General features: G+C 46.5%; 2 protein-coding genes across 3 annotated transcripts; one reads left to right on the forward strand and one right to left on the reverse strand.

The window, feature by feature from the left end:
• Window positions 1-1,793: 1,793 nt before the first annotated feature.
• Window positions 1,794-54,164, forward strand: B4GALNT3 (beta-1,4-N-acetyl-galactosaminyltransferase 3). Its single transcript, XM_032183962.1, has 22 exons — window positions 1,794-1,935; window positions 3,043-3,056; window positions 31,981-32,047; window positions 32,237-32,340; window positions 32,997-33,074; window positions 38,315-38,410; window positions 38,935-39,025; window positions 39,878-39,978; window positions 40,329-40,396; window positions 40,950-41,028; window positions 41,488-41,554; window positions 43,068-43,211; window positions 43,620-43,729; window positions 44,069-44,169; window positions 45,491-45,567; window positions 46,031-47,036; window positions 48,552-48,850; window positions 49,105-49,258; window positions 49,971-50,043; window positions 50,510-50,663; window positions 51,180-51,306; window positions 52,061-54,164. The coding sequence occupies exons 1-22, from the start codon at window positions 1,794-1,796 to the stop codon at window positions 52,167-52,169; spliced, it is 3,261 nt and encodes a 1,086-aa protein (XP_032039853.1). The 3' UTR covers window positions 52,170-54,164.
• Window positions 54,165-57,194: 3,030 nt separating this feature from the next.
• Window positions 57,195-104,550, reverse strand: NINJ2 (ninjurin 2). 2 transcript variants are annotated; one of them, XM_032190575.1, is made up of 5 exons: window positions 104,414-104,550; window positions 96,717-96,839; window positions 60,038-60,269; window positions 59,130-59,314; window positions 57,195-58,254 (listed from the first exon to the last, which is right to left on the reverse strand). In XM_032190575.1, the coding sequence occupies exons 3-4, from the start codon at window positions 60,246-60,248 to the stop codon at window positions 59,151-59,153; spliced, it is 375 nt and encodes a 124-aa protein (XP_032046466.1). In that variant the 5' UTR covers window positions 60,249-60,269; window positions 96,717-96,839; window positions 104,414-104,550; the 3' UTR covers window positions 57,195-58,254; window positions 59,130-59,150. The 2 variants fall into 2 exon arrangements, with proteins under 2 accessions (XP_032046466.1, XP_032046458.1); XM_032190567.1 differs by lacking the exon at window positions 96,717-96,839.
• Between the last annotated feature and the right edge of the window lie 22,455 nt (window positions 104,551-127,005).

The following is a 127,005-nucleotide window of genomic DNA, read 5'->3' on the forward strand; positions in this document are numbered from 1 at the left end:
AATGTCGAGATGAAGCCGTTGTTTGTGCTTGAGAGCATGGCTAAAGTCAGGAAGAAGGCTCTGGAGTCGCCAGGGTTAGCAGCAGCTAGGGACAGTTGGGTGTACTTGGTGTGGAGCTGGTAATTAGCGTGAAGATGAAAATTACACAAGAAGAAGAAAAGGGAAGAAGCAAGAGGCAGATAATTGAACCTTTGGGGAGTCTGCAGAGGAAGGATGTTGGCACAGAGCTAAAAGTAATTTAGAGAACAGAGAAACAGTTGTTAGATAACTAGAAGCACAAGCATAACAGAAAGAGGCAGGGATGCACAGGGATGTAGCCAGAGAGGAACAGAAGATGCCATCGTTAAGTGCAGCACTCATATCAAAGGCCGCTTTTATCATGAGGAAACTTAACCAAAATAGAAAACAAACAAAACCCCAAACAAAGCAAAAAAAAATGCTCCAGTTGGCTCATTTGGCAAATCATCAGCTTGAATACCCTCTTTGAAGAGGGCACTCAGGGTAGGGTAGAGTAGCTACATCCCGCAGCAGGCAGCAATCTGTCTGATGTTTAGGGCTGGTCACTGGGATGAGAGGCGGGCAGGTCTGCGGACACAGTCTGTGTGCCTCGGGACACTCCAGCAGACTGAGGATAAAAACATTTTAAGTGAGGTATTTTTAAGACAGTGCTGGAAGTGATGATCTTACCCCCTGGGTATCAGTGCTTTCTGTAATGAATAAGTAGTCTGAAATAATTTAAGTACAGTGTAAGGCTAGACAGATTCCTCATTACATTACATCCAGCTTCATTCAGTTCCTCAGTATTGTGACAGACGCCAACACCACCTTTGTTTCCTTAAGCTTTTACTCCAGAGACAGCTTCAGCGTCTTCATTACAGCGTGGCTCTATCATTCAATCCACACATCATTCGATTCTCAATCTTCAAATAATAAAGTTTAATTTAGATGCGCATTTACTACATATTTTTGTAGTATTTTCTTCTTGAATGAATATGAAAAGCTTGTTTCATCTCTCGTGCCTGGAAAAAGAAAAAACCAACAGAGACTGCCCTACCTTCAGAGGAGATTTCTGCCTCGCGGTGCCCGCCTCGGTGCCCAGCTCCGAGGTGTTTTTGTTGTCTGGGTGCTGGGGGTGGCTGCGTGCTCGCAGCACCGAGGAAGTCGCGCTGTGTGTTGGCAAATTCAGGCTTGGAGCAAGGCCATGTGCAGCCTCGAGGAACGCGAGTGTGGTGTCCTCGAAAGTGTCAGGCCGGACCTGGTCCTCGGGGAGGTTGAGGAAGCCTGTGGGCAGAGAGGAAACCTGCCTCCGGCACCACAGGGTTGGTTTCTGTCTTAGGAAAGGTCACAACGAGATACCAAACCGGGTGGGCTTTTTTGGAATGAAGGGAAATCTTTCCAGCGGGGAGCTGGAGGCAGGTAGCTCTGTGGGATGCTCGGAAGGAGGACAGCTCTCCTCCCCGGGCAGTTCGGGTGCCCGCAGGCTCTCAGGGTGCTGCCCGGACACCGGGGACGAGCCCCGCAGGCTCCCACCCCGGGGGCTGCCCCCTGGCCCCGGCTTTTCTCCGCCCGCGGCCCGACCCCGTGCGGGCGGCCCCAGGTGCGGGGGGCGGCGGCGGAGCCCGAGCTCAGCCCGAGCCCGCCCGGGAGCTGCCCCCAGCGGGGCCGCGGCGCCGCCCCGCACCTGGGCCCGCCCCGAGGACGGGGAACGGGGCCGGGCCGGGCCGGGCCGAGGCGAGGGGAGCCGAGGGGAGCATGGCCGGTGGCGGCGGGGGCCCGGCGCCCTGAGCGGCGCCATGCGGGGCCGGCTGCTGGCGCGGCTGAGGCGGCGGCGGCTGCTGCGGCTGCTGCTGGCCCTGGGCGCGCTGGCGCTGGGGCTGTGGGCCGCCTACCTGGAGCTGCGGGCAGCCCCCGGCGGGGGGGCGGCCCCGGACCGCAGTGAGTGACCCCCGGGGAGAGGGCTGGGGGTGCCGGGCTGCGGCAGCGGGGCGGTTCGGGGCAGCCCCGGGGGCTTTGTGGGGTGGGGGGGAGCGGCGGCGGTGCCTCGGGTCCGTGGTCTGCAAAGCGCCGGCTCAAGGCAAGGAGCTTCCGCAGCCTCTGCCTGCTCACAAAGTCCTCCGCGGGACCACAGCTTGAGCTGGGGCGAGATCTGGAGGTTAAATGCAGGAATATTGGGGCAGCAGTGCCGGGGGGCTGACTGCTTTGCTAGGGGAAAGCAGAGCCCGCTCGGCGGGACGTCCTCTGTGGCCCCTGCTGCACCCCTGCTATCCCTAGAGACAGCTTTAAAAGCATTAAGCTTTAAATATCTGGGATGTCTAAGCCGTGGTTATGGGGGGGAGAGGGGCCGAGACAGGTGCGTGCAGCTGCATTGGGAGAGGGACGGGGAGCAGCGGGCGGAGGGGATGCCCGCGGGTTGTGCTGTGAGCTGGAGCCTTCCTCCCTGCTTCCAGGCAGGAGTTATTTTTACATCTTTGTTAAAAAAAAATCGTCCGGTTTCAAGGCTGAGGCTGGAAACAGTGACACGGCTGCGGTCCCTACCAGCCCGAGCACGGCGTTGAAGTTGAATCAAAGCTCCAGGCGCTCCCAAAGCCACCGGAGACGTCGCCGGTGGCCGCACGCAGGGGCTGCTGGCGAGCCTGGTGGGGTGAAGCCCTCGAGCAGGAGGCTCCATGGCACAAAAGAGCCTGTGCACGCCCGGAGCTGATGCTCTGCCCCGGGCATTTGGCATCCTGGGCTCCTGGGGAGCGTCCTGGAAAGTGCCAGCAGGAGGGGAGTTAAGCCGTGCCCCTCCCCACCCTCGCTCTTACCCCATACCTCCAAAAGCCTGTTTTAAGAGAAATCAGAAGTTGGAATGAAAAACAAACAGTGTTTGATTTCTTTTGGCTGTTAAGCCAAGCAGCGCTTTCTTCTCCTGGGACTGGGGTGGCTGCATTTGGGGCTCCACGTGGGGGCTCTTTCTGGAGATCCCACAGAGCTGAGGGGTGATTCTCAGAGCAATTAATTCCTTTTTCCCCTCTTGTTTTTGTTTTCCTTCTTGTGTCCCAGGTGGGAACCCTACGGTAAGTCTCAGCTGGGGACCAAGCAAGGGCTGCCATCCCCACTCATCTGATGCAACAGCCTCCCCAGTTACTGCTGGCAGAATACAAAGGCTGTTTGCTCGGTCATTTTTCCAGGCATAAGACTAAGAAGCTCCTTCCTCTGGGGACAGAAAGCTGTTGGGCTTGGAAGGGAGCTAAAGCAGATCTGTTTCCATCTCCTGCGTCTGCAGCTGAGCTTTCTTCTCACCTCCCAAAAAGGCACTGCCGGATAGCCTGTGAAAGGAGCAGCAAGTGGGTTTTTTTCTTTCTTCAGGCATGGCCCTTCCTCCCCAGCATTTTGCTCCTCTCCCCTACCGGGTCACTGTGGGGCAGGGGAAGCAAATCCCAAATAGACGATAGCCTAAGCCGTGCTCAGAAACCGTGTCCCTGGCTGCTCCCCCTTCATGTATGTGCAGCTCCACTGTGCAGCGAGGCTCAGCGTGCAGATAAGCCTGGCTGCAAGAAAATAAAGGGCCTCGCGGAACATACAGCGCCACAGAAGCCATTGGGTACCACTTATTAGAGTATCACCACCTGCTGGAAGAGGCTGTGGCCGGGAGGTTCCTTGTGCTGTCACCTCAAATTCAAGGGCTGAGGAACTGGCTGAGCTGCAGGGTTTGTGCTCGTGCAGCCCCTGGGTTGATCCAGGCCCTTCCCTGGCTGCTGGCTTGGGATGGATTGGGCAGGGGGAGGTGAAAGTGAGTGACACGAGGGACACACCTTTCCTAGGAAGGTGCTGCTGAAAGGAGCAGTCAGGCTGGTACAAAAAGAAAAAAAAAAAATCATTTTTCCTTGCAAAGTGATTGCGTGAAGGTTTTCCTACAGGCTCTTCCCTGGAAACCCGACTGGCAGGACTCATACCTCATGGGCAGGAGGGTGCTTCTGTTGTTGCGAGGCTTGCATATTTCTTTTCCTTTCTTTCTTTATTATTTTTATTTTTTTAATTGAGACTATGTGGCTGGTCTGCTGCCCAGTAGGTATTTATAGGAATCCTAAACAAACATGTTTACAGCCGAGGGAGGAAAAACAAGCAGGCTGATGTGAGTCGAAGATGGGCACAGCTCTCCTCCCCTGAAATGTGGCTTGTTGTCATCCCAAACAAGTTGTAACAGACAGGGCACTGCCTCCCTGCCAAGAAACCCGGGAGCTGCGGGCAGCCTGTGTGCTGCCGACAGGCGCAACCCTTTTTGGAGTGGGCTCTCCAGCAGGAGTGTGTTTTGTCCTTTTTCCTAAGTGCCACACAGCAAGCGCTGCTCCTGCAAGCGAGTGCTGGAGGCAGAAAAGTTTGTTTATTCATTTATTTATTTATTTGTAGCTGAACGAGGAGTTGGGGAGGGAGAAAGCACCAACGAGGCCGATGCTTGGATGAAGCTGGTGCATCAGGGACCTCCTCTGCTACCTCCCTCTGCTCCTCGCCTTCCCCAGGCTGGCTCCGAGGGAGCAAGGCTGGTGCCAGGGAGTGTTGCTGGCAAGCAGGGAGGATGTGCAGCAATCCCTCTATGCTTTAAAATCTTGTGTCAACATCATAAAAGTGAATCTCAAGCGCTGAGCAGGCTTAGAGGGGAGGTCACTCCCAGCCATTGCTCTGCAGACTGGGTTGGTGGTTGTTTTTGCTGCAAAGCCCGTGGTATCTGGGGAGCTTGCACTGATTTCCTTTATTGCAGGTGTGAGTGACACAGAGCCAGGCAAGAGCAGGGTGTGCAGGATTAGATGAAATTCCTTGGAGGTGCAGCTTGTGGGAACGAGGGACCCGAGGGGGCCCTGCTTCAAGCCGCTCCCGCTGGCTGTTCCAACCCACCCCTGTTCCTCCGCATTTCTGCGCTGTGTGTAAGTAGGACTGGGAGCGTGTTATCTTCCTATCTGGGCTTCTGACACGCGGCTCGCGGATCTGCAGGTTGTTATGAAGCAGCACGAGTTGCTTAAAACCTGGCCGAGCCCTGGTTTGGACGGGCAGACGCTGGCTTTGTGTGAGGAGGGGAGCTGAAGCTGCTCGTTCAGCAAAGAGCTCCGAGGGGTGCTGAGTCGTCGCTTCAAGGTGATCGGTTCGGGTCTCCTGGCAGGGTGGTCAGACGGTGCGGGACATTCTGGGGCCAGGCAGAGGATATATCATCACTAGAGAGAAACCTTTGTGCCATCCCTGTGTGCACACACGTCACGGTGACAGGTTGGCGTGGACGTGTGCCAGCGCAGCATGTGCTCCCGCACCACACCTTCTCCCTTCTGAGCCAGGCTGCATGGGGATGGCTCGGATACCACCAAGCTGTGCCCTGCTCAGCATCTCCCCGTGCTGGGGGCTTGGCAGAGGAGTCACGTTGTCTTCTGGAGATGCATTTCTGCCTGTGGTTGGCATCGGGCGATCTGGCACAGCCGCACAAAGGCTCTGCCGTACGTCGCTCACCTGCAAGTTGAGGCAGATGTGGAGGAAGAGTTTTTCCCTTTTCCAGCCACTTCCCAATTCAGTTGCTATTTTCAGGCTTGCAGTAAGAGCTGAGAAGGGCTTTCCAGAAGAGGAAATGCACTGCCTCATTTCATGTGGTGTGAGATCTAAGGAAAGACCCACGTAATGCCTTGGGTTGAAACAGGTGTGAACCTGGTCCTCGCATACTTCTGCTTTTTATGATCTGAGACGTTTGCAGTCGGTGCCTTTAATCAGCCCAGCCAAAATACACCTCCAGCTTTGGGCCTTTGCAGTCTGAGCTCATCTCTTGTTCTGCTTCCAAGCTCACTTCTGAATGATTTCTGGGAGCTTAAAAAAATAAAAAATACAACTACAAGCAGCGTCCAAAGTGCAGGTATGCACAGCAGAAGGGCGAAGGAAACCAGGTCTGTCCACTGGTCTTGGTCAGAGCTCCCTGGCAGCACTGGTTGCCTGAGAAACCTGCCCCGTGCCAGGGCAGCACCAGGCTTTGGTATGGTTTGGGGAGAATCCCCTGTGCTTTGGGGTACTAGGGTTATATCTGGGGGAGCGTTGCTGCTAAGTAAATCAGCTCTTTCCGAGGAAGCCTCAGAACAACAAAGGATTTAAATTCCCTATGCTGGGCAACACGATTCAGTCTGTAAAATGTGGGATTGCTTCATACGATCCAAAAACTGCTGGGTAGACCTGTGAGTCTCCCTGGAGCATCAGCGCCACTCTCACCAGTTTGGTAATTCTGCTTTTGTCATCTCCTAAGGCTTTGGTATTCCAGCCTGCTGCGGCTGTGTCCCGTCTGAGACTCCCTCCTTTATTCTGAGGGAAAAAGGGTGAGCGTGGCTTCTTACCTCCTTTCTTTCTACAGTCTGCAGAAGCTGTCCTGTTCCTCTGTGGCATAGTCCCATCTGGTGCGTTTATATGGCTGCAGTACTGCACCTTGTGCTATTCCTGCTTCTCATGCCCCCGTTTTCCATGGCAGATGCAACGGGTGTCCCCGGCCTTTGCCTCATACGCGGCTCGTTTTCTTGCTGTCTGCATCCATGATCTATGGTATTTTATTTATTTGTTCATTTTAAGTAAGTCGGCTTCTGCCTTGCTTCAAGGAGCCGCTCACTTCCCTGCCATGAGTGTGGGCTGTTTGGCTTGGCCTGTGTATGTGGTGCTGGCAGCTCCGGCGGCTTCCTTGGCCCCGCTGTTTGTTGGAGCCTGGTCGAGCCATCTCCAGCCCTCCTCGCAAATGCTTTGCTTCCTAAATTAGCTTTATTTACATTAAATAACGTTGTTTTCTGTGAAACTGCAGCAGCCGTGGCTGGGTGCTCTTAACCCCATCTAGACCACGCCACAGGGTTGATCCCACGAGCATCCTGCCTGTCCTGCCACGCACCAGCGGGCTCCGTCCCCTGCTGCAGCAGCTCGCCCCCAGCACCAGCACTGGCTGCTGTGGTCTGATGGAAGCAGGCCGGCTGAGAGGTTTTAATTTGTTTTCAATCAAGGCAGACCATGGCATAATGCGCTGCTCTATCTCCGTTGCCTGCTCTGGGGAGTGTCTGCAGTCGCTATCTTGCCCTCAGGCTCTCAGTTTGCACAGTGGGCTTGTACTGCGAAAGCAACCGATGTGGATCTCTGGATCACTGAATCGGTGCTTGTTCTCATAATATTAAGTCCTCTTCATTTGGTTTGCAGTTTCTTGATTGAAACTTCAGCCCTGTACCTATAGGATGCTCAGCAGACCATTTTTTCAACCATTTATATTTTTTCCTTTCAATTCGCCTTCAATTTTTCTTTTTCTATTTAACATGTAGGTTATTCAGACTCTCTTGCTTCAAGCCAGCAGGTCCAGCTCTTCCAGAGCCTCAGGTCATGCCCCTCTAGGATTGCACGCAAAGCAAATACCCATGTGGGTCTAAGTTCACCTGGGTCCTAGGAAGAGTTTCAGGGCCAAACACAGCCCAAACATCAGTCTGTGGAAAAAGTTTTTGCCAAGTTCATGCTTGGTTTGCCCCATGTTGTTGGCCAGACCACTCTGTGAGCATGTTAAGCATCAGAAATTCTTTAGTATTAGCCATTGTTCCCTTCCAACGTGAGTAATGATTGTTCTCTTCTGCCCTTGCAGACAAAAGTCTCTTCATCACAGAATCACAGAAGGGGTTGGGTTGGAAGGGACCTTAAAGGTCATTTAGTTGCAACCTCCCACCAGTCCAGGCTGCCCAAAGCCCCATCCAGCCTGGCCTTGAGCACCTCCAGGGATGGGGCAGCCACAGCTTCTCTGGGCAGTCTGTGCCAGTGCCTCACCACCCTCTTAGGAAATAATTTCTTCCTTATGTCTTATCAAAATCTCCCCTCCTTCAGTTTAAAACCATTCCCCTTTGTCCTATCACTGTTCTCCTGAGTAAGAAGTCGCTCACCTTTATAAAGGTGTATAATTCTTCTGATAAATCCTTCTTCTTTGCGCCTTCCCCTCCCACTGAGTCCTTGTCCTCATCCTCACCACAACTCTGAAGAAGCCCTAATGATGCTAGCGCTGCTGCTGCTGCCTTTTGCTGTGCTCAACACCTAAAATTTCTCTGAATGTGCCACAGTTCCTTGTCAACTGTTTTCACCTTGCTCTTGTAACTCTGTTTTAATTAGACATCTCGCATAGGCATGCTGGGGAGCAGGAAAAAAAAGTTTCAGTTTGTCTTGCAGCTCATGCAGATGAAGAAAGAAAAGGAAACTGGAAGAAGAGTAAAGAAGGAAAGAAGCAGCAGGGATAATGTGGCAAAGTAAGGAGAAGCCTGAAATGGGGCACAGTGAGATGAGCGTTGGAGCAGGGTGGTCAGAAAACCCATTGGCCACCCCAGAGCTGTGAGGCAGAAGGAACTGAAATCAGAAGTAAAGTCTAGACCTAGACATTTGGGATTTTAGTGGAGCAGAGTCTGGAAGGTATTGGGTGTAGAGACTGAAAAGAGGAGATGTGGGAAGGAGTTGGAAGGCACAGAGTAAACCACTGACCCTGGGTTTTAAAAAGGGTGGAGGAAAATGCAGGGGTGATTATTACAGAAGCTGATGGGGACCGTAAGCAACTCTGCTGAGATCGTTAAGAACATGTTTGGTGTCACAGGGGCATTTGGTGCCCTGAAAATTGGTACCACCGTGGCTTTTTGCTGTGGTGGTGCCTGCCAAGACCTCTGGTTTCCCTGTACCGAGCACGGTGCTTGGCGCTGCAGCTGCTCTGCATGGCTTGCAGAGCGTGGTTACCTGTTTCTTCCTCGGTCTTGCAAACACTCAGCACTTTGCCAGCTTTTTATTTGCAGAAAAAGGATTTGCCAGCCCAGCCAGGAATCTTTCACGTGTCCCTCTTTGTTTACTAGGGATACAAAATCCCTTTTTTTCTGTTGAAAATCAACGAAAAAGATGGTTATCCTTTTCTATAGTCTGTAGTCAGGTAGCATTTAATCCAGAAACTCTGGAAGTATGTGTGGCACATGGGATCCTCTCAGGGATTTGGGATTTGCAGCCCAAATCGCTGGTGATCCCCCTGGGCAGGAACAGCCCCTAGCAGCAGGTCCCAGGGGAGCTGTGCTGTGGCCTCTGATGGGGAGGGCCCAGCTCCTGTCCCCCGCCCACCACAGGCTTATATTTAGCCGTGGCGTGCAGGCTGTTTGAAGGCATCTCCCAGCCCTCACCTCGGTGCTGCCCGGCTTCCCGCAGCCCTCGAGCTGCCTGGGTGGAGAGCCGGGGGCTAAAATTAGCAGGGAGCACTGCTCTTGCCAAACGCAGCGTCTGACATAGCTGGGGCTGGCAAAGAGCAGAGGAAAGCATCCCTGAATCCCCCGTGGTGGAGCACACGGCGTGCTGCTGGCTTTTTGGGTGCCTCGGTGCACGGGGTGCCCCATCGGGGGGATGCTGAAGGGATGGGGAGCGTCAGGCAGCATCGGGGTGTGGGGGAACAGGGATGCTGCTGGGCACGTCAGCTGCGATGCCCATGGCAGCGGGCACTTACCCTTCTGATGTACTCGATCTCCACAAAGGAAAAGCGTGAATTGGGCTCCCGTGGAGTTCAGTGCAAGGGGAAAACATGCTGTGTCACTAGGGAGCATTACGCTGGACCCAGCCAGACCTGCTGGTATGATCCAGCTGGCCTGGCTGCCCCAGGCACGTCTCACCTCACAGCTTCCCACCTTTAACATTTCCCGTTCGTTGCACTCACCTGAGTTGCACAACCTGGGGCAAGAAATGGGTGGGTGGGTGCAGCAGAGATGGGGATTTGATCCATAAGTGTGTGGTGGAACACAACAAGCACCCCTGACACCCAAATAAAGCTCAGAATAAGCATAATCTAGGTTTAAATCAAGTTTTTTTTTTGTTGTTGTTTTTATTTTCAGTGATGGGTTGGAAATGGTGGAGCAGAGCAGAGCCAGGTTTCGTGGTAGAGATATGGGGACTGCTCGGTGTGCCCTGGGAAGGTCTGTCCTCAGGGAACCCCCTTTCCACAGCACCTCAGTGGCAAGAAGCTAAAGGGATACTCATGGGGAAAGCCAGGCCAGCTGCTGCAAGAAGTAAAAACCTAGGGAGGTTCATGGGATGCCTGCTGACCCTTTTTGTTGAAAGGCAGGTGAAATTCCCCTTTTCGTACAAACAGTGGAGAAATGAGTGCTGCTGGCATGGCTGTGCGTTACACCTTCAACCAGATAACTTGTCAGGTGGCCTCTCCAGCTGTCTGCAGGTGTGCACCAAGGATCACAGACTTGTCTAGGTTGGAAGAGACCTCAAGATCATCGAGTCCAACCTCTGACCTAACACTAACAAGTCCTCCACTAAACCTTATCGCTAAGTTCAACATCTAAACGTCTTTTAAAGACTTCCAGGGATGGTGACTCCACCACTTCCCTGGGCAGCCCATTCCAATGCCTCACAACCCTCTCAATAAAGAAGTTCTTCCTAATATCCAACCTAGCACAGGTGCCTGCCTTCTGTGAGCACCACTCTGTGTCTGCTTCTGGTGAAGCAAGGGAAATGAAACTGTCCAGCGTGTCCCTGGCTTCCCTTTTTCCCTGCCAGAGGTGGAATGAGGAGCATCCATGTGAAGGCCATCGAGGTATTTTTAGCATGGGTAAAGAAAGGTGAAATATATGGGCTGGGACAGCTGCAACATGAATTGCTCTGTGTCAAGACCAGCTCCGTCAGCTGGTTTTGCTGGTGAGGGTTTGCCCCAAACCCAGCGTGGTGAAGAAGGCACCACCAGATGGAGACTTGGCTGGGAGGCTGGGGGAGAAGGAGGTTGCATCCTCCTGTTCCTCTTCTCCTCTGGCACAAGATTGCTTCCTCGCATTGACACCCCGTTCCCAGCAGCTGCTTTGTGGCCCTGGGGTGAAGAAGAAGGAGGAGGCAGCTCTGTGCTGGCCCCAGGAGCACACAAGGACTGAGGCTGGAGTAACCCTGCAGGCACAGGCACTGCTGGGGCCAGGCTGTGAGCCGGTCACATCACTTCAGCTCTCGTCTTTTCCCAGCTGAAGGCTGCTCTGTGATGGAGAAGTGGCTTTTTCCTGTGCTTGCTGGCAACAACGAAGGGACCTCCTTGCTCATAGTCATCGTTTGCTGATGGAGGGGTGGGGAGAATGGTGCTTCCAGATAGTATTTTTTTAGTATATATGATAGCGCTGACTGGATCCATAGCTTTGTAAAGAAATGCTTGCATCACTGCTCTGCAGGTGCGCACACTCAGGTTCTCAAGCCATCTCCATGTACAGTATTTTCCACTTAGAGCAGGCTTTGTACTACCAAGCCAGCCTGGAGCACAGACACCAGCAGCCGAATCTCCCAAGAAAACAGCTGCCTGACCTAATTTTGCATCACGTATGGAGATATTTACAAGGCTCTGTCACGACACTGCTGTGCTCCTCCTGTTTGCTGAGCACACCTAACCAAACCTCTTTGCTCCAGGTTAAGTAGTATTTCCCGACAGGAGAACAGCAGCACGTGTACTCCACTTCGTCTTGTTTTGGGCAGCCAGGGAATTGGATGCCAGACAGCTGGGCTAGTGCTTGGACAACTTCACATGCGCTGGGTTGACCCAAGGTGGCCTGCGTGGAGCTGCCCTGTAATGAGCTGCTCGCAGCCCTTTCCTCCTCCCTCCAAGCCTGAGGTGGCTGTGGGTTGAAGGTGAGGTGAGGTGAGGGTTTTAGCAGCCAAGCAATGTGCTTCTCCTCTTAAACTCCCTGCTGCTGGTGTCTGGTGTGTTGATTTATAGACCTGAGGCATGTCTTCCAGGCCAGCTTTACGATGCGTCTGTCCTGCATAATGGGCTCGTGGGCTGTGGCAGTCTCCTTTGTGCAGAGTCAAGGTGTGAGACTCTATATTATGCTCTTCCCTAATGTATTCATGTTAGGGTTGATGTTAAAACCAGCTTGGGATTGATGGGATCACAGACTAGGGTGCTGTGTTAAAACACCGCAAGTGACACAGGCTGTGGGCAACAGGAGGAGCGAGTGGTTTCGGTCACTGTCAGTGAGCTTTCCCTCTGGTGTCTGTCCCTTTCCAGCACGGGGTCTCTCTCATTTACCCTCTCACCTTAGGATCCTCTCTGTGTAGAATACCCATGCACTGAAAGCATCAGAGGCGAGAGACTGCAGGAAGTGATATTTTTCTAACAGGTGCTGCTGTGCCCCATGCAAGTGCCCTAGGGAAGTGCTGTACATATACAGGCACATCACAGATGCAGGCTGTAATTTCTGTGCCTGCTGCCTGCCCAGAGGAAGTCAGCAGTTCCAGGTAACCCCAGCATGCGTCAGTACTTGCAGCACAAGCTCGCTCCTATATGCTACCACACCTCACCTGCACGGCTACAGATGCACACCCATGGCCATGTGCTGCTCTGCTTCTTCCTGCAGAATGTCCATCCGTCCGTCTGTCCATCCATCCATCCCTTCATCTCCGAGGCTGTCCACCCACAGTTGCATGCTCCCCCATGCTCTTGGGGTGCACAGATGTGCTCCCCACATACTCACCCCCTGCATACTTACCCGTCCCCACCAGGCACACGTGTACCTGCAAGTCACTGGCCCCGGCTATGTCCTGCTCTTCTGGTGTTTCCCTGCCTGTTTGCATGACCTTGAAAGCCTTGCTGTCTGCTGCCAAGCTCCCCCCTGCACAGCTTGCTCTCTTACATTGTTTTTCCCTTCTTGCTTTCCTTAAGGTGGAGAGAAATGGCCGTGAAGGTGCTAGGTCAGATCCCGGAATAAATAAGGCATGCTGCAGCCATGGCTCTTGTAATTTTCCTTTCTAGGGTTGCGACCGTGTGTTTCCATTTCAAGTTCTGACCCCATCCCACACCAGTGACGTGCTGACTTGCTTCATGCCGTGCAGCAGAGAACGGCAGCCTCCCCAGTGCTCTGTCAGCCTGTCCCCACGCCGAGCAGTCCCCTCTGCTATTGCACCTACCCCATCCTCCTCCTCTGCACAGGCCCCCCTCTTGGCCTTCCCTTTCCCCCTGTGCACCGTGCGGTGTGTTTCAGCTGCAATCAGCCACGTGGGCTGGAGCAGTGAAGCTGGGAGAGGGAGCATCCTTCTCCCAAAGGAGAGAGAATCAGGGGAGCATACTCGTATCCATTTTAGTATCCTGTTCCTCAGTTGTTTTTTTCAGAGGCTTTCTTAATCTCATTTTTACTTAATCAAATTTACAAGACCTTCCTGTTCCTCTCCCTGGATGTTTCTGTAGTTTTCCAGTGCTGGCAGGTATGCAGGTACCTGGAGGTGCTGGACACCTTCATAAGGGAAGCACAAAGAAGCCATTATATCTGAGGAAGCAAAGATCCAAAGGGTTTAACTTGTAGCTCACCAAGGTGAAAACAAATTTTTGTTGTTGATGTTGCTTTGTTTTTGTTTTTAAGTCTAAAATTCTGAGAAATCCTTCTTAGTCTCTGAGAATCTTGTGTCCTCGTAGCCAAGATAACAGGTATTACTAGATGTCTGGTCACTTCCTTGAGCTTAGAAGGTGAAGGTAGCACACAAACAGCACCAAGGCAGTCTGTGAGGATCTGGAAATTTCAACCTTGTAACACGTTCTCACATTTTTCTAACAGGAACTTCAAAACTGGATTGTGTCCTGCCTTGCTGATGCATGTCAGAGGGCCAGGCCTGCCTTTTCCACATCTAAGGGAACTCATGCCGGGAGGCAGAGGGTCTCCTTGAAAGCCCACTGGCTCTGCAGCAATTACCAGATTTCCTGTCCAGGCACAGCCCATTAGGGCCAGACTCAATAGCTCTCCATCAGGAAGGCTTTGATGTGGAGGTCTGTACGGGGAGCTGGTGTCAGGCATCACATGCTGTCTCTCTGCTCACCAGGAAAGGCTGAGCTGACTTCCAAGCCTGGGGTGCTGTGGAACATCTCTCTGCCGTCTCCCAGGTCTAGCCCACGGGCCTTCTTAGCCCTACACTAAGAAATTTAGCTTTGGAAGTCCACGATAAAAAGAAGCAGGGGTGCTCATGAATCAAAACCACAATGTCAAACCCTCTCTGCCTTTCAATGTGGTACCTCAGTTTGGTGCTGCAGAGATGAGGCTGAAAGGGTCATGGCCAAGGGAGCTAACAGTGAAGTGGGTGATGCTGGCTGAGGACAGATGGCAGCAGGGTGTGGAGGTGGGAGAGTCCAGGCAGGCACAGTGTGAGTGGCTGCTGTGTCTCTGGGAGCTGCATTTATCTCCGAATGACCCAGAAGTGTGAGGGAAGCCTGGCTACACTTCCTCCTGGCTACATGTGATTGTTTTTATCCACTTATTCACTCCAAGGGCAGGTGCTGGGTCTATCAGGTGGCATGGGCTGCTTTGCCTTGGGAGCAGTGTCTGGAAAACTCCTTGTACTGCCCCAGGCTGCCCATGCCAGTAAGCAGCAGTAGCCCTGAGGTACCCTGCCATGTACTTGGCCTGAGCAAATCATTACCTGTGCCACATCACTGCTTGACAGAGGTCTGCAGGGACGTGGGCAACAATCCCAAGCGCTTTGCTTGGGAATCTGTCAATGGTGGAGTGAGAAACCACATAGTCAAGGACTCAGTACAGACACAGGCTAACTTGGTTAGCATTGTTTAGCAGAAAGTGTGGTGTGAGAAGGGCTTATAGCTGAACAGGAAGCCATCACACACCGTGATAAATACGCATATCCAGGCACCTACGCATATCCTTCAGCAAAACAGTATAAGCCAAATAGTTTTCTCCTGGACATTAGTGGCAAAAGTCCTGTTGAGCTCAAGAAGCTGCTTGCTGCAGCTGATTCTTCAGTGCCTTGTGTGGAGTGGAGGGGGCCAGTAAAGCAGTATGGAGCCTTTTCCTTCCCCCAGCCTACACTTGGCTGCTAGCACGCATCATGGGACCTGAGAAAATCATTTGCATCCACCATGCAGGATGTGAGAAACTAAGAATAAAATTGTTGAGATTTTTCTCACACAGGAGCATTTCAGTGCTGGTTAATTTTGAATGAGACCCTTATTAGGATGATGTTGGAGCTGTGTAGTTGGGATGGGAGAAGATAGAGGTGATAGAGATCTCAAACAAGTGAAATTGCTAGTAGTGTTGATGGGGAAGGCACTGAGAAGAAGGCTGCCATGCTTGGACAGCATCTCCTGGAAGGACTGTGTCTCCTTGCACCGCAAGACACAGGGAGGCTTGGGTTCAATGGCAAATAGCCAGAACGTGAGCTAGGATTAGGGACACAGATAAGCATCCAAGGAAGCAACCCCAGAACAGTCGGGATGGGTGGGTAATGGAAAAGACTAAGATGGGGCAGCTGCATGGGGATAGTCAGAGACAGCAGGTCAATGCTGTCCCTGAGGTGGATGAACTAACCTCTGGCACCCCTTTGGGATGTGGAGCTGATGAGGAACTGTCTGCAAGCGTGTTTGTACAAGTGTATTTCCTATATGAGTGGCCAAATGCCATCGGCTGCTTCCAAGAACCTCATGTAGTTTCCAGGCCTTCAGCAGGGCCTTACCTCAGCCAGGCTATTTATGGCGCACAAGGACATGGCAGCAGCCAAGCAACCTATACTGTCGTCAAGCCGGGCTGAAATGCCATGGTTTCCCCTGGGTTTTCTCCGGTTATAGACACGGATCTGGGCATTAGACAAGCCGGTCATGTCCCCAGGAGTTTGTATTGAAGGGGAGCGTAGGATGCTGCAGGGAGGTGCTGGCTGCAATGACTGCCCCACTTGGCATGGCTGAACCTGCTGGGCTTTGGGCACCGGGGTTTGAAAGCTGGACCCTGGTGGTCTGGTTTTGACCAGAGATGTTCTCACAACTGCTTGATGCTCTATCCTCACAGGAGTGCAGAGGAGATCTGAATATCATGGCAAGGCCCAAACTCTGCTCTCAAAACTGTGCCCCTGAGGGAAGTTGTTCCAGATTGACCACGGTATTTCTGAGGTCAAAACCAGGCCACAATGAGCTAATTAAAGTCAGGCCAGTATGAGACGTGTTATGGTCAAACCACTGCCTCCTCAATCTGAATGGCTGGATCCCTCCAAGTTACCAGAGTTGTCTGGAGAGGAGACTGTGACACCAGATCGTGTTTACTTGGACCTGAAAAATCCAAACAGACCTCTCAGATGTTGGCACGTAGGGGGCACTAGGGGACGGCGAGTGACCCCAGAGTTATTCATTAATGCTGCATGGTAAAAATTGGCTGAGCAACAAATCTGCCTGCAGCTGATGGAAACTTAATTCGGGTGAGGGCCCAGGGCTGGAAAGGACCACAGAGGAGGAATGACAAAGATGGTCAAGGCAGCAGAGGCTTCCTTGTGACAGGAGGCGGTGAGATTTTTTTCAATTCTTTTACCACGAGGAGAAAAGAGTTAAAGGCAGTCCTACAGCAGAATTCAAAGTAGCTCCAAAAATGAAATCGGTCTCTTGGTTGCCTCCTGCCCCATAGCGTAAGGGCGTTACTCCCTTAAATTAAAAAGCATTATTTATAAAATAACATCTATCGTGTACGTGCAGGGTAATTTCAGCATCGTTAATTCAGTGCTACGGGAGCCAATGATGCAAATGGTGTGGATGGATTTTTTTAAAGGGTTGGATAATTTTATGACTAATAATATTTGCAACTACGCGTGGTAAGAGAAGAGTAATCAGAATTTGTGCTTCGGGGCATAAGCTGCCTATTTGCATAGGTCATGAGGACGTTTTTTTTTCTCTTCCGTAAAGTAATACAGCTAAAGGTACTTCTGAAGGTTGTTTCCCTTCTGCCTTTTAAACATTAGATGTTGGCCACTGGTCAAAGTGAGATTATCTGATGGGATGAACCAATGGTTTGATCTGATCTGCTAATTACTAAATTCCTATGCAAGGCTTTTATTACATGCACAGTGAGGTACTGTGCACACGCTATGCGTTTTCAGAGGGGAGTTTTGTAGCACAGGGTTAAAGCACCAGCTCTGGTCCCTAATTGAAACCAGCAAAATTCAGTAAGCTTGGACCACATCTGCATGCTGAGTAGCCCTAGGCGGGCCTCTGTGGTTTTTCTTCCATGCACAGTAACTGTATTTCTGGCAGAAGTTCTTTGAGCTGAGTGAAGAAACGGCAACAAATAACCTAACATATTTAGTTCACTTTCTGTGTGTGTTCGTGGAACTTCCAGGAGCAGATCAAACTCTCCTCAGATGTATTTGATGTTGTTTAGCAACAGTTCATTACATGGGCATTGCTTTTTTTTCTTTTCCTCCTGGTTTGGCTAAGGCTAGCTCTTTGATGATCCAACCCTGGTCTGAGTTCTCTTAAGAAGTGAATTAAAAATTGGCCTTCTTTAAGTAAACAAAAGCATGGGTTGAAAGTATGTTGGGGTTGATTCTTCCAGGGTGGTTCAATTGCTGAGAAAACTGGGAGAAAGCTACTTTAATTGCTGGGAAGATGAGCGGTGAAGAGATTCTTTATAATATAACTGTCTGTGGCAAATTGGTTTTACTCTGTTCCTTGTGCTCCCGTAGCTGTACAGCCCCATACAAATTGTATACAGCTGTATACACAAGCTGCTGGGCAGCTTTGACCATTGGGCAAGATCCCAGTTGTTTTTGTTTTTGTTTTTTTAAAGAGCAAAAAATAACCTGGCTTGTTTTTTCAGCTTGCACTGTAAGTTAGAAACTTTCCTTTTAGATTTAAAAACTGGAGCAAGCTACTAAAAGAGATAAAATGTGGGCTATTGAGGTGCTGTCCTGTGTCACCTCTTCAACTGTAATTGTGTTTTGGTGTCTCAAGGGATCTGATTAAAGCAGGCACCTCAGGATGCTGAGCAAGTGCGCTCCACTGCAGCTCTTCTCGTGCTCGTGGTGTTGAAGCCGTCAGGGTTTCACTAGGATTTTAATTTCTGTTTCAGGTTCACAAGTACTGAGTCCTGCTCCCACCAGTCCATTCGAGTTTGGTGCTACCCCTGTCAGATCAGGAAGGGAAAAAGACTTGGCTGTAATAAATGTGACCCTACACTGTAAGGACATTAGCACTAACAGTTCCCCCTTGCCCTTGCAGCAGGCCAATAGACAGCAGGGCTGCTTAGTGTCCATCACACCCAACCCTTGCTGCAGCTCTGGGAGTCTGCTGGGAGATTGTAATTGGTGCTTTTCTCACGTCTTAGATGGGAAAGTCCTGGGAGGGAAGAATCTCTTACAAATTTTTCTCATATGACAGCTAATTACTCTTTTCTCTATCTAGTCACTGTCTGTTTTCTTAGCTTTACCTGTGTGTGAGGTATGAGTCACAAAACCTGATGTTTTTTTCTGAGAAGAGCCTTGGGCACTGAGCAGGAAAGGACCAGGGAGTGGTGTTTGGTTTCTCAGGGGCTCTTGAAGGAGCATGGGCTATCTGAGGCCTCTAGATGAAAACTGGAGGTGTCTTGAGCTGTGATTGTGTGGGAGGCTGCTGGGGAAGGCCACTCAGTGGAGGTGTCCCCAGGGGGATGCTGAGCTGGGTGGGGAGATACGGGTGCTTGATTGGGTGGGAGCCTTTGGTGTGCCACCATAATATGGTGGCAATATCCCCAGGCAATGCCAAGGAGTGTCAGGGAGGCTCCTCCCTGTCGGGTCTTCTCCTCCTGAGGTGCTGGCAAGAGGCTGGGGCAGCCGAGGGGGGCAACATGTTGGCTCGCTCGCCATCCTGCTCGGGTGGCAACCTGGCCTGGAGTGGGTCCCAGAGCTCGACGTGGCAGTGCCAGCCCAGGCAGGCACTCACTCATTGCCTCTGCGGCAGGCAAATTGCTTGCGGCCAGAGGAGAGGAGATGAAAGGGAGAGGGGAAACTAGCTATCTTTTATTAATGCTATCGAGTTGCATTTCTTTCCAGTGCTGTAAGACCAGGACAGGACTTGCAAGCAGTTGATGAAAGAGGAGACAGAGCTCTCAGGGAAACATGAGAGGACTTGAAGGAGTCTCAAGAGGATCATCGGAGCATTTGAGTGCTACCTCAAAAATATGAGAGGCTGGAAGTATCTGACTGCAAGGGAATGACAGGGGAGAAGAAATCAAATAGAATGTGTGGGGAGCCAACTAGGAAGGGACGGGAGAAGATGGATAGTCACCTTTTTATTGCAGAGTTGGTAGAAAGAAAGAAAAACAAACAAACATTTTTTTTCCTCTTCTGTGATCTCTGTCCTGTCCTAATAATTTTAGGATAGGGTTTTGTCTGGGATGTTTTTCCTGTCATTTGAAGTGCTGCTGCATGAGGGCTTAGCTTTACAGAGTCTCTGCTACATTGCTAGCACAAGCAGACTCTGTCTTTATGGAGAAGACCTTTAGGAGTTTCTAGGGTTAAGTACAGGACTCAAATTTAGAAGCATCCTAAAAATTTCAGTAAAGTTCAGTGGAAAATTATGCATGCTCTCCGTGTTTCTTGTAACTGTTCCTTAACATCTGCAACAGGGATAAAGTTACTAATTAAACTCTTTCATATGAGATGGTGCAAAATAGTTAGAGATGTTCATCAAGGGCATCCCTACACAAGGGTCACTTACAGCAGCAGAATGCTTTAGCAACCAGATTTCTCTAAGGGTCTGGGGCATGCTGTGTGTCTCATCTGGTTTTCTGTCAACCGTGCTTTTGATCGTATATGAAGATGCATTAAAACGTTGCTCTGACATTTCCCAATTATGCAAAGTTATAAGCATTTGAAGTTAAATCCAGGGAGACTTTGCTAGCTTCAGAGATCCCTAGATGAAAACCGTTTTGTTTCACTAGAAAGCTTTTTGGTTTTAATTTCTAATGAAGATCAGAGTGCCCAGGGGCTTGATGTTTCTGATAGGACCACTAGCAGTTCAATAACAAGTCCATGTGAACCTGAGTGCACAGACCCTCTGCATCAGCCTCTTCATCCTTGCTATTTTTGGTGGTTTAGAAAGCGAGGTGATGAAGCCTTGAAAAGGAAAGCTGTGAAGATTGTGAAAGGTCTAGAGGACAAGACGTATGAGGAGCAGCTGAGGTCCCTTGGTTTGCTCAGCCCAGAGCAGAGCAGGCTGAGGGGAGGCCTCATGGCACCTGCAGCTCCCTCACGAGGGGAGCAGAGGGGCAGGCGCTGAGCTCTGCTCTCTGGGGACAGCGACAGGACCCGAGGGAACGGCATGGAGCTGGGACGGGGAGGGTCAGGCTGGGGGTTAGGGAAAGGGTCTGCACCCAGAGGGTGGTCGGGCACTGGGACAGTCAGTGAGGTACACCACGTCCTTAAAAGCAAATAAAAATTATGTGTATGATATACATTCATGGTGTCAGCCAAAAGAACAAAGGCTTGAGAGTGACTTGTTGGGCTGTTCAGAACTTGTGCCAACTTCATTTCACGTAATAAGCCAGATTGTCCTTCTGGCATAAATATCGCTGAGATCCAGGCACAGCAATAAAGAAATGAACCTGACAGAGGTGAACAATTTTGTTTTGGTTTTCCAGTTTACCTGTTTAGTGTGTTGCATCACAACAGGGAGGTTTCGGGTGGATGGATAAGCTCCCAGACAATAGGCTGCTTAGAATCTAATTGCCTCATTTTGGCATTAATCATCCAAGTAGAACAGTGTGTCTAACAGTGGCAGTTGTGTGTATTACAAAATAAAATAGACAAAGCCCTAATATCCTGCAGCAAACAGGATTTACATTCTGCTCCAAGTTTTCTAAATCCTGTGAAATGCTGATGTGGTAACCTCGATATTATACTGCGGTTGCTTTATTTGAATGAAAAATCAGGATCTCATAAATACAGAGAGAACATAAGTACTAAACTTAGCTTGCAAGACCTTTCATTATTCCTTGTATCATTTGATCTATTCTCTTTTGTCCTCCTATTCTCATTTTTCCCTATCACAAAGACTCTTGATCACAGATCTGAAACTTGCTGTGGATAAGGTGGATTTCTAATGGGGCAATGAAGTATTTGAGAGCACAGAAAGGGAGAGAAAGAAAGGTTCACAGTGATGTTGGAAACTCTAAAGTAGGTAATTGTATGGCCATTTTAGGACAGGCTTTAAAAAGGCACATGCGTGGCTTGGCTCAAATCCCAGTACTTTCCATTGGGACTTCTACTTTCCAGGTATTTACAGGCAGAACTTGCAAAAGCAGTTAAGCTGTAAACTTTTGGAGTTCAGAGTTATCAATGTATTGAGATGACTGGTTTAAAATTGCTTTCACGGCTGCTTTTTGCCTCACGTGGTGAACAGGTCAGAGTTAACTTGGAACAGGGCAAAAAGCAGGATCATAGCCTTGGACTTCAGGAGAGCAGACTGCCATGCACCGGGACCTGTCTCAAAGATTTTCATGGGAGATAGGCCTGGAGAGCAGGGGATCCAGGAGAACTGGGTGTTTTTTTAAGGATCAGCTCCTCCAAACTTAAGAAGCCTCCATCCCAGCATGGAGGAAGAGAAGTAATGGTGGCAGAAGGTCTTCATGGATGGATATGCCTGACTAAGCTCAAACAAAATAAGGAAGTGTGCAGGAGGTGGCAGCAGGGTCAGCTCAGCTAGGATGCTGTCTGAATGTGCAGGGGTAGGGTTGGGAAAGCCAAAGCACATCTGAATCTGGAGGGAGATGTGAAGGGCAACAAAAAGGACTTCTACGGGTATATCAGTATCAAAAACGAAGACAAGGGAAAATGTGAGCCTGGTAAAACTGGTATTCAGGAATGCCAAGCCCCTAAGGCCAGAGGGAAAGACCACAAGGAAGATCTACCCTTGGTGGAAGAGGATCAGGTTAGGAAACATTTAAGCTGACTGGACAGACACAAGTCCCTGGGACCTGATGTGTTGCACCCATGAGTGCTGACAAAGCTGGCCTGTGTCACTGCAAGGCCCCTCTAGATCATCGCTGAAAGTTTGTCGTGACTGGCAGAGGTCCATGAGGACTGGAAGAAAACAAATGTGTAGTGGTACAAAAGGCAGCTGGAAACCAATCTCTTGTGTACACCAGGAAGTGACAGTGGGGCAAATATTGTTTAACATCTTCATTAGTGACCTGGGCAATAGGGCAAAGTGCACCTTCAGCAAATTTGTTGATATAAAACCAGGAGAAATGGTTGATACACTGGATGTTTGTGCTGCCATCCAGAGGGGCTGCAACAGGCTGGCGAAATGGGCTGGCAGGAACCTTCTGCAATTCGACAAAGGGACATGCAAAGTTCTTCCTCCCTGAGAATAATAAATCCATGCCCCAGTAGACTGGGGACTGGGCAGCTGGAGCAGGAAAGGACCATGGGGTGCTGGCGGACACCAAGTTGATTGTGAGTCAGAGATGTGCCCTTGCAGCAAAGACCAACAGCCTCCCGGGCTTCATTAGGCCTGGCTGAGGAAGATGATCCTTCCCCTCTGCTCAGTCTGGTGAGACACATTTGGAGCCCTCTGTCCAGTTCTGGGCTCCACAGATGAGAGACACAGACATGCTGAAGTGAGGCCTGCCAAGGACCATCAACATGATTACAGAAACGGAGCCTCTCACACTAGCAGAGGCTGAGAGAGCTGGGGCTGTTCAGTGTGGAGAAGAGAAGGCTCAGGGAGATCTTATCTGTGTGTACAAATACCTGACAGGAGGTTTTGAAGTCTCTGCCTTTGGAGGTATTCAACACCTGACTAGAAGTGGCCCTATAGGTGACTGCTGTGGACAGGGGTTTGTTCTAGATGACTTCCAGAGATGCCTTCCAACCTCAGCAATTCTGCATTTCTGTATTAGCAAGGGGAAAAAGTGGATTAAAAGACTAATCAAGAATGGACTGCCCTGGGCTATTTGTGGAGACCAAAAAGCCAGATGCACACACAGTCCTCATCTCCATCCCAGGAGATACAGCATTGGGAGCTTTTCACATAAAACATTACATAGCATATAAACCATACTGAAGTTTTTCAGGGCACTGGAGCTGAGGCCCGATGCTCTTCCAACAGCGCATAACCTGGAGCTCTGTGAGTTACTAGGGTCAGTGGCACGCAAAGGACGGATGATTTAATGACTAGTCCTTGGGCTAAATGCAGTAAAGAGGCCAGCTGCTTTCACTCCCCTTCAGTTTGGCAGAACACATTAGAAATGGGTATTTTCATGTATGTGGTTAAGTTGTATAAGGTGGTACACTCATCCCGTCCTGGAATGGAGTCGACCAGAGTCACTGGAGCTCAGCAGGAATCGTACCAAGAGCCTGTGGAAAAGGTCAGTAAAACTTAATGAAGGGACTGAGAACAGAGTTTGGATGAAATCTCAGGTCAGTGTGTAAATAACCAACGTCAGTCCGTGTTTTCATTGGATATTTATGCTGGAGCTAGCGCAGGAATTACTGTGTGAATTTCCTGTGCTGAGCTGCACAAGAGGCAGACTGGATAGTCGCTGCGGCTTCGGTTGTCCTTCAGTTCATTAGGAACTCGCTGGACTAGGGCAAGGCAGTAGGAACCCCTCTTCCTTGTCCTACGGAAATTTCCAACCCCTTTGAAAGTAAGCTGCAACTTTGCACTCAGTCCTTGCAAGCCACCTTAAGCAGCCGGCAGGGCAATTTTATTACTCTGGTAGAAAGCTGTCGCCTGGTTAAACATTCCGCTGAAATGGGATAGCTCTGTAATGCGGGCGGCCCCTGCTCCAAGGTGCCTAACCCAGCCATCCCCTCTGGGTGAAGGATCACCTCCTGGAAGCCCTCAGGGCCGCATGATGGCCTCAGGGACCTGTTGTGGAAAGCAGGGGCCCCGCAGCCTGTGCTCTGAAAGCTTCAGCCACGTCCCAGCTTGGGAATGGCTCCAGGTTTGTTCTTGCTGGGACTCCGAGCATCTCTCTGAATGCCTCCTGGTTCCTGCATTCCTTGTGATTTTCATCAGGCGTGTTGCGCAGGCTGGTTTGACACCGGTGTGGGATTTGGCCTAGGAAGAGGAGGAGCGGTATTTCAGGAGTTGGTGGTTTGGATTCTCTACATCACTGGGTAGGAGTGCTGTAAAGAGACTGTATGCAGCCATGGCTCTTCCCCATAGCAACCCTTGTTGGGTAAATGAAGACGGCCAAGAAATAAGTGTCTGTGCCCTGCAGCCCTTCCTGTTTCGTGCTGAGTCTTTGCCCGGAGGGAGGGCTGGCAGCTTGCTTTGTCCACGGGATTTATGAGCCTGTGTCCCAGAGGAACCTGAGTATGCCCCTTGGCACTCAGAGGTTTAACAGTTTTTTTTTAAGGTATAGCACATAGATATTTAGGATTTTCCGTAACACATCAAATCATTAGTCCGTCTTGCATGTTTGTCTGCTCTGGCTAGCAGGCAGAATTTGATGACTCAGAGGGAAGAGGACAGTCTTACAAATTTAGCTCCTTTGCTAAACAGGGCTGGTGGTGGGTTCAGGACACACATCCTTCACAAAGAGAGATGAAAGCTGGCATTTAGGGTTTAAGGCCAAATGAAGCTTTTGGTGTTCTCCACCTTTTGATGAGGATTTTCAGACATTCCTGAAGATTATCCTGAAATTCCAGTTGCTTTTTGCTGCCACTTTAAACGGCACTTGACCATGTGCAAAGCTAGAACAGAAGCTGTAGTTCTGAGGTTTGCACTGGAATCGAGGAAGTAAGCTTGCCCACAGGGATTGCATCCAAGTTCCTGAAATTTTTGGAGTAGTCCTAGAGCCTCATTTAAAACCCATTAACATTAGAAGAAGGGCTTCAGTTGACTCAAAATTCCAGCTTCAGATAGTCTCTATTCTGGTGTACCTGCCAATGAGTGCCAAAGCATACCTCAGCCTCTGCACCATCAATTCCTCTTTGTTATTTAGATGATTTGCTTACTGTTAATATGAGGATGGAGCTAGTCCTTATTGCAGAAAAAGAAGTCTCACTCTGTACTGTTTCCAGATGTTCTAACTCTATTCTTGCTTTTTCCCATCTCATAACTTTTCAGTAGAGTTGTTCCCGTTTTGTCTGATGGGGTGCTTCCTGACCTGCTGATGGCTCAGTACTGGGAGCTGAGCTCTCCTGCTGTGGGTGGCTGCAAGGAGCCTGGAGCGTCCTTGAGCACCAGTGGCCCAATCTCTGTGCTGCGATGTTCATAACAGTCTTTTCTGAGTCATGGGAGAAGAGTTCTGTGCTCCACATCAGATGTGTTCCTAGCTCTCCTTATTCTTACAGGCTTGTCCTGCTCTCCTGGGCTGGAGGTGCAGATCTCTCCCTTTCCCCAACACAAAGTGGTGTCTGGTTTGGACATAGGGTTATATTTCTCTGCATTTGATATTATATATTTATATATAATATAATATAATATAATATAATATAATATAATATAATATAATATAATATAATATAATATAATAATATATTATTTAATAATAAATCATATTTCTGGAGTGGCCTTCCAGAGTGCCTCTTGAGCTTGCTTCCTTTTCTTAAAGTCAGGTCAACCCTACCTGCACCATTCCTGGTGGATGTTTGTCCAGCTTGTTCTTTGTCTGTATTCCTCTCTTCCTTCACTCTTGTCTCTTGTCCCAAAGGTGACTGGAGTCAGTGACCTCTGAACGAGGCTGTGCAGTATAATAATACTGGCCACAGAGGCTACAGAAGCAATATGTTTGAGCTGGAGTGGATTACTGCCTTTGAGATGAATTCAGGGGAAGAAAATGGCAATGGTGATTTTGAGTAAAATGGCAAATATAAATGGCAGTAGAGAAATATATATGAATATATATTTTCATGGCAGTAGTGGAAGACATTTTCTACAGTGCAAAGATCCACAGACCTTGACTGAAAATCAAGCAGCAAGCAGATATTTTGGGAATGTTGCATCTACATGGAAGTGGCGGTAAGCTGTTGAGTCATTGTGAAAATCCTCATCCAACATAGAAGAAATAATGGGTTAGCTATATTCTGTGAAGAAATAAGAAAGGTTGATTCAAAGGCACAGTTGGCATTCAGCTTCACATCCTAGACAGCTCCTATATTAAAAAACCCTTGGAAAGCTCTTTGAGCAGCGTTAGCATGCTGCGGTGTTTGGATCAGTTGAGAAAAATGTATTCAAAGCTTTCTGAAAGCTATGTGAATGACTTGCTGAACTTCCTTGGGCACAATTATGTTGCAAAAAGAAAATGAGATGGCAAAGATCGCTGAGTATAGAATTGCCAGTCTCTTTATTTATTTTTGCAGGTACCTCCCGGTGCTCAGGGGAGAGAAGCCTCACACATACGTTGCTTCCATTGTGTTTATTCAGATACCAGGAGCATCAAAAGAGCAGATCAGCTGGTGGCTGAAAGCATTCAGAAGTGTGCTCCTTTTTGCAAGGAGTTCTTACTGCTGCTAATGACAACACTGTACGTGGCAATAAAAGTGGGTAAGAAGCCACCCAGTTCTGTCTCTGGGTGCAGTGCCTATGATTTACCCCACTGAGCTGGTGATATATGGAGGTAAACGCTAGCTTTAACTTGTTACCACAGCAGAACCAGCCTTCGTTGCCTCTGGTGTCTCTAAGGGCATGGCCTCACCGATGCCTGCAGACGAAGGGGAGAGGGCCAAGAACACAACTTGCACTGATCGTAACCAGGTAGAACATCTGCTTTTCATGGCAGTCACCCTGAGGGCCAGAGAGGGATTTTTTTTAATTATTTTTTTTTGTTTGTAAAAGAAGGCAGACTGTATGTAGAGCTGCAGTGTGAGTCAGCAGCTGAGGATGTGGTCACTGGCAGTGAATTGGTAGAAACCCATGTAGATGTTCCAAGATTAAAGGTATCTTTGTTCCAAAAATAAAGTCAGATGTTACCATTAAAAAAAAAAAAAAAAGGCAAGAAATGGAGTCCACAAAGTAGAAAATGATTTTGATCTTAAGAGCAGGAATAAAAATAAAAATTTAGACTTATATGCAGACACCTGATTTTGTGCCCTTCTGTCAACCTGCCAGTTTTTACAAGCACTGCAAATATTGTAGTTCAAGCAAGCCAAACATCCTGATCTCCGTCAGTAGATGTTTTTGATGCAAATCCCATGTTTTAAAGACAATGACTGGTGAAAGCCTGGCTCCCTAATTGCAATACCGTAATGTGAATTACTCAAATGCCTTTAATCTCCATGTGACTGGAAGCTGCTCTTTTTAACGTGAGCTGCGGCTGTTTTGAAAAATCTGTTGCAGAGCACGATGCACAAACAATGTAAAAAGTGAGAGACTGCTTGCTTTTGACAGCCAGGTCTTACAAGGAGGCATACACAGAGCCAGCCTGTGCAGCATGACCTCTCGGGGCCAAGCATGCTGTAGCAGCAAGACGACTGCCACGTGCTCCAAACTTGCCAGCAGTTTACGACTTTAATTGCACGGCTATTACGGGTATAATGTTGATAACAAATACTTCATTATCTGAATGTGTCTGTGTGTGTTTTGAGTGGTTAAGATGACCCGTGGATTACTGCCAAAGAGAAGCAGAGTAGAAAGGATTTCTTGCCCCGTTGTTGTGGAGGTTAGCAGTGCCAAAATCACAGTCTCCATCATATGTTCCTAAAAAAGGCAGTAGGTGCTCTTCTTCTCAGCTGGGTCCACATTCTTTCGCTGAAATTCAAAGTACCCCCCTCCATCTCTTCCGTCATAAGCAGCGTGGTAGGAGTCAGTTTGTTCTAGCATACACCAGGTTGCAACGTGTGGCATTTCTGGAGTCGATCTATGAGCTCGGTCCTGTAATTTTGAAGGGTAGTGCAGCTAGTGGTGATGACGTGGACTGTCTGAGTCACATCCAGCATTGCATCTCCATGTGTGTATTTCTGCTGAACTCACGGGGGGTAAGCAATATTTGCTAGATAATCCTGTGGCACAGGAATATCCCATGATTTAACTCGAGCAATGGAAAATTTTAGGGGCAGAGGCAAGATGTGAATTTTATCCCCCACAAAACAAGCTAGTGCCCCAGCCACTGCCTATCAGTTCCCTCCTTCCCATTTGAAATACTCCTCCTATAACTAGAAGGCATCAGCAGCAAGGTGTTACCTGACACGTAAGTCTGCAGGTAAGACTGCGTGAGTGCCCTGGGCTGTTACAGCCACTCGTTTTCCCTCTCTTGTTCTCGTGCAGAGCACTCTGCCTTTTCCTTAGTCATACCCACGTACTTCTGATGCTCCACAGCGCGATGTCGGAATTTGCAGACTGATGGGCAGCAAAGCCATGCACCTTCGCAACGCAGTGAGTAAGAGATGTAACTGGAGGAAGGATGAAGTAATTCCTGTCTGCACAAGCTGTCTCCGACTCGTGATTTATGCCTGAAGAAGGTCAGCAATTGTATTTTGTGGGGTGCTGTGATAACCAGAAATGGGAAGGTTTGCCGGGTTCCCTCTGCAACAACTGGTTTCCTAACTCCTTTTAACTCCAGGAGAGCTGTTCTGATCTTGATCTGAAGGCAAGGAGTTCACTGCCTATGGCTTTTATTGACTTAAATAAGTAACCAGAGAGAATCTCTCTTGATCAAGCTGTACGCTTGAATGATTTTTTTTCTTTTAATAGTTTCTTTGCCTCCCTGCCCTTGATTCATGATCTGCCCTAACCTTCCCTTAACCCCGTGGCCAGAAACCATTGGCTGTGTTTTTTCACTTCATCCTTTCCCCGCATTTCAGTTTCAAGAGGTCAGTTCACACCTCATCTTCATGCTTCATACCCTTGGTGTCTGGGGACCTCAGACGTGTGTGCGGTAGACCAGGAGGTTGGCGTTGCTTCCCCAGAGCAGCGCTGCCTCGGCCAGGTGACCAGGAGCTGGCTGCTATCAGGCTGCAGCCGTGACACCATGCTGCCTGGGATGCGATGCACAGCACGGCGTGGCAGCGTGTCCCCAGGATCTGCCAGTCTATAAGCCACAGCCTCAGGCAGCAGGGTGAAAGCACTCCCAGCGCACTGCATTTGTGAGCAGGCTATGAGCTAAATGGGAGTGACTGAGGTGGAGGTGAGGTTTGTGTTCAAGGCAGGAGGCTTGATGTATTTGCATGTGAGAGACTGCAGATAGCTTCAAGTTCGGCTCCTTTGTCACATTCAGGCAACTTCCCCAATAGGGTTTGGACTACTACGTGTTCAAGGCACCTAATGGTAATATTTGGGGGTATTGGGCACTGCCCCTGCCTCCCTGTTCAGCCAGAAATAACACCAGGAAAGACCTCTAACTACACTGACATCCCTTGGGATGAGAGCAAGTTGCAAACATCCAGCCAGAAGGGGAGAGGAGAAATAGGATCACCAAACAGAGGGTTAAAGTGTCATGCCACGCTGGGGGGTTGCTGGACAGTGTGGGTGATGAAGAACAAGTCCCTGCCTTACACCTGCCCGTTTCTTCTGGCCCTGTCCCTGTAGCAGCAGAGGAGCAGGATGGTGTCAGATCAGAAGGAAAAAGCCTCCCAAGCAAACCACCCTGTGGACCTGCTGCTACCTGAGGCTGCCGAGCGAAAGCATTCAGCCTGGCTACAACAGGGTTGGTGAGCACCTGGGCATTGGTAGCATTTGCAGCTATGTCAGCAGCAGTAGCAACAGCAGGGTAATCAAATATCAACCTTGGGAGAGAAAGCTGCTCACCTGACAGGGTCAGGGCTTCCCTCCTCTCCATCACTGCCATGAACCTATCCACCCTTCTACCCTTCCACGGAGCCCCTGAGAACATCTCATTGCTCCTCAGGGAGCTGGCAAGAAGACCATCTTTGTTCCCTCACGCAGCAGTTGGCTTCAGCAGGTCTTCTGGTTGCAGGATGCTGAAGGAGCATTGTCTCTTCTCCTACTTTCTATCATTCCCTCCCTCCTCCTAGCAAGGAAAGCCAGGTTCACCTCCAGGGATACTCCATGGAAATCCCCAGGTGGAAAAGACAACCTTTCAGCAAAGAGCTGCAGCACCAGGAACTTTCTCTAAGGGGAGCGTTTATGCTATTACTTTCTGAAATTCATTTTCTACCACGTCGGGGCATGTGCCTGCCAAAGTACAAATTACCCAGCAAGGAGAACGCTACCTCCAGATTAATTTCTACCTGTTTTGTCTCTTCTGCGTTTGGCTGATGTAAGCGTTAGGTAAATATTTGTACAACACGGAGAATTGCCCCCCTTTCTTCTCTTTTCCAAGGGCCAGAGAAGTGTCAGCTGTTGGCACTCGTATCCAGCCAAGCTTCTGTGTATGCTCCGAGGTGGGCTCCATGCCAGTCGTGCGTAGGAGCTCGAGCACAGACGAGCCCAGGAGTCACCGTGGAGGACCAGCCCAAAAGGCAGGCGGTGGTGGCCAGCATCCTGTTTCCAGCAGAGGCTGATTCCTGGCATCTCATGTTGAGCTTATTCCATAGATCGGCAAAGTTCTGCGTTTAAAAACAAAATTGAATAATCTCTCCCCTCTGCAAAAGAGAAAGAACTGCTTCTCTTGGTGTCTTTTTCCCTCAATGAGTCTCCAACAGTGAACTCACTGTTTTATTCACTTTTTTTTTTTTCTTTTGAGTTTTATTTATTTCCTGTCTGATCCAGCCAGGCCCACTCTTCTGGCTCTCTCCTCTGAGGAACGTGTGCCCCTGTCTCCCAAGAGCAAAATGAGCCTTTGAAGGAGTGAGCACTGAACTTTATGTCAGCTCCAAAGACTGTTCCAGCCCCATTGCGAGTGGGACTGTACATCCAACTGCAGGACATTTGGAAACAGTGGTTTCTGCCTCATTGCTCTGAACAAGGTGGAAGCTTTCACATGCTATTTTATGTGGAGACATAGAAATCTCCTTTCCCATGACAGGCAATCTCTGAAGCATGAGATATGCTTAGCTGCATTAATCAGTAGATTACTCACCCAGACTCCCAGACTATTTGACCGAAAAACAATATGCAGAAGATCAAAATTGATATTCACATTTTTAGTCTTTGACTAACCCTGTAAGTTCAGAGTCTGCTGGTGGGAAGACCTCGATCAGAAGTTTGTGGCTGAACAGCATCTATCAGGGCCCGAATCAAAACCAAACACTTAAACCAACACTCGTGTCAGAAGAGCAGGGCACTTGAGTTGCCCCTGAGCCTTGTCTCTTCAGTGGCATCTCTGACTACTTACTTTCACATTTTCCACAATTCTTGCACTTTCTTTTCATTAATTGCCCCATTTTTTTCCACACACCACGGGGGGCGGGATCAACATCTTTGCTTTCTACTCACCTTTGTCAGACACTGCAGCGCCCAGCTTCAGGAACAAGCTACCAGTGTTTTGCAACTCTGTAGGTGCGATAACAGGCCAATTGCTTAACACAGATGAGGCAGGGAAGCTGTCAAGGGGTCATTTGTGACCTCTAGTTCCTGGGGTTGTTTTGGGTTTGCCTTGGTTTCAACTGAGCTGATTGAAATCATGTCACTTGTAAATGCACCCTGCTCTGCAGTATGTGGATTTTGAGCTGCTCTGCTACCAGCCTGGGAGAAGTGTTGGTGGAAGCTTGGGTACTTGTGCTCTTTGCAGTTAAGCTCTGATGTGCTGTGGGCACAGTGCTGAGCTGCTGGCAGGTTGGTTAGTTGCTGAATCAATGCCAAAATGTTTAGCAGCTCCAAAAACCACACGGCGTGAGCCACCGTAACGCTGCTGGGAGGCACGAGCTGTGCTCACCAGCACCTCCTGCTAGTGGTACCAATGGTGGTTATGCAGAGGTACAAGGTTATACACACTGCATCTGCTCGTCTTTGCCCTTTGGGAGAGCAAGGAGGCCAACGGAGCTGCAGAAGGATCCAAAACCAGATCCTGTCTCAAGCAGACTGGGAGGGGAGTAAAGCTGAGTTGAACCTGAAAGCTGATTTCACTTATGTAGTGATGCATCAGTGCTAGTACTTCAGGTGTTACAGCTGAATGTCCTATCAGGTTTGGTCTTTGTGGTCATTCAGTATTTCCTTCAAGAAAAGAAGATTGAAAAATGTTATTGTGCAAAAAGGTGCATAATCAGAATAATATTCTTTTGATGGTTGAACTAATTAGGAATCTGGTTATTGTCTTTTTATTTATTTATTTTTTTTCTTTGGGATTATTAGTTTAAAAAATTGGTCATCTTTAGTTTGACCAATGGGATTGTTTGAAGGATCTACAAAGAGGTTCCCAGTCCTGTGATGATTATTGAAATCTCTGAAATACATTTTAGAACTATGACAAATCTTTAGTACAACAAATTAATAAGAACAAGGGAAGAGCTTTTGAGGAAGACAAAGGTGATTTCTCTTTCTCTCTTTGTGTCGGTCTGCCAGATCCATGTCACATAAACTCATGGTCTCTTCTGGGTGATGCAAGAGTGTTGGAGGTCTCTCAGCCGAAAGAGGGACCAACCACTTTATTCTGGTTACTGCTGCAGCTTCTTTTTTTAGCCTGTACTCTGACAGCTCTTTGTTTCCGCTGTGCAGGATATGAAGACTGGAGGGAACTGGCTAAGGCTCTGGCAGACACAAATGTCCCGGGTGGGGACCCAAGCCTCCCATTTAACTATCGTCAGAAGATAGGACAGCAGGTGAGGAGACTCGGGATATCTTCTGAACATTTGGGAGGACAAGCCTTCCTTTCTCATGGTGGCCCCACGAGACAGCTCTCTCTACGTGAAGAAAAGAGAGCATGCCAGAGAGCAAAATCTGAGCTGGCTCACAGCAGTGCGAGTGTACAAAGACTCCACTGTAGTCAATTGAGTTATTTTAGACGTGCTCAGCTGCAGTGGTGATGTGAAGCTGGCTGGGTATGTGGCACAGGAAGAAATGGAAGCAGAAATGAAAGGTCAGGAGAGAGGTTGTAGTGCTCCAGCGAAGTACATCTTGTTGCTGTTGTTTGAAGGAAGTGTTGGAAGAACTATTGCTTGGAAGAACTATTGCTTGGACCCTTTGAAATGAGGGTGGGCAAAAAAAATAATTAAGGGATAATGACCTAAGTTTTAGCTCTGTACTAGCAGTCATTATAAAGTGCTGATATCCCTTCCCTTTAATGGGGAACTCTGGAAAGCTGGTGTCAAGAAAGCCAAGGAGCATTCCCCTGTGTCTCCAGTGGCCAGCCTCTTCCTTGGAATAGTTATGGGAAATTGCTTCTTTTCGTGCATGTTCTTGCAAACAGACTCTTGTGTAGCTGTCAGTACCTGGTCACTTGTCAGGTTACTTTGATTGTCCTCTCCTTGTATTTCAGAACCAGGAGCATCAAAGAGGTGGGAGGAATAAGTCGAATTATGCAGCTGTGGACAACCCCGTCCCATGGATGCCAGAGGTTTGTGCCTTTCTCCAGCCTTTTGCACAAGGGAGCTGTAGTTAGAGACCTGTGAGATTGGAAGGGAGGGACCTCTGCCTGAAAATGCATTTGCTTCACTAACAGTCTATTCCCTATCGCTCCCTCCTGGGTTAATGACACTTACAGACCTAAGTAATCATCTGGAAAGACAGGAGTGTCCAGATTCCTGATAATTAGGCGTCTTTCCCAGCCATCAAGGCATCAAGCACCTGCCCATAATTCCCTGAGAGCAGGCAGTCTGCTGTCCCCAAAAGGTGAGGTTTATTCAGATCTGGGAGTGCACAGGACCAAGTATTCAACAAGCAAACACCTGACTGTGGCACACAGAGGCTATGCTACTCTCATATTCTGGCATTTGCGTATTACCCAACTCCTGCTCGATGTACACAGAGGTCTCTCCACTTCACTGACACTTCTGATGAACAGAGACCTTCGCTGGTGACCCTTGAAGATTGGGGCAAACGTTCCCTTTGTTTCTTTCACGCCTCATTTATTCTTTCCTCTGCTGTCCCCTTATCTCGCCATTCCTCTTCAGATAAGGGAGCAATGCAGCCTGACGATAATGAGAGGGACACCAGCCAGGGGGCATTTGGCTAATGGAGTCAGCTGCCTAAATTCCTCGAGGTGATTAGAGACCAGCACCAATTAGAAGGGGCTGCCTCCCAGACAAGTGGGCTCATGGAGAGCTCACTCAGGGCCAAAGCTGCTGCAGCACACAGGGCTGACACAGTGCATTTACTGCTCCCTCATCCCACAGCACCGGGCACTACAGGCTCAGCGTGGCATCCCCATTGCTTCGCACAGGCTTAGCCTGTTGGCTCTGATTTCCACCTCCCGGTGATTTCTCAAAAGCCTGTTAGCCTTGAAATCTGCCAGCTGTGGTGTGCAGTGAGCTGTTTCTGGGCTAGAAATGCACCTGGTGGGGTGAGCAGCGTGGCTTGGGAGAAGGTGGGTGCTGTGTACAGCAGCTTGCCTTGCTCCCTGCTTGGCACCAGGCCTGGGTGCCAGCTTGGTGCCCTGCCTGCCCCAGGGGAAGGGGCAGGACTTGGGGTGGGATGTGCCTGTGAAGGTGCTGCGTGCCTGGTCCCACACTGCTCCCTGTTGGGGAGGAGAGCCCTGCCAGGTAGAGGGCTGCTGCTGCAGGCTGGGGAGCAAAGCACACATTTCTCCTGACCCAGGGATTAAGTTTTCCTGTAACTCTGCCCAAATTAATTACCTGGGGCCTATGATCCCATTGTGCCCTCCCGGCAGCATCTCTAAGCACTTAATTGCATCCTGGATCCTGGGGCGAGGGCAGGCAGTTTGCCTCCCACAGGTCATGGAGCTGGGCTTTGTGTGAACAGAGGTATGTTCTTGACAAACGTGAATAATTAACAGGGTCGCAGGGAGCGCTGACAGCCAGCATGACCAGAGGAGGACAGGTTTCAGTTTTCCTCTTTCGGTATCAGGAGATGAAACAGGTGGTTTGAATCTTCAGATGTGGATAATGTGGTGGGAAAGTGCACATGTAGGGAACCCCTAAAAGTGTTACACGCTGCCTCATCTTGATGGATTCCCACAAGTGGCTGCAGAGCTCGCAGCAGAGCCCAGCTGCTTGCTGCTGAACGTCCCCCAGCTGGAGGAGGGGCAGCAGCCACCCTACAGAGACAGAAGAGGCTTATGAACTCAGCTTCGGGAGTTTGGGTTCGCAGCACAACGTCGCCTTTCTTCCCCAGCTCAGGCCCTCTCTGTGCCGCATTTATCATCCCCGGCGCTGCGCATTCCTGGGGTTGCACGCAGCTGATTTGCCTCTGAGATGCCAAGGCTGGCCAGGATTAAATTAGGAAAGACCTCTCTTCCCCATCCTGTCCCAGCACGGCACCAGCCTCTGCTCCTTCCCGGGGCTCCTGGCACTCCTCGCTGCGTGCCCATGACGCCGTACTCAGGGGAATTGGCCTGCCCAGACCTCCTGGGGAAGAACAGCTCCCGGGGACGTGCTCGTGGAGCACATGTGCTGTGCCAACAGTGCCCTTGGTGCATGACCCGTGGCCGTTTTGGATCCCAGCTGGGTTCTTGCAACGCTGCTGTGTTAGTGGGGTGGAGATAAGCAGTGGGGAGGTGGGGCTGGAAGGGAGGGACCCAAGCAGCAGAAGGAGCCTGAGCAGATGGGAAGGCACAGACCGTGTAACGCCAGCTCCCGTTTATGGCCCAGCCCCTGGGCTTCTATTCTTGGTGCTGGCCAAGCAAGTCTGTCCAAAATTTCCAAAGCAGATGCTGTTACGGGGAGCAGGACAACTTAACTTGTTATTTACCACGCTGTAACTTTCAAACCCTTTGATTTCCCAGCTTGCAACTAATTTTCAAACTCAGAAAAAGTCCATCAATGTTTCTCAGGAGCTCTGTGCATGGATTGTGAATGACGGTGTCATTTATTGCTGCAAACTGCAGCAAACACCCCAAGCAGATTATTTTCTGCCTGTTCCAGAGGGGACCCAAATAGCAAACAGAGGAATTCCTCAGCTGCCTGCACTGGGCAGCCATGAGGCGAGCTGGAGGCACAGAGGTGATAGGGTTTCAAAACAGCTGCTGCACTCATGACTCCTGGGGGCCTAAAATTAAAGCGTAGCTCAGTTTTCACTTCCAGAGCAGCATTTTGGGCAGCCAGCATGTATCTGTCAATAACATTCTTCTTTTCCCCTTCAGAGGAAACAGTAAAGTAGGCTGCTGCAGAATAGGAGAAGAACCGCTTTAGAAAAGACTGAAACTACATCCCTGCCCCTGGCAGGGGTTGGAACTGGGTGATCTTTCAGGTCCTTTCTAACCCAAGCCATTCTAAGATTATATTTGTGCAAGAAATGCTTATTATTTACCAGTTAATTATTTCTAAATGTTGTGAGTACAGGAAAATGAAGCAGTCACGTTAGTTCCTGCGAGAAACTCCTCTTAGGTGCCTTTGTAAAGACATTGGAGGTGGGGATGTCGGGCTAGAAATCTCTCACAGCACTGACAGAGCACTTGGTGCGGGGCTGTCTGCCTTACCTTTACTAGGCTGCCCACTGCCAAAGCTCTGCAGTAAAGTTTTGCATTAGGAGGGACTGCTCCAATTTTCCCCTGCAAAGGAGCAGATCTGGGCACTCTTTTGGGAATTCCCTCGTACAGATCTGCTTTGGTGTTTGGGCTACCCCTTTCCAAAGCCAGGGTAGCTCCGTTACAGCGCTGAGTCTCGGGAGCATCTCCTGGGTGTCTTTGCCAGGAAGGCAGTGCAGCACCAGCCTGTCCACGGTGTGGGAGTGTTGTGCTGCATTTGATAGAGATCTGAGGCTGCTATCTGCAGTGTGCAAACAGTGCTCTCCGAAGAAAAAACAGCATCTCTTGTGGATAGCAACAAAGCCACTGCTGCAAGACTCGATTCCTGGCAGAGACTAGCTGGGGGAGCCCAGCTTATTCACCTCAGCTAATATTCCACAAGAAACAGCAACTGTTATTTGATTTGGGGGAGAAAACAGTGTAAGACCCTTGGGTATGAACCTGGATTTCACCAGGGTGCATGGGACTGACCAGCAATTAGGTTCCAAGTCGGTGTCATGCTGGCAGTGATTGATTCATATTGCAGCTCCCTGCAGAGCCCCAAGTTTCTCTTGGCTACAGCCATTGCCCTGAGCCCTCTGCGCAGTTCCTCTCTCATTCTGTGCAGCATCACTTGGGGAAATTACATCTGCTTCGTCCCTCTGCTTTTTCTCTTGCCCGATGGGCAGAGTGTGGGCTGAGGGATGTCAGCAGAGGCGGTGGGGAACAAAAGGGACATCCAGACATCAGCCAAGCCCCGGCAGTGAGAGCAGGCTGACAAGAGACCACTCGAGAGCAGCAGTGGTTATGAATGTGTTTTGCCTGGCACGCAGAGATGATTTTCACGTGCATGACTAAAGCCCACAGCTCACAAAGAGCATTACTGCATAAGCTGGGGCCTGGCCAAGTCTGCTCCACGTCCTTCCTTCAGGCCCCAGTTTATTACAGAACCAAGCCCCAACCTGCTGTCCTGGGAAAAATAACTCTGTGAAATGGTTTCTCTGCCAGAAGTGCACAGAGGGGCTAGATCCTCCTCCACCACGCTGTTGCAGCCCTGCTCGAGAGACTTCCCTGACCAAAACTAGAAATTTGCTGCCATCTGTAGACATTTGGGTGCTATTCAGATGTTTCCAAGCCCTGCTCGCAGAGCCTTGGCTAGGCTCTGTAGCTCCTTATATAGGCAAGACAGCTGTGGAAAACCTCGCCAGTCCCAAGGCAACCTATTCCTTTCTTCAGCATTTCCCCATCTAAGGTTGCCTGTACAGTCTCCAGCTTATTTATTCTCCGCTTTTGGATGCCAACCCCACAAGGAAGGTTTCAGCATCCCGCTCCACTGGTTGCACGCAGAGAGCCTGGGCTGCCCTGGGAGGCAGCCAGCCCTTCCTTTACGGTTGGCTGTGACAAAATAAAGCCTGTTCCTCGAGGAGCACACATCTCCAATCCCACAGCAGCCAAGCCACCAGGCTTTTCCCAGCAGATCTGTGGTGCAGGTCCCCGTCAGGCACAGAAAGCCTCTCCCCATGGGGCTGGTGGGGTAGCAGGGACAGCCACCCCTGCACACCCTCCTCTGCTGTCTGGACCCCAGCTCCTGTCAGTGTTTTTGTGTCCCCGTGGGCACGCAGAGGCCACACTGTCCATGTGCTGCTGCTCTTTACCCTGCTCATACATCCGTCTCCCAGAGCAGTTGCCTCTCCCCGCTGTCCTCCCTGAGCTTCACCTCGCAGACAGGCTTCGAGGAGGTCTGCCACCTCCCGTCCTGAGGGTGTCCCCTCTTCCATGGGTCAGGAAAACAGCCCTGAAATGGTGGGGGAGCCCAGAATACTTTCATGGAGGACGTAAGACCCTACAGTCTCCTTGCTTGGATCATTATGGCTGCTGCCGCGCCACAGCATATCCCAGACCTCACAGCACTGGTCTCTGCTTTAACACCTCCGTGATGGCTCCAGATTGAGCCCCAGCCATTTAACTGGGCTCTCCCTGGCATTATCACAGCTCCCTGGAGCTGTTCAGACTGTCACCTGGCCTGGCCTCAAACCTGCAGCAGCTTTCTTCTCTCTCACAAGCCCTCCAGTGCTGGGGCAGGGGCTGAGTTTGGCAGGGCAGGGGAGGGAGGTGGGGAGGATGCTGGGGGATGGGGACACAGCAATTCATGGTGCCCTGCTTCTGCCCCCCAGTTCCAGGGCCAGGCCAATCTGCACGTGTTCGAGGACTGGTGTGGCAGCTCCACCGAGCAGCTCAGGAAGAACCTCCACTTCCCCCTCTACCCCCACGTGAGTAAGACCCCAGCAGCCTCTGTCCCACTGTTCCCAGCTCTGCTTCCTATCTGGATCACCCTCGCTCCCTTCACATCTTGTCCCCATCCCTCTCCATCACCTCCTCTTTCTTCCTGCCCCTGGGGGAGCGAAAAGCTTGAGAAGCTTTCACAGGGGCTCAGTGGCCCTTGGGAAGGAGGCTCGTTTTGTCCCTGCTGGCCTGCCAGAGCTGGGACACAGCGTGAAGGAGCCCTGCATTCGGTGCTCTCCCTCCAAGTGGCTGATGAATGCCAGCTCCCATTCCCAGCATCTCTCTGGCATCCCCTATGTGGCTCTTCCCTCTCCTGAGCAGCTTCAGTTCCTCTCTCATCTCACCTGCTCTTTCCCATTGCATCCATCACACACCGTCCCCCATCCTCCCCCAAAAGAAGCCTCATACTTCCCTCTACCCACTTATTGCACCTTTTTTTTTGTCCCCCACCACTTCTCTCGCCTCTTGTTCCTATCACATCTATTATTTTTTTTTTCACCTTCCACTTCAGACACGAACTACACTGAAGAAACTGGCAGTGTCCCCAAAATGGACCAACTACGGTCTCCGGATATTTGGCTACCTGCATCCTTTCACTGACGGTGAGGGCCCTGAGGCTACTGTGCCACTTCTCATGTCCCTGCTTGGCTCTGCACAGGGCTGCCCTCACCCACTGGGCGTGAGACCCCTCATGTAGGCAGCCCAGCTGGCTGTGGCCCTGGTGTGGATGAAGCACGTCTGCCTCCATTGTAGGGTGGAAAGGAGTAGCACATAAGAAAAGAGATTGGAAGTGATAGCTACAATACGATGCCATTGTGAGTGCACAGCCCCATGACGTGTACGTAGGCACGAGTGGCCTGTAAGCTTTTCTTCCCTCCCTCCCATGCACAGGACTGTACGTGACATTGATCATGTTCCTACTGCTCCCCGGGTGCGTGAACACTGTCTGACAGCATCTGTGTCACCCAGCTACGTGCTTCTGCCCAGGGCAGCGTGCTAACACTCGCCCCTTTCTCCTGGTCCTCAGGCCCTTGACTGCCATCCCTGTAGCCTGGCCAGAACAGCCAGACACAAACGTCTCTGTCTCCCTTCATGGCACCACATGCACGTTCCTCCATTCAGATGTGGCTTTTCACACAAAACATTTGCTCTGGGAACAAAGACAAGGCTGCCCTTGCATAGACTTCTTAGCTTTCCAGGTTAGATGTCAGGTGAAGCCAGCGCAGGAGGGACAGGGAACCAGCTGCACCTGTAAGTGATGTTTGGTTTTTAATCACAGAAGAACTAGAGAATTCAGAAAGGTCAGAAGGGGCAAGGTTAATGTCCAAAGGCTAAGCCTGATATTACCAGAAAAAAAAAAAAAGGGGTAAGGACAGCATTTTAGAGGAACATACTCCATTCTGTGTACAAGCCCTTACCCCAGAGCCCTACTTACTCCCTCCATCTCTTGACAGGGGAGTTTCAGTTTGCCATTGCTGCGGATGACAACGCTGAGTTCTGGCTGAGTCTGGATGAAAAGACCTCTGGCCTCCAGCTGCTGGCCAGCGTAGGCAAGGTACAGTGCACGCTGCGTGACTGCTTCCACAAAGGCTTGAATGTTTCTGTGGGGGTGGATGCTTTCCCGTCTAACTTGCCACCTTGGACTAGTCGATTTTCTTTTCCTGCCCTGCTACAGGCACCACTGCCACAGTTGCCAGACAAATACAACGCGACATAACCTAAGGAAGTTGGCACTGCAGCTGTCAGCCCCAGGTTCATGATTACAGACCTTAAATCTGTTCACAGGTTGTGAATCTCACAGATGACTTACCAGGAGAAGCAGCTCAATTTTCCCTATTTATTGCTCCATCACAGTAACCAGGGAAGAAATTCATCTTAATTACAGCATTTTCTGTCTCTTCACAGACAGGGAAGGAGTGGACAGCACCAGGGGAGTTTGGAAAATTTCGAAGCCAGCAGTCAAAGGTGGTGAGGTGAGTGAGCAGAGTCCCTCACTCCCAGCCACCTTTGCACATGGCCAGGAAATGACAAGGAAAGGGGAAAACAACACAGGCTTGTTCTGAAGAATTTAGCAATGTGGAGAAAGGAAATGCTCTGGGATGTCACCAAAGCTGAAGTGAGGCTTCCATACCTGTGCCAGTTGCTTTGCTGATTCACTGCAGAAAGGCAACACGGATTTTTTCTTCCCTGGAGATAGCAGCCGTCAGCAAATTCAGACTTCTTTTTATGAACTGTACCCTAAGCTTCCTGCCTTGGAACTGGCCAGGTTTCCCAGAGGCCAAAACCCAGCAGATGAGACTGAAAGGGAGTTTTTCAGAGTTACTGAGAAGGTTCTGAAGTGCTCCAGGTGCACGAGGGAAGTTACCTATCTAGCTGTCGGCAGCTGGATTTTCTTGGCAGCCCTATCCCTGCTTGCCCTGAGAATTAGTTTGATTCGTGGGTGCGGTTGCTCTCCGCTCATTGTCTGCTGACAAGCTAAGAAATGTTCCTTAATGCTGTTGGTGACAGACATGTTGTTCTTCACAGGTTGTCAGCTGCAGGCAGGTACTACTTTGAGGTGCTGCACAAGCAGGATGACAAAGGAACAGACCATGTGGAAGTAGCAGTGAGTCTATGAAAATGGCCATGCTGTGTGCAAATGGCACTGGTGTGTTCGTCCCCTCAGAGCTTGGGAATGAAGTTTGTAATGATTTCCTTCCTTCTCAGGCCCCAGCTCCTCTTTGTGGGAGATGTATCTAATCCCGTCCAGAGTCCTTACCTGCTTCTATGTGGGATAATCCTGGCTGTGTCAGGACCATTTTCTCTGTTTGTTCGGGACAGTTCTGCTCTCTCTCTGGTCTCTATTGCAGCTCTTCGTCCTTTCCTGCTTTGAACAAGTTCTGGGGGATCTCAGCTCATTGCGAGTCTTTTGCTGTTAGGTAGACTGTCATAGTAAGAAGGAGAAAGCTGTGAGCCCACCTGGTGAAAAAAACATCAACAACAACAAAAAACGTGTGCTTATTCCTTTTGTCTAGGCTTGGCTAAATGTATAAATTCCTTGTTTCAATGTGCTTCTCTGTTCCAGTGGAGACTGAATGACCCAGATGTGAAGTTCAAAGTCATTGACTCCCAATACCTCTCCCTTTTTGCTAGTAAGTATCTTCACCACAGGTCTCCTTGAGCACCTCCCCATTCTTCCAAAACTTATCATCAGTGTTTCACCGTGAATCACAGTCTAGCCAGCCAAATTCCATGTATATAGATCACTGCAAGAAAGAAGTGGAGGCAGGTTAGGAGAGAGACCTCTGGACATGAGTATGTGACTCGTTATTAAATACAGGAGAATTGGAAGAAGGATTGGAACATTATTTTAGGGAAATCTAGAGTCAGGAAGGAAGGAAAGAGAAGAGAGTCTGCAAGGGTGAAGGAAACTGTTTGAGATGTGAGAGAGAGATCACAGGGTGGAGGTTGCCTGCCTGTTGTGCGGAGAGCTAGGAGGACATGGAGCCCACAGCATGGGAGCAATGGGGTTGCTCTGGCAGCTGGACATGACTAGGGCAAAGGGGCTGCTGATTTCACTGACGTCCAGCAAATTTCACTCAGGACATGGGACACAATGGGATACATCTAGTGGTATCAGACGTTGCTGCTTTTTTCTGTGCCCCCTTCAAGTCTTTTCAAGTTGCTGCAGGATTGCAGCAAGAACATCAGTCCAGTCCCTCCTGTTTTAAAAACCCTTTTTAGCACATCAAGTGATGCCTTTATCAGTTAAGGAGCTCCTCAGTCCTGCCTTCCCTTATCTAGCTTTGTCAGCATCACTTTCCCCTGCCAACATTCCCCCTTTCCCTATCTACCACTGTTGCCTTCCAACATTTCTGTGGTGGTGTTTTTTTTCCTATGCTAACACTTTTGCCTATGGGAGACTCCCTGATGTAATCCAGACATCTGTTTGCAGTGTCTTAGATTACAGCCTGCTGCTGCATTTTTGTAACCCACCATTTGGCCAGGACTAGGTCTTCAGTCATGTCTTCTGTCCCCTTTCTTTTTTCTTCTGTTCTTTTCTGCTTATTAATTCCCTGTCGAAGAGGTGGCTCACAGCCCATAAGATCCTCTCATGTCTGGCACAGTGCTCCAGTCTCAGTCTTATCTTTATTTGGTGCCTTCTGCCCATACAGTGTCTCCCTCTTCCACCCCAGCCTTTGGCTATACCACACATTATATGGGTTTCCTGTGTTATTCTCTACCCAAAAGCTGCTGACAGTAACCCCAATGCCCTTGGCAGCATGTTGCCTTTCCTTCTAAGATATTTATTCAGTTCTGCTCATTTCAGAGCCAGATCAGCAGAGATATGTAATCCTTTGGCAGCAGTGCTCAAGAAAAAAAACATAACCAATGCCCAGTGCTGAGCTTAAGCTTCCCATTGCTCCTGGCTTACTGTGGGCATCCGTTCCCCTGCTGGAGCATCAACCTCTTCAGCCACTGAAGGCCTTACTCCAGGGTCTTGCTCCTTTTCCAGCACAGGAGAAACCTCTCTTTCTCAGGTTTCTCCTCCCATTCAGCTTTTTTTTTTGCAGCACCACTGGGAAAGGGCTGGGGTAGGGCTCTGTTGGAGACAGGGGATGAGTTAGACCTTCCTCCCCCTTCCGTTCTCTCTCTGGCTTCTAGACGAGACGCTGTTAAAGATGGACGAGGTCGGGCACATCCCGCAGACGCTGGCCAGCCACGCGAGCCGGCCTGCCGACAGCGCGGGCGGCAAGGCACACCCCGCTGACATGTTGAAGCCTGACCCCCGGGACACTCTTTACAAAGGTGAGGCTTGCAGAGGGCTTGAGGAGGGAGCTGCAGCCTGCCCCAGCACGTGCAGAACAGCTGACAGAGGCTGTCCTCCTACGCCGTGGCTCTCAGAGGCCACCCCTTTTCCTCCCCACAGAAGAGAGGAGGAGCATGCAACATCCTCCACTCTAAGAGACAAAGCACAGAGTAAACCCTTCTCCTCTTTTTTTTAAGAGTCCAGCTCACACAATGTCCCCAAGCATATTTTAGTCTAAGTGCCGTAGAGCAATGTGAATAAATGTACTGTACTAACTGTTTCGCTGTATGTATCTGATAGCATTTCACGTGGATAAATAGAAAGCAGGCCCAGAAATATCTATGCTCATGCATCAGCTGCAGCAGGGTCCCTCCAGCAACGCTTGCCAACCTGTTTCTTCTTCTCAGTGCCTCTGCTCAGCAAGTCCCACCTGCGCCGAGCCCTGCCAGACTGCCCCTACAAGCCCAGCTACCTGGTGAATGGGTTTCCTCTGCAGCGCTACCAGGGCCTCCAGTTTGTAAGTCTTATTCCGTGAGCTGGTATTTGCCCAGGGGGATGAGAGAAGGAAGGAGGGAGACCCTATTAACCATGGGCCACCCACCTGAAGCTCCTGGGCAGATTTGACCATCTACTCTTCAGGTCTGCAGCATCCCAGTACGTGCCAGAGGGCAATGGCAAGAGAAGGGAGGTGGGTGCTATGTGCTGCTCACTGGTCTCACTGGGGTACAAGTGTGTGTGTCCTACAGAGCCCTTCAGACCTCAAGCACAAAGGGCTGGGCACCTTGCAACCATGGCTGGGTCACCTTATGAATGGTATCTGGCACTGACAGGGGTTTTGCTTTATCTTTCTTCCCAGGTTCACTTATCCTTTGTTTACCCAAATGATTACAGCCGCCTTAGCCATATGGAGAAAGACAACAAATGCTTCTATCAGGAAAACCCATATTACTTGGAAAGGTAGGATGCTGTGCATGGGAGGCAGCATTTCCTAGCAGGGAGGGAGAAGGCAGTTTGAGGGCTGGAATTAAGGTGGAATTTCATATTCAGTTCTTTAGGACTCAACTTAAAGATCGCTGAAGTCCTGCAAAACATTAAAGCACTTATAGTTTCTTTGGATGGCCAGTGCTTCCTTTACGTGAAATTATGTTTAGGTCTCGAAGGGAAACGGCTGCCACTTTTCTTGCTCTATTAACCAGGAAGCTGGGTCAGTGCATATTTGTTCCAATGCATCAGGGAACATATTTGCCAGCAAACCTTGCATGCCAGCAGCTGGAGCCTCCTGATGGCTGTCACTGTTTGTGTTGAAGCCAAACCATGCTCACAACCAGGCATCTCTCTGGAGGGATAAAAACATGGAGCTCATCCTCACCGAGGTCTGGCTCCAGTGATGGCTCTGCAAGGGAACCACCACTTGCATGTTCCCCGGCCACAGGGAAATACCTCGTGTGAGGATTCCTCTGCTTTCAGGAGGAATTGGCAGCAGAATAAAGAGAGTTGCTTTTCCAGTGAGATAGCTGGTGGAGGCCTCCTTGTGTTCAGGATCATCTTCCTTCCCACAGGTCTGTTTTGAGGGCTGGAAAGATAGATTTTATTGTAGGCTTGGGAGGGAACTGCTGGGACTGGGGTTCATTGTGAAGGATGGAGAAGGTGGCTGCTGTGGGCTGGAAGGTGCCACACAAGTTTTTTGCTTTGACAAACAGTTTGTATTATAACAGAATTCAGGAAGCGTGGGTCCATTCTGCTTGGCATCAAGCAGGTATGGAAACAATCCAAGGAGGGAAACCCCTCCCAAAAGCCCAAAACACAGGCACGTGATGGGACAGCACACAGACAGTGTGAAAAGAGGAAGGGAGAAAAGAGAGAGGGAGATCATTGCAGTTATCTGCCTGAGCCAGGCTTGCAGCACAATGCCTTAGGTACTACATTGTAAGTGAACTTTAAGGAGCAGTTTAAGGGAGGCTAAAGCAGTGTTTCAGTGTACTTGTGTTGGAATTTCCTCTTGTGCACATGGAGCAGCACTCGAGAAAACGTCTGAAAAACTGGGATGATAATCAAGAAAAGCTGATTTCTTTGACAGTACAGAATAAGATCTGATTGCCCCAAGATCTGAAAGAGGCTGATGATAATAGCCAATGACTTGCTGCAAAAGGAGAGTCTAGAGAGGATGGGTAGATGTGATCAGAGTAATTGGCCATCTCCTCTGTAGCAGTGGCAAGAATTCATTTGGAGAGGGCAAAGCAACTTTGATCAGACTGGTGTTTTGTCCTTTCCTTTGCAGATTTGGATTCTACAAGTACATGAAAATGGACCGTCCAGAGAAGAACCTGGACTCTGGAGAAAAGACAGAGCAGCCAGGTAGGGGCCGGCCCTAGCGTCAGAGCCAGGAGGATCCTGTTATCTGTCACTGCGTGTGTGTGATCCTCCAGCACCAGCTGAAGGAAGCTGATGATTTTCCATGCTGAGCAAGTCACACCCTTTCCCTGGTAGAGCGCTGTGGCTGGGAGATTTTTGCTGTCACATTCACTTTTAAGGGCAGACTGTGAGGCCAACAAGCAGTGGGCTCTAGTGGACAACGTGGTGACTAGCTCTCAGGCCTGCAACGTAGCTGAGGAGCAATCCCAGCAAAAATGTGGGCAGAAATGAGAGAGCCAAATGTGCAGTGTGGCAGCCTGTGCTCACACCTGCCCTGCAAAGCTGTGGCCAGACCTTTAGCTGAAGGTTAAGCCAGACATCTCCCCGGCCTTTGGCAACAGCACTGGGTGTGGGGTTGGGAAGCGGAAGGAGGATGCCAGAGGTGTAACTGCGATTACTCCTGCAGGCTTCCAGGAGGGGAACCTGGACGACCTGCAGTACGGGGAGCAGGACGTGGAGAGCACTGGCCCCCCGGCACCCTCTGGCACGTGGCAGGCAGAGCCGACAGGCACCACTCCCAGCAGCGTGGTGGGCAGCGAGCATGTCTACGAGGACTATTCCCTCCGGGAGCGGCGGCGGCTCCTCTCAGTGGGTGACACAGGAGAGGCACCTCAGAGGAGAGGGATGAAAAGGGCTGGTGTCAAGACAGCCCCGCTGGCCCCTGCCAACCAAAGCCTCAGCCGGGCTGGCACAGAGAGGAACCCAGCGATGAAGAGATCCCACTTAAAAGCTGGCATCAAAGACAACTCCAAGAGCCCTCCACAGCACGCCAGGGTTGTCCAGGGCAGAGCACCTGCTAAAAAGCCTAACCCACCTCCTAGGAGCAGGTCGCAAAGGGAGCAGCCTCTCAGCTACACCAGGGACTCAGGGCTCAGGATTCCCAAAGGGCTGAGACCTCGAGCAGACCTCGACGCTGCGGAGGACAGGCTGCAGCCTGCAGGCACTGTGCAAACTGGGAGAGGAGGCCCAGGCAAAGCTGGCAGGCACCCTGTGGCCACTGCTGGCCCCAGCAAGGAGCCGGCACGGCTGGCACAGTGGCTGAACCAAGTGGAGGCCTACGTGGCTGAGCAGAAGGTGGCTGGTGGCAAGGACATGGGTGAGAGAGAGGCGCAGGTGGCACCTCTGGAAAAGAGCAAGTCAGGGCCTGTGGAGAGGGCAGCAGAAGAGGAAGAGGAAGAGGTGGATGGGGAGCCAGAGGAGGAGGACGAGGAGGGTTTTGATTACGTACCAGTGTTTGACCAGGCGGTGAACTGGGAGCAGACCTTCAGCACAAGCAACCTGGACTTCCACATGCTGCGCACTGACTGGATTGACCTCAAGTGCAACACGTCAGGAAACCTGCTGCTCAAAGAGAGGGAGGCCCTGGAAGTCACACGTGTCTTCCTCAAGAAGCTCAACCAAAAGAATAAAGGGTAAGGCACAGTGTGAAAGCCAAGGGACAGTGTCCTGGAGCTTGTGTACCACGCTGCACAGGGAGCACCTGTGATGTGAGCAGCTAGAATGAATTGGAAGATAAACTAGATTTGGAAATTAAAACTTCAGGCAAGGATTCTGTGTAAAAAAATGGGCTTTAAACACCTCTTTGAGCTGAAAAATCAGAATTATTGGACACCAGATCATGTCTGGGGGCTAAATATCACCCTCCAAAAACTGGTGGCTGTCAAGGTGAAAGATTTCAGTCCAGCTGGCATCACTGACCCTTTGCTGGCTTCCTCCTTGCACAGTGTAGGCATTGAGAGCGCATAGGAGCATTTTACCAGCTGATGATTAAGAAACCCTGCTGATATGAAATAGGACTGGAGCTTCTTATGCAAGTAATTTAATGCCTGTCACCCCTCAGTTTGCGAATCCAGCACCATTTAGGGCATAGGACCAGAAGGGAGCAGTCAGATATTGTGGATCAGTACACTGACCTCAGAAACAACCAAGTATCTTACTCTGTATCTGTACCTCCATCTTAGAACTAGTTAGATTTCTAGATCCTAGCAGTGATTTGGGAAGATGTCCCAGCTTCTCACTGCTCTGATGACCCACTGGAGATCAGCTTTCTCTGGTATTCTCTATTTACATTGCCCTGATAAGGTTCTTCTTGCTGAGACTTATCATTTTGATTGCCTTTCTGGCAGACAAACATACCTCCTGTGATCCTCTATAAGCGTCCAGCTTTCCTCCCCCTTCTGATGAGTTGGCCTCTATTTCCATGATCTTCTTATCTATACTTTTCCATGCTTGTTTCAGTCTGGGTTAGCTTTCCTGGCCATAAATGGCCAATATTCTGGATTTTTTATAGAATGCAGTTATTAGTTCTTAATCCCTGCTGGAAATAGCTCTCATGCTACCTCTTACAATTGTGTTTGTTTTTTCAGGGTCAGATCAGTCGCAGTCATGGTGTAAATGATAGGTACTCTCAAGGTTTTCTTAGCATTTTTAACTGACGAGCATCCATTTTACAGCAGAAATTCTTGTTATTACCTAAAAGGACACGATTTGGCATTTCATTCGATTTTGGCCATTCTGGACCTGCGGCTCATCCCAGTCTTTACTGTAGGATTGCTCAGTCTTAGTCCATGGTGTTGGCTGATAAGCTGTCATCAGCCAATTTCACCAACCCAGCCATACTTCCTGTGCCAAGGTCTTTGAAAGAGGTGTTGAATACACTATTTACCAGCCCTACAATCATTCAGACGTGTTTATTATTTTCTGTGTCACCTTTTATTTCATTTCCTTTGCCAACTATTTTCTCTTGGCTGGGATCCTGGGTCTAATCCCATGTGCTTGTGGATTTAGGAAACAGGTGCTAAGCCTTCCCATGGGACTTCTAACCCAGGAGGAAAGAGCCTGGCAGAGCCAAATAAGCCGAGCAGGGAGGAGGTGGGAGAGGGGCTGGTGGACAGGGGACGTGCTCACCCTGGCCCTGTCTCCTGCAGGCGGTTCCAGCTGCAGCGGATTGTGAACGTGGAAAAGCGCCAGGACCGCATGCGGGGAAGCCGCTACCTGCTGGAGCTGGAGCTGCTGGAGCAGGGAGAGCGCCTGGTCCGCTTCTCCGAGTACATCTTTGCACGGGGCTGGCAGGGCATTGGCGGTGACGAGGAGGAGGAGAGGAACATGAGGAACCTGGCATGGGGTCGCCGGCGGCACCTGATGGCCGTGGCCAAAGAGCCAGAGCTGTGCTGGCCCCAGGGCTTTTCCTGGAACCACCGTGCTGTGGTTCACTTTGTGGTGCCAGGTAAGGGGAACCTACCCTCATGGGTCTTAAAAGGCTCAGAGAAAATCCCTGTCACACCTTGGGGAAAAAAAAAAAAACAACAACAAAAAAACATACAAATTTCTGGGCTCTTTGGTCCAAGTTTTCAGCCTGGACCTATGTCAGCATCCCTGCAATGTTATCAGGGCTTGAGGCAAGAAGCCTTGCTTGTTGAAAGCCATGCCATCTTTGAAATCAGTTTTCCTTTGGTTCTCCCCCTCTTGCAATACAACCAGTGAAAAACCAGGCACGTTGGGTGCTGCAGTTCATCTCTGACATGGAAGAGCTGTTCCAAGTCACTAAGGATCCTTACTTCAACGTCATCATCACGGACTACAGCAGTGATGACATGGATGTAGAGAAGGCTCTGAAAAGGTCTAGCTTGCACAGGTGAGGGTGCTGGCTGATCACATAAAACTACTCACAAGTATACTCCTGCAAATGCAGCACATCTGCAAATCTCTGTGCATTGGCCATCCACAGCCTCCTGCAGCTGGAAACTGGGAGATGATACCCTTGCATGTGTACATGCTTATATTGTATAATGTGCTTACATGTATGCTGCTATAATACTGTTATAAATCTCTAAGGCAATACCTGTTGCAGTCATCCATCCAGGTACATCTCTTTTCTCCAGGGTTTTGTTCAAGTTTGCAAGAGAGAACAGAGAGCAAGTTGTACAGTGATGGGGGAGAGGGAAGCCAGAGAAGACAAGAAAGCTGTAAGAAATGAGCATGGAGACTTCCAGGGACTCCTCTTGCTGGAATAGCACTGTGGTTTATTGTATTCTGACCTGAAACAGCCTTGGTTGGTCCTTTCCAGTGCTAGGGGGTCCCAGAGATACCCAACAAATAGAGCTGGCAGGACTTTTGCTGAGGACTGCCCTATCCTTGCTGGATATGTGAGAAGACCCTCAGGGCACACTGGGAGCTGGGGTAGTGCTGAGCTTGCGTGCTTGCCCAAAGGCTGTCCTCCTCGTGAGGGTGCACAGGGGTGAGGGACAGTTCCTCAGCATGGCACCCATGGTGTACTGCTGCTAGTGGTGCTTTCTGTGCTTATCAACCTGCACACACTGATCCTCTCTTTCCTGTCTGACCCCCAGCTATCGGTACTTGAAGCTGACAGGGAATTTCGAGCGTTCTGCTGGGCTGCAGGCAGGGATAGACCTCGTGACGGTAAGCCTGGGGAGCTGTCGGGTGGATCGGTGGGTTTCTGGTATGTGTCCAGCACTACCTCTTGCCTTTCATATTGAACATGCTGGTTTTTAGGGAATAGCCCAACAGAACAGATCAAACATAGTGTGTTTCCTGTCCATCTGGAGCAAGGACCTCGCCCCTTTCTCTGAGGAGACCAGTCCCTGTGGTCCATGCAGTACTTGGCCCACCTGCTTGGACCATGAGACAGGAGGGAAATCATCAGTAGCAGCTTCATGATATTGGCTCTGCCAGATCATAGTCATAAAATCTCATACTGTTATTGAACAGCCAGCCAGAGGCAGTTCTGCCAGCCCCTAGGATTTCAGTTTCTGATCTAGCAATGAGTGACTCTTCGGTTGACTCCCATATCTCTGTCTTCCCATCCCCCAAGAAAGCCTTGCTTAAAGTCACCTTGCTTTTTCCTAACTGACGTGGTTGGTTCCAGGATCCGCACAGCATCATTTTCCTCTGCGACCTCCACATCCACTTCCCGGCCAGCATCATCGACTCTGTCCGCAAGCACTGTGTGGAAGGCAAGATGGCCTTCGCGCCCATGGTCATGAGGCTGCACTGCGGCACCTCCCCGCAGTGGCCTGACGGTAAGAGGGGAGCGGAGCCCCTTGTGCTCAGACCTCGGGGAATGGGGGAAGGAGGAGGGTGCCTGCAAACTCTAGATTTGGTTCTCCATTGCTGTCAAGGTCTGGAGCTTAATGTCCTACCTGGGCCACCAGGTGAGAGTGCATCAGAGGATGGTGTTTAACTGTGTTGGGTACTTGGCATTTGAGATCAGAGCCAAAAGAGCCCTTTATATGATATTTCTCCTAGTCATCTCTTAAAGCTCTCAGTGAATTTAAGTACCTCAAAGCCCCTCTTTTACTTCTTTCCATCAATTTTTCTCCTAGAGGGCATGGCCTGCCCTCTTGAGGACAGCTGCTAGCCCTGGGTTGAAGGAAAGCAACCCAAGTCAGGGGGAGGAAAGTGACATCGATCATTGGGGCATAGGATTTCCCTTAGACAGAGGTGGTCATCCTGAGCCCCCACAGAAGCAAATTACCCTTGAATCTTTGGTGGTTCAAAGCACCAACATGCCTGTGCCTCTTTTGTGCTGTCCTCAGGCTACTGGGAGGTGAATGGGTTCGGTCTTCTGGGCATATACAAGTCTGACCTGGACAAGATCGGAGGGATGAACACGAAAGAGTTTCGGGACCGCTGGGGAGGAGAAGACTGGGAACTCCTGGACAGGTAAGTATTCATTGTCATCAGCCTTGTGCTCAGGAGGGGAGACGTGTTAGATTACAGAAGAGCAGTGACCAGGGAGCGGGGATATGAGGAGATGGAGGTGGTGAATGCCACCACCAGCTTGGGCAGTGAGGGAGAGTCTTTGAGGAAGTCCTGACTTCAAAACCAGCATGTGAGTGTACCCAAAATACAGCCAGTGATAAGAGAGGAGCTGTTTCCTGATGTCTTCCAGTCATGCTGTTGGTTGGCCATGGGCAGATTGGGCACTGGTGATCATGGAGACTCCGTCTTCTTGAATTGATTGTCAGAGAGACATTTTAGGATCATGAAGTAGGGTTACGATTTCTGAGAAGTTTATGATGTGGGACCTGTGCTGTACAAATCGTAGGCCTCGGGGTTTGTAGGTTGGATTTGTAGGTTTCAGGACCTCTCATGTCTTTTCTGTCAGCTCACTGAGGAAAAGTCTAACACCCTGAGCAGTCCCATGTTGGATTGATAGGATTTCCTCCTTGCCTGGCACATGCAGCTGGCCTGTGCCTGTTCCCAACCAGTCCTGCTCTCAGGGGTCTATAAACACTCATTGAGTGTCATTAGATGCCTGATTGTGGGTAGGAGATACCCTGAGCTATGCTGGACTCTTGAGCCTGGTTGTGGTGTGTTGACAACAGGACTGCTTAAAGGAGATCTCCCACGCCTAAGCCCCCTGGTATCATTGTCATCAAGATTCCCCTGCATTTACCCTTCTCCTTTCCTCCAGGATCTTGCAGGCTGGGCTGGAAGTGGAGCGCCTCTCCCTGAGAAACTTCTTCCACTGGTTCCACTCGAAGCGGGGCATGTGGAACCGGCGCCAGCTGAAGACATTGTAGCCTTCAACACCAGAGCTGCCCGGCAGCACCGTCCACCGTCTCGCCCCGGCGTGCACTTTATCAAGGCACACAGCCAAGCGCACAAACTCTCCCTCTGCCCCCAGAGCCCTCCGGCGGGACGGCCCAGCTGAAGAAGGGACGGTCAGGCATGAGGAGCTTCTCTTGGGAGCCACTGCATCCAAAACACGGGATCCACGTCTTGCTGGGAAGCCGTGTGGGGAAGCTGTCGCCCAGTGAAGTAGTCGTGTTCCCTGCCGTGCGGCCTGGTGGATGGCACAGCGGGAGAGGTGCCATAGTTCCTGTCGAGTCTGGCGTGGTGCAGAGCAAACAAACAAAGCTCTCAGCTAAGCCCAGAATGGTTTATTTACAGGAATGCAGCTTTTCTTTCAATACTTGAAGAAAAAAAGGGGAAAAAAATAAAATGGGAAAAAAAACCCTCTCCTTCCCTCTCAACCCCTGCCCCATCTCTCTGGTATCCATACATTTGGACAGGGGACCAAAATAGTTTCTCTGAACTGTATTGTGTCCACATGCCCGTGTGCTGACCCCAAAAAGATCTGGATGAGGAGGAGTTGATAGGCACTTTAGGCTGCTGGTGCTTAGACATTTCTCTGTGCTCTTCACTTCAATCATTATGAGAAACTGTGCTCATTCAGTAAATTATGGGCTGTGGATTGAGACCCAGATACAGTTCCCAGGAGAGCCACATTTGCCTGCAGCTGAGCAAGGTGGCAGGGGTTGATGTTTCAGCTCTCCCTGAATTATTGATCCACTGCCTGAGGATAGTGGAGGGGTTATACAGAGACGCTAGGAGGGCATCTCAGGAGGAATTTTGCAACCTTATCTGACAGACATGCGTGTTTGTCCTTACAATATCAGGGAAACCCTAGCAGGGAGAAGTGGCAATATTTTATTAATTGAGATATTGTGATTTTGTTAGAAAAAAAGAGGAGACAGATTATTCTGCTCTCTAAATCCTGTACATTTATGCAGCATCTAAAGGTTAATTTAATAAGTTATGGCCTCAGAGTGAGGTCTGAGCATAGTTTGGCTTTTATCTAAAGAGCAGACTTGCTTGCATTGGTGGAAGAACTGGCACAGCTTCACTTCTGGAGCAGCCCTGGGAGCTCTGTCCTGCTACAGGGGAGGTGGCCTCAGGCCTTGGCATTTGTGCTGGGTGCAAGGAACAGTGTGGGCAGAAGAGGGTTGAGTGAATAAAATGATGGGCAGACCCTTGCTGGCACAATAAAAGAGCTGTGGGAAGACCCAGCCTGATGCTAGAGCGAATTCTCAGCCCCTAAAACTCCCACTAATGCAAGGCAAGATTTTTACCCCTAAAACCATTTTACAGGACTGCAGAAACCCAAAGATCTGCAGCAGCACAGTCAGCGCTCTGCACCGGAGCTTCAGGGTCCCTGCACGATGCTGAAAAGGCTGCTGCTGATCTCACCCTTCAGCAGGGAGCGTGGCATAGGATGCTGCTGACGGCTCCCAGCTCTGTGGGGAGCTGTTGAAAAGCGAGCGGTGGAGGTATGCAGCATACGAGCGATGCTGACACGGCACTAGAGTTGTTTGTGTTCAGACTGATGGAGTGGATGCCAATTCGGAATTGGTGTTCACTGGTTATTAATTCCGTGGTGCTTGGCGAGCCCATCAGGTTCCACTATTGCAGCAGAAAGCTGAACATGCAAGTCCTGGCACGTGAGATGTAAATCCTGTCAAATCATCTGGTTGCCTCAGCCTGGGCTGCGGGACTGATGGAGTCAAACCGATTTAAGGAAGCTTCAGTGTGCAGCTATGGTGAGAAGTATGCGAGAGACTGCTCTGTCTCTCAGTCCATGGAGCCCTTGCCAGAATGTAGACACTGAATATCTAAGAGGAGGCAGCCTCAGCCTTCTGCACAAGCCAGAGCAGTCTTTTTAATGAGGGAAGGTACTTTTCCTATGGAGACACTAAGGAACGAAATGCTGCCCTTGGGTGGAGGGGGAAGAGGCTGACAACCATCAACTTTTTTTTTTTTTTTTTTTTTTTTTTTTTTTTTTTTTAATGCATTATGTGAGTTTAGGAGGCCAGAGCCCGGGGATGTAGTGTTGCAATAAGCTCTGTTTCTGCCTGGAACACGCCGTGTCGGTCGCGCTTTCGTGTCAGAGCCTGTGCTTCACTCGCAGACACAGGCACAACCTCGTGAGCACGCAAGTGAGATATTCTCCAGACACCCAGGCTGTGCTCACAGCTTGTCCGGGCTGGCTCTGTCAGGCAGCTCCTGAGGCACGGGGAGAGGCTGGCAGAGGGGGCGAGTAGTGGGGACGCAGCCAGGCCTTAGCAGCTTGGCCCCGTGAAGCAGAGAACGGTGTTTTGCCTGTTTTGCAGATGGGGAGATGGTGGATTTGGTGGCAACCCTGATGTCAGGTGCGGGGAAGGTCATATATATATAGTATATATGATAATGAGTAACTCCTCCTCCTCACCAGGGAGGACAACCAGCAAAGAGTGGACTAGAAAGTAGGGTGCAACCCTCACTGCAGCACAGCCAGCAGAGCTGTAGGATTTTGGCCCCGTGCTTTAGCTGACCAGGTGACTGCTCCGTCCTGCACGCCTGTAACCCAGGCCAGGAGCAAGCAGAATTTCTTACCTCGTAGGGGCTCCTTGGTGGACATGGAAGGAGTTACTGGGGTCTGGTCCAATTTCCTAAGGGTCGGTGTCCCCACTGTAAAAACTGCCATCACAACTGCTCTTCTGTTCTTAGCACAATGGCCATTCTTCGTTGGTATTTGAGCATTGCAGTGGTGAACACGATTAGTAAATACTAATTGGCACTACTTGGCAGCCCCCGCAGAGGAGCTTGCAGAGAGCCCATGGGGCCAGAAGCCATCCTCCAGCCCAGGAGCTCAGAGAGTGCTGCGGGTTGCAAGCAGACGACGGGCTACAAGTGATCTTGCAGGAGCAGTGCCAGGCTGCTGCCCCTCTTCCTAAACAACCTGCAGCTTTTTTCTCCCCTCCAAATGGAGAGATGAAGAGTGGGCTCCCTGCTGCTGCAGAGAGGGCTCGCCCTGGGGGTCGGCACAGCCCCCACAGTGCTACAGGGAGCCTGGCTTCCACGGGGCGCGTGCATCCTGGCCACGTCCTGTCTGGGAGGCAGGAGGAAATGGGTTGCACACCGTGTCCTTCGTACCAGCTGCACAGGCAGGGAGGGAACTGCTGCGGTAGGGCCCCGGCTGGGGAAATGGTGGGGCACGCTGCAGGAACAGGCTTTCCCCGCAGCAGGATGTGGCCAGGCTGGGGGCACAAGGGCGGGCGGCACTGCAAGGTGGCTCTGCCCACAGGAGCCAGCTCCACCGTCAGGGCTTTTTGGTTCCCCGGTGTGTTTGGGCCTGAGGTTTGTTTTGTGGCTCAGCAACGGGAACCACGAAGGACTGAGAGCTGCATTGTGTGAAAACAGTAATGTGACTTGTTTCATCGTTAATGTTTGCCTGTTATGAATATCTATCTCGCCTCTTTTCATTGCCTAAAAACTTCTGATGTTGTTCACTTTTTAGATGCGGATGCCTTGTGTTAAAAATTGAGATTGTACCTTGGAATTATCTGCCTTAAAGTGGCTCTGTGCCTTCAAGACGACCCCTGGGCCACCTCTCTGTCAGAACTGGGGGGATGTACCGGTTCTCCTCCACGTTTTATAAATACATGGTCTTCCTACAAGAGCTCAGTTCTGTCTGCGTGTTTCTTGCACACCCACATCACCCCACAGCAGAGGTTAGGAACCAAATGTTGCTCCTGTGGCCTCACGTCACTGAGGCTGCAGGCAATGAGATGCTGCAGTGAGGCTGGCCAGGAGCAAGACCTCTTGTAGACCCCTTGAGGCAGGGTGCCCTAGAGAAGGGGATGGTAACAAAACAGATTTTCTCCTGTCTTGTCTCCTTACCCCATGGAGCGGGGTAGAAACATGGAACAAATGCATGCCTCAGCAAAGCAGCAGTGCTGTGGACAATTGTGCAGAGAATTAAATTGTCTCTCCTGCAAGCAGGGGACGATTCCTGCAGAAGGCTGCAGGTGAGAGCCTAGACCCAAGCCGGGTGCTTGGCACCACCTGTGCCAATGGGCAGCCAGCTCTTTAATGGCAGCTGCTTACTGGGATTAAAATTCAGCCCCTTTTTACTTCAGCTCTGCCTCCTGTGGGTATAAAAAGCTTGGCACAAACGGGGGTCAGACAGAGAGAAGGAAAAAGGCAGCCAAGGTTGCTAATGACTCCGATCCCATTAAAATGGGAAACGGTAATTCAAGGTGACAGGGGAGAAGCGTTCCAGCACGCTGCCAGTCCTCTGCTCCCCTCTGCCAGCTATCGGGAATCCCTCTCCACGCGGGCCAGCCTCGCTCGCCGCCGTACCTGACTTGGCAGCTCTCTGAGACCGTGATGTTGAAGTTAAAGGTCTGGTAATGAATTTCCCCTTGCTGCGTCTTTCTCAGATGAGCCTTTATTTTTGTTGCATTCACTCATCAATGCTAACTGCTTTGCTTGGAGCAGTGACTCACAGGATTTGGGATCTGCAGACAGGGTACACAATTTTTTGCCCTTTCATCAACCCAGCTGGCCAGCAGTGGCCCTTTGCCGATGGTTTTCCAGCATTTCTGCCTCTCCAGTGAAGGGTGTCTCTGGAGTGAAGGGTCTCTCTGGAGGAGAGCAGGATAACAGAGGCATCTCAGATACACCCACCCCCATTTGCTGTCGGTACCAGCAGAGACTGAGGACCAAGACAGGCAGCAAACTTCCTGCCACCCCAGACCTGTCATCCCCGGGACAAAGTGGCGGGCGAGTCTTTGCCTGATGCACAGAACAGACCAGGACAGTGCTCAACTATGGAGTATAAAAGGAATCTGCCCGTATCTTTAAATATCTTATCATATAATATTTTTTGAAGTGTCAGTCACTCCTGGTAGCTCCTGAAGATGGGTATGTGGAAATTTCCATGTCAGTTCTTTCCCAGTGGTGGTAAGAGCATGCAAAATGAAACAGCCAGATTGATTCTGCCATACAAAGGAAAAAAAATCATTTAATAATCAGAAAAGCATATCATTATTTAAATAGGATTAAGCCAGGCTACTAAAATAACCATTTTAGCATGATTACGTAATTACAAAATTTAGGATCCAACATTTGTACTCTTTCAACAAAAAATCTGAAAATTCAAAGACATTTTATAAGGAAAAATGTTGCAGTACAAGAGAGTTCCCAATATTGTTAATGTGAAGATTAGATATTTGAAAACATATATGTTAGTGATAACACCTTATATGATGGTGATTTATTTATAAAGTAATACACTATTCATTTGTCATTTCCCATCGTGGCAATTAAGCCTAGGATGCCTCATTAGGTATAATGTTTTTCTCCTACCTATTGTCAGGCTGCTCAGACAGCATTCCTGATGGGTCCCTGGCAATGACATCAGATCATAATATTTTCTGTCATTGTTACTTTCCCAATGCCGGAAATATATGATTGTTTTCATAACTGTTTCTCATTTAATTTTATTTTTAAACAACTAGGAAAATAGTTGAACTCTTTTTAGCCATGCTGACATACACACACTTCCCTATCCTCCCATGAGAACCATTTTTTTTTAGTTTGAGAAATCCGTTCCTACATTTGGGAGGTAAACTATTAGACAGCACTGCTTTAAATATAGCAAATTATGCCTGAGCCAAAAAGCTGGACATTTTATGTTTATTTATCCTACAAAGTAAATTGTCCGGTCTTCTCTACAAAATGAGCCAATGCTGGATATGTGAAGCAGGCAGCTAAAATACAAGATGAGATTTACAGAAGTACGCTTTGAAATCGTGTACCTGCTGCTGTTCCTGCAGCTTTCTCTAGAAATCACTGCAAAGTTTCCTCTAGTTTCAGATAGCAGTGGAAGCTGTCACCCTTGCAGAACTGTGTGAACGTCACAGCAAGGGGCTGCCATGTCAGGAAGCGCGGACAGGTTCTGAAAGTTTCACCCAGTTCTCTCCATTCATTGACGGGGTCCTGCCGAGGTGGTGCAAACAAAGAGGGGAGCTTCCATCCACCTCCAGGCACGTGGCTCAGGTCCTGTGGGACAAACAGAAACACTGTAAGGTCGGGGCAGGCCCCTCCATGCCACACTGGCAGGGGGGCACACAGAATGGAGCAGGTCACTCGGCACCACGGCCACCGCTGTGTGTGGGGGCTGCAGCTCCTCAGCACTCCCACCCCACTAGGCCCCAAGGCAGCGGTGTTTTATGCAGGATTTGGGCCTTCATGGTGAGTCGCAAACACTTTCTCCCTCATTGTGTCATGCGTCTATCAAGTTTTCTTGCTGGCTGTTGCCCCAGTTTATTCCTTCTAAGCTGTGTTTACACATGGCATGACAAGTAAGCAAGACGTTCAAACTTTGCTACTTGACCTAAAGGACTTTTGACCTAAGAAGATGCCATTCCTTCATCTGACCTGACTTCTGAACCCAAGTGTTTGGTTGAACTCATTCACAAGGCTCTCTCCTGAAAATAAGAGTTAGCTTCTTAAAATGGTCCCCGCCAAACCACACTGATCATGGTTAAGAGCCCCTTTCCCCACTGCCTCCCAAGCGCCTTCCCTTTTTTCTACTCAGATAATGCTGCATCTTCGGATATCTCCCAGAACGAGCCCGGTTGTCTTTCCCAAATTTAGCTCTAGATCACAACTGCTATAAGTATCTAGCATGAGATCCACAGTCTTCTGAAACTCCATCAGCCGGGGTGTTTGGTGTTCTCACTTTACAGACCAAGCAAGGAAATCCTCCTTCTCCCATTGAACAAGGAAATTGTTCAATGACCCTGGGTGCCTGCAGGACAACAGCATGCCTCTGGGAAGGTTTTGTGTGTCCATGCAGCATTGCCTTCCACCTTTCAATGATGCTGAGAGCCCCTCCAGGGGCTGGCAGTGATGGGGACACACCCCTTTCTTACCTGGTTCCATTGCCCCTTGACTTAATAAGGTCGAAAATTCCTGGTAGGGTAGAGGCCTGTCTTCTGCACCCCAAAGGCTGTGATGAAGATGTTGATGATGACTGTGATGAAGATGAGAGCCGTGGCAGCATTGTTGAGTATATTCAGGCGGGGTTGCTTTGCAACGTCATTCAGGTTCAGGCGAGCTGTGTGATTTGGTGCAAAAACAAAACGTGATTTGTGTCTTGACTTCAAGTCCCCCAGCCCCTGCACACCTTCCCTGCTTGGTAAACATCTGTCATGGCCCTGGACACAGCAGCCACAGAGCTGGGGGAATAGTCCCAGGAGCTTTACAGTGGCCACAGCCTTTCCTACAACAAGGTAGGAGGACAGAGCAGGGGAAAACCATCTTCCTTTTATGTAACCTGTCTCTTTTTGCCATGTAAATGCCATGGCCCTACAATGGCCAACCCAAAGCAGCCGAGTCACTGCTGCATGCTGGCCAGGCACGAGACACCCACTGCATGGCCATGGGATGTGCCAAGGTAAGGCTGGGTGATGCAGGGGACAAGGCTGGAAACATCCTGCTGTGGTTGGGCCTCAGGACTTTCTGTGGCCTCAGATCCCATATCCCCTATAAGAAAGCACGTAGGATATACAGGAAAAGTTAGCATTCTGCTCACTTTTAATAGTGGGCACATGTTGGAGACTCAATGCAAGAACTCCCATGACAGATGGAGCACTGGGCAAGCCTATCTGAAACACTGGTGTTAACATACTGTCTATGTGGCAGTAGAACTGTGGGATTGGTTAAATGTGAGGATAATGAAGAGTTAATGAATGAATAGCTTGGGGAAAGGGGCTTCTCCCTCCCACCCCTTTGCCAGCAGCACCGTGCAAGGGCATGCACATCTCGACAGCCACCTTACCGCTGATGATGAGGAGAATCCCGATCACCACCTGGAAGAAGAGGGAGATGCTGATGAGCACGATGAGGGTGATGTAGTACTGGAAGGAAGCCCCCTGCTCCAGCACCGCTTTGAGCTGGGTGACGTTCGCCATGAACAGCGCCACGTCCAGCATGCTCTCCGCCACGCTCTTCTTCGTCGCGTAGTGGTTGATGTTCATCGGGCCGCTCATCCGGAGGTGAGGATTCGTGCCCTGGGGAGGAGAGAGAAACCACACGAACTGGTACAATTCCTAAGCCAACAGGACCCTCTATTCTGCCTTGACATGGGGTTTATCTAGAAAGCCTGGGAAAGTTACAGCTTCATGTTTTAAACCTGGTGAGAGCACCCAAATTTCTCTCAGTCGTCTCATGGTGTTAATAGGCACAAAACACAAGCAGTGATCAAGATCTCAGCAAGGCTAGAAAAACACTGGGAATTTGTGTGGAAAACAAGCTTGTCCAGAGATAAAATAGCATAGATTACCCAGAGACAGGGATTTTACAAGCAATATTAAATTCTCTTCCTTCAGGGCACAGACAAGCTTCAAACTTCAGGGGGCTTAAAGAGAGATCTTCTTTTCCAGTCGGGTGTTCAAAGGGCTGTCAGTGGCTGGGCTTTGGATCTTCTCTGAATGCTTGTTCCTAGCTACTAGCTTAGACAAAATACTAGAGCAGATGTGACAATCCATGTTTTTTTTTGTCTGTTTCTGAAACCCATTTCTTCAAAACATCAGGCACCAAAATGCTTGGAGACAAGGGGTGGGATTCATCACAACTAACCTGAACTAACCATTCAGGTATGGTTTTTGTCAGCGGAGAGAAACAGGTATTTACAAGGGATAGGTCGTCTGGTTGCTTTTAACGTAATTACAAGGTGTAGGTCATTTGACTGCTTTTAGCCATCCACTTTTTCTCTATCACCCTTAAGTAAGCTCCTCTATCAGCTGCATTGCCCCAGATGATGAAAGGACAACGAGATGGATGAGACAAGTGTTTTCAGCTCACTCAGAGTGCCATCAGCTGATAAACAAACAAACAAACAAACAAACAAAACAGCAAAGGCAACAATAACAAAAGGTTTGAATATATCTTCAGCAAGCTATGATCATTGTCAAAAAGAAATAAAAAAAATCAATAACAACAATATGCCAATGTAGCAGACAGGCTTCAGTTCTGGATAATCAGCCTCCTGTCAGCTGTTAGTGAGTGAGGGTTGGCAGCCTTGCCCTCAGTGCTGATGGACGACCCTATAAATCTGGAGAAAAGGGCCAGGTGTGGTTCTGAAGGGCCTCTTTTGTTCAGAGTGGCAGAAGAGATGTCTCCAGGCGTGTACTGGAAGTAGGGCTGTGCCTTTGTCGAGTGGTGAGTGCTCCTTTGGTCCATTTGTCTCTGATAAAGCACAAAATGTAATCTTTTCCTCCAGGCAGAGCACTAGAGAAAAATGATGGCTAGTGCTCCGTGCTGCTGTCTCTGGTCTCCTTGTGTGTCCCTGGGCAACGCTGGCTTTTCCTGTGCTGAGCAGAGCCAGCGAACCTGGGGGAGCCTTGTGCCGGGTTTGTCATTGCGATAGGGACCAGGTTTCAGAGGGGGCTTGTGGCTATGCCAGATACTGCCCTTGTGTGAGGAAAGATGTGCAGGAAGGGCTGTGTCCTGTTGGAATGAGTGATGAAGTGTGGTCACCTATGAAGGGGCCAGCTTTGGGAGTAGAAATGTGCTTTTGGGGATTTTTTTTTTTTTTTTTGATAGTTTCAAGCACATAATTCTTGTGGTTTCTAATCCTGAAGCAGCTGTGGTTAAGAGGCTCTTTTGCAGAGCCTGTATTTCTTGCTGTGGAAATCAGAAGGTAAAGGATGCTGGAAGGAGATAAAAGTAGAAGAGTGGGGAGCCTGTAAAAACTTTAAGGCAGTGGGGGGGCAGGGGTTCAGGGCTTTTTAACATTGCTGTCTGATGTCTGGGGCAACAGAAAAGAGGTATCATGTCTGGGAAAAGGAGGCCAGCAAAAGGTCTGACTGTGGGGATAATCTTAAAATCCTAGATTTAGGTATGACCTGCTCTTAGCTGACTTACAAGTATATGAGCCTGTCACAACAGAGTGACGCCCACGCCCAGTAATGCCAGGTTTGAGATTTGGTCTCTTTTAGCATGTTTTCATCCTCATCTCTGAGGTCTGCCTTCTGCCCAGCAGCGCTACAATGCTGGGCATTGACAATTTATCTCTGTGTAATGATGAGTTAAGGATGCCAGAACAAGGACTCTGTACAAACCAGACAAAGCTTTTGTCAAACAAGTGACTGGCACAAGGAGGCTGAGACATCTGTTCCCAGCAGCTTATGTGGAGACAAATAAGGCAAGTCAGTCCTTTTTGAATAAAATCTCTTCCTCCTCCTGAGCTGCCAGCTCCTTTACCTGTAGCGAGAATTGGGGCAGAGTTGCAATGTGCTGAGCTGTGTCACAGATGAACAGGCTATGGAAGTAGTTTTCATGTGGTCTTTTCTCATATGAGTGAGCATAATGGCATGCACCTCTGTTCAGGAGATGATACAGCAGGCAGAAAAAGCTGCTGCTCTCCTATGTGGAGCTGCTGGATCTGGGAAATCCTTGCACTGAGCAGTTTTTTTTTAAAAAAAAAAAAAAAAAAAAAAAAAAAAAAACACAAAAAAACACTTGATTCCTGTTATGAGGTTCTGTTGGCCCTGACTTGGTAGATCAACAAAGGTGGCCAAAAGGTTACTAGATAGTGAAAGCTGGGCGCCAGGCTGATGTGAAGGCAGCTAAGCAATCAACCAGTCTGCAGAAGTGCTTACACTGCAGAAGTCCTATTGATTGCAGCTAAAGTTAGAGCAATCCAGCTCCTCTATGGATTCTGCCCTTACCGAGTGCTCTGTCTGGCCCAGCAGCCACAAATGCAGACCTGGAGTGTCCGATAGCATGAGGCTTAAGCAGAGCAGCAGTCTTCAGAGAGCTGGTGTTTCAATTGCTGTGGGAGGATGGCATTGGTGGGGTGCCAGTGCTGTAGCTGGCACCAGCTAACCACTGCATCTGTGGGCAAGGGTAAGAAAGCTGTGACTGCCTCTCCTGTTTTATTCCTGGGCTGCTGCTGTGTGTGCAAAGCTCTCGAAATGGGACCGATGCTGCTCTTGCTTTGCCTCAAAGTTCAGTCCTCTGATGGCTGTGGTCCAGGAGCTGATTCATGAGCCGCTTGTGTTTCCCGCAGCAGGATTGCCCAGGGAGCTGCAGGGGGTTATGTGGGATCGCTGGGGAGCTTGTGATTCCCTTTTGGCAAGCAGAGACCTAAGGCAAGCCACAGGACGTACCTGAAGGCTTATTAATGTGCCTTAGGTCATCAGGGCAGAGCTGGTGTCTTTCTAGTCGTGTTGAAAGTGTGCCCTCCTGGGAGTGGGGATCACTGCAGTATCTTCTGGATGTCTTGGCTTTCTGTATGAGACAGCTGTATTCCCCTACAGAGCCTGGGCAAGCCTCAGTCTGACCTCAGGCAAATCATTTTTGTTTTCTCTTGTGTAAATGTGGCACAGTCACGCAGATCACTGAAGGGGCTGAGTGAGGCACCCAGCGATGTTTTATAACAGGCTCTATTTTTACTCCAAGCACTCCCCTACAGACACGTGCGCTAATACTTAGCTTCCAACTTCTACTTTTATTTTTATCTTTTTTAGGAATTGGTTTACAAAGGAGGAGCAGAATATCACCACAAGTGTGTGGGGCCTACCACTTTTTGCATGGGGAGCTGTCAGGCAGCAGGGCCTGTGAAGCCTGGCTCTGGCACCAGAGGGCATGCTGGCCTACACAGCTGCCCGGCGCCGCTTTGCTAACTAAATCTACCTGAAAACTTTCCACTGAAATTAGTTTTCAAGGAAATTCTTTGCTTTTTATTATTTATTTTCCTTCAAGAAATAGCTACCTTATTATGAAAACCTTTGGAGAAGGTTCACCTACACTTTTTTTTTTTTTCCAAAGCTTGCAGTTCTGCTGCAGGGGGTGAGGGGCTGGAACATTTTTTTAAAGCTGTTTGGAAAAATTCTGCAAAACTTATGGTTGCTCTTGTATTTTTCGAGGGGAAGGAGGGGGGGGGGGAACACAGAGCAGATCTAATTGCAAAACCTGTGGGTTTTGTGACCCTCTCCTTGGGGGAGGAGAGGCTGAAAGAGACAGTGGGACGGGGTGAGGTTGAGAAGTATGTGGATGATAATCCTCTTCGTGGGAGCGCTCTGGCAGAGGGGCTGTCTGAGGAGCAGCTATATTACCGGCCATCCTTTCCAAGGGAAATGCTGGAGGGTGCCAAAGCAAACAGAGGCGTGAAGGCAGGCCCTGCACGCAGAGGGGTAGGTGTAGGCTCGCACTGCGGGGATGGCAGCTGATAAACAGCCGCACACAGGCGAGCACACACAGGCATGCACCGGGCATCAGGCACCAGGGAAAACCCAGGGTGTTTTTCCACAGTATTTGCCAGTTGGCAGCTGCAGAAGTACTTTGTAAACATCAGCTGCTGAAGGTTAAAGCACACAGAAACTCATCATTTTGCGAGGCAGGAGAGGAGCACTGTTTCCCTTCTGCATGCAGGAGGCAGAGATGGAAAGCCCTGCTCTAAGTCAATGCTTGTGTGTGCACGGTTATTAGCTGCTCTGCTTTTCCAGCTCAGTTCCTGCAGCTCCAAATCACTTTGGGATGAAGGGAGCCAATTTTAATATTTTTTGGCATACATGCCACGTCTGGGCACTTGGCAGTGTTGGTGGCAGCATGGGGAGCAGCAGAGATGGCCAGACTCCTGCCCCCCAGCAGGTTGTACCTTTGTATGTCTGTCTGCAGAGGAGGGACATGCAGAGAGCACTCTGGTCAATACCAACTGTCTTGCAGACCCTGTGAGATCAGGACTGGTTATCTCCTATTTAGCCTGGCAGCAAGCACCCTGGCTGTGTTCCACAAGCAGAAGTTAGAGCAAACCCTGCCACGGCTGCTGCAGGCAAAACGAGAGCTGAGCGTTCAGGGCCAGTCCCCCTCCTCGGCCTCTGCAGGGTCTGTCAGCTCGTCCAGTTGTGCTTAGGGTTTTTTTGTTTTTAATATAGCAATCTGTTCTGCTTGCTGGGAGTCCTGTCCAGAGCCAAATGGTTGTGTTGCCTTTGATTTGCATTGGATGAACCCCAGAAAATAAGTCAGGGATGCTTTCCTTGTATCTCAGGCTCTGCCCCTATGCAGGAGTGGTTCTGATCAAGACCTTTCTGATCTTTCTCTGAGATGCCCCCACATTTCTGTGACAGGGCACTGCTCAGTGTAAAACTGACCCCAGTGGTTTTAGATGAGCTTTCTTCAACCAAAAGTAGCTTCCAGTGCAGAGGGCCGGTGCCTCTTCAGAAGTGGAAACCCAGGCAAATGGCCAGCACAGATCCTGTTTGCTTGGTAAGCACCGTTCATGTTCTCCAGTCTCACTGAACTCTCCACTCGCTTTACCCACCTTCTGTATCTCATCTCACACCCACGTGCAAACCCGGTGAGCTTTCTTAGGCAGAGATGTCACCACAGTGCAGCACCTACGGTGCTGGGACCTCACCCTTGAGCCAGCGGGTCTCTAGGTGGGACACTAATACGGGTAAAGGGGTGAGCATGAAGTGCTGTGAGACTGTCAGCAGAGCCTCCTGGATTTACCCAGCTGAAAGGCTGGCCTCGTGTTCTCACTGTGGCTCAGAAATGAGGCCATGTAGGAGGCTAACAGGGAAACCTACATAGAGCTAAAGGACTGGAAGTGAGTGGTGAGGTCCCCTGGCCGTGGCTGGCAGCAGAGGTGAGGAGCGGGGCGAGTCAGGAGGCCGCAGAGCCCCACGAGATGAGTGCCTCTCCTTGCTCTTGCCCTGCGGCTGACACGGCAGCAGGCTCTGCTTCCCGGCTGGCTGCGGCACTTGCAGCCTGCAGAGACCTGCTTGTCGCATCAGGCATGCGTGCGCCGCGCTCCCCTTCTCCCTCTCCCCAGCTCTGCTCATCCTGCAGGACCTGCTCTGCCCCCATCTGCCTCCTTCTCTCCTCCTCCTTCTGTCTTCTCCGTGGTTTTCTCAACCTGTGCCTCTCTCCTTGCCTTTCTCTCACACATTTTTCAGCTCCTTTTTCCTTCACTCAGGTTGCTTCTCCTTTTTCGCCCTGCCCTCCCCTTGGCACACTGCGCTGCTCTACGGCAAGTTCCTTGAATCTGTTCACTCTCGGATGCTGCACACGGCTTCCCGTGCTACAGGGCAGCATAAATTATGTATTGCACAAATAACTGTCTTACCAAATCTATATTAAACCCCCTCGTTAAGCGTATTTATGATACTGAATTGAAGGGATCCAGGAAATGACTGGCAGGCTGCAGAGCTGAGCTGGAATAGAAGGCAGTGTTTCTTTTCCAGGTAAACTGGACTGAGGAAGAGGCAGGAAGGGCAACGACACTGTGGATGAAGGCTCCTTCACCAGCTCAGGAGCAAGTAGTGGGCTTGGGGGCACACGTATTTCTTGGCACTAACAGCTAGGATGTGCTGATGTGTGATCCCTGGCTGCTGAACAGGAGCAACTGGGTGTGGGCGTGCGGCAGAGGGGGGACACCTCTTTGAATGCACAGAGCTGGGAGTGCACTTGAAAGGATTAGCAGGAGCAATTATTTCCAAAGCCAGGATATAGATGCTGGAGCCTGTTCAAGTCACTTGTGTTTAGCACCCAGAGCAGACTTATCCTGGTGACTTGGGGGGTGGGGAGAAGAAAGTAAGTGGAGGCTAAAAACAGCTTTATGGGGGGAGAAAAAATTAAAAGTAGGTTAGCAGAGAAAATGAGTTTATAAAAAATGGAAGAGCAGCCGGGAGGCACAACAGTAACCGCTGCATTGTGCTTACAAAGCTAAACATGTTAAGATGAATCCCCGAGCTGGGTGGCTTATGGCACAAAATATTAAGAAAAGCTGGTTCTGATCTCAGGCTGCAGCCAGATCCAAAGAGCAGATAAGTTTATATTGATCATCTTAATTCAAAACACTCCTAGGGCAAGGTCCTAAATCAGAACATCTTTCAACTCTAAGGGTGTCTGCATTCGCTGCTGAGGGTCAGGTTGATTTCTGTAACTGTGGGAGGATGGTGAGAGCTGTGCAGGGTCGGACCAAAGTGCTAGCTCCCCTCTGACTGTGGCTGGTAACAGATGCCTCAGGTAAAACTCTTAGGATGGGGCAAGCATATAGCAAAGATCCTTTGTGGTCTGGTGACCTGCAACTCAATACAGAGCTACCCCAGCCCTGGGCTCATGTTGGCTTCCATGTGAGGAAGCCCAAGGTTAACTTGTGTGTTGTCCTTTGCTATGAGGCTTAGGTCATTTTACATGCTCTCCCTGGATCTTCATTTTCCTGTCTATAAAATAATGAGATGGCTCACACAGGGCATGTCTGGAGAGAGACATGGCTACAGATTACTGTAGAAGCATGATATGTGCCCGTGTTTGGGTGTGTAATACACATGGGCTGGATTCATCAGGTAAGCCAGTGAAGTTTTTGAAACTAGGTGATTTTTTTTATTCTCAGAGAGCTTTACTTAGTGTTTTTGCAGACAAACCTCCCTTTAAGCCACTCTGGGGTTCAGGTTCATCTGCAGGTTTTGACAGGTACATGCCCCCGGTCACCCTCTGAGAGCTCAGGGCTCCCCAGGGAAAGGGAGCTGTGACAGTCTGGCTGGAAGGAGAGGAGAATCTAAGGGTTTCAGGAGAGGCAGAGCTGATGAAATCATCCATAAAGAGTGCAACTCAGGGGTTTTGGTGCCTCCATTATTTATAAGTTTATCTGCAGTGCATTTTTCCAGCTTCACGTGCTAACACAACAGCCTTGTCCTGTGGGTCTGTGTCTGTCTGCTATTGCACCAGCAGCTCCAAACATACCCTGCTGATTTGGTCTCACCTAGATGTTTGCTGTTCTTTCTTCACGTTCTGCCAGGCTTAGTTTCCTTCTCTGCCAGGAAATTGAACCAATCTCTTGATCTAAAAGGGTTAAATCTACAGATTTTTGTTCAGAACAGGCACACTCAGTTGTGTGCCAGCTGAGGCCTTGTGCCATCAGGAGGAAGGGGAAAAATAAAGGTGCTGCTGCCAATCTAAGCATTCATAAGCCCTTAATCCTAATTGCTTGTATGTGTTTTGTTTTCCTTCAGGGCTGGCCAAACTAGGTAGTGAATGTGGAAACTCGTGAGCCAGTAGCTGGGTTACAGGGAAAGATGTGTGTAGTCAGCAATGGTCAGTGAAGTATGCAGAGCAGCATCTCAAGTCTGTGCTAGGCTGCTTGGGAATGTCACACGTAGAAACAACATCATCTGTCTCCGGGAAGACTTTTAAACACATTAGGGGTGTTCTACCAAGTGGCTGTGTCTTTTTAACGTAAGACAATGCCAAGTGATGCATGGCTGTGGCTGTTCGGCTTCAATTAGTGTTAACACCCTTCCATTAAACCCTGGCAGGCAGGGCTGCACCTTGCTTGGGAGTGTGCTGTGCCAGGAAAGGCTGCTGCTGCCTTGCCAGGGCTGGGGTGACCTGGGGCAGGCGCAGGGTGCTGTGCTCGAAAGGTGCTCTGAGGGGTGAGAGGGAGCACCTCTGAGTGCTGTAGAGCACATCCATGGCTTGTATCTCCAAGCCTGGCTGAGGAACTGCCGTGCTTGTTTGCTTTGTGCCTGGTGTTGCTTTGTGTGGGGCCAGTGCATTAGCATTTCTGCTTGTGGCTTGGTTGTTGTCCAGCTGAGGCTATTGCTCTCCTTCTTGGATTGATTGTGGCGAGTCAGTTAGCTGCATTCTAGAGGGTTTCAATGCTGCTGTTGCTAAAATGGAGAGAAATGGGATCGTGTGAGTCAAGTCAGTTCCAGGAGCTCGTGAGGCCTCAGCCTGGCCCTGAGCTGTTGTACAATATCTGTCTTGGATTCTCAGTAAAAATAAGTTTCACATCTCATGTTAAGAGCTTTTTGGTACAAGAAAATCCTTCCTCTTCTGCATATGTACAGTAACTAACACCATGGGGCTCTGGTCTCCCTGTGGGCACTCCACGAGTCTAACTGCTCTCAGTCAGAGCCTGTTATCCTAACTCTATCAGATTTTAAGTGTTCTGAAGTTAAACTTCATGATGGATTTGACAGTTAGCTTGTGCAGACTGTACACGTGTGATTATTATCCATAGATGTTAGGTAAAGTTATGTGACTCTGAACCACCAGGAAAATCCAGATGGGCTCAATGTGAGTTTTATGCTAGAACCTGTACTCTGGCCATGTGTGAGGGAAACCTGAAGCAGACAGATCCCTGAAGTGGAATGGCCTTGCATCAAAAGGCATCAGTGTGTAAAGCTGGAATTATGAGAGCAGTCTATTAAGCTAAAAACAGGTAATCCTTTAATTAGGGGAATTGCTGGGTGAGACACATTAATGTTTAAAACAAAGTGCCTTTGCAGGGTGAGTTCATTCCTTCAGTCTTGGTTCCTCTCCCAGCAATTTCCACAGACTTCCTGGTGTACATAAACCTGACAGTCTTCACTAAATCACTGGGAGAGCCTTCTCCCCAATTCCTGCTGAGTTGCTCACCCTCTTCTCCCTGCATAGCCCTGTGGAGTATGCTCTGGGTGTCTTCCCCTCTTCTAGAGCCTTCCAGTGGCTGAGGGAAGAGGAGCAGGGCGAACGGGCAGCCCTTCTCCCACGCCTTCCCCAAATGGAGAAGTGTCCCAGCCATGCCCTTTTTACTGAAGTATGCAACTTAGTCTCTTTCCAGTAAATTGGAAGAAACAGAGCCATGCAATTGTGCCATCTGCTACAATTAACGTTTGGAAGTTTATTCTGGGGAGAAAAAAGGCCCTGTACAGATCCATCTACCCACAGGACAAGTGCTCTTGTGGAAAGGCAGCAGTGGGCCCTGTGGGATATCCTCATACCCCATGCAGGGCCCTGGAGGCAGCTCCTTAGTAGGCTGACCCTGGCAATGAGAGAGGGTGATGGGACAGGAGGCAGGCAGAAGATTGCAAGAGTGGTTTTAAAATCTTAGTGTGGATTTTCACAAACTACATAAATCCAGTAGGATCTCAATGTTGTGCAGAGGGTTCAAGCCCTGTAATTAAGCCCCTCTAAAGGCTCACTTCTCATGGAGAACCTGGCATCCTGGGCAAGGCGTTATCACTAGAGGGCACTGGGAACTAGGATGTGGGGACACAGCTAACCAGGTCACCGTGGAGCCCTTCCTTTGTGAGGAACAGATGAAAGACCCAACACATTGTCCTCCTGGGCACCCAGGGCTTTGTAAAGACAATCTGAGATTAGTGCTTCTGATATCATTTTGCTTTATAAGGGTTTACCAGTCTGAGGCATCTGAGTTGGGAAGCTTTGACTATATTGTTAATAATTGAGAGCGGGGCCAGCTCTATGGCGTAGGACAAACAGTAAAGTCCAGGGAGGGGATTTAAGGTGGTAATAGAGTAAATGACTTTCCTTAATTAGAAATATTAAGTTTGGCTTACCCTTCTCTTCCTGGAGTAATTTCAAGGGTGGGGTCATCCTGCTGTTTGGGTTTATAGCTTGCTATGTTGACAGAAGGATTCATAGGATGGAGTTGTTTTTCTTTTTCTTTCCATCCTTCAGTGCAGCTTGATGGTGCTGTAAAAGCTAGCCGTGCTAAAGTCAGGGCAGTGATATAGTGTGCTGTAAAAATGGCCATTGGTAAATCAGTAATACTGCACATAAATTGGGAATCGCAGCTGGGCAGAGATCAGAACTGAAACAGCCAGTGGCCAGTAACTTCTCCCACTTCTGAAAAATGGTACTGGGACTTTCCTATCCAACTTGCACTGAGTTCATCAAAAGTTAAACAATAAAATGCTTATCTTCGGCCATTTCAGATGAACTTCACAACTTTAAATTATTCTCCATCAGTGTGGCTCTGAAAGCATCCCCCTTGAAGTAAGATCAGACAAAGTGGTAAAACTGAGTGCCAGGATCAGTTTTTTTTTTTTTTTTTTGCTTTTTTTTTGCTTTTTTTTTTTTTTTTTAATATTAGGTAGTATGGCTGTTCTACTTGGCAAACTGCATTAAGTAGATAATAGTAAACTACTTGGGTGATCACCAGGACACTGGCATAACTGACACAAACCCAACATCTTGGATTTCAACCATCAGGTGCTGCCGTGAGCAAGGCAAAGTCATGTGTTTAAAGGGAAGTCAAAGTGAGAGGAATAAGGAAAGAGCTTGATAAAATGGATAAAGGCCCTCAGGAACTGGAAAAGGAAGTGACCCCTGTCTTTCCTTTTCACATGGGAGCTGTTCGGTGCAGGCCTCTGAGACTGAGCAGGGAGTAAGGTGGTGAAGAGGGGGATTTTCGTCCCCCTCTGCTCCAGCTGTGCCATCACAGCTGCTTCCTGCTGGGCATGGCCTTGAGGAGTTCAGAGGCTCACCTTTGAAATCTCTAGGTCCCGTGTCACAGCAGCCAGCCCCTTTTCCATCAGCAAGTCTCCCTAAAAGCTGTGATCTGACTTCAGTACTTACTGGGAAGAGGGTGGCAGGAGAGAGACGGATTAGACGAGAACCGAGATAACCAGCAGGTGGTGCTCCTTTGTAAACGTGAGGGTTGCTCCATCGCTAAGATGGTAGCAAGAATTTTTGCAGTGCCATTAATTACCCAATGCTCGCATTTCTTTTCCAGTGCATTATGAATTTGGATACAATGATGACTAAAATGGGTTATATGCTATCTAGATAGAGCTCTAGGTGAGGAGGTATTGCAAAATATCACTGTATAATCTGGAAACTTCTTTGACCAGCTGCAATGTAGGTATTGGAATAAGGGCAAATAATTCAAGAAAGCCCTAATCATTTGGGCTTCAAAAATGCCTCATGTAACTCATTTAAGATACGGTGCCAGATGGAATCCATAGAAAAACAAATATGTAGCAACTGTAGAGTTTCTCTCTCTTTCTCCCCTCTATCAATCTATTTCAGAATTCATCTTGTGCTTTTTCTGTTGTATTAAAATAACAAACAAGCGCCTGGAAGATTGTAGTAATGTGTACAGCAAAGCTCAGAAGGGGTGCTCTGTAAAAAGTGCTACTTCAGAAGATGGTCATGCATGTAAAACTAGATTTTATTAAATTTGATTTGTTTTTTAATGGTTCATGTAGCCTCTTTTTTTTTTTTTTCTTGATATCTAATATTAACCACCTAACTGGCACATGTTCTCCCAATAATATTTCTCTTCAGGTAAAACTGCCTGTCCTGCTTTAATACTATATGCTATGATTTTTCAATAGCAACCTGCCAGAGTCTTAAGTTTCTCTTCCCTGCAGCACAGAAAGGAAGCTGCAGTAGACTGGGACAAGCATTATGTTTTGGGCCCAGTTCTTCATACAGCTGTTGCTGTTCAGCTTTAGGTAAAAGCAACACTAAAGGTCAAATTATCTAATGTTTTAGAAATAAAACTGTCCTTGACCTAAATCCCGTGCAACTCTTGCGCAGACTGCAAGCAATGATAGACTTCGTCCAGCTTAGTTTCCAAAGCAATGATTCAGAACAATCCTGCTCTGAAGCAAGTGTTCCCACATGGTTTTAAATGGTGAATGCCTACCTGGTCTCAAATCCAGCAAGAGCAGGAACATACCCTGTTAGTTTTTACCCCAACATATAGTGAACAAAAATTTGAGACAGGAAAATGAAGGGAACAGTATCTCAAAACAGAGTGTTCAAGCATCCCAGAGAATGGGGTTTTATGCTTTCAAAAGCAGTGAGGGCTTTCTAGATGACTGAATAGAAATGTGCTGGCCTTCACAGGCTGCTGAGAAAGCTCATGTGGCTGAAGTTGTGCTTGTGAGAGTGCTCTATGGATAGGCATGCATGGGGAGGAAGATCAGTTGGCAGGTACCTGCCAACATGTCCTGGATGGGTCAATCCCAGCACATCAGACCTTATTGCTGTTGCCCATCTGGTCCAACATAGTCTGTATCAGACTCATGGAAGCAAAAACTGAATTATGATTCTTCCACTTCAAAATTAATAGTGGTCTCTCCTATCCATTCAGTTAAGTGCTATACCTTTTAATGAGCCTAGCAGGGCTGGAACTTCTAGTATAACCGGTGGGAAATCCTCAGCCACAATACATGGCTTAGGTAGCTGTTCCAGGCAACAGGATAGCAAAATGCTGGTATCTGAAAATTATACCGTCTGAGGTCTTTATTTTCATCCACCTTCTTTCAAGTGACTACTAGAAACTCTGAGATTCATTGTGACACTCTAGATATCAGCGTAAAGTGTTTTGCGTCAAGAAAGCCAAAGCAACGTTTAAGCAAATGGCTGTGGAATGGTCTTTTGGCTGCAGCCAGCTTCAGAGAAAGACCTGTCTGGCATGTACCTGCTTTGATGGCCAGCTGTGCTTGTATTGAAAGTGGTGGGGAAGAAAGCTTCCACTGACCTCCCTGGGGGAAACAGGAGCAGGCACTCAGTGGGCAGTGCTGGAGCATGGTTTTCTGTCCAAGGGCACTGATTAATAGTTCCTATTGGCTTTGGATTTGGCACATACTGAGCACTTCTGCAAGTCAGGTGGGGTTTATGTGTATTTGAGGCAATCTTCCCTTGTATAAGTAATTAGATAAGGTGCATTTAATTAGGCTGTAGAAATTAAGAAATTCAGAACCCAATTCAGCTGAAGTTGTGCCTGCTTTCACAGCCAAAACAATGCATTTGAAACAGTTTATTGCAAATAAATCTGAGATTCCCTGTTAAATATCCATGCTTACAACAGAACTGTCATTTGGGGATGAGTGTCTCAGTATGGGGGTTGGATGGAACAAGACTGCAGTTGAACAAAACTAGGACTTTAACTTAGTCTCTGGACAAACCTGGTAGTTATGGGAAGTTTAGTGATGTCGAATATTAAAGTAGCAACTATTGATGCTCAAAACTGAAAGAAATTGTCATTGCTGACAAGCTGAGAGAATTCGTAACTTAGTGTGGAGTGTGAGAAGAAAAACAAATCGTGTCCAGGAAGAACTTCAGCAATGGTCACTGTCTCTAGCTGTGCTGTCTGCTCATACGGTACTTGCACTTTTGAATCTTGCATTATCTTATCACTGACGTACTCGAGGGTTTGGCAGGTGATTCATGTACACTGATTCACATTTCATCCTGGGTGAAGCTTGCAGCAAAGGTATGATCTCCAGTGTCACATACAGGGCAGGGGGGATGGGACCTGTGAATCAGACTCTTCCCTGGCACAATTTTCTTCTCTGTGACTTGCAGACCTCTGATTTGCTCTGCTGCCTGTGAAGTTGGAATCGAGGTCACATTCTGGCAATTTACACGCCATAAGCTCTCACTTATCTGTGGGTGGTTATTCAGGTTATGGATTAACTAAGCAATCATTTAGCAAACCCAGCTTTCTGCTGCTTCCAGTCCAAATTGGTACGTGGGGCTGTGCAGACTTGGCTAGGCGCTCATTTAGGAATCCCCACAGCATGTTGTCTGCTGTGTTCCTCGGCTTTCTTTTCTCTTATACCCGCAGTCTTTGCTCTCACAACCGGGACGCAGTAATGCCCAGCTACAGCAAATTGTCAGCTATGACATTTACCTGGAAAAGCACAAACTGCTATTGGCAAATGGGTATTTTATTTTAATACACCCTTTATTTTGTGGGAAGCTTATCCAGATTAGGAAGTCCCAGCAACTTCTACCTTTTCAGTGTTACTTTTGATGCAAGAACTGTTGAGTGACTCTGCAGGAAGAGGAGATGGGCAGCAATAATTGCCTGTCAGCCCAAAGGCCCCCAAGACCAAACCCAACAAAGTCTGCCAGCACAGTCACTGGCTTTGAAACACCAGAAGGAGCTGGGCTGGGGCATCCTCTGGTTTCTTATTCACCAGGATGAGAGCCACAGACATCTGAAGGGACAGGAAGATCTGTATATCAAAAGCACCAGTTCTGGAGCTTATGTTCCTCATGCAAGGAGATCTTCAGAGAAGAGGCATTACTGCCCTGTTCTAAGCCCTTGGCTGGTGTGGGTGTTGGAGAGCTGCCATGGGACTTGTACATGAAGGCCTGGGGCCCCAGCCAGACTCCCAGCACTAATGGAACACGTAGTTGATTTTGTGGTGAAGTAAAAAAGATGCCTCCTGAAACCCTGTGAGTAAAGAAGGGTCTATTCCCTTAATGAGGCAGGACTTGCATGCACACAGTCCTGGAGCACTCCAGGATGATCTGCTACTTTCTCAAAGCCAACTCATGGTATCATTCTGGATGTTTACCTTCACAGTTAAAAAGTGCATTTATTGATGGAGTAAACACCTTCTCTCTGAAGAAACCAGTTTGGTTAGTCAGCCTGGGTGTTGACATGAGATGGAAGGAAACCATTAGAAGAAACTGCATAGTAGGTATGATAATTAGCCATGTGGTTGGTACCAGGCAGTAGAGGCTTATGTGGAGCCTAGGGAACATGGAGAGATAACTTTACCTTTCTAAGCAGGAGGGCATTGAGCTCTGCTTCCCTGCCTGGGAAGTAGGTCAAGAGGAAGTGCACTCAATTCATATTCATCTCATAATTATTTCACATACTGAAGAACAACATTTCTGTCAAGGGGAAAGATGCCTCTGTGGCCAGTCTTATGGAAGAACTCAATGTAACAGCATGCATATTTGACGCTTTCAGCATCAGCGCCCATCAGCATTGCCTTCCACATGAGCTCTCATTGCACTTCTGCTGTTAGTCCTGACCTTGCCAAGCTCCAGATGCACTCCAGTCACCACCAGTGTGAGAGTGCACCATCTCACTTTTGCCTACAGGACTCAAATCAAAGCATGATATGCTCTTGCTCCTGTTACTAAAGCCAGTTGTCATCTTTCACCATCACTGTTGGAGAAGCAAGTGGTCCTGACAGAAACACTTGTGTCAGGATGCGCATGTTGAACAGGAGACCACTTTAAAATGTTTCCTTTTGCTTCCTAAGTATTCTCTTTTCCCCACTTTAAGAAATATTTGCTTATTTTCATATGTAAGAGATAATAATGTAAGACAGAAAGGGCCTTTGGAGGCCATTTGGTCCAAACCTCTGCTCAAAGCTAGGCCAATTGTGAAATTACATTAGGTTGCTGAAGGTTATATCACTGAAGTATTAAATGGACAGACTGCCCAAAACCTCTGAGCAACCTGTTGTAATGTATGAGCACCATCAGTGTTGTTTCTTTCCTTAGAGGTTTTAAAGGTATGTTTTAAAAATGGATACTGAAGGTTAAGTAAGGACAAATCTGTATTAGTCTAGGTAGAGAACAAGTGTTATATAGTCATCTGCATTACCTGTTTTTTTTTTTTTTTTTTCAGAAGAGCCTTTCCCAGAAGTGGGGTGGGGAAACACACCAAAAAAAGTTTATATCCATTTATATCCCATGTAAAATTCCCCGTGACTTGAAGAAACATGTAAAGCAGCGATGGGGGAAAAAAAAAAAGTCAAGCAACAATGTGTTACAGAGAATGATGGCTCTAATTCAGCATTCAACTATAGAGAAATATAAACATAAGGCTAAGTACAGCCACTCAATTTGACAAATCTTCTAAGTTGAAAAACAATCTACATAGTATGTGAAATAATGATACCATTAAAAAGCACACTGCTTTCAAGCTGCAATGTATTATCTCTACATATGCTCCTTACAAATATTTCTTAAAACAGTGACCTATTTTTTTAAAGAGAATTGCCAATAACATAGGAGACAAACACGTTGCTGCACCAAATTGTATATGTTCCAGATCTCTTTCTGTAGTAAAATATTTAGTAGCTAGCTTCATTCTCTGCCCCAGTTAAACCAATTTTTTGATAAAAACTTTCTCTGTTTCATCATAACAGTGTAACTTTTTCCTCAGTTATTTCAGCATCATGCTCTTAAGATGACTAAGTTGACTTCAGTGGAGATAGGACACTATGGGTTTTAGTTGAATCTGAAAAGTGTAATCTAATCTCTAAATTACTGGTCTACTTGGCTGGCAAAAATTGAAGTCCGAAATTCCTGAATCTCTTTCTTATCCAAGATTATAAACATAAAAATGAGCTAATACAAGGTGGCTGCCTTGGTGGTGGTGGGGAAATATCCACTTTTTTTTTAATTCCTCCAATGGAATTACTGTCCCTGTAACACCCCATATAAAATACAAAACGCAGCCCTCGCAGCAGTTACATTGCCTGAAGTAGCATTATAACTGCAGACATGCCTGGGATGAATCAGTCTTTTCTTAAGAATGAGGATTGTCATTTTCCTTCCGACAGATCCCTGATCTGTGCATACACCAAAGCCCTGATTTCCCCTCAACATGTACTTAAATATTTCCTGCTGACAGCCATTCATACCAGTTTCCTGTTTTATTCTATTTTCTTCATGAATAGCGGTACTAAAATCAAGTAAGTAGCTATGATGTAGCAAAGTTTGTATAATGTCTATTAGGGGGGAACAATTGGGAACAATAGTCTCTCTTCCAGCTATTGCAGTAGGTTTCAATTAAGCGAAGAACAGAAAAGCTATTTGGGAGCTCATGGGTAAATACTCCTGTGTGTTATCACACTTATCCTCAAATACAATAAAAGAAAGTATACTAAGTATTATCTGGATATAGTTCATAGTCTTTATATTCATACCACATCTTAGCTACATCAATTTTCAGTAGTGAGTAAGACCCTAATCTCATAACCATTAGCTATTTCAGTCCTGTTGAACTTCTACAGTGTCATTAGGAATGCTTGCTCTTTGCTTCCCTATACTTCTCAAACAGCAGTGTTTAACAGGAAGGAAAAGCATCTAGTCAACTATGTTCATCTGTTCTTAGTTTTCTGGATATGCTACACATTTTGTTTTCTTCACCAATGTACTTAAAAGAAAAAAATCTGGTAAACTGATGTCATGCTTTAGTGTTTTTCCCCTGGGACTTGTCAATCTAACACAGTTCACTAAGAGCACGATCTAATCATCGTTACTGTTAACCATATTTCAGAAGCTTGTTCTTCATTAAGTACTCAGTATTTTATTGCATCTTTGAACTTCTAGTCTTTGTAATCTGATTTTCCTTGTAACTTTTCACTTCTCCAGAAATAATGCCTAACAGATTTCCAATAATTTTTGAGCTGAGTAGAGTTGGTTAATTCCCAGAAAAGAGACTGCCAGGGCAAGCCTGGCAGCAACTGCTAATGGCTAAATACTTAGACTAAATTAGAACAAGAACTGAACCCCAGCACATTCTGAAAGGACATTGAAAATCTTTTTTCCTTTGAGATGTTTAACTAAGAGTCTTTCATCATGCATGGTATTCATACCTGCCCAAAAAATCTAGCAAAGACACAAGATTTAATTTCTGTTCTGTCTACTATTTCTCTGTATAGCCAAGTTTTCCGTGTTTCTGAATGGGTTATTTCTCAAAGCAACCAGGAAAATGATGAATGAAAGTGACTGGGAAGAGAAACTTGAACTGATTTGGACAGGAAAATATGAATGGAAGGTGGAAATTATTCTAGAAAAGTTTACTAAAAACAATTTCATAATCATGAATAAGGACTGCTTTGGTTAAAGGCACCTTCTTATTAAGTGAGGAAGTGAAGGCAGCTATTAAAAAATATATCAAATAGATGGGGAAGAGGAGAAAGAGGAAGGAGGCAACAATTATGTAAATTAGAGACTGGGGAAACATAAAGAGAAGAGACTTGAGCAAGAACAAAAAAAATAAAATAAAACCTCTATCTCAGCCTAAGGACAGTAAGGCATTTTAAAGGATAACAGAAATAAAATAATTCCCAACAATACATAGCCTGCTTGCTAGCAGAAGATGGTGAAAGTCTTAACGATACAGGAAAGGCAGAAATATTCGGTAGTTCTCTTTTGTGTTTAGAAACAAGCCAGATGATGTAATCATGCCTCCTGGGGATGCAGAAGTACTTTCCAACCCTCCCAAGTAACTAAGAAAGATGTTAAACAGCAACCACAAAGATTTTTTCTTTAAAAAAAGCATGCCTAGATAGCACCAGTTATGCAGAAGAGAGTTTTGTGAGATGAGTGTCCTTCTCCTGCTAGCTTGTCATAAGTGTTTGTGCACTAAGGAACTTTGAGTCTACAGGAGAGTTAACTCAATTGTAGGGCAAGATAACCTGGGTAATTGCGATCCAGCTTGTTTGATAGTAGAGGCAAATCGTGTGAAAGTTTGATATTGTATTCAACTTGTACAGAAGGAAAAAGGATATACTGTATTGTGCCTAGTATAATGTGAGGCTTTTTTTTGGCTTTTTTATTTCAGAAAATATTAATCAGAAACATGCATTGCTTTATATGCTATCCTGCTTGAGCAGATTTATTGTCATCTACAGCTCTTTACTAGCTCCTGTAGAATGGTCTGGTGCCTGGGATTAGCTTGTGCTATAGCTGGATCTGGCATAGATCTTGAGCATTAGAGCTGGAACCATCCAAGCTAGGGTCAACCTGTTGACTGCTGCTGAAAGAGTTCTTTGCCTGTGTCATTTCTTGAGACCAAAGCTGGCTTAAAATAGAGGTACAAAAGACCATTGCAAGCCTGGAGAACAGAATATATGACAGGTAGCCTGTGATGAAAGGCAGGTGGGCCATGAGGCTATGCATGTGGCTAAGGGAGTATGTAAGGACTAAATTTTTTTTAACAAAAATCTGTTGATTTTATTTGTAGAGGTAGCAAAAGTAAGAGCAGATCATTTAACTTTGTGTGCCACAAGGTGAAACTAGCCTCAGTATATCCAATATGGTTAAGTCTCGATTCTAATCAACGTGGTCATATGGCAGGTAGTTTTGTCTGGCAAGTTTGCATTGATTTGACATAAAATAGTAAATAAAGGTAACTATAATCAGTTATAATCCATAACTATAATTGGGTCTTTTTTAAAGTCTAGATACAATACAAATGAAGTACAGTTTATGAGCATTAAGAACTACACAAATGGAAGGCAATAATCCTGAAATGGATTTAAGAATGCTAATGGAAAATAGAGCTGAACAGGAGCTTGATGTGGGGCATAGCAGCTCTACATTCATGACAGGAGCAGAGCTGTGTTTGTAAGATTAATTAGTTCAATACCAGAATAACTTGGGAAATAAGCTTTTTTGTAGCTGAGAAATCCAGAAAATCTGGACCGTGCACAGGCAAAGAGCCATAAAAATTATGAAAACACTACAAAAAAAAAAAAGCCTTCTAATAGGAAACTAAGAGAATCTTGATTCAGACTTATTAAGAAGCAGAATCTACCTTTAAAGCAACTGTGTATTATTTCTGGAGGAAACATCAAAAACCTATAGCAGAAAGCTGAATCTAGGTAAGTTTAAATTAGAAATGAAGAGAGTAATATAACTTGCCAAGAGACAAGGTAAAATCTCCACCTCTTGAAACCTTCAAATGAAGATGTGGCATATTACATGCTCTAGTCAAGTACCAGTTACTGGATTCAGTGCAGAAGAAGAAAATTAATATAGCATTAGCCTTACAGAGGAGGCAACCCTGCATTATTTAATGATCCCTAAAGACTCATGAGTATGTGTTGCTCTTCCTGAACTTCTGAAATGTATTTTTGTACACCGGCAAACTTCAGTCACCTTTGGTGCTAGCTAATATTGTGGTTATTCTATCAATCTATTACAATGGAGGTATAGTTAAGACTTAGTCAAGTATTTAGTCAAGTTATGTGTGTAACAGGCTTTGTTCAAGCAGCTCTGTGGGATCTGGATATTGACCCCAAAAAGTGGGAGTTTGAGATTCTAAAAACAAGGGTGCTCATAAAGATCTTGCCACATGATGATGGTAAATTACATCTGCTAGTACTGGATTATTTAAAAAAAATTAAAAAAAAAAAAAAAGCTATAGTTTATATATATAAGTATAGCGCATGCTTCGTTGGGTTAGAAACTGGCTGGATAGCCGGGCCCAAAGAGTCGTGGTGAATGGAGCCAAGTCCAGTTGGAGGCCAGTCACTAGTGATGTCCCCCAGGGCTCGGTGCTGGGGCCGGTCCTCTTTAATATCTTCATCGATGATCTGGACGAGGGCATCGAGTGCACCCTCAGTAAGTTCGCAGATGACACCAAGCTATGCGCATGTGTCGATCTGCTTGAGGGTAGGAAAGCTCTGCAGGAGGATCTGGATAGGCTGCACCGATGGGCTGAGGTCAACCGCATGAAGTTCAACAAGGCCAAGTGCCGGGTCCTGCACCTGGGGCGCAATAACCCCAAGCAGAGCTACAGGCTGGGAGAGGAATGGTTGGAGAGCTGCCAGGCAGAGAAGGACCTGGGAGTGATGGTTGATAGTCGGCTGAATATGAGCCAGCAGTGTGCTCAGGTGGCCAAGAAGGCCAACAGTATCCTGGCTTGTATCAGGAACAGTGTGACCAGCAGGGCTAGGGAGGTGATCGTCCCCCTGTACTCAGCTCTGGTGAGGCCGCACCTCGAGTACTGTGTTCAGTTTTGGGCCCCTCGCTACAAGAAGGACATGGAGGTGCTTGAGCGGGTGCAGAGAAGGGCGACGAAGCTGGTGAGGGGCCTGGAGAATAAGTCCTACGAGGAGCGGCTGAGGGAGCTGGGCTTGTTCAGCCTGGAGAAGAGGAGGCTCAGGGGCGACCTTATCGCTCTCTATAGGTACCTCAAGGGAGGCTGTAGTGAGGTGGGGGTTGGTCTGTTCTCCCACGTGCCTGGTGACAGGATGAGGGGGAATGGGCTTAAGTTGAGCCAGGGGAGTTTTAGGTTAGATGTTAGGAAGAACTTCTTCACTGAAAGGGTTGTGAGGCACTGGAACAGGCTGCCCAGGGAAGTGGTGGAGTCACCATCCCTGGAAGTCTTTAAAAGACGTTTAGATGTAGAGCTTAGGGATATGGTTTAGTGGGGACTGCTAGCGATAGGTCAGAGGTTGGACTCGATGATCTTGAGGTCTCTTCCAACCTAGAAATTCTGTGATTCTGTGAGTTTCCCTGTACTGACTTCCTGCCTGCTTTTGCGTAGCTTCCTGCCAGAGAACAGCACATGTTCTAAAATCTCTCCAGGATATTTGTATATCTTCCTCTCTATGAACAATCTAGCATGACCTGAAGAGGCAATAAACTGCAGAGTTCAATACAGTGAAGGTGGAGTATCATTCAGATCCAGTCATATCTTGACATCAAAAGTTTATTTTATGTAACAGATTCACCAAGATTTTAATGAAATCCCAGAGCCGTAGATGGTCAGTAGAGTTATGCAAGGCCTAAAATCTCTTGAGAAAGGCTGTGAAGCTGTACTAATACTACTGCAAGTGCACGACAAGCTGGCAGGCTCTTGAATCATCTGAAGGACCTTCCTGTTTTGACTTTTTCTGTAATGATGACGTTGACACCATGCAACACAGAACAGCATGTGAAGGTGTTTTGTCCAGCTCTTGGTGTCAGCAGTGTGTGGCCTTCTGTGCAGGATCTTTCAAGTGTATGAATAATCGGAAGCACCAGAGGGCTGTGTGTGTGGCTCCATGCACGTAATCATTTCTTGATCACTTGAAGATAGTGATGAATTATGAAGATCTGAATAGTTACAGAGGAGCCCACAGCATACTGTTACATGTGATGGGACATCTCTTTGTTGAGGGCAGACTTAAGCATATAAAATCTGTCTGGCTGCTAGGCTGCAGCTAATCCTGGCTTTCAGAACTATAGATTGCAAACATCTACAAACATATCTGCATATTTGGAAGTAATGTAAGAAGACAGCAGTCAGAGACATAGCTGATATCTGAGTTAAATGCTGAACCAAACATTCCTCTTCTTCACGCTTCTACATCCCGACTGTCTGAGACAATGTGTGAAGAGGTTAGCCTTTTGAGAATGGGTTAGAAAGAGGTGTTGATTCTTGGTATATACTGGAACAGCATGAGCACTAGCTGGTTTGGGCTGGTAAGTTTCCAACTCTTTCCAGGGTTTGCCTGCAACAACCTGAATTACATGCCCTAACAACTGTAAATGACTTTCTTGCAGTGTAGTTAATATTGTTGTATTCAGCTGGAGAAAGCTTGAATTTTACCCAGTAGATACATAATCAATAAACACATAGTAGAAAACTGACAGTTTTCTGTTCATCCAATTTCCAAGATCAGGAAAAGGAAACATACATCTTGCAGAAAATCTCAGTTCTCCATGCCACACTCAGAACCTGACCTCTCCTGTTTTATTAATCAGTGTATTAGTAGTATAAAGTGTTTGTCAAAGCTACAAAGATATCTTACTACAGTTTGGAATTTGCTCTGTATTTACTAAGACCACACAGTCGGTGGGTTTTACTGCACTAGGATTACCAAATCCAGTGAGTATAGATAACTGCTGCGATAGCCAGCACCGATGCCGAAATCTTTAACCAAACAACATCCAAAGCTGAGCATGGAGGTCCCTGCAGCCTGAGCCAAAGAGCCAAGCTTTTCTGCAGAAAGCTGTAACTTATCCAGGTCCTGCGTGGCTCAGACCCAGAAAAGAGTGCGTAATATGCACTGATTACTTGGTTACATTCAGTTTATTTTGTTCTGATCAGGAATGATGGCTAAGCATTTCAAAATTGTCTGGGAAAGAAAAGTCTAAGAGGAGAAAAGAACTTTATAAATGAAATATATATATTAAGAGAAAACGTTCTGATTAATCTCAACAACATTTTAAATGCTTCATAACATAAAATACCAGGACAATCAAATCCAAAATAGACAGCCATTTCAAGAAGAAAAGATGTAATGCTTCATTGTGAAACATTTAGGTGGAAAACTTTCACAAATTTGGTTGAATCAACATAACTTTTGAGAGTTTTATTAGAACTCCATTTTTCCAACAGAATGATCCTGTATCATGATTTTTTTTTTATTTTTTTTTTTCTGACTAAAACTTCTGGCCAAGCTGTTATAATGCCCCAAGTAAATGTTAACAAAGCTTGTTCAGTATTTCATCATCAGATCTTACAGAACTTAGAGAACACTGAGTTGCTTGGAGGGAAACAAAAAAAAAAAAAACCTTTCCTGTGAAATATGCATATGTCACAGTTGAGTCAAACTGGCAATAGCAACACCAGCACATATTTGGAAAGACGGACAGTTTTTGCTTCTAGAGTATTCTTCATTCCAAAACAGTCAAAATTGTTTCAGACAAGATTTCTAAACCTGGAGAGAGGAATGTGCTTACTTTGTAATGAACCCGGATTGTGTATAGCCCCATTTGATAATGTTAATGTTCAGTGATTTAGAGATCATAATCGGAAAAGAAAATGGAGAATCACTGTTTGAATAGCAGCCCAAGAGAGTATTCATTAAGTTTATATCACTACTCAACAATGTGGTTCAGAAAACATAGTTCAGCACTTGGAAACACATTGGAAATTGTTTACGTTTTTTCATTATTTTTTTTAATCTTGGCAAATGTATCTGTAGGAGGGCGGAAAAAAAAAAGACTACTGGCCAATTCCATAAAGACACTGAATGCATGCCACTGATGAATAGTACCATATATAGTTGATGCTGATTCCAAAAGAGATCTTGATTGTTGCTCAGCTATCAAATTTTACTCTGGCAAAAGCTCAAGTGGTTAGTATCTTACAGTATGTGGTCAAATGATGTCAGCCTCTGTGGACCAGCTGGGCCTGCAGGATGAAGAATTAAGGGCTTGTTATTGAAAATACCCTGTGCCTGTGAATAGTCAGGTCACTGGAATCTTAGCTGAATCACTGCAGTGGGTCTGAGCTTTTCCAGCTAGGATAAGGGATGGCTACTACTTGCTACAGGCAGATCATAAATGCTCTTGCACCTTTACAACTGCATTTAGTCCCTCAGAGTGCATCTAGAAATGGAGAGGAAAGCAGAGAAAGCACTGCTTGCCTCAGCTGTATATTTGACAGTTAAATGAGCAAGCAGCCCATTTGGACTACCTGGTGTTTCTGGAAAGCTTGCAAGTCTGTACCCTCTGGAATATATCCTTGAACTGACTGAGAAATCACAGTGCTGTGGAAGTGACAACTCTGTATGACAAAAAGGATTGCAGCTACCTGGAAAATGCACAGAAAGGACCTTGCTGGCAATTACTTTCCTTTGGGAATCCAAGATCCCTTACAAAGAAAGCAGTAAGGTCACGATGCCAACTAGCAGTAGTGTTCAGGACAAATGGTGTTTGTTCCATTCACTCCCTTCTATTCCAAAGACCCCCAGATTGTCTCTGTCAGTGCAGCATGGGGCTAAGCAATGTGCCTCGGAGATGTCTGGAAGTCCCTGAGGAATAGAAGTAGAGGCTGCCCCACCACCCTTTGCTCCCAAACCCCTATATACCACAGTCCTCTTTAGGAGGAGTTTTCAGTCTACTTGCAGTCGTGTCTTGACACTGAGGAAACTGTAAGAGCAGACTGGTCCAGTGCGAACCTCCGTTGTGTGTTGCAGAATGTCACAGCCAGAGTGATTGAACTATCTGTCTATGGCATCCCTTCATCAAAGTCAAGAGGAGAAGGGTCACATGCGTCCCTGCGTGATGGAGACGTGGTTGCATGTGTCTAATTTACCTAACATCTGTCTCCAGCCCTGCCCTTGCTCTTGTTGTGCTCCTGTGCATATGCTGCATTCTGCCAGTACCTCCAGGGTTATCATTCATCTCCTCTTACTCATATCCTCGTCCATGGTGCTGTGTATTGTTGAGAACTCTGATTTGGTCCAGCATGTGATCTCGTGGGTTTATAATCCTTTTATTTTTAAGAAAGCAGTTCTGCAGCTACAAAGTGATTCCCAAGTCCTGGTAGCATAAAGGAATTGAACAAACTGAAAGTTCTGCAAGAGGAGTCAAAGCTATTTATGCAACTGAACCAGAGTGGACATCAACTTTTGTTATTCAAAACTGCTATCAAATCCAGGCTCAAATAAATAGGAAAAGTCAAAATTTTTTTACACAGTACTGAAGATGAAGTTAATCATATCTTTCTTAATATCATGCGATCAGAAGAAATGTTGCCTTAGTCACTCTAAATGAGCTACCACTCCATGATCCCAAGCGCTCAGAAGCACTATCAAAGTATAGGAGAAATTCAGGCTAAAGCCCCCAGCAACGAACAGCATTAAGTGGTGAATCTGCTTTGCACCACAAGAGAGGAGTCCCCCTTTCATAGAGCAGTGTCTGGTTTTGAGGAGTTCCAGATGTCCTCCAGGTTACAGGTTGAGGTATTAAATGTAAATCATGTCTTTCTTTCCAGCCTCTGTGGGTTTGGCTGAAGATGCTAATGTCCTTGCTATTTCACACTTCAGATATTCAGAACTGCTTCTCACACTGAGAGGAGTTTTAAATCAGCAATTTAAGGGCCTAAAAGAAAAAAGGTTAATACCTGTGTTGTTCTTAATTAGCAAGCCACAGATATCGTGTATAACTAAATTAGAGCCTGGAGTGTAGGTTTCGCAGGAGTTATAAAGTGATGATTAATCCTTAAATGAGGATCTTTCAGCTGTTCTTTAAACTCAGAGACTGCTCTCCCTTTCAGCAGAGGAAAGAACTTTTTAAAATTACATTTGCTGAATCTTTCTGGCAAATATGCTGGCCAGTGAAGACAAAAACTGTTGGGTTTTTAATGCCTCAAAATTAATTATGCTAGCATAACTGGTTATCTTTGGCATGAGTACAGAGCTTGAGGGACCAGCCGTGGCACTGCCCTGCTTGTTACCATGGCAGACAATTATGAAAGAAGTACAGATCTGGACTTGCATAACTCAAAAGCGGTTCTGAGCAGATTGCAGATTTCCAGGTTAAGAGTAACAGAAATACTCCTTTCTCAGAAGCTAAGATTTAGGATACAACAGGAACCTGACCCACTTGCAGGGGAAAAAGCAAAAAAGTAGTTTAAAGAGTTGCGATCAATGCTTTACTGGCTAATGGGTTTTCACAAACCACTCTGGAAAATTCACTTGACATGCACTTAATCTGGTACAAGGTGGTAAAAGCAATCTAGGTATGGCACCAGTTTGATATTTTTAGCTTGGACTTTTCTGGCCTTATCTTCTATAGTTGGGGCTCAACATGCAAGCAAAAATGGTGAGCAGTTTCTGTGAGACTGCAATAAACTACTTAATCTGGGTACGTTGGTGTAGCTACTTGCTCCTTTAGATAGGTTTACTTGGAACTGGGGCTTGGTCAAGCTCTGCAGTTAGCTTCAGAAGTATGACTGCTTGTAAATGCTGCTTCTAAATTGTGCAGGGTAAATAACACCTGGGATATGGTGACAGCTCTTCTACTTCCCAGGAGCAAAAAGCACCCATCTCAATAATCCCATGGATGCAGGGATTTTATGAGACTTTATGAGGAAATGGCGAGCAACAGCAACCATCTTTGTTCCATGCAAATATCAGCTAAATGCTCAGTAAGGCGTAGTGTCTCCTGTCTAGAAAGGAACTTTTTCAAAATTGTCTGCGGACCTGAATGCAGTCCAGTAGCTGAGGTACATTTAAACAGTGTGCCAAGCAGTGTGCTCTTTGCGTGTGCCAGATGTAAGCAAGCCATGATTTATGTGTGCAAATGCCTCTGTGCATACGTGCATGTTAGCTCAGCCGGAATTTAACATGAGGGCTTTTGAAAACTTGAATTCTGAGTTTCACTTCCAACACTGTTTGTTCTTTCATATTGGAACAGGCTCTGCTTCTGAAAGGGCACAGAGTGGAACTTTAAATGAAACCGAGAAGATAAGTTTTAGCTCAGTAACAAATGGAGGTGAGTGCTAGTGAGTCATCTCCGAAGTTTTGAGGGCAGAGGGCCGGACAAGAAATTCCAAACCATTCTTTTCACACCACAAAAATCTTTCTAATCTCTGACCATAACTATGGAGCTGTTCAAAACCAAAATCTGGAAAGATGCAACAGTTTATTTTTTTCAGAACTTAGCTTCCAAATACAGCTGCTGTGACAAATTCATAAACTTTTAACCCATGTCCAGTGATAGCGGTTACACATCCACATCTTCTGTCACCTCTGTGCAGCAACTGAGTGCTGAAAGGAACAAACGCACATGCATTTGTCGGGAGGTGAAAACACTCAAGTGGGGTAGCACTGAAGCTTATTTAAGGATTCTGACAAGGTGCCCTCTGGGTCTAGGGCAAGCAAAACTGGACAGAGAAAATGGGCTGAATTCTGCAGTGCACTGTGATGGCTGGTGACCTTCTGTATGCTTTAGCTTAGTCATATAGTCACAGATACTGTTTCAATCCACAGAGAAGACGTGGGTATACCTGATAGTGAGTAAAGCATTACACAGCTCCTAGTGGCTGTGATGTCTTGCCATCACGGTATATTCAACCCACGAAGGCTATTCCAGTCACGTGTCATCAGCTCTAATTGCCTTTCTTCGTTCTTTTGTGGGATTGCACGGTACAGCTTGAGGCGTCCATTTGTAGCCCTATTTGTGGCTTCTGAATTATACTAATTATTCTCCTAATCCCCCTTCTGGCTTGAACAAATTCTCTCAGAAAGCAGCTATGGTCATCTATGTAGAAGAAGTGAAGCTACCACTGTGATAAGGTAGTGATTCTATAGAAACTAATAGCATGTGGTGGACTTTAGTTGTAGGTTAGAGGTTGGACTAGATGATCTTAGAGGTCTTTTCCAACCTGAGTAATTCAACGATTCTACCAACAAGAAAGCATTGTTTGCCAAACTCTGGGGGTTGCACCTTGTAGCTGTGCTGATCTAAGAGTCCAAAGCAAATGTTTCTGCTATGGGCCTTCTGCTCTCCTACACTCTGGCTTTCATAAGACCGTGTTCTGAGACAAAGTAGCTCATTAAGCCAAGCTAATTTAACAAAACAAAAATACCATTTCCTCCAACTTTAATAAGCTGAATAGTTTGATGGAAAGGTCTGTCAAACGCCACACAAAAGCAAGGAGAGATGTGTCTGGGAGCAGGAGGTAAGGAGGGAGCAAGGGGTTCCAGGCTGAAGAAAAGAGCATGACCTCCCCTTTTGGGGAGCAGCAGGCTGTTAGATCATCCCGATATGCAAGCTTTCTGTCTGTTAGTCATTACCTTGGACTGGGGGTGTCATAACAAAACCTTCATTGCTATTGTTGTTAACCTGATGACATAGAGGAAGCATGACTTGTTTCACATAATTTCCTTCGTGTAAACAGTGACTACAACTTTTGTGTTTCTGTGTGTTAGGGGCACAGCCAGTGACTTCTCAACAGGTTTTGCTGTCTGGTGAGAGTGCTGGGCTGGGAAATAAGGGCAATGGTGACCATGAAAATGACTACAAAGAGCGAGAAGTAATCTTGATGGAAAATATGCACTGAGAGACCCTGAGGAAAGGTGCCGTTAATCTCAATATACCCTTTCCTTTTACGGTCACCTAGGTAAGGTCAGTGCAGCAACATTTGATTGTATGTTTGTGCTAAAAAGTCATAAGCAATCAAGTTAAGCTATAAAAGCTGTTGTTGATGCAATGTATTTTCTGGACTGCTTATGTCACATTGTCTTCTCTTTGTGGAAACTGATGAACAACTCATTTAGTTGGTAAAAGCTGTTCTTCCACTGGGAGTTTTGCCAGTATAACAACGCCAGCAACATCTTCACAGTATCATATATGAAGTGCAGGCTGAGATTCACCAGTAGCCCAGAGTGAAGCAGCATCTTTTATTTTGTGAAAAGCAGCTGCACCATGGAAAGGTTCCCTAGAAGAGGTAGCCTAATGCTGCAGAGTGTGGGTTTGGGTCCAAAGCTTCTAGCAGTTTTCAGGTGATCTACGCTGAACTTTTACTTCTAGTCCCTAACTTTTCACATACTTTTATGTGCATATTTTTATATTTTTAAGTCTCAAACTGGTCCCAGAAAACATACAAAAGGTGCCAAGCAGGAATTGCAAGCATAACATATAGAGTTTCACATTAGAGTCAAATAGATGTGCATGAATTCACCCAGTACTTTGTGTATTTGCACAGTGTAACCCTTGGTTACCTGGTTTGTGGACAGGTGCTCAGGTTGTGTGTGTGGAATGTCAGCAGTTGATTTACTGAAAACATTAAAAAATAGGTTACTATGTCTATGCAAGTTCACTACAAAGAATGCTTCACGCTTGCCTATACATGTTAACTCTTTTCTTTCTGCACCCTCTAACATTTTGCACAAAATAGCCTGTCTTCTGCAGAAGTGAACCTATGAAAACATCCACAGAGCATTAATTTCATTTACGCCTCCTGAAGGAGCTCATTTGCTGTTTCCAGAAGCCTTTTGTGACCCTCAGATAAAATACACTTCATCTGTGGTAAAATATTATTATTATTGTTGTTGTTGTTAGTCTAGTGTTTTCAGTGTTTTTTATTGGAACCTGATGTCCTGCCAGAAGTAACACCCTGAGAATCTTTCAACAACTGTTCCTGGGTGTTCTGTATATTACTGCTGTTTTCTCATGCACTGTCCCTGGGAACTAAATTCTCAGATTAGAAAAATGTCAGTCCTCTTCTATCCATGAAAAGAGAGAAAAAAAAAACAAAAAACCAACAACAACAAAACAACCCACAGTTCAGGCTCTATACTAAAAGATTAGGCTAGCATTTTCTTCTGGTGACTTCTTATTTATTCGTGCTTTTTTTTTTTTTTTTAAATGAACTCCTTGAAAAACAGGTTCAAAATGTTAAATAAGTTTAGTGTGAAGGATCTTATAGCATTATACAAACATTTTGCTTAGCTGTGAATGCCAGTTAAAGGAAAAATGGTGGAAAATTGGACCCAGACATTCAGTCAGCAACTTTCAACCCTGCAGAGACAAAGAACCTTAAAGAGCTAACTTTATAATGAGGAGCTAAAGTACAGCATAGCAGAAATTAAAGAGAGGCCCAAATCCCCTTAGTGACAATTGTGTTTTTCAGAGATCTCCTGGGTGGATGTTGCTTTGAGAGACCTTTGGGAAGGGGTGTAGCAAATGAGGGCTTCCTAGGAGACTATGTTGGGGAAGCAAAAGCCTCTGGGCCAGAATAGGAATGGGAGGAGATTAAAGCAGAATAACCTTTTCTCTGACAATTTAATGCCCAAATTCTGCAAATATAGTTGTATTCTGAAAAGCACTCTCATTCGACCACAAAACACCCTCAAAGGTCCCTAGAGTGGGAAACAAAACTTTGTATGAACTGCAAGTTTCTTATGATTCTTTTGTTACTGCTTCTGGTGTTTATCCTGTCGTTTCTCACTTCAAGATGGCTGAGGGACAAAATAAGTGGGAACTGCTGATACGGAACAAATGCCCTGGACTTCATTTGGGTTCACTCAGTCTGCATTTTGTACTGCAGATGGGTTCTTGTAAGAGTGCAGCCATAAAACTGTGCCCAAATGGACTCTTGAATGAGGAGGGATCAAAGAGTTGAGGAGAATTAAGTGTAGGGAGAAGTAGGAAAAAAGAAAGGACCGTACAGGATGGACTAGGCACTGGGTGCTTGTGTTTTGGAGTCCCATGGTTGTTGCAGTTGTCGTTAATTGATATGGGCTCAGAGAAGCAGCTCATTAGCTCCCAGTTTTAGTTGTGTGCTTTGACATTTGCATATACCTAACACAAAGTTTGTTCAATTTTGATCGCACTCTTTTGATCACACTCCTTTTCTGGTTACTGCCTCCTGCAGCACAGCTCACTGTCATTGCAGCAGATCAGCTTTATGTGAAGATGTTTTGTGGTGCCTTTCTGTGCGCTCATTAGAGTCAGTTTCTCTGCAAAACTGAAAATAAATGCAAGTTTGCCCCTTTATGCTTATTCACAGTTTATGTCTTGTCTGAGCATCCTGATACCATGTTTGATGCTGATGATGAGATGACCAGAGAAGATGGGCAAAAGAAACTCCTCTCCATCTGTTAACATGATTATCATGACCAGGGACTCTTAATCAATATTTACCTGACAGGAAGATAAATATTTAGGGAAATCATTACAATTTTTCTTCTCAGTTCTCGACCCAGGCACCAAATATTCTTGTTTTCATTGGGCCTTTTGAAAAGGCTTTACCTCATAATCTACCTTCTGCAGAAAGGCTGCCTCAAAGGATACCTCTTCTATCTCGAAGGCCTTCATTCAGCTATGCCTATTACATTGCCTGTAGTTGCGAAGCCTTTCCTCTCCTTCCCTGCCCTCCCTACCTTAATTTCGCACATCCTAACACCTCAGCTCCTGCGGCATTTAAGCACAGAATGTGAATTTCCCTCTGCTCGCAGGTATCAACATGTTAGCGTTGACTGTGTGTGTAATACAGGTGCCTTGGGCAAAAGGCAGACCCAGAGCTGCTTGGTAACAGATACAATATTCCCACAGTTTTGGGCCCACGGGATATTATCTATAATGCAACCAGGAGGATTCACAGAGGCCTACCTGCCCTTCACAACGCACCAGGAGGACAAGCAGCCCTTCAAAAGACACAGATCCTCCCAAACAGAGATTGTGATCAGTAAATCACAGCCTTCTCTTAGTCTCTGTATTTTGCTAGTCCTAAGACAAACTTCCCACAAGCGTTGCTCTTGTTTCTGCTGAATCTGCCTTACAATTACGCCCACTGGGCAGATGATAACAAACGAAGAAGCGCCTCATCGTGTGCTGGGCAGTGATACAGAATGCGTGTGGAAACGGCTGAGATAGCCAGAGCAGTTACTCAGCTAGTTGCTGTCCCCTTATTTCTCAGAGGGGGTGAGGAGAATGGGGCTAGAGGCATTGTCTTCTGATTGAAGGATAGCAGCATGCCATTGGGAAACAGCATCCTCTCAAACTGCTCCAGCCAGATCTGCAGCACAATGCACCCACAATGTGCTTCATAACAGATGTATGAAGTCCATGGACGTACATGGCTAATTGTACAGGGCTCATGGTAAAGCTGAAAATACGTATCAGTGCTACTTGCTCTTGCATAACTCTCTCGAGGTTTAGTTGGCTGAACTTTACTTTTCATACGTCATTTGATAACATGTAAAATTAAAAAAATGTGGCGGGGGTGCCCAAAAACATATGTTAGGCACACCAAAAACAGACAGATTGGGCTCTTAGATAGGAAAAAACAGGGAGGAGAGCAAAGGAAGAAAAAAAAATGCTTTTGGATCACACACAAAAAAAGAGGGCTGTTTTGTTATCATGTGCAGCCACAGAGTGATGGATTTATTTTTTTTTTAAATAGTCTTTGCTGTTGGCAGCTATGGAGACACCTTTCCCTGCAGCTGGCCAAGCATCTGAGTCAGTTGCTCCCACAGGAGAGATAATGTCCCTGTTTGTACATTGTGCAAGTGAGGCAAGAGGAAGTGCTTTAACACGACCCACTGGGCTCAGCCCCTGCCCCACCCTGGCTGTAAACACCTGAGTTCACCACCACCACCACGCTGGCCCGTGTCTGAGTCCCAAGCCCGTTCCCCACCTGGGGTTCCTCGAGAACTGCCATCTCGCCATGGCCCAAAAAGTGTCTGCCCTGAGAGTGACCCAGCTCAGTAACTCAGAGTTGCGCTCGGAGGCTTGTGGCTGGAGGTAGCACGGAGGGGGCTGGAAATGAATCAGAGGACTGCTCAGCTCCACATCACTCACCAAAAGCTAACCTAATTAGTAGCCACCAAGCACTGTTGCCATCTGCTCTGGAGCTGCCTGTCTGAGCCTGGTCCTGAGTTCAAATCTCTGCATACAGATACAGATCTATAGCATGCCTGCCACGCCGTCCACATCAGAGATAACATTAGTTATCTTTATTTTTTTTTTTTTCAAGCTCTCAGCAGAACAGTTGTGCATTAGATGGCTCAGAGATGAAACATGCCTCTTGCTATACTTAGTAGCTCAGGCTAGGAGGAAGCGGAGGGCTCCATCTTCTCTGATTTCTGGGGACAGGCTTCCATGACTCTCAGTCTTCTCTATCCATTCACCCCATTTTGTTTACTAGCAGGCATAATCTGTCACTTGTGGACTCTGAGCCTTGCTGAATTTTTACCTGTGTCCCTAGGAAGGTAATAGGTCTCTGAGTGCTGATTTTCCTTCTTTCTTTCCATGATCATGCCATGTTGTGAGCTTTGTGGGATTCTGGCGTTTCTTAAATCACGGGCACAAAAGAAGAAAATCAATATCCTTGCACAACCAAAGCAACTCAAAACAAGATGAGCTGCAGCTTTTCCTGCTGTGCTGCCAAGCACCACACCCCACTGGAGCCCTCTTCTGGGTCTGCTCTCCTGGCTGCAGGGCAGGAGGAGGGACAGGCCTTTAATCAGGGATAAGACTCACCTTATCCCTATTTTTTTTTTCCTCTCCTTCATGATTTGCTTTCTATACGTAAGGATTTTGTTTGTTTGTTTGTTTTTCTATGAGGATGAGGTTTTTACCTCCTCTGAACGCGTGTTAGCGTTTTTATTTTGTTAGGCCCATATCTCTTTTCCCCCAGGATCTGTGTAGCACCTGGGTATGAGTAGTTTTCTCCCTTGAACTCTGTTGCACCCTTGCTTCTCATCTGAGGAGGAGGGAAGAGGGGCTTCTATTGTGCTGGTGGATTTTGCCCATCCCTCTCTGGATCTGAATAGGCCAGCATTATTTCACAAGTGCTAAATCCACTCACAATGGTTTTAAAGGACTGAGCTGCTGAGCAAGCTGAACAGCAAACACCAGAGGGGAAACCACATTTCGTGAGCACTTCAGATTCCTTCAGACCCTACGTGGAGCCATTAAGAGCAAAGTAAAAGCCCTTTGACACAACTCCCTTGGGCAACTTTTTCACAGCCACATGCCAGAAATGGGGACTGGCTAAGGATTTGGTCCAGAATCAACTCCCAAGAATCTAGCACATGAAGATGAAAATGGAGTTCAAATCTGTTTCTATTAAAAGAGAGGAAAACAGCAGCTTATTATATTTTCTTCTGGCGTATTAATTCTTTGCTGGATGTCTCTCTGATCAGTGTGGATTGCCAGTTGAGGTATGCCGTGGGCTAAAGATAAGGAAAAACAAGCACTGGTGTTATGCAGGAATGGTTTGGGTTGTATTTCTGTTTGTATCTATTTTCCTTATTCTTTATTTTTAAGATAGAAAGAACCCAGACTGTAAATCTTATGATCTTCCCAAATCATCCCAGAAGAACTAGATCTTTTTCTAAGATGACCAGCCAAGAAAAATCCAAGAAAGGGAACAATTATTCCATTGCAATAAGATGGATGAGGGCCTGTCTAAAGGAGCTGCCATTTCTGTCTCTGTCCAGACTCGTGAAGACAGGGGACTTAATTCTTCCTTGGAAGAAGACATAATTGCGCATTCCCTAAACAAGCTCTTTCACAATGATCTGGGTTAGCTTAGAAACTCAGTAATGGAAGTTTCCTAGCCCAGACAGTCTTGATAGAGTGATTACTTTGAGCAGTTGCTTTGGTGGTGGTGGTGAGGATGAACCTCCCCACAGTCAGTGCTTCAGCTCCAGTCAGCAAAAATACGTAGACACAGCCTGAAGTCACACAGGGATGTGGAGGAACATTTAATCTTGAATCAGCTAAAAAAGGGTGCAAACTTAAAGTAGAATAGAGGCATCAAGAGCATGTGTGATCATTCTGAGTCAGAATTTATGTTTAATTTAATTTAGCTTGCTTCACTTTGGCTTTGGGGTTTGCTTCCTACACCAACATGGTTGAACATGACTCTAGCTCCACCAAGAAAGAGGTGCAAACACAGCTGTGTGCCTGTACTTTTGAAAGCTTGTCAACAAAATTTGTTTCCAATTGATGTTAAAGTTACATTCAACAGGGTAGGAATTGTGTTTGCTTCAATTCTTCAATTAATGTTTTACTTTACATTGTGTGAAGTAACAGAGTGCTCTCCGATGACTAAATACAACAATCTTTTAACAATTTCTTTTTTTTTAAAAAAAAAAAAGGAAAAGTGGAGATTAAGACTTTAGTCAGTGAAAAGTACAGATGGAACCACAGACCACGCTGCTGCATGGCAATTCATGTATTCAGTCAGAGATGATCTGGTTTTCCTTCCTGCTTCTGTCATTTTCTGTTTGTATGTTCTTGGATACATCAGTGGTCATTTAACTGCCTCTGCCTTGACTTACCCGTCTGCAAAATAAGCAGGAAAGCACTTATTTCTTCTGGTAGGGACTGTGAAATTAAATCCACTGATATTCACAAAATGCTTGGAGAATGAAGGACAACAGAACTTGGTTCTCACAGAAGTCCCGTGTACGTATTATTTCAGTGTATTTAATTTCTGCAGAAACATTCCTTCAGAAAAACATAGGTTACAAAAGAATGGTTGATTGCCCTTTGACTCTTTTCAGAATGGTTGGGGCAGATATTTTTCTCACATAACTAGGGTTTGTGGTGAGTTTGGGGATTTTTTCGTTTCCCCAAAAATACTACTTTGACTTGTGTGGCTACAAAGAGAAGAGTCCTGCAGATATGCATAAATATTCACAAAAATTAAAAACCTAAAGAAAAAGAAAAGAGCCCAAACAATCCACAAAACAACACAACATCTCGTTTTCTTGTTCTCATTTCTCTAAAGTAGCTGATAGGATTCCCCCAGAATTTCCAGCACTCGCTGAACCTTGACCCAAGAAGCTTCATGAGAAATTTCTTCCCTAAGGGTTATTTTGGATAGAAAGTTCTAAGATCCCGAGTATAAAGGTTTTCACAGCTATAATTATAGAATCACACAGCTGATTCATGTAATTTGACAAGGAATTATAACTTGCCTGCTTCAAAGGTGTGTGTCAAGGTGTATGGTAACTGGTGATGTGAATCTTGCAGCATCTGCACTGAGGCTATTCCATCATTCTGGTGTACAATTCAGAAGTTTCTGTTGCGTGTTTACATACCTGGGGCAATCCAGATTACAGTAGTGTTAAGTTTCTTGGAGCTCCTTTCGTGTACTCCCTTCTCTCAGAGAGAGTTTTATAAACATTTGACTCACAAACCAGGGATGGGGAAATGGCAGTGAAAATACCCACATGTCCTTTCATACTTAGAGAAGTTCACACTTTTTTGTGGGGGGGTTATTGTATGCATGGAGCATCACCTGTTGCTGGCTCTCAGAAGGAAAGACATGACAAATGAATATGTATTTTTCAGAAAGAGCTGAGAAATGGTAGCTTGGGCTGAAGGCTTCAATTTTTACTGGCTAAATGAGTGGAGGAACTGTACCTGTTTGTCAGATGGAGGTGAACAGAGAAGCAGAGGCATGGCTCAGCTCTCAGGCATGGGATGGAATGAAGCCAAAGGAGGCAACTTTTTGACAAAAGACACAAAAATCAGTTTATCCATGGTTTAGCAGGTGCTTCACATTGTAAAGGACTCCCACACTCAAAGATGGCTTAGTGGAAGAGTTTGACATTGGCCAGCCAGGAGAAGTGTATGTTACCATGACCATAACCAGGCTCATGAATACTCACTAAATAAAACCCATGCGCTGTGCCATCAAATCTGTGATGTGCAGGTGTGGGAGACACTTGTCTGTATCTCAGTGTGTAAAACTGGTAAAGGGGAAGAGATGGGGCCGTTAAAGACTGCTGCTGAGGGGAAGGTTGCAGGACGAGGGGGAAGGGGTCCTGATGCACAGGAGGTGGCAGAAGGGCTGTCCTGGACTGGTTTAGTACAGCTGCCAGCTGACCTTGTCCTCTAAATGGGGTGCAGCAGCAATGGCTCACTGCCTCTCTTGGCAGGGCATGGGGCCACCACCATGCAAAGCTCAGAGCATCCCCTCAGCCTTTGGCACTCACAGGCGCCATCTTGTCACCTCCTGAACTGCTTCATGTCCTTCCTGCCCCCCCCAGGAAGACCCATGCTTCCCAGGTCTGCTCCCTCTCCACTACCCCGCTTCAGTGGTATTATATTTATAGAGTAGGCACAGAAATCTGTTATAAGTATTATGCTTTTGTAGCCACTGACCTCCATGGTCCTCTCCCCTTACCTCAGGGAAGTGGCAGTACCCCTGTCCAACAGCAGGCAGTACAGGCAGGTAATATATTTCTTCTGTCTCCTTACTTTGTGCCCTGTTTTCTTATTCACTGGCCACTGCTGAACCATTTCTGAGCAAGGACTGTCACCAAAGAGCACAGTGGGACCTCAGTATGGGCCTGAGGCAGTATGAGTGTTCAACAACCCTAGCAAAGATTATGATATGAATTAAGCTGGGTTGCCCAGTTAAGCTGGGTTACTCTGAAATTCTTGCCACAACAGGCATAAAAAAACTTAGGTCTCTTCCTGTGAGCCTCTCGTGACTTCAGAGAAGACATATCAAAGATGAATCTGTCTCCCAAGAGGTGCTCTGGCACGTAATATTGCTGTGGACCTATGTTCAACTGCTGGCAGGTTCTCACCAAGTCCTGGCAGGCAATGTTTTAGATACATCAAAGGAAATTGCTATTCTCATGGCACATCATTGCCTTTTCTTTCTGCTGCAGTGCTATCAGACTCCTATACTAGCCCTAAACCCAGTGTAAGAACCCTTGCTAACAAGAGTCCCTCATACTCTTGCATAGGAAGCCTCTGTATGCCTATTGTTTCAGTGAGACCAGATTTACTGAGTGGTCAGTCGGGCTAATTCACTACTTGATATGCTTCCTATCAACATCCCTTGCCCTTCTCTACCTTCACACCCAGAATTTCACTGTGGACGTGGTTTGCTAGCATGGGATCAGACTCCCTCTCTCACTAAGACATTGGTACTTGCCTTTTGCCACCCCACAACAAGGTGGAGTGCCAGGGCTGGATCAGCCTCCAGTGCATAAAGCCACTGGTTTCTCTGGGATAACTCCAAGGATCTGATCAACTCCACTTGCCTCATTTTCCCCATATACCCTGAAATGTGAGGTTCAGCTGCTCAAGATGAGAAAATCCCCTTGTTTGGGAAGGGCATAAACGAATGTGCTCTCTACGTGGGAAGTCTGGACCAGTTAGAGCTGGTGGGAGGAATGTACAGGGTAGAGGAGAAATGCCACATCTGGCTGGAGAACAAAGGACCCATTAGTACAGGCTTAAGAAAAAGTCTCCTTCTTCTCAGTGTCCTGTCGTCATGCTGTCTGTCTGCTAGTGTCGGAGTTACAAGTCTCTGGAATCAGCACGGGTAATGCTACACAGACTTTGCAGGTCACTGCAACCGAGGGAGAAGAGCACAGGATCATTCTCACTCCTAAGTGTGATAGCATATTTCATATCTGCCTGTCGACTGACTAACGCTTGGTGATTCTTCACCTTAACCTCTAGCATGCCCTATAAAGGCTTTAGTCTTGAGCAGCAATCTGAAATCTTGCATTCTGAGTGATGTGCACTAGTGAAAGCAATCACTGCTACCATTTGGACCTTCCCTACTCCTACTGCTGGCTACACCCAGACTTGGACCTTCAGCTGACTGATCTGAAATGAGAGGCAGCTTCTGCTGGAAGGAGAGAACCTGCTACCTCTCCATGCTCTCCTGGCCACACAGACCTACCTCTCCTGGGTGTCAGCCCTTGTCTGATCCTGCCAGGAACCAGTTCAGCACAGCAGACCAGAAACCCTGACAAAGAGAGATGAGTTTTCTCTGAGTTTAGCTCCCTGAGAATCAGCTGTACCATGGTCAAAGGAATGGCACAGGAGGAGGAGTGCACCCTGGCAGTGGGGAGTGGGATCATGCCAGAGGGGCTGTAATAACTGGACTAATTTTGTTAAAAACATGGTGAGTAAGTTCCACAAACTCTTGATGATTGAATTGCACACACTACAGTGATGTATGTCACAGGAATAATTATTTTAGAAGCACTTGCGATTTTCTTTCTGAAAGATTTTTGTTTCTCTCTCTCTCACTGCAGACTGGTGTTATACAAACACAAATCACACAGATTGTCCCAGAACCCAAACAACACTACTGAAGTCCACTGGGGCAGGGACACTGCTTGGCTGGTGATGTTATATTGCCATCATTCTAGGAAATTGCTAAATGAGGGTAAAGGTCCTACAGCACTAGAAAGCACAAGCTGGCTGTTGCTGCAGAAGCAGGCAAATAAGTGCCCAAGCCAAGAACTTGTAAGTATGTCACAGCCTTGAGGCACAAGCTAAAGCCGTGAAACAAAAAATTCAAAACCAAAAGTCTAACACACTCACTGCATTCCCTCATCAGGCCTAGACCAAAAGTGGGATGTGGGAGATGGGATTTAGAGCAGTAAGTGGGACTTTCCATTTGTTTTGTGGGCGTTTTAGAAAAATCCCTCCTGTTAGGCCTACAGCTAACTCAATCTGTCTGCATGTCTAAAATTTTCCTGCTGCTGACCTGGTCAAAACCTGAGCACTGGAAATAAATTATCCAATGATTTAAAAAAAAAAAAAAAAAATCCCTTGCAAGTTGCTTATAAACCTGTCTTTATTTCTGCAGATGTACATAGCATTCAAAGCATTCACCAAACAGCTTCTGCCAAAAATTTTAGCATAGGGTCTGTTTTCCGGAGTGATTATTTTATCTGTTTACTCTTTTTACTTTTGATGTATGAATGATTCCCTAAATGGTGATGTATTATTTCTGTTTCTCATCCCAGAGGATTGTAAGTTTTTTAAACCAAGGAGTAAGAAACTATAAAAAGAAAGAAGCAACATACACTACACGGTCTCTTTAGCAATATGAATGTGGATGGCGTTCATCCAGTGCACATCCTTTAAACGCTCATTTATGCAGAACATAACACTCATTCATGAATTAGAAAATATAAAAATGCAAACCTAATAAAATGCTGGAGCCATTTATATTCAACATTAATCTTTGCCTCATTTTGCAGTGTTCATCCTGGGCTTTGACAAACCTAAGCTGTGGCAATAGCGTGTGAGTGTTACTGACTTCAGCTGCCCACAGACTTTCCCCTGGTTACTGCCACTGCGGAGGGAGTGGTCGAACGGATGTCATCGCAGTTGCTCCCATTCAAAGCCTGGTATATTACTTTAAATCACCAATGAAATAGGGTTGTGTTAAGATGCCAAATCATGAGCTGCAGCAGCTGAGGTACACAGCTAAACAGATTTAATGGGTCTTTTGCTGCTGAAAAGAATGGCCCTGTATGGCTCTCTCTTTCTCACTCCCCCTGCAAATCTCTGTGCAAGGGGAGGGGATGAGAGTCAGGGGGAGTAATAGCATAAAGAGGTGCAGATAAATCAGCCAGAATGTGACTGTCAAAGCTGTACTACTATCTTGATTTGTAAGCCTTTGTTTCCCGAAGCAAAAAAGAATGGGTGATAGGACTTTGTATGTTTTTTCTTTTGTTTCTCTCCCAAACATGTTTTTCTGATCCCAGCTATCTTGGAATATACTCTGTTATATCTCATCACGTTATTGGTCTGCCTGCTCAGTTTCTTGTCAATGGCAGATGTTAAATAGGGGAAGATGAAACTTTTGCTTGGAAGCCACAAATAAAAACGTCTGGTAAGAAAAATCCATTATTGAAATTAATTCGTGTTAAAGTTTTATCTTTTAACAGGTAAGCTAATCTTTCCAATAAAAGATTTTAATTTAAGCTTTGTCTTAGCACTTGGCTGGCTAGCGTAGATCTGGCGAGGATGCTGTACAGCCTTGTGGCTCTTTTTTCCTTTCAGCCTCATTTCCCTTTAGCATCTCTCTGTGCAATTTGAGGTTCTGTTAGTCTTCCTAGAAGTCAAAACTGGAAAAGAGACTCCTTTGAAACACGCTGAACAAGAAAAATGTTGTGAGGGAGAAAGTGGATTAATGGGAAATACCTCTTGCTGGTAAAGACCTGTTCCAGGTCTCACTTCTGGTCAGTTGGCAAAGATCTTCTCTAATGCTCTAATGCAAGACACCACTTGCAGTCTGGTCAGCAACCATACTATTGCCTGTAGGGAGCTGAAAAGGGTTTTTATTTTTATCCTGCCATTGGATTATGGGATTTGAAGGTACCATTTTTAACTTGCATAACTGTAAATATTGTTACTGGTCATAACATTTTCCTGACCTCTTCTCAATGTTGCTCCAATATTTGTCTTTCTGACCTGCTCCAGGAGATGGCAAATTCCACAGGCTGATGACACGCTGGGCGAGGGAGTGCCTCCTGTTAGGGAGACTTCTAGTTTTGCTAAACCAGCTCTTGTTCTCCTCTTTTAGGATGAGCAAAAAAGTGGGTGACCGATCAATCATCCTTAGAAATGTCTTAAATCTTGATCTCTTCTAGCTCTCCACTGTGCTAGGCTAGAGGCTCATATGATTTTTATTCTCTCATTACCTCTCCAGCCTGGCTATGTGAGTGTTGTGTAAGAAATGCTCTTAGTTACGGTGCAACTGCTCTGGGACCCTATAAATAAAAATCCCTATTTCTGTACTGTATCACAGTTAACATTCGTAACTGTGCCTGCCACTCCAGCCAGGAGCTGAGGAGAAGCGAGTCACACGTCACTGCCCCAGAGTGTGCAGCACACGTTCCCACCGGCTCCTCGTAAACCCACAGCTGGAAACTTCCAGGAAAACACCTGCTCTGCAGGCAGTGCTCAGAGCAGGGACTCAACAGAGGCTTTTAAATTTACTTTCTACTGAAAGACTTCTTCCCCACCCCCCTCCATCAATCCCCACATCCCCCACTTCTCAAGTCATGTCATGCCAGGACCCTTTGCCTGTCCCAGCTGTGCAGCTGTATGCCATGCTCTTTCCCTCCCCTTCCAGCCCTGCATATTTTCTGGTCCTAAGAATGCAGAAATCTGTGTGCATTTGTGTGTGTTTTGTTCTTTCTGGTAGCTTCATCCCTGCAAGGTGTCACTACGAAAATCTCAGTAGCATGATTTTTCTTCTGGCAACCTGTTTAGAGGTAGATAGAAACACTCTGTATCTTTCAGCTCTAGAAACAGATCTGTATGCTCTTTTCAATATTATAACTCAAGGGAACATTGACCTTTAGGGCTTACCAACCTTTTCTGAGTATCGTAAAGACTGCTTTTGGCTGAAGGTTCCATGGATCACTTTTGGCTCTCATTTAATGTCAAAATGGGTTGAAAGAGAAAAGTCTGACGGCAGAAAAATCTCAAGTCCAGATTTTTCCATAGTTTATGAGCATTTTAATCTGCAAAGCTGATTTTTTCATCTATAAAACCTGGGATAAAAATCCAATATAGACCTGAAATTTTCCATTGTGCGGAAATATTTAATATCCAAGGAGTTAGTTTGGCTTTTTATTTAGCCTTTTTTTTTTTTTTTTCCCTGTGCCCTCTCTCCCCAGTTTCTGTGTTACTGATTTCTATATTTTTTGCCTTTTTACCTAGTTCTAGAAAAGCCTAACCTCTCTCTTTCTGAGTGCTACACAGAATACATTTTCAACAATTGTCAAAGCCACCTGTATATTTTCCTCAGCTATGGTATCTCTTATCTGAACTTAACTGCTAGAAGGTCTTAAAAAACTGCTCTGCACCTCGTATCTTAGGGGACGTGAGCCTTATTTTCTGCAGGATTGGAGATCTTTGGTCCTTCTTTCTAGACCACTTACCTATCTCTGGGATAATGTGGTTATTCCCAAAGGTTTCTAATCTTACATTACGGCCTCTGTGACGTGGGCCAAAGAGTTAAAAACTGAGACAGACTTCCCCACTTTCAAGTCTGAGGGCTGTTAAGACCATTACAGACAGAAAAATCAGCTGCAGAATTTGGACACTGCTGCTGACCTTCCCAGGGCTGGAAGCTGTGACCCAGGCAAAGCTTCGTGGTCTCCCCTTCTCTGGAGTTGGCTGAAGTGCAAATCTGGGCTTGAAGTTCTGATGTTTGACAGGTGTTTGTGATCTGGGCTTTTGATTCCATTTCATCTCTAACAGTTTCTTTTTCCAAAGCCTTGGGCAGTTGCCCTTTCCTAAAACACATGCTGAGCACAAGAAACACCCTTCTTAAAAAACACAAACACTCAGAAGAGGAACACAGAGAACTGAAAGAGCTTTATCAAGAAGTTTTGTTTTCTATAAACCCCACATAGGAAACCCTGGCCTCTGCGCTCCCTCAGCATTTTCTGTATTTATTTCTTCTCCTCCTCTCCAGATCAGGAGCACTTTCTGCCAAACAGAGAAAGGCTTTGTAAGATGAGGAAAGGCACAGATTTTTGCAGCTTGTAAAGTATGTGCTGCCTCCTTCTGAGAGCTAAACTCTTAATTTCTGCCCCTGCTGCCTCTCATTCCCCCCAAAAAGCAGCCCTTCTTAGTAATATCCCCCTTCTTTCCCAGACTCTTTCGGAAAAAGGTTCATAATAACTCCTGCCAGAAAAAGGGAAGAGATCCTGCCACTGGCTTTTCTTCAAAGGACAGCAGAGGAAAAAAGCGGCACTGCATTTTCAAGTGAAATCAGCTGCGAAAGCTGAGGAGCAAGTGGAAGGAGGGATGGATATTTCCCCCAAAGCGGGGATCTTCCCTCCCACTTCCCCTTCCCCCGGGTATTTCCCCAAGATGGACTCACTTGCAGGTTGATGCTCTCCCCTTCTGAGGCCATCCTGCTGCCCCCAGGTCCCTTCCTCGGCGGACCACGCAAGGAGCGGGGCACTCTGTGTGCTCCCGCAGCCTCTCTCCTCGCTGGACCGGGACGCGCAGCTGCTGGAACAGACCTGCTATTCATCTGCCGGCGGCCGGCCGCCCGCCTTGGCATCAGCTGGGGGCTGAGAGGGGGTGGCACGCTGATTCTTCATTGTCCAGGCAGCATGTGGAACAAGTGTTCCTCTTAGACTTTCCATGACAGTTGTGTTCCTTACGTGTCGGCGCTACCTCCGAGCCCAGCTGAGCCTCATGAGCTCACTCGGGCTGGGACGCGGTGATGCGGACGGTGTACCAAGAGGTTCCTGGCATGGGCTGTGCGGCCACGGCAGCGATACCCAGCTCGCCCTCCCTCACCAGCACGCAGCAGAAAGTACGGATGAAAAACTAACGGGTAAAGAGATTAGGTCCAGAAAGTTGTGCCAGCTAGCTGCTGCTGCTGCAAGGAAGATATTGTTACAGCCGAGATGAAGTTTCCACTTCACTCTGTTTGTAGTCACTTCTTCTCATTTTTCTCCCCAGCCAAAATGCCCTTCCTTTCCCTTCCTCAACACATTTTCCAGCTTGAATTTGATATGGCTGGTCTCAGCTGGAATGAAATCCTGCTTTTCGCTGAAGTTAAAAACAACTACAAATGACACTGGAATGGAAATTTATACAGCCAGAATCAAGTCATACCGTAGAAAAATAAGTAAGTATTAGGTGAAATGCTCAGAAAAATCAGTGCAATTCTCTAGATTTCAGATAAATTCTGCTACTTTGCACTGCCTGCAGATCAGGTAGGCTTGTTTGGCTTTTTGAAGGACAATTTCTGCACAGTAGCATGGAAAATGTATGCTAAGTAATATATTCTGTTTAAACAGCTTAACCAAATGTATGTCCTAGTAGTCTAGCTTTATAAAAAGTGCTGACAACTCTGTCAGTAGACGATCTTGTCACACTGATGCTTCCCAGCAAAGGCCTAGGTTTGCAGTGATAATACCAAGTGCTTAGTACTGCAAGTTCGCTTCAAAGTGCTGATGAACTTACTCTGCCTGAATTCCTCTCTACCAGCTTTTTTTTTTTCTTCCTTACAGATGTATGAGATGAAGAGGTGAGATATGTCCAGTAAGTGGCCAACACCATGCAGAAAAGCAGGACTAGGACACAGCTCTTTTGACCCTCGGGCTGTGGCTCCACAGCAGCTTAAGCCCACCTTGGTTAGGGATGCTGCAGCTTTGCCCAGCTCACCCCTCACCTCTGGCCTCTCCTTGGGCTGACACCAACCAGCTGGGAGCTGACCCAGCCACAGGCTTATCTGGGGCAAGGAGAGGGGCGTACCCATACAATTCATATGGAGAAAGGTTTTTTCTACTGTCAGAAGCTCTTTTGCTCCATGACGTGTCTACATGCAGTGGGTCAAGGTTTCTTTCACTGGGGAGCAGCAGTTCATAGTTCAGATCCTTTTCCCCTCAAGCTCCTTGGGCCACATGGAGGTTCCACATCCCTGGCAATCCTGACTTACAGTAAGGGATAAAGCAATAACTCTTCTGCTGAAAACATAAGGCAGAATTGTCGTTTGGGCCAAATCTGGGCCCCTGTCCAACACCTATACATGCACTCTATAAACCAACAACTTCCCTTCTAAAATGTGTAGCAGCAGCTACAGCAACTGGCTTCTGTATTCTTGCTTTCTTTTGTTTCTATAACACAGTCAGTTTTCAGATTTATCGTTGTCTTCTGAAAGAGAATGAGACAAAAAGATTTTGGTTCATTTAAAAGATATGCCCTGCTTACGCAAGTTTAGGTGAGGCTGACTCTGCAATCACAATGAAAGCCACCTTCATGGCTTCTACTCTTGAATGAGAATTAAGATCCCCTTGTCTTGCTGTCAGTTAAGTGATTGTTTGAATGTTATGTTAGGCCATTCATTGCTACTTTTCAGCAACTGATGACTTTTTAATTTTATTTTTTATTTTTTTTAAGGAGCACTTAAACCAAAATGCAGGCATCTGCTGCCATTGACTTGCTGTGCTGATGGGAGTCTGTATGTTAAAAAACAACTCCCTGAAAGTATACTACTGCAGAGACGTTCATATAGAAAGTTACCTGTTTTAAAATACTTTTCTTAGATTAGTCTATGCAAAAATAATAAATAAATCTATGGTTGTTCTATTTATAAATAATAAATAAATATGTCTGGTTTATTAATAGATAATTTATACTGCATATACTGTGTTTGTTGAGGCTGTTCCTGGGAATCAAAAGGAGTTCATGTTGTGCAGGTTCTTTGTGGACAAATCTCCAGTGAATGACCCATGAAGTCTGGCCAAAGCTTCAGAGTCTCCGCATGTCATGAGCATAAAAACAAGTCCAAAATAGCTTCTGGTAGGCAGACTGGAATGAAGTATCTGTCACTTTATTTGGTAGATAAACAAATAACACCAGTGAACTATCTTCAGACAAGACTGCGTGATCTATAACAATATGCCCTTTTATAACTAGTTTTTCTTAGCACTGTATCTAAATGCTATGATAGGGTGTTTTTTCCTTACACTCTCCAAAGAAGTATTGCAAAGAGTAATAGTCTTGCACTATGTCCTCAGAATACCTACAGAAATCAGTCAAACTTTACAGTAATCCTTGTGTCCATCACTTCAGTCAAGCTAGGTTCCCAATTTGCTCTCCCAAGACAGCATGAAAGAGTTTTTCTGCAAAGCATGTTAGCAATAATGGCGGTATCAACCTCCCTTGAACTGTCTGGAGCCAAACACATTAGAATGAGAAAACTTCAAACAATAACATTTTTCTTGGAAATTTTTTGTGTATGTCACTAATAGCAAAGCTCAGAACTGGAAAATGAAAGAAAAGAATGAAGTGGGTTTATTTTAACTTGAATCGTAATAGCTTACCAAGAAAGGATGCCTAATGAACACAGATATAACTAAGATTTACTTGTTGCTAAATCTGATGGCAAAGAGCTAAACTTTTCAAACTGTCCTTCTAGTAATTGTTATGATGCCATAATGCACTATTACAGTGGTCCAAGGACGAAGGCGTAGAAAGTGCAGCACAACATCTAAAAGGGATTGTGTGATATGAGTGGCACCGCTCATGAGATCTACGCTCACTGACTCTTCCAGACTGCTTTTATTAAATGAGATAAGCAGGAGACCTCCAAAACCCGGCTGTTCTAATGGATGTTGATTTGGTTAGAGAGTCTTTTTTGGCAATATGTACTACAGATGGATGGGGAAAGAGCAGCGTTCCTTGAAAGGAGGGTGGGGAGTTCTTGGGGCATGACAAAGAGCGAGTACATGATTTCCCTTGCAAGATCAGCCCACGCTAGCTGAGAGTGGAGGGGAGGCTCAGTGGAAGAGCCGCGTTCACTTGGGAGGAGCACGCATGGCAAAGTTGCTTATTTCCACCCCCGTCCTCTTCCCTCCCATATGCCAGCCAAAGTTCTTGCGCAGCCACCCAAGAAACCAGACAGAAGAACTTATTCCAGCTGGGGAAAATAAATAAATAAATAAATAAAAATTGCCAGGCTATTTTTTTGGCTGGGATCAGATCCCTGACCTGGTTCTGCACATAACTGCACAAACACTTATGCTGGCAGTAGAAGGGCGCCCAGCGGGAAATGGAAAAAGCAGCTGGGAGTGGAGAAGGGTGGGGACGAGCCGGTTCAAGCAGCATTGCTGCTGGATGTGTAACCACAGCACTGCAGTGCTGGTGCCACCAGTGGGGCTGGCCTCTGCAAGGGGGATGTGGGAGGAAGAGCTGCAATTCTCAGGCCTCAGCTCTGGCCAGCGGAGACTGCCAGCAGCAGAAAGTGGGCTGTGCTGTGCAAAGATGGATGCAAGAATTACTCCTCCCCATAACTCTCAGATTTCTTGTGGTGCTCAAGAGGGAACCATAACCAAGACCACAAGAGTTTCTGTAGGACAACTACATTTCTAACAGAGCAAATAACAGCGCAACTTCACTTCTTAACCCTTCCCAGGCCTTCATTTTGTGTTATGAAAGTGGTTGTGTTTTGTTTCTGAGACACCCTTTCTCCACCCTACAATTTTGGGGCACCTCTTCATTATATCAGAAAAGGAGTATGCTGCTGTTATGGGTGCATTCACCTGCGCCTCTGAGAGGATATGAAAAAAGCTAGGTTTATTTAGCTTAACAAAATGAAAAACAAGAGGGATACTGATGTCATCTACAAACCCACTAAGCTGGAAAACACCAAGGAAGTAGAAACACAGCATTAGCACAGGACCTAATTAAGAAACTGGCCAAGAAAATATGCAAGGTTAGAAATTAGAGGAAGGTTCTCAGCTGTCAAAGTGCAGGCGCTGGAGAAGCCAGACAGTGCAAGCAGCAAGGACGAGCAACCAAACCCATCTGGAGATGGGGTTTGCTCAGCCTACCAAGAGAACTACCCAATGTGGTTGCCAGTGGCAGCCAGAGACTGGACCCGTTAACCATTCTGGGCCCAAATCCCATTTCCTGTGTTTTACTGGTGGTCATCTCTGAAGATCACAACTCGGCAATGCTGTCGTGCATGCCACCTCAAAAGCGAAGGCAAGCAACTCTTTGGCCAAAAGGACCTTTTTTTTTTTTTTTTGCAACTTATTTAGGTGCAATAGTCCCATTGTCTATCAATGAGTGGTAGGGTTCTAGCTCCCGGCTGGCAGGCCTAGTTTCACCTTTAGCAGGAGAGAACCACAGAGTGTAGTTGGAAGGGGAATAATTTTAAGGCTCCAGAAACTAAGAACCCAAAGGTGCAAGCATATTTCTAAAATTCCCCAAAGGGTGACAAATGGATGTATACTTATCCAATCAATCACTAAATTATATGAAAGCAAGGCTGGAAGGGATTTTAAGTGGTCACAGATTGCTTTTTCTGTACCAGTAGGTCAGTGGTCCCTGTCCCATTAGCACACATGTTGCCCCAGCCTGCTCCAAAATCATTCCAGCTGTGGAGATTTCCAAGGTGTCCTGTCCCAGTGCTTCTATATCACCTCCCTTACAGCTAGAAATGGTTTTGTTAATACTGACCCCCCCCCCCCCCCAAAAAAAAAAAAAAAATCCAAACCCTTGCTGCAATTTTTACACTGTTACTCTTATCCTCTCCATGTGGGAGAGAAGAGATTATTTCCTTCCTCTTTAGTGAAGTCGTTTACATTTTTGAGGACTGTTATCATGTCTCTGTTCAGTCTTCTCTATATTTAAGAAAACAAAAATTCCTTTGCAGTTTCCTCATAAGTTATATTTCATAGATCTCCGAGCACTCTTGCTGCTCTCCGAACTCTTTTCAGTTGAATAATTGGAGAGGTTTGAACTGTTGGCAGTCTGCATTCATTCAGCACAGGTGAAAATGGTCATAGGGGTGCAAGTGAGAGACATAATAGCAGAATAACCTTCTGTGGATTTGGACTGATAATAGGAGTCTGGGGCACAGACTGTAATTTTTGTGGGGTTTGACTAAGAGCAAATTTTCTGTCTGTCCTTGAAAGAAAATCACCACTTCCAGCTAGACAGCCAGGACAGATGCTAGACCAAAAAGATTCTTCTAGCACACTCTTCACATTTTTTAAATGTTGTGGTGAGCCACAATCAGAAAGTGAGAATAGATTAAAGGTAGAGCAGGCTGTAGGGAGCCCAAGGTCACCTCCTGACCACCAGCTGAAGGTCGTATAGCTAAGAAGCTACTGATAATTCCCAGAAATCCTAGCAGCCCAGACTTGCTTTGGAGTGATGAGACCACGTCCCATTCAGAGAGAGGTTCCTGAAGCCTAAGCACTGTTTCCTGGGTGCTGAACTCTTGGCGTTTATCTTCCTTAGTCAAACACCTGCCACTGCAGAGGTGAGTTAAGAACATTAATTAACCACAGGCCTGGCAGGAGAAGATACCACTCCAAAGAGGGGGAGCCAAGTCAAACTCCAGCCTGACTGGTGTTTCCTTGAGCTCTTTGGGAGCTCACCTGGACAAAGAAATCCCATGTCAGTCCTTATCTCCTCCAGAGGAAGGCGTGAAAGGTTAGGAAGGGGTTATGTGCATTCCAGTCTACACCCCTTCTCTGCTGCACCTCAGCAGCAGCCTGCAGAAATTACAGGTTGCTTCATGCTCTCTTTTCATCTCATTAGTTCAGGACAGATGGATACCTGAAACTTCACCAGCAGCAGGTCAGGAGGCACGTACGCGTGTGTGTGCGCACACACCGAGGCACACACCCCTGTTACATGAGCACTGCTAACATTGCGTGGTCTTCTGGAGTCATAATGAATTCTTGTTTTCTGAGTCCTCCAGTGATTACTTAAACATCCTTTGTGACACTTCTCAACCTAAAACTCGCTGCTATCTAAATTTCCCTGTGGATCTTTCTACTGACTTCAGTGCTTATGGCCTCGGTCCATATGTGACTTGTCCGTGTGGGCCTCAGCAGTGTTTCCTAGCCTTGCTGGACCTGGCAGCTTTGAAGCCATTTTCCAGGGTAAAATTTGGAAAGTTCAGCTAATTAAAACTCCCTCGTACATGCTCCTTTGCTTTTCTTCTGGAATTCTTCTCTGAACACGGCTCTTGGGAAATGGGCAAACTAAGGATGCTCGCCCTTCTTGCCCCTTTCCATATTAGTACCTTTTCTGATGTTCCTCTCTGCTTGAAAGGAATCTTTCCCAAACCTGTCCCTGGCAGCAGATCTTGCCATTTGCACATTTTGCACTCTGCGAACAAATGCTGCAAAGTTCCCTGTGTGGCAACAGCATTTCACCTGTATGCCATTTTCCCAACGGCTGAGAATTGGGAACTCAAATCCAGCAGTGGCTTACTCATACAGACTAGTTCAGAATATTCAGATCACTTCCATTTACTTCATCTGGAGCTAAATACGCTCTGCAGAAAGTGAACCAACCCTCTACAATGAACCCCTCTCAGATTCCCTCTCCTGTAGCCTCCCTCCCTCCAGTGTCCAGTCCTCCACCCCATGACCCCACAGAGAACTGACCTAAGGACAAGTTGAGGGATAGGTCAGGAAATGGCTTGTTAAAGGCATTCCCTTCTGCCATCCTTGCTTATTCCCATTTTAACACCGCACATTAACTATAAAAGCAACCCTCAGTCTTGCTTGCTCTCTCCCTTCCCCCACCCCTGCCCTCCTGACAGAGTTTCCAAATAAACCTTGAAACCCACTATCAGTTGTAAAACCCCTAATCAATGAAAGACACAGGAGTCAGTAATATGAAACCCTCTGTCTCAAGATCTTAGTGTTTCTTACTGAACTTCAGTCTCTAAGGTCAGGTATTTGAGCTGCTGTTTGGCTTGATGTTCATTGAATACAAAGTCAAACAAGGGGCAAGCCTAAGTAGGTTATTCCTCTGTTTACAAAGCAAGCAGCATGCTGACTCCCAGCAAAAGGGACGTTAAAAGGGCATCCTCAGGTAGGAAAGCACCTGGAGGACAGCAGAGAAAAATAAGGAGAGATTTTGTATGGTGGGAACTGGAGCATTGGGCTGCTTTGCCTCCAGGTACTGAAGAACTGCAGACAACTCCAAAAGCAAAGACTACAAGATAATGAAAGCCATAATTTGCAAAGAGCTGTTTTAAGAGCAAAACATGTGGAGGATAGCTAAAGCCAAGGCCTCCTACAAAGCCCCCTTAAATCCACAAAAAGTCCTCTTGTCTACAGCGAGCTTTAAAGCAGCCCTGAAGGGACAGAGCAGGGGAGGGGGAGATTCCACCTACTTTTGAAACAGGATGGAGGAAGGGAGCTATTTAGGGAGGTAAAAATACAGGTACAATGGGACTGAATTAAAACAGCAGCACCTGGCAATTGCACAAAACGTACTGAGTGTTTGGCATCCTGTGTCTGGGAAGACCCATGTTTTTATAATGGTTCTGATTTGACATGATTTATCTCCGGGAAGTATATTGCAACAAGATAAAATAATCGATTTTCACAGTGCAAAGTGGGATTAGGAAACTTAATGCTGCTATCATATCTGTGTCTTGAACGTCCTTTTGCTTTCTTGCTGCTGGGTTCTAGGGGAAAATAGATTTTTTAGTCTCACAGATTATTTCTGTACAGACATTTATGATTACATTATTCCCCCGCCCTAAGATCTCCCCCACAACAAATGGGGGATGAAGAGGTCTTAATGTCTGCTGTCTTCAAACAGTTTTATCAACAACAGCTGAGACCTGTTGACACTTTAAAGACAGTCTATTTAGTTAAATTGCCACGTGTTCCAAGTGCTGCCATTAGGACAATGCCTCAGGTCAAGACCCCACATGCAAAGCTCGATAATGTATATTATTCGGAAGGTCATGTTACTGAAGACTGTGTTTGGAGAGCCATCCAACCCACCCTGAAGTCAGGGGAAAGACTTTTCTCTGGCTTTAAAGGGCTTAATAGCAAGCATACACTGATGCAGTAATTAGGTGCAAAATATGTATTTATTTGCTGACAAACGCCCTTTTTGGGCTGCAAATTGCTAATCAAAAACTTATGCTTAATCTGGTTTGACAGGTATTTTAAGTTACGAGGTGCAGACACAAGAGCTACTGAAATGTTTTTGCTTTAGCTTCATCACTTCCGCAGCATTTGTGATATTTGTGAGCAGCCCTTTAAGAGGTCTTTTTGCAGTAACATTTCCTGGTGGAATGGGAGAATTTCAGGCCTGAGTGTGAGTCGTGATGAAAATCACTAGTCTCTACAGTTTTCACTCTGAATCAGACACAAGTATTTCATTGGTGTGGTTCCAAAGGCTTTGCTGGAATCCCTCTGATTTACACCCATATGAGATCAGCATGAGGCCCCAGTGTTTTCATTTTTCATTTGTTATTCTTGGCCCTAGTGTCCTTTTACCACTGTTGAATACAATGTTCCTAAAACACCAGATGTGCTTGTGAGATGAGGGAATACAGAAAAAAAAAAAAAAAAAGATGCAGGGATTCACTAAACAAAGCATGATTTTCTTTTGCCCTGTAGTCTTAATACTGAGCTTTTACACCAGCATAAATGCATTCATTTCTATAGGGCTGTTTCTGATTACAGCTGGGAAGTGAAGTTATAATCCTTCCTAGTGTAAGGAGTTTTGTTACAGTAGCTCCTTATCAGGATCATTGTGCTAAGCTCAGCATTAGCTTGTGTAATAACTGATGCTTAAATATACAATGCTGGCCACAGAGTGTGTACTAATTCTGGCTTTCCAATCACTTTTCTAGTGTTTCAGTCATATTACTTACTGGTTCCAAACCATTATGGGTTTTGTTGCTCTTTCACTACAGGCTAAGTGGGGCATAACTCACTAGTGAGTTACCTATTAAATAACACAGTTCATATCTGTTATCACATAGTTTATACCAGTTAAAACTGGTGGGAGATCCAGATCTGCCCCAGTACCCTTTGATGTGGTAGGAAGAGCAGGTTCAAATCTGCAGAGTGCTGACCACTCCAATCTCAAACAGCAAAGCATTAAGCAAAATGCTGAGCTTTAGGTGAATGAGTAATGGGACTGAACACCCATCTGCTCCTCAACCTGCACAGCCAAGCCCTGTGTGAGCAGGGAGGCCACAGCTGTGTGTGATCACCTGTAATGTTTCGTGCTTGAATCTGGGATCTGATTACGATAGCCAAGCTATAGCTAGCTACTCACAAAGTCATCTACTTAAAAGGTCTGAGGCACCCTTGCTGATTATGGAAGTTGCAGGGAATTGTTTTCTCCCATCTTGAGGTAAGTTGTTCACTGTTGTCACTGAAGACCAGGCTGTAGGTAAGGGAAAAGAATGAATGGAAAAACCAACCAACCAAACAACAACCAGAGAGCATCAACAGTGATATTCTGCCATGTATCCTGTCAGAAATTAATGTTCAGTTTGTAAGGGTGAGCTGTTGCTAAAGCATTGCTTACCTTTAATTAGCCTTTGGGGATGATAAATGTTTTGAAATGTTTGTTATAGCACTGACAGTCACGCAGGCAGCAACAGTAAATTTAGTATTTTAAGGACATGTTTTGCTCTCATGTATACTGCAGTATATTTGGAGTTGATCACTTGATGTCAGAAATTTACCTTAAATTAGCACTGGTACAGATGATGCCAGAATCTCTACTTGAGTGAGTATCCACTTCTTGCTGCACCCACTAAATTGCATTCAAATGAAGCCAGAGGAATAAGACCCAGCCCCTCCCTGCATGGGCATGAACAAAAGCATTGGTATTTCCAAGCGACAGCATGTCCATCCTGCTTGAGCTGTGAAGCAGGGGCCTGCCAAGATAGAAGAGAGGGGGAAAAGGTGAAATCCTTGACACCAGCCTTGCTTCCAAGGGATCCGCAAATGACTCAGATCCTCTGGCAGAAAGCAGAGACCTTGTGGCAGAGACCTACGGGTGGGATTGTATCGGGGTGGTCATTTATTGTGTCTGCTTCTCCAGGCACAAGCTCTTCTTGTGAGACACTCAAAATATAGGTGCGGTTAGTCGTCCTTCTCTGAAAAAAATATTAGAAAACTGTGTTGGCAGTGCTTTCCTCTCAGCCAATTTCCATCATTTGGATTAGTAAGGAGAATGGTTTGCAAAGTGGCAGCTTGCAGCTCAGAAGTAAAACCATGGATTTAACTAATTGTGTCAGTTAAAATCCTGTATCACTTTCTGGACTTTATCAAAATATAAATCTCTTTTATCCTGGTAACATCCTTGATGTGCAATTAATTCATTTCTGTCTAAAATCCCCCTTTCTTTCACTGAGAACATGGTATTTGCCACTATATGCCTCAAATAATACTTGCTTTCTGCCTAAAACAGTCCCGTCCTAGATGTGTCTAAATTGCAGTAGTGAGCAAAATGTTCTTTGTCTATATAGTAAATAATCAGCTGCTGAATTTCACTAGGTGCTTGGAGATCTTTGGATGGAGGATATAATATGTGTAATATAATATGGCAGGAGTATAGGTGGGCTACGGATGATGGGTAAAGTGAGAATTCCAGGAGTGTTGAGAACTGAACAAAGGAAGCTGAAGGCTTATTGTAAGGCATCCTTTCTTCTCTTTCTTTTCATACTCTTTGTTTTTCAGAGATACAAAAGAAAGTGCATCTAAAAAGCTTTTTCTATTGCATATGTAAAAGATAGCAAAGATGTTCAAAAGCTAAAATCATCTCTCTAGCCACAGCACAAGATGAACTGAGGCTTTAAAATTTTCCCCTTTCCAATGTCTTACCCAGTATATGTCATCTGGGATCTGAAGGGGCTGCTCAAGGAATAAGAGATGACATTGTACCTGTATTCAGGTTTATAAAGGTGTGATGGGTCTGTAAATATGAATCTGTGACAGGTGGCCAAATGTTTGCACTCTAGGAGTCTTGAGAACTTGACTGAAACACAGTAAAGGTAATGGAAACATCCCCAGCGACTATCATGTAGCCCTGAAACTTCTGCTACCATGCTTGTGCAATTTCAGCTGTTTAATCATGATGCTGTGAATCCTCCATTCCAGGAGGTAACTAAGCATCAGTATTCATTTATAAGGTGTTTGGGATGCTACTTAAGGTAGGAAGCAATGTAAAAATACATGCATTTTATTTTCCAGCCCACCATCCCGTGCTTACTTCTAAGTGAATTTCATGTCTTGAAAACTGTCAGGTTGATGGCCCAGGCACAGCATCCTCCTTTTATCTACAAACACTTCCTCCAGCAGCAGAACAAAAGCCCCCTCCGTTCTGATCCCTGACAGTACATCTTCCTGCTGAAGTGACTTCAGATGGCAGGCCCTCCAAGTCCTTGATCTGCCTGCCAGCCTCTGTAACAAAGGTGCAAATTTGTGATGGTGCTATTTATGATGTGCTTCCCCAGCAGATACTCGACTGGGAGCCTCAAATTGTCTCACGGAGATCAGCGCCGTCTAATGTTATTATTCACTAGTGTGCTAAAAATAGTTGTGATTAGATTATAATAGATAGAAACCTATAAAAATGGCCTAGAATGCTAACAGTTTACTTTGGAATAAATATTTTTTTTTTTCCCTAGTGAAATCTATCACTATGCTAGAAAAAAAATTACTCCCAAAGGATTTTTTTTTTTTTACATGCCCATTAACTAACTTGAAGGGTACTTTGTTTGTTTTTTGTTTGTTTTCTTTTGCCAAAAAAAGACCGGACTGTAGGAGCCAAGAAATATGATAACAAAAGCATTTCTCACAAACATCACCAGTTTTGTGGAAATACTGGCCATGGTACCTGATTATGTCAGGCATCTGTGACTGCCCATCATGTAGGAGTTACAAGGGCACCATGACCTCTACAGACAAAGGAAAATCATAGCCTCACCCAATATATGATCCATAGCAAACACAAAGTGTTTGGGAGATAATGAGTTAGCATCGTAAAGTAACCATCTTGCTTACAAATACCTGAAACAGGACTTCCAAAATCCGCTATTTCTAAGTATCAAACTTCATCCTGATTTACACACAACAGTAAAACTTCTGTTTCAGATGCCATTCTGCTTACTTGAGAACAGGTTTAGATTTTTTTCCTGTCAGGCAGCATCAGCCCTGAATGAAAACACCCTACTTAGAAACTTGTATTTTATCCTGGTCACCTGTGCAGACTGAGACTCTGAGCCTTCAGTACCTGTTCTCCTGTTCCAAATACCACAACCAGATGTATTCCCTTCTCACCAGGGGCTGCTGGCAGCGTGCATCCCTCAGTCAGTGAGGAGAAATAGGAATGGCTTTACAAGCAGTTTGAATAAAGTGCAGCTGATAAAGGAAAGGCACAGCTCTTTACCATCACAGGCCCATCTCACCTCCTGCCAGCCTATGATAATGAACAGCATAAGTACTTGCCTGAAAGCATCTCATTTTAAGCTTTTTTTTTTTCCTTTTTTTCTTTTTTTTTTTTCTTTTTTTTTTTTTTTTTTTTTTTTTTCCCCATAATAAATCAAAGGAAAGTGGATTTTCAATCAAATAAGAAAAATCCCTGTCTTCCTTCAGCCCCAGCAGAAGCGCCAGATACCCTAGGGGAAGGCCTGTCTTTGTGTTGGACAGGTCTCTCCATCCATCCCTGACTGAAGTGGCATCTACTCCTCCTAATTTGCATCTCTCATCTGGGACCCATACCCTCGGGCAAATTCCTGGCACCTGTGCATTTTTCATTACAGAGCTGGACCAGCTGCTCCACCAGCTTCACAGAGGGCCAGCAAGCCTTGCTTGGAGCAACACCCAGGGGAGAAGGATGGTGTGTCCTTCTGCCAGCGCCCACCCCAAAGAGGAAGTTGCCTTTTGCCTTCCAATTGCCCTAAAGCAGACATGAAGGGGACCCAGAGAGTGGTGGTGTTACCAGAAGCACTGGGACATGGAGGAGGACCCTCGTGGTGTGGGCAGCCTGCTGTGAGCTGTCTCCTGTGTGGAGCAGGGTGTGACAACAACTAGCTTTTCTTTGGAAATGATAGGGAGAAAAAGAGAAATTCCGTTCACATCACAGAATTTTGGTCTCAGTTTTGGTTTTGTTTTTTACCCCTGACTAAATGTACCTGACCATCTGAGGTGCTCCTGTATTCCAGCATAACAGAGATCAAATCAATAATAAAAACAGTTAGAAAACTGAACTACAGAAAAAGAATGTAAAGAAATAAAATAGAGCACAACTAAAAGAAAAAAAAAAAAAAAAAAAGGTCATGTTTTATACTCACGGATTCCCTCTCAGACTGAAGTTTAGCCAGAAATAGTGTTATGGAATAGGCAAAAATCAAAGGAATTAATTATTATGACCCACTAGTACCCATCATGTTGTACTCTGTTGTGAATAAATACTAACTAATGGCACAGGGACAACCCTGGTTTTCTAAGGAAACCATACAGCAGTCAGACTTCTGGTTTTGAAAATGCCTTTTGTGAGCTCCCTCCCCAGCGAGCTGCATGGCTTTACTTCAGAGGGCTGCACAAGCTCAAAGACCTCATGAGCTTTGGACTCTGTATGAGGGTTCTGGAAATTTCTGATTGTTTCAAAGATCCCTATTTTTTTTTTCCAGTTTTTTATATGCTTCAACTTTTTTCTACCTCCTTAAAATTTCTACTCTTCTCTGAGTTCTAGTACAAATTAGGAGCAATTCCATGGAAGTCAGTGGTGCTTGTCATAAAACCTGCCTCAGTGAAACGCTGTTTTTTAAAAAAATAAATTGTTTTTCCAGCAGCATTGGCATTTCCTCCTCCTCCCCAAACCACCTCACCTTTTTCCAGTCATCTATTCTTTTGGCTATTATTTTAAGTACACCAATAACAATATTGATGTAAGTTCAGTCCAGAGTGCTTAAAATAATAGAAAACCACAGGCAAACCCTTTTGCTGCTTTTTGTACTCAGTGTGGAACAGTTAGCACAATAGCTGAGGGCTGATAATGAGCAACCCTATTGCGAAGGATCCTGGAACAGTAAGCTGTTTTTGCAGGCTGATCCAAAGTATAAGGAAGCTAGTGGATGGCTTCATACTTTGGGCTCCAAGGTTACGGGATGGGATCGGGTTTTAAGAGGATGTATAATAGGCTAATTGTTCTGAAGAGATACCAGCAATTTGCAGCTGGATGGCTATACTGCGGTATTTATTCTGAAATCTTTTTACATGTAGTAAAGCCATTTCTTACTCTTTATAAACCTATTTACCAAGGAACTTAATGTAAGAGAAAATTAATAATTTTGGAAGGGCTGGATTCCTGGAATGGGATGTTCTCTTTGCCTACCTGACAGCAAATTTGGCTGCTGATGGGAAGAGTAGTTACAATCAAGACGGCTGCGGGATGTATTGCGGAGTGCTGTGTGCTGCCCAGGTTACCTGCAGAATTACCAGAAAAGGCAAAGACAAATATCATCAGAATGGCATGAAAATGAGAAGAAAACCACACAACAAAAAGAATGAAACCGTTCTCAATTACATATCCGCAGTCCAACTGATCTCTTTGGGGGCTGCATGGTTTTAGTGCACACAAGTGATGGTTGCCTCAAAAGGTCTGAAATAAGAGTGGGAGGGAATCGCTGATGACTAACAGGGAAGTTCCAGGGAAAGACCCCTGGTAGAATAAGAGAAGTACCTATGGATGTTGTGCTTGGAAAATGTAGAATGACTGAAAATGAAAGTAATTCGATAACTGTGCGGAAAGAAGGTTGGGTGTTTAAGTCATCAGAGAAGCTGAAATGGCAAGCGTGAGTGCTGGCACTAGCTGCAGCCTGCAGGCAGCTGAAAGGGGAGCTCCAGCTGCAAACCCAAGAGTCCAAGATAACAATCACTTGGGAACACTTGTGCCAAGAAGTATGGCTCCATTACTGCTCTCCCACTAATGCGAAGGATAATAGAATGAGAAAGATGCAGGTCTGGAAGGGGCCTCGGTAAGTTCTTTAATTGGTTTCCTGCCTGAAGGCAGAATGAACTGTACTTATGCTATTTCTGGTAAGTGTGAGTCGAACCTGTTCTTAAAGGCCTCCACTGACAGAGGCTCTGCAGGCTGAGAGGAGAGGGCAGGTGGTGATGATACATGAGGTGGAAAGGTGGGCAGAGGTGGAGAACCAGTTGACCAGAGGAGCTGAGTGCAAGAGCGAGAGAGTATGATTAAAAATGAGCAGAAAGTGAAAAATCTCAGCCATAACATCTATAAGAAAAATCCAAAGAATGTGGGGCATAGAATAGGAAAGCCAAAGCTGTTTGTCAGGAATTAGGTGAGGAAACGTGGAGTTCACAAGGGAGGAAGTTAGGTAAGTGGAAAAGGGCTTGTGTAGCAGGAAATATCGACTAGTGCTGGATTCCCTGCACATTTTATTATTATTTTTTATTTATTTTTAACAGTACTCTTCTTGTTTCTTCACCAGTGATCACATGTATATTCATGCAATTGTCAACTCGATGTCTCTGTAGATGAACAGAGCACTCTTCCTGTATTGCCGTGGTGATTGCTGTAACCGCCAGATCCACAAGGAAGGGTCTCGTGATTGGCACTGGAGTGTTTCCACATAAAGGTGGGAGCACAACAGAGTCAAGTATGAAAACCTAGCTAGTGACACGAAGTTCTTTCCTGGGCATCTGCCAAACAATGCTACCACTGAAAGGCTGTTAAGCCATCCGGAAAAACTTCTTCCTCAGAACACAAATGTCATATATACATTTTTACAAGCAACTTGAATCTCCTGAAAACAGTAAGGCCAGTACCAGATGAGGAAAGTAAGAGAAACGAGGAGAAAATGGAGGCTGAGAACTTCACCTGGTGTAAATTAGTTTGCTGCCTGTCGTAGCCAACACAATATCACTCACCGAGGGATGGAGATAAATTGCAGAATGGTATCTTCAGGACTTTGTTTAGATACTGAACACCTCTACGGTTCCAATGTGGTTTCACCAGTTAGGGATGTCATGTGGGAGAATAGGTTCTCCCACAGAACAGCTCAAGTTAAATAGGGTGTCCAGTGAGACTATGGTGATGATCCCTTTTCACCGACTTTTAATTTCACGAATCCAAGAAATGTCTGCTACTAGTCAGTAAGCCCATACTTGCCAGCTCATACCTGGAATGGAAATTTCCTCAGAAGAAGAGTGATATTTCAAACACTCACATCCAATCTAGCTAGCACATAGGTGGCTCTGAAGAGCCATATGGCCTTCATTAGAACAGGAGGCAGATGGAAATCAGGAAGAGATTAAAACTCTCTAAAAAGAGCTGAAGTTACAGCACATGGTACGTGGTCATTCATTATCACTGGACATATTGTCTTGACACTTACTGCACGCAGAAATGAAAATCCACATAAGACAAGGTAAATTAAATATGGCTTTACTTCCTAATATGCTTTTCAAACACACATCTCACACATCCTAACAGAAATTGACAGAAAAGCTGCATTTTAGAGAAACCTGCCTCTGGCTCTCTTAAAGGGACTGCACCATTAATCTAACTGTGCAGGAGTATGATGCATTAAAGGTGTCCCAGGTTGGACAGTGATGACAGAGGCTTGATAATAATGCTTATCTTACTGCTAAGAACAATGCTATACTACATCACCAGCTCTGGGCCAAATCCCAGCCCCTGATGGTGAGACGATGTAACGGTTCGGGCCTGGAATGATACTGGGGAGCTCTACGTTAAAAAGGATGCTCTGTAGTAACTCTGTGTGGGGCCTTGCTGCCCCACATGCAAGAGACTTCCTAGAAGAGAGCTGTGCTCTGCATAGACAGGATAATAATGGTTGCTTTGTGAGGGGTGGGTAATGCTATAGAAATCCAGCCTCTGGCTCATGTCAGATGTTGAATACATTATTCAAGTGCAGCAGAATTATGTGATTACTCAGGAGAACGCCCTTGAAGCAATAAAAAGCTTTGAGGGTGAGGCAGAATCTCTAACACTGATAAAAGTATCACTTTCCTGCCTCTTCTGTGTGCAATGGTAAAGTGTCACCACATGTTGGCCAGCAGGCAGCTACGCCACCATGGTTCAAGACCTGCTGGCCCTTTCTTTCCTAGAAAGTTTTAAGTTATTCAGCTGAAGTGTATAATGGGTGAACTCTCATGAACTCAACCTAGCATTAAAACAGACAAAAGTGGTCATTCTGGCCACCACAAACAAGGGGGGTATCTGTTTGCATAGCAGCCAGGGTGAACCTGCAGTCCCCGCTGATGAAACCCTGCCTGGCTTCCACCCGTCTGACTTCACTTGTGAGACGAGTCACGGTTGCATGTGTTGCTCCAAGGCCAAGTTTGAGGCAAGAGATTCCTTCTCTGTCTCCAGTGTTATTTTGGTATATTTTATTTGGCCCAGTATTTGGGAAAACAAGAGGGAGGTTTTCCGTAGGGAGTGGAATGAGGAGGCAGGAAGGGCTACCATATTTCTCCAGACGGAAACTCCTACAGTGTTAGAGTCCAGCACTGCTGCATGTGTCAACAGATCAAATATGATACAGAAGGCCCTCTGCCAACTCTTTGCTACTGCAGCAGCAAACTGGGGAGGAAAGTAGGATCTCATATCCAGTACCACTGAGCTAGGTTCAGCCTGGGCTGGAGGGGGGTAAAGCAGGAAGAAATTAGTAACCACCTTCTCCTTTCCACACAGCACAACATGGTCTGGCCCAGGGCCCCCAGCAGGACATGGCTGGCCTGCAGAGGCTCAGAGGCAGGGCGATCGGGTCTTCTGCTGCGTCAGATACAGTATTAGCCACCTCTGTGGCAGGGTTCTTAACATGTGGAGTCCTCATCCCAGTCACTGCCCCTGAAAATGAAGTTGCCGCCAGAGCACCACACTGCACACTGTGCCCCTCCATGCCAACAGGTGTGATTCAGACCAATAGCTGCTGAGGGCAACAGATTGAGCCGTAATTAGCTGCTGTTAGTCATCCTCTTCCCAAGTACGAATGGTATAACATTTGATTATTTCATCACAGTTGGATGTGGGAGGAAGGTAGGCCTGAAAACATTTTCCTGACAGCATACTTCCCAGCTCTTTTAAAACACCTCTCATGTTGACACTCAGCACAGCATTTCAAACAAAATGCTATTTCCTCTTGCAGAGCAGTGAGGAAAAAATGCTGTCACAGATTTTGTAACAAACATTAGGTAAGCAATAACTGTACCCATTGTGCAATCTGGAATCCAGGTAGAAAAACAATCCATAGATGGCTAACAGAGAGGCAGCGTGTGTCTCAACCATCCAAAGATGTGATCTACTTGAGAAGCACAGAGAAGGGACAAGGTTGAATGTGTTAGTAGGGCAACCTCATGCTGGCAAGTGTGAAGAACAACAAGGCATAGTTTTTAGACTGGAAGTTACTAAGCTGACACTGCTGGAGAAAATGTGGGTTACTTGTGCTCAGCTAAGCTCTTCATGTTCCTTTCTCACGTAAGTGTTCAGTGATCTGCCTTCAGCAATCTTCTGTTCCGATAGAAATCTCATCTACCATGTAGTGTCAAACCCATTATTAAGGTGGTGATGTTTATTCATATTATGAAAACCACATTCTCTAAACAGAAAAAAAATACAGAGGCTTTAGTGAGGGTTTCAATAACACTTTTTCTTTTCCTTTTTCCTTTTCCTTTTGCTTTTCACTTACTGCCTCATTATTTCATCCTCCTCTTGAATTCATAACACCTGGAATACCGAACCTCTCTCTGGAGGTCTTTATTGTTGCTCTTCTCAAAATCCTGGAGTTACAAGAGCCAGTTTGGTGGGAGGAAACCATCTAGGGATATGGGACAGACCTCAAGCAAGTATAATGTTCTCAAAATCCACATAGTAAATTTCTGAGTGGTAAAAGAGGATTTAACAAGAAAAATTCCCATATATAATAACTTCTGGTTTACTTCTGGAGGGTTTATAGAGAATCAAATGAAAAGTAGTTGGGATTCTAGCATTCCCAACATTATGTGTCTGGCCTAAGAGTGTCCCTTGCACAAGCAGATCCTGCGTTGTATAGTACAGATTTAGATAGTGTTGTATAGTACAGATTTAGATAAATGCTGCTTGTCTGTCTAAGGTCAGCTTCTCTTCTCTTCTCTTCTCTTCTCTTCTCTTCTCTTCTCTTCTCTTCTCTTCTCTTCTCTTCTCTTCTCTTCTCTTCTCTTCTCTTCTCTTCTCTTCTCTTCTCTTCTCTTCTCTTCTCTTCTCCAAAACATTTTATTTTTAACAAGCAATCTTGAAAGAAAAAGGAATCTAGACACTAAGCTAAATATATGTTATGCAATTGCTTACTCCAACATTTAGAGCATATTGTTATCAGCTGGCATTTTTAAAAACTCTGAACCAGCCAGCTGAGTGAGCTGAGCTGTTAACAAGCAGATCAGAAACCATGCCATAGTGGTGGTTACTTCTCTCTCCTGCACAAAGACCTCAGCAACATTGATAAAATGATATGAACAGCTTAATACGTTGGCATAGTGCACAGGTGCTACCAGTTTTACAGGTGCTAAAGAGGCTGTACATCTTGGCTTTGAAACAGGAGGGGTGGATGACCAAGTGTCCATATTCAGAGTGTAAACTGATGTGTTTTGTTGTTGTTGCTGTTTTAAGCAAATATTTGTAACTATACCACTTACTGACAGTGATGAACTTATTACTCTTACAACCAGGATGATGGATTCAGTTTACAGAAATAATCAGTTTCACGTTCCAATGTGTCTCTCATTTTATGTGTTTTAATTCAGGAGATTTTGAATGCTGTTTTGGGATTGCCACCGAAATAATGTCAAGTAAAGCACTATCAGCTCTGTCTTACTGCGAGATTATTTCACATTCAAACATATTCAAACTTTTCCATTTTTCCATTCCACAATTCACTGTGGTAGTTCTAATATTACTTTCTTGTATTACATGAACCCTCTCTGTGGTTTTATGCTTTAAATATTTATAGACTGCTATAATGCCCAAATAATCACATGTCAAGTCCTCAAGAATAATTGTATGTTAAAATTACCTACATTTTAACAGAGCTTTAAGCCCTTGAAGGAGGTAAATGATGGCTTCATTAAGAAGAAATCTTCACAGCATTGTAGCTGTCCTCCTTTTTGATGGTTTTGTGTTAGAACTGACTGGCAATACGTGATACCTCGTGTGAGATATGTTACATACGTGGTACAGTGAGGGGACAAAAAATCGTATTTGAGGAATAACCATTATTCTTCTTAATTCTTATTCTTCTGTGTCTGACAACATATATCATGTTTGAAATTTGGGCAAAGAAACAAAGCATCAACTAGGAATTTTTTACAGTTAAGAAGAAAGCTCTTGCAGATGCTGAGTGCAGAATTTACACAAACTGAGACATTTGTGTGATTTGTGCCTCATGGTATCTTGGGCCCCAGCCAAAAGTGTAAGCTGCTCAGAGACTGTTTGGTTCCCCTGAGATTACATATCCCCTGTAATGCAAGATGTTTTTAAAAAGTAATTTACTTACTGTGATATTAGGAGTCCTAATGTGTGGATCTATATTTCCTTCTGGGTTGCTTTTTGCTTGAAAATCCTGGCAAACCTTGTAATGAATGTTGTATAATCTCTGTCACTTGATTGTGGATCTAATTTTAGGTACTGATGTTTGATTTGGAGATTTTTTGTACTTTAGGAGAGATCAGAATGATTTGCATTTCCATGACCTGCATTGTTTTGAATCTTAATTGCTGTCCCTGTAATCACATAATCACTGGGAACCTGATCCTTCAGACACTTACTGTTGTTTGCAATGTAAACTGTCAATGGGACTGTTCATAGGACTAAGTACTGTTTCCCAGCTGAAGTGTTTGCAGATTTGTATCCTGTCTCCAGACACAGTGGAGGGGGTAATGATGGGGGGAGAAGGTGCTGGGAATAAACAACTCATGGTTCCTTTGGAGGCACCAGTAGTAGTTAAGCCCTGCATCCCAGGCAGGGTGGCACCAGCTAGAGGAAATGAGCCTGACTCATCAGAAAGCTTTAATAATTTGCCCTTTATACAGACCTTTCTCTGGACAACCTGCCTCCTTAATGTTTATGTAGCTGAAAGTTTTGAAGTTTTGAAGGCTGTGTCTAAAGATACCTGTTTCCTGAGGCTTTGTCCTGTCTACCTAAGGCAGTTGAGGAGTTATCAGAGCAGAAAAACATCGCCCTTACTATAGGCATAGTCTGGTCTTCACTGTGATGTTGGCTTTTATTCCCACAAGGCAAAACCTTTGCATTCCACCTATTGGTGGCAGTAAATAGTTTGTGGAGGGGTGTATGAGAGGAGGAGTTGTTTTCAAAGAAAAAATATGAAATAAAAATATTTTTAAAGGCTGAGGTTTCAGGACTGAAACAGCAGAACCACTGTGTTGATATCAGAGGCAGATGAATTGAACGAGTTGTTTCGGAGAGAAAAACATTGAAATATAGATGTCATATATATGTACATTAAACAGTTCTAAAAATGTGTCACATCTCAAAGATGGTCATACTATGGACTTCAGTTCTGCTTCATCTGAAGCTACTTGTTAAGTTCTTGTGTACATCATTAGCTTGGAGAGGCTGGTGTTTTGTGACGGAGTCATCCACCAGCAATTTGTGACAGTTCTGCCAGGGCTGTCTGCGTTAAGGTAATATCACATGGATGCAAAGGAAACTGAGAACTTCTCTAGCTTATGTTGGTTTTCAAATCCACCCAAATATCCTCTCCAGCAGGATTCTCACCTGGAGCTTTAAGACACCCATCAGCCTCACAAGATCTCTGATAAACACCAGGTAGATTCCCTGGAGCATGTCACTAGGACCAAGTGCAGCAAAAAATCCATCACTGTGTGCAAGTCAGCTGCAGCTCCCTGATTCTCTGCCCAGCCTTGGACACAGATTTGAGCAACATGAGAGCTTCTCTGACCTGTGTCATCTGGCAGTGGTCCCCAAGAGCTTGTTTACACTGGGTATTTTTTCATTAGAATGTAATTACACCACTGAAACTACATGAGCTTGAAAACTTTACACGTGTAACAAAGTTCAAACAGGTAAGGGGCTTTGTTGTAAGTCACATTTAATACCAGCATGGTGTATCACCAATAACCCCCCTCACTACTGACAAAAAGCTGCAGTAGGCCA

This window comes from Aythya fuligula, chromosome 1, assembly GCF_009819795.1.
Source record: "Aythya fuligula isolate bAytFul2 chromosome 1, bAytFul2.pri, whole genome shotgun sequence".
NCBI classification, from domain to species: Eukaryota; Metazoa; Chordata; class Aves; order Anseriformes; family Anatidae; genus Aythya; species Aythya fuligula.

Bases quoted from the DNA above. Each gene is read 5' to 3' on its own strand.
- B4GALNT3 (XM_032183962.1), top strand. From the start codon at position 1,794: ATGCGGGGCCGGCTGCTGGCGCGGCTGAGGCGGCGGCGGCTGCTGCGG. The intron at 33,075-38,314 runs GTTTGTGCCTTT...TCTGCCCCCCAG, and splicing joins CCGTCCCATGGATGCCAGAG to TTCCAGGGCCAGGCCAATCT. The intron at 41,029-41,487 runs GTGAGTCTATGA...TCTCTGTTCCAG, and splicing joins CAGACCATGTGGAAGTAGCA to TGGAGACTGAATGACCCAGA.
- NINJ2 (XM_032190567.1), bottom strand. From the start codon at position 104,446: ATGGCCTCAGAAGGGGAGAGCATCAACCTGCAA. The intron at 60,270-104,413 runs GTGAGTCCATCT...TCTCCTCCCCAG, and splicing joins GGGAGAGCATCAACCTGCAA to GGCACGAATCCTCACCTCCG. The intron at 59,315-60,037 runs GTAAGGTGGCTG...CAAATCACACAG, and splicing joins GATTCTCCTCATCATCAGCG to CTCGCCTGAACCTGAATGAC.